Here is a 144,179-nt window from a genome sequence, read left to right on the forward strand (position 1 = left end):
GGGAAACGTGCAGACATACATGCATCACACACTCACACAGAGACGTGCCCTTATACATACAGACACACACAGAGACAAACACACACACAGGATAAATTTATCCTGTCAGGGGGATGCTTGCTCCTGCTCCCTAGGGAGGGAGCTTCTGCACTGCAGTGGGGATACCCAGGGCTTCTTGTCCTGAAAAAGAGACTGGGGTGATCCTGGAATGCGGAAAGTTCCAAGTTCCGTTCATAGGCTAGCCCAACAGTGAGGAGGCAGGGGAGTTTTCCTGCCTCCAGGCGGAGTTTTCCTCAGCAGGAGCTCAGGTGAAAGGGTGAGAGGTGAGAGGTTTTGGGGATTAGCAGATCTGTCTCTCCTGACTGACATCCATCCAAAGAATTCTGTGGCCTGCCCCCTCTGGTGGTGTCATCTTGACACCCCCCCCCCCACACACACACACACACACACACACACGCGCGCACACACACACGCACACACGCACACACACACCTCTTCCTCTTCAGAGGCTTCAGAATTAGCAGAGCCGGAACGTAACCCCTGGCCCAGGCTTTGAATCACAGTGCCAAGCTCTGTCTCGGGCACCTGCAGAACCAGGTTCAGGCATCTGAGTTCACAACTGACCCTTTTGGGGAGCAGGGGCAAAACTAAGTAAAAAGTGTCAGGACCCCAGGTTTAGAAGTAGGAGTTCCACGCAGGGCTCTCTTTCCACTGGGGGCTGGAGGCTCTGAGAGGAAACCATGGCCCAGGCCCAACTGGCATGATGAGGTGACAAGACAAGTACCCGATGCCAGTCACTGGCTCTGCATATAGCCGGGGCTCTGTGACCTTGGGCAAGTGATTCAGACTCTCTGAACCTGTAGGATAACTGGAATAATACATAGGGCTGTTGTGAGGATTAAGTGACCTAATGAGGAAAAATGAGGAAGGTGCCCTAGCGGGGTGGGGGGCGGGGCGGTAGGTGATCATTTAACCTTCAGACCCACTCATCAGTGACCCTCCCCTCCCATGAGGGCTGGGTGCACAGCCCAGAAGCTACCTGAGGAGCAGTGATCCAGTCCTCCTGGACCTCCTTGAAGCCAGCATGACTCACCTTTCCCTCCAGGAGGGCGCAAAAGGGTCCAGATGCAGCTGAGTGGGAGCTACTAATGGAGTTTCCTGCCCCAGGCTGCCGTCTGTGCAGTGCTGGATGGACCTGCCAGTCTTGGAGGGCAGTTAATTTATAACCCACCCTACTCCGGGTATACACTGTAAAGGCAGGAATGGACACAGGGCAGGTTTTCTGATCTAGCAGACCAGGTTAAGGAGGAGTCCTGGAGCCCTCAGTAGTTTTTGCAGGCTTTTATTGGGATTTACCAGGTACACGGCAGGCAAGGGTGCTGGGGGGCCAGGAGGCTGGCAGGCCTCCCAGCCCCCAGCAAATCTTCACTCTCTCTGGGCTCTCTCTGGTGTTCTCTCTGCTCTTCTCAGCTTCTCTTTCGGCTTCTCCTGGCATCCCCATGACGCCGCCCTTAAAAGCCCAGTCTTAGCCCAGGTGAATCCCATCTACCTATGCCCACACCCTATTCCAGGTGCCCGCCATCAGGCATGCATTCAGGACCGCAAGGATCCATCATCTATCCTGATGGCGGGAGGGCAGAAAAGCCTGACATTTTCTTTACCCTACACACTGGAACAAAGGGGACTCCATCCCCAAATCCTCAGCCTCTCAGCTGGAGAGGGAGAGGAGAGCAAAATCAGGAACAGGGTCCAACTTGAATTCCTTCCTTCCTTCCTGCCGGAGGGTTGGGGAGGTGAGCCTGCTTCCTTCAACTCCATCCATCAAAGCCCCATCTTGCACCTACACCTCGTTAATTCTGCACAATTTCAGCAGGAGCAGGGGCTCCGCAGCCAGACTGCCTTGGTCCAATCCCCCATGCCTCACAGCTCTGTGACCTTGGACAAATTGCTTACCCTCTCTGTGTCTCTTTTTCCTCATCTAGAAAATGATACCTCCCTGTGCTAACATGAGGTTAAATAATAATACAAAGATTTCAAGCAATCCTAGGAACACAGTAAATGCTAAATTATTATTATTATCAGCTGCTAGTTCATCTGGAAGCATCGCCACCACCCGGTGAGGGAGGGGTCTCGAGGCAGGCGTGCCTCCATCCTCTGTGGGGCGGGGAAGGGAGTGGGTAACAGTTCAGGAAAATGGGAGAAGGGTGCCAGAAGGAGCATCAGAGAAGTCAGGTTGCTGTCCTGGGGGAGGGTATGGGGAGTCTGGGCTGAGGCTGCTGGCCCGGCTCCCCCACCCCACCGTCATTCTCTACACTCTTCCATTTTTTTTTCACCCCAGAGGGTCTGCAGCCGCTGGACAGGCTTGCCCAGGACTTGGTAGGCATAGTGTGGGCACCGTAGTGCAAAGGTGTCCTGAGCAGGAAACAGCAGCCCTGCTTTGGTGGCAGCCCAGCTCGGCCCACAAAGGAGGCCTCTTGTTCTACCTATACGCGAAGGTGTGGCACCTCCCGCTCTGACTTCCCGCTCTCTGAGGTAAGGGTCCTTGTTCTGGTCCCTCATTCTGGGATTTCTTACATGTCCAGAGTCATGTCTATATCATTGAGCTAAAAGCTCCCTGAACAGTGCCATCCCCCTCAGACTGGGGCTCCCTGAGGCAGGGCTGTGTCTCCCCTCTGACTGGGGCTCCCTGAGGCAGGACTGTGTCTCCCCTCAGACTGGGGTTCCCTGAGACAGGGCTGTGTCTCCCCTCAGACTGGGGCTCCCTGAAAGCAGAGCTAGGTCTTTTCCTGGGTGTCAAGTCACTTGTCTTCTAGAAGAAGACTTTGAGTGCTCTAGGAAGGGAATGAGGGATGTCCCATTTACTCAGAATTTCCTTCCATCCCACCTGGGTAGGGTAGGTGGGCAGCAAGACAGGGCACTGCAAGTCCTGGCAGGAAGTGGAAAGACCTAGTACGGGCTGTGGCATCTGTGATTTGGTGGTAGAGGCTAATGGAGATCATGACCAGGTCATACTCTCTTCCCTGGTTCTGCCCCAGCCCAGCCAGCAGCTTTCACAGGATAGTCCCTGACTTCAGGGACAGGGAGAGGTGTGAATGGGCCCCTGACACCCTGCCCTCTCCAGAGTCCAGAAGGATGTTCAGTGCTGTGGAAGCCAGCAGGAACATCTCTGTATATCAACCACATTGAGTGCTTGAGTTTCAGTTGCTGACTAACTAGTGTTTGTTGAATGAATAATAGCAAACATGCAGGCCAGTGATTCCCCCAGCCTGGCTTACCTCTGCCAGCCTCCATCTTTGCAAATTCTCCAAGGCCAGCCCACATTCCCCAACCAGCCCAAATACAGGTTTCTCTCAACCTTCTCTGACCACCTGTCACATTGGGCTCTAGTCCTCAGCTTTCTAACTCATCAGACTCCACAGGAAAGTTTCCAAAAAAATTAATGCAGGGCTCCATCACCAGGATTCAGATTTAATGGGCCAGGCGTGGGGTGGCAAGGTGATGCTGTCATGCTGCCATGGTTGAGAAGCAAGGGACCAAGAGACCAGGCTGTGGTCTCCTCCAGAGGGAGAGGAAGTTACTGCTTATCTCTAAATCCTAGCACCAGGCCTGCTCATAAGAGGTGCTCAATAGATGTTTGTTGGCACATGATGGCGTAACTGGTAGGTCTCCCTCTTCCTGGAGATTCCTGAAGATAAACAGGACTGCAGTCAGCAAGGGTTAAGAATTTATCCTGTTGACTGACAGACTGGGTTCTAATTGTGCCACTCCCTCAGCTTTGGGCAAGTTGAATATCCAGTTACCTTCTCTGTAAATAGAGCTAACAACAGCCCTTCACACAGAGTTGTTTTGAGGCGAGTGGAGGGCGTTGTTTTGAGGGGGCTGGAGGGCTAAGCTAAAGCTTAGCTCAGGATGTTTGTGTTCATCTGGGTCCTGGCAGGAGACAGATGGTTCCTTCAAACCACTGAGGAGAGTCTACGAAGAGGTTATTTGCAAAGATGTGGGCCAGTTGAGGAAAGCAAGGAGGGGTGCTTCAGAACTCCTTCCAGGCTGCAACCCTGCAGCGTTAGCAGCAGAGGCCTGGAACGGTAAGGGAAGGAAGCTGTTGCCCAAGCCAGAGGTGGACCCCAGCTCTAGACAGGCATCTGAGCACTGGTCAGGGTCCACTCTCAGCCCAACACCTACCCCAGCCTCTCCCCTTTATTTCCTAGGGTAACTGCCTCCAGAGTGGCCACAGGAGTCCAAGGGGTGTGATCCACAGCACCCATGAAGTCCGTCTCCCCAGGGCACAAGGCAGGGCAGAGTGGATAGTGGATTCAGAGGAAATAAACAGAAAATCTCCAGTACCCTGACATATGGTACAGGCTGATTAAATATTGCTTCTATTACTACTGTCGTGGGACTCGGTGGACCATCATGTGACATCTGACCTTGACATTTCACAGAACACAGCATCATATGGACATATTGGTGTCCCCCACCAGGGAGACGGCCCAGGGTCACTATCCACTCCTCAGTAGCCCTGTCTACACCTGGCAGCTTCGCCGCGCACACTGGAGGGAGGCAGGGCAGCAGGAAGGAACGCCGCATATTTCCATGTTCAGCCATGGGCTTCAGCATGTTTGACAAGCTATCAAAATGGCTTTGCAATAGCAAGCTTCATTAAAATGGAAGCACGGTGCTCTAGTATGCAGATGGGGCCACTTTATTACTTTTTAATTTGTTTACAGAAAGCCCATGTTTGGTGTACAGTATCTTCGCAAATAGTAACAAATGGGCATGTTTGCTGCCTCCAAAGCTGTGGTGTCCCTGGACAAATAGGCTGAAACCATGTTTGAACACTGCGCTTGGTTACTCTTAATAGAATCTGACACGCTCCTCAAAATGTGATGGAGTCTGGGGAGGCCAGGGGGCCAGTGTGTGGTGAGTGTGTGGCTTTGGACTCACTTTCCTGATTTGCGCATAAGTGACCTGGGCCAGATGGTCTCCACCGCCTTTGCAGCTTTCCTAGCCCACGACTTGGTGATTCTCTACCACCCTAGAAGCTACAAAGCTCCCTGAACCACCAGCTTCCTTAGTTCCCAAGGGAATCCCTCTTCATTAAAATGAAATAAAACCTACAAATTACCAAATGCATTTTGAAAATGGGTCAAATTGAATGAAGAATACTTAATGGAGCATAACTACCCAGTGACAGTTCAAATACTTGTACCATAGCCCCCAAAGCAACAATATTCATAAATCTGTAGGACCCTCAGATCCAAGCTTCACCGATTATAAGCTGTGCGATGTTGGGGAAGTCACTTAACGGCTCTCTGCCTCAGTTTCCTCATCTGTAAAGTCAGGGGTAATAACACCCTTCTCATGGAGCTGTTGGGGGATTAGATGAGTGGATTCTTACGACCCATTGTGGCACCAGCAAGTGCCCAGTTATTGCCAATACTGTCACTATTATTCATAGGAATCGCATTTCTATTAGAGAAAGGCTCTAGGAGAATCCCTGTTACATCAAGTTGTCCATTCAACAGATGCTGTCCTATTGTGACCATGCTCACAGGTGTGCCCTTGCCTCCCAAGTCATTCTGGATCACATTCCCCCCACATGGTTTTCTTCACAGCAATCTAAACTCATTGCAATCTAAAGTTCCCTTTTGGGGGGCCTCTCTGGTGGTGCAAGGGGTTAAGCACAGCTCTATGAAGCAATCCGCAGCCACTGCAGCATGAGTTAGATCCCGGGCCAGCCAGGGAGCAACCCACATGGCGCAGTAGACCTCTCTTGTCTTGCCTGGTGCTCCCCTCAGCAGTGTATTTCAGTCAGTCTGCCTGTTCTGTTCCCCACTCTGTCTCCGGTGAACCCTCTAACCCCCCAACCCCCGCACCTCTGGCCTGTACCCCAGTTCTTTTATGCATAAATAAATAAATCTTAAAAAAAAGTGGTAAAACAAATGACACAGAAACATTAATTCCAAAGGGCACCTGCACCCCTATGTTTATAGCAGCACTGTTTACAATAGCTAAGCTATGGAAACAACCCAAATGCCCAAAAATAGATGACCAGATCAAGAAGATGTGGTACATATACACCATGGAATATTACTCAGCAATCAAAAAAGATAAACACATGCAGTTTGCAGCAACATGGATGGAGCTAGAAGGGATCATGCTCAGCGAAATAAGTCAGAAAGAAAAAGAAAAATACCGGATGGTCTCATTCGTAGCAGGAATCTAGAAAACCTAAATAAGGGACCAGGAAAAAGATTAATTAATACAAAGTAAAAATCAAAATCAACAAGCAACTATGGACCAGAGACACACTGCAGGGGGTTGAGGGGAGAGGAAGGATTAGGGTCAAAATAAGGGGGGTGCAATTGCATGGGGAATATAACCAAAATGAAAATGTATACATTGTGCAAAAATGAAAAATGATGTAAGAATTAAATAAAATAAAATACTAAAAAAAAGATAAAAAAAAGTGGTAAGGAAAAGTTCCCTTTTTTATTCATCTCTCTGTTTAGTGCCACCTTCTGTCCACCTCCTTGTGGGCTCTATGAGGGCATGGACATTGTTGCCTTATTCGTGACCTTCTCTCTACACCTATAGCAGTATCTGGCTGGTTCTCCACAGTCTTGTGCAGTGAAGGAACAGCTGCAGAGCACACAGTGTTGATGGGACGTGGAAACCATTGGTCAGGGCCCCATGTGGACCCAACATACATGTATTTCATGATTCACACACACTTCCATCCTCTGAAACCTCAGTCCATTAACTGGGTTTTTATTTTGGCTTTAGGATAAAATAAAATCACAAATGAAGGGCCTCCCTGGTGGCACAAAGGTTTAAGTCTCAGCACGATCTCAGCACTATGAAGCTATTGGCAGCCACTGCGGCACGAGTTCGATCCCTGGCCAGGGAGCTACACACATGGTGCAGCAGACCTCTCCTGTGTCGCCCGCTGCTCCCCTCAGCAGTGTATTTCAGTAGATCTGCCTGCTCTGCTCCCCACTCTGTCTCTGGTGAACCCACTTACCCCACACCTCTGGCCTACACCCCAGTTCTATGCAATATTAAATAAATAAAATCTTTTTTTAAAAAAATCACAAAAGAACATGAAAAGAGAAACAAAATAACATCCTATTCCCTGGGGTGAAGTCCTAGGCTCAGCACCTTTAAGCTGTCACCTGGGCCTCCCTGCAGGACCTGGGATGTGGTGCCTTCTTGTGCTGGAAATGGGCTGTCAGGAAGGAGAGGCTCCATGATGGGGATGATGCATTCTTTTGGGTGCACCAGCCTTTACAGTTTGCAAAGTTCTCTCGGAGTCCTCGCCTCACCTAATGTTGTGAAACAGGAAAACCCAAGCACCTTCTCGGTATCATGACCCCCATTTTGTAGATGCAGAAGCCAAAGGTGGAGACAGGACAGACTTGCAGCCCTCCCACAGCCTGGCCAATATTCCTTCCAATAGCACCTTGAGGCCACACCTAAAGGGATGTTAGCTACCCTGAGCAAAACAAGGAAGGGGGGTTGTGCATTTCAAACACATTTTCAAGGAATAAAATGAAAAGAAATGGGGCACTCAGTTAACCAGAATGTATCAACCAGGAACACACCCCCCCCACACCCTAACATTCTACCTCACAGAGCTTCCTGTCAGGTGCTTCTCAAGATTTCAGAAGTTACACATTTCGAATTGATTGCTCTAGCAAAGATCCAGGCCAAACACACCAAAGAAACAAAGAGCCCACTTTTCCCAGGGTATTATGTTATTACAGTAATAATACTTCAGGGCCTCCCTGGTGGCGCAAGGAGTTAAGCACAGCACTGTGAAGCTATCCGCAGCCTCTGCAGCTCAAGTTTGAATTTGATCCCCGGATTCCTGGCCAGCCAGTGAGCTGACTCACACATGGAGCAGCAGACCTCTTCTGTCTCTCCTGCTGCTCCCCTCAGCAGTGTATTTCAGCCAATCTGCCTGTTCTGTTCCCCACTCTGTCTCTGGTGAATCCTCTCACCCCCTGCACCTCTGGCCTGTACCCCAGTTCTTATATGCAAAAATAAATCTTTAAAAAATGGAAATAATAATCATTTCCCCTACGTCATAGATGAGGAAACTGAGGCACAGAGAGGTTCAAGAGCATGTTCAGGGTCACACAGCTGGTAAGCGGCTGAGCCAGGCTTCCGCTTCGAGCCGTCAGGCTCCTCCTCTAGGCTCTTCCCCATGACATCCTGCAGTCTCCCCCAGGGGAAACAATCTGGTAAATCCTACAGAAATAAAAAGATACAAGAATATTGGTAAGAATTCATTTTCTTGCTAAAGTTTTACATCACAAAGATGATAATGAAAAATCAGGATTATCCCTTTGGGTGTAAAACTTCCAATCTAATAGCATTCTCAGTGAGCGAGGCCACAGAAGACTGTCACCTCTCGGGTCAGCAGTGATGGAAGCGGGTGCGGGATGAGAAAAAAAATACTCAAAGTCCAAGTGAGAGAGGCCCAGAGGTCCATACCTTAATAAGTGCAGCCCCGATCCCTGGGCAGTCTCTGATTTATTTAGAACCAGGTTCAGAGAAGATGGACAAGTACATGGGGGAATGTACATGCGTGGGGGTACATTATCTGGATGTGTCATTGTCTGGTACAAGCTTAGGTAAAATGACCGGGGGCTATTGTTTGTGGGAGGTGGGACGGGGGTGTCCACAGTTCCCATTAATCAAAGCCTACTATCTCTAGTCCCTATTCTTACCTAACTTAATGCTAATCTTTACAAGTAAGATATTCTAGCTGATCTTGCCAATTTGGCCATGATGTCTGCCTGCTGTTTTCAGCAGGTGCTGTTTTCCCAGTATGTTCCTCTTACCGGGACTTTTGCCCTGAGAAGAGGTCCCCTTCCTGACTCTACATTTTTTTTAAGAGGTCCCCTTCCTGACTCTACATTTTTTTTTAAGATTTATTTATTTATTTATACATTTATTTTTAAGATTTATTTATTCTGACTGGGTACAGTCAGAAGTGCTGGAGGGTGAAAGGATTCACCAGTGCCAGAGCGGGGAGCAGAGCAGGCAGACTGACAAGATACACTGCTGAGGGGAGCAGCGGGCAGCAGGAGAGGTCTGCGCACCATGTGGGACCCTCCCCGGTGGCCGGGATCGAACTGGCGCTGCAGTGGCTGCAGACAGCTTCGCAGCCCAGCGCTCAACCTCTGCGCCACCAGGGGAGGCCCTCCTGACTACATTTTAGCTTGATCATCAGGAACTCTGGGCACCAAGACAACAGCCCCAAGAACAAGGAGGGCTGGGGGTTCCACAGAAGACAACACATAAACTTTGGCTAGTGGACATGACTGGAAGTATATTGGGGTCCTAGTTCAAAAAATCCTACATCCCAGGAATGGCTCATTCATCTCAGCTCTGTTCTCCTTTTATGTGTGTGTGCGTGCGTGTGTGTATATGTAAAACCCTGAAGCCCAGAGAGGTTATGTGACTTGCCAGAAGTCACAAAGCAAGTTAGTAGGAGAACCCACCCTACTCAAGTCAACGAATGTTTATATAACGCCTGCCACGTGACTGAATTATATTCTTTGTGCCAGAAACCAGAGACCGGACTGCGACGGGAGAACTTGCTAGCCAGTCAAGGGTTAGCCCCAGCTCCTCCCATGGCTCCAGCCACAGGGCCGGTCTACCTTCTGCCCAAGTGTAGCAGCCTCTGTGGGATAGTCACTTAGGAGTTTTAGCCCTTCCTTCTCCTCAGGAAAGGAAAAAGGAAAGGCCAGTCGCCTACTCTGCCTTTTATTTGGGGGCCAATGAACCCCTTTCACCTTTCAGAAACTTCCAAATAACCCTCTCCTTTCCAAGTAATTCTAGGAAAATGAAAATTGACTCCCACCTGCTTCTCCTACCACCATTCAAACTAATGGCTCAGGGAGAGGCCAGGGACAGCTTCTTTGAGTGCCTGTGGCTTCCTCCTCCTCCTCCTCCTCCTCACAGCCCCAGGGATCTTGATAATTCCCATCAGTGATGTCACAGGATTGGGTGTGGAGGAGGCCACTACCCGTGACGGCAGGTGACTGGAAAGGCGGGAGAGCAGAAGAAAAGAGCCAGGAGTCCCTCCGAGGGTCTGCGTTGGAGGCTTTTGGGTGAGGCAACAGCGGCTTATTACAGCTAATTTCCTTCTTGCTAGAACTGCAAATCCACAGGGTTTTCACAGCATATTTGTGTATCTGGCGCTCTCAGCTCGCCTCCCCTCGGGGACCATAAGAGTTGCTGAGGAAAGAAACAACATGGTCTCCCATAATTTCAAAGCCAGTTCCACAGTTGTTAATAAATTAAGAGCTGGGGTGGGTAGAGGACGACTGGATGCGAGGGCTAGTGGCCCACTCTTGAGCCCCTCTAGAAACATCTTCTAGAAGTCAGGAGAAAAAATCAACATGCTGGGGTGGCTTCCCCAAGCTCACGTCCACTAGACCCAGGCCTTTGTGGTACCAAGTCAGTGGGTGCCCTCCCCACCCCCCCAGGATTACTTGGTGAGGTAGGGGAGAACTGAAGCACATGCTCTCCCAGTTCTCTTTCTCCTGCTCAGTGGAGGGTGGGGGAGGGGGGTGGCAACGGAACAAGCCTGGAGATTCCGCACTCTCAGAGAAAGGGCAGGACTGCTGTTTGGAAAGAACTGGAAAATTTCCTTTCCTGGAAGACTTGACTAAACCCACTCACCTCTGAAAGGGTTTCCAGTCCAGCAGTCACACCAGTTGGAAATCCAACAATCCGGATGCCTATATGATTTTGTTACTCAATTTTCGGTCCTTGGAAGGAAGAATATCTCCAGACTGGGAGCTCCCTGAAGATCAGGGTCTCTGCCATCAGACTGGAAGCTCAATCAATTCTTGTCAGAGGCAGGAGCATGACGAGGGACTTGGAAATAGCAGTGTGAGGACCCTGGGCAGGTTGAGCCCAAGAAGTCGGGGTGGGGGTGGGGGTGGGGTGGGGGTGGTAAGATAGCTACCTTGAAATAGCAGAAGTACCAGAAGGGCAGGCCTGTGCATCCTGTAGAATTTGCTCCCTCTAAGTGTTGCTCCCAAGAAGAAGAGCTAGAATGAAAGGGAGAGGACAGAGAGGATGGGACTTTGGTTCCAGAAAGGATGAATTTTCTGTAAGAGTGGATCAGGAGAGGTAATGAGCCTCCTAAACTGCGAGGTGGAGCTTCTGAGGAGGGGCCCAAAGCACCAGGTGGCAGCTGGACCCCGTGGTCTTAAGATCCTTTCCACACCCAAGAGTCAGCGAGGGATGAGGTATGTTCTGAAATCGCCCACCCCTACACCTTGAACGGCGCCTCCTGATACTGTCAGGGGGAGGCCAGAGGAAAATGGGTTGGAGGTCACAGTGACCCAGCTTCAGACAGGGAGGCCACTAAATAAATTAGTCGTCGGGCAAACAGCTACAGCAGAAAAGGATGAACACCAGGGTGGCTGCTGCAAGCCAGTCCTGCTGTCTGCAGCTGAATGGACAAATAAATAGGAAAATAAATCTTCCCTGCTGACCAGCACAGTGTTCGTCCTCACCTCACTGCAGAGGAGGAGGCCTTGGCTCACCCAGCCCTCTGCAGGGGACCCGCCCATTCTTCACAGGGGAACCTGGAGGGACTTGCTCAGAGTCACATAGCAAGTAAGGAGCAGGGGCGGGGCTAGGCCCCAGGCCTCCTCACTCCAGCCAGTGCTCTTGCTGAGGCCCTTGGCTGCCCCCACAGCACCATCTGCTCCTGCAGCAGCTGGGATTCCTTCTTAAAAATGTTCATCTCGGGCAAGTCCCAAAGTACACGGAGATGATATATCTGTTTGCTGCTGACCCCTAAAGAGCAGGCAGAATGAGCCCCTGACATTCTGGGGTACTAAGGGATGAATTACACTCCTTCCCCCTGCTTCTTCTCAAGGCCAAGTTCTCTCCTAAGCTACTGGCAAGCAGGGCCTTTGTCATCCTTCACCTTCCTGTGCTCCTTACTTCCTCCTGAGCCCTCCACACCTCATTCCTCCTGCTGCTCCTGGCGGCTGATAAACTCCTCCAGTAGAAGGGGGTGACGCTTCCAAGCATTGCCCTCCCAGAAGAATTTACATTTATGTCAGGTTCTGGGAGAGGGAAAGGCTGAATCTAGAATCCAGAACTGCAACAATAGACTTTCAGAATGACAGGGAGAGCTGGGGTGGAGGGGGGAGCAAAGATGCCTCCCAGGGACCCCCAACTACTCCCTGATGGGAAAGGAAAGCCAGGCTGAAGGCAGGGATACTCTCTAGGAGAAAGGCCTGCCGTAAGGAGGAACCTGGACACTCTGCCCAGGGAAGGGGCAGCCCCCTCCACAGGCACCAGTGGCAGAACTGTCCCAGCCCCCCATGGCCTGCAAGGACCAGTAATCTCTCCCTGTTTGTTGGGCAGCAGGAACTAAGCTGTCCAGACTGATCCACATCCAGACAGGCCAGCCAGGAGGATCCACCACAGAACATCCTCCTTCACCCCCCCAAAACAGATACCTCCAGTCACTGATTTGAAACCCCTCCTTGGGCTCATTAACCACACATTAACTGAATACAGTCATCCCAGGGAGGGAGGTCCCCCCGGAGGGTTCTGTCTGGCCCATCGGTCCCTAGGAACTGGAAGAGCAAAGCAGATTCCCTGTTGGGGACTCCTATGGATACCAGCCAAGCTGTTCACTGGCTCCAGAGCAGGGCCTGAGGCTCTTGTCCACTCCCCGGGCCCTCCTCCTGGACTCAGGGCAATTTCCCCAGAAGTGTGCTCACGCTGTGCCCCTGCGCGCATCTGAGCCAATTGACTGGATTTCAATCAGAAATCCATCTCACATAAGGACCGCTTTGGATAAAAGCAGAAGTAACCTGCAATCTAGATGCTGATGCCAAGCCATAATGGGGAGCCGGAGAGAGGCCCCAGCCCAACTGGGCCAGCCCCCAGCCAGGGCGAAAGCAGGCCTCAGCTGCTGCAAACTCAGCTACCAGGGACCTAAGGAAGGCAGGTAGCCTGAGGACCCTCCATCTCTGCCACTGGCCAGGACAGCCAAATCACCGACTCCGGCTGAGGAGTCACTAGGCTGCTAGCAGTCGATCAGGGTGGGGGAGCCAGCTCTGACAGTCCTTCTGGGCAGCTCCTGAGGTACCTGAGGTTCACCAGGCACTTGAACGAGGCTCCGACAGGCCAGTTAAAGGGGGCCGGGGTCCCCTTAAAAGCAGGAAGAGCGGCGGGCACAGCACCTCTCCCCACCTCCCCTACCTCATAGCCAGCATCCACTTCGGCTACCCGATCCTCTCCCGGCCCTTATTGCAGTCAGGAAAGAGTAGCTCCGAGGGAGGGAAGCTGTTGCAGTTCCCGAACCCCGCCCCCCTCAAGACCTTGCACCGGCAGGTGGACTTGAAGCTGCAAGGACAGGAGGGATTCCAGGGAGAACTGGGGGCTCTGATGCGCAGCCCCGGCAGCCTCCCTGGTAAATAATGCACGCCTCCCCGTCCCGGCTGCAGCAGGTAGTGTATCAAAGTAATATCGCGCCGCGAATTGCAGTGTAATCGCGGTAATTTAGGGCCCCGTGGGTGAGCCGGATTCAGAAAGGCGGCGCGCCCGGACGGGCAAGGTGACTGGAGCGTCTGCGCCGGCTTTGACCTCTGGATTTCCTCCAAGCTAAGTGAGCCCATAAAAAATTCAGAAACCCAGGCTGTCTCCTAGCAAATGGGGTGTGGGGTGTAGAGATTGTATTATCTATCTAGACGCAGCGAGACGGATGCACCGGCCGGGAGTGAAGCGTGGGGTGTCCGCGGGCAGCGCTCACACGCGCCCAGGCGGCCTGGAGAGGCCGGGGTGGGGCGTCCGGGTGCCCTGCCTGGAGCAAGGAGATGTTTTCATTAGGACTTGGGCGGCCCCTGCCGCGAGCCCGCGGATGCGTCCCTCCCACCAGCTGCCAGGCAACCATCTTCCAGAGGCTCCCTGGAAGAACTGGGCCTCGGTGGCTCCCTTCCACCCGCCCTCCAGCCCGCCTCCCAGCCCTGCACCGGGAGCTCGGCGGGGGCATTGATATTCTTGCCCAGTTCCTCCAGAGGGGCCCGCTGCCCGCTCCCCTCCCCCAGCCCCGCTAGGGAAAGTCGTTGCAGGGTGGAGATGATAACAGGAAATGCATTTGCAGGCTCCTTCTAACTTCTTGATGGGAGCCAGCTGGAAGGCAAGGAGCTGTGCTGTCCCTCTGCGCTCGCTCCTGGTGACCTAGAAGGTGATAATCATGAGCTTCTCTCAGGAAAGACAAAGAAATGGAAAAACTTATCGGCGCTGTCACATTGCATTAGCACAAAATCTTGTGTCTGTGGCCCCGCCTCGGCGCCCCCGGAGGGGTTGTCGATGCCAGAGGGGTTGTTTTGCATATTTTCAAGCCCCCATCCCATGCCCTAATTATCCATCCCGCTTCCTCCTCACCCCTCTACCCAAACATTTTTCATCTCTCAGAGAAGAGATGTGACATGCACTAAGATTTCCCGGACCAACAAGCTGTTGATTTTCCCCACTCCCATCCCACCCCTAGTTGTTTCTCCTCAGCCTGGGCAGCGAGTGAGCTTGGGTGCTGGTAGGGAGCTTCCAAACTGGCAGTTTAAACAAGCAATGGTGTATACTCACAGCAAAACATTCTACAACCACAGAATAGAGGCGATTTGTGTGTGTGTGGCGAGATGGCCAGGATATATTGTTAAACAGAAAATGGGAGTTGCAGAATAGTGAGTAGAGAATGATCTCCTTTGTGTTACGTTGTAAATAGGGGCTAAGTACACACATGCTTGCATAGGCATAGAAAATGCCTGGGAGGATAAAAAAGAAATTCCTGACAGTGGTTGCTCAATGGGAGAAAAGGAGCAGAAAGGGGCTTTAATCTCTCATTCTTAAATTTTTGCCCTGTTGATTCTTTTCCAACAAACAATTGCATACTTTCATAATTTAAACATAAATCTTCCCCCGCCCCCAAAGCAATCTTTCTGTCTAACCCATTCATTTGAAACTGGGCCCACTGAGGGAAAGGAGTTCCCCAGGTTGCAGTGTTCACAGCCTGGTCTCAGCCCCTGTGCTCCACTTTCTACACCAGGCTCCTTCCCAGCCAGCCATGCCCACAGGCCTTCAGAGAGGGAATCATGGACCTCCCCCTTCCCAGAGCAGGCAGGACTCTGCCCAAGAGTGTGACTGATTTGTGGGAGCAGCAGGTAAAGGCAGGGAAATCACAGGCCAGAGTTGGAGACCTGACTGGGGGCCAGCACTTGCCAGTGCCCTGACTTCATCCAGCCCCCACAGGACCAGGCCTGTGACACAACTGATTTGTCTTGGTCTAGACTTAGCAGGAATGGGGACTAAAGGGTCATTCCTAGGGTGACCAGCCCTCTTTGCTCAGAACTGAAAGGGGTTCCATGATGTGGAATTTTCATTGCTTAAATAGGGACAAGGTCACCCTTGTGCCAGCCATGTCTGCAACAACCCACTGAGAATTCGGCAATGCAAGGGTGAAGATTCTAGAAGGTTATCTCCAGCCCCTGCTTTGACTTTCCTGAGAAGTATGAGGCTCCAAGAGTTAATTTACATCTTGTCAGTTGTGATTTCCCTTCAGTCCAAGCACACGCCACGCACACCCTTCCTCACCTCCCTTAGCCTATCTAGAGGCACGTCCGTCAGTCAGGCCCAGCTTTACCACACAGAGCCCCCTGTGTCTCTTTGAGCAACATAATCCGCAAGAAATTCTAGAGCCTTTAATTACACACGGGGTACATCGCAATTTCTCATCTCTCCCTCCCCACCTCAGGAGACAAAAAGGAAATTTCACACCCTAGTGAGCCCAGCTCGTCTTTTCCTCTTTGATGCCAGCCTGGGGTTAAAAAGCAGGGACAGCCGACACACACGCCTCCTCTGGGTCCTGATTCCTTTGCTGATTTTGAGATTCAGAGCATGCATCTTAAAGATCATAATCTGATTTTGCCATGCCCGTCTTCCCAGCCGACTAATGGCCCCCTGGCTTCCGCACTGCAGCACCCAGCGCTCTGCAGAATGCCATCTGCCACGGCCCCCACCTACCACTGACCTCACCACCACCCCCCCACCCCCCAGGCTAGTAACTCAGAGGAGAAGAACCTGAAGTCAAGTTGGGAGGTGGGAGGGTCTGGGAAGGAACAGGAGATCTGAGTTCAAGTCCTGGTTCTGTCGCTAGCTAGCTGTGTGACTTCAGGCAAATTGCTTCCCTGCTCTGGTTTTCAGTGTCCTGGTCCATTAAATAAAGGAGTTGACATAGGTGGTCTCTAAGCCCCTCTGGGCCTAATAAGACAGTTTTCCCCAGCTTAAATCCTGGCTGCCCCTTCTAGCTTGGTGAATTTAGGCAAATTACTTAACCTTTTTCTGCTTCAGTGTCTTCATCTACTTCATTGGGTTGTAGTAAGGATTAAATATGTGAATATTTGTTAAGTACTTAAAACAGTGGCAAGACATGCTGAAGTACAGAGATATTGTTGGCCCAGCTCTTGGACTTTGTCCAACTTGAAGCACCTGTGTTTCTCTGCCTGACAACAGAGAAACCCAGCCAGCCACCCCGGCCTGCTCACCCTGAGCTCCAGACAGCCGGGAGTCCAAGGAGTTTAAGTGCCCCAGGACAGGCCTGGTAGGTAGGGAGTTGGTACATAAACCCCCCAGCAGCTTTGTCCCTCACTGAGATAACTCTGAGGCCTGTTCTACACAGTTGTGCAGAGGCGCATAGGAATGAGCTCAGGAACCAGGGTGGAAACTGTTCTTTTGTGCAAGTTTTATTGGCTTACCTCCTTTCCCTGTCTCCCTCCACCAGTACTCCCCCATATCACCCTCCAAATAAACTATTTGCACTCAAGCCCTTGCCTCAGTTAGGACTCTATGCTAATGCACTTTGCAAATATTCCTCTTACTTGTGGCAACAGTTCTGTGAAGTGTGATCATTCTGGACACTGAGGCCCATGAAGCTTGGTAAGTGGCCCAACTGGGATTTGAACCCAAGTGTGTCTGACTCCGAAGGTTCTACACCACATCTTTTTCCCTCTGAGAGGCGGAATCTGCTTTGGAGATGGACACCTCATCCCTTCAAAGCTACAGCAGCAGCTCCTTTGCTCCAGGCAGGGAAAAAGGGAGCAGGGCCAGGGCCATCTGCAACATTTCCTCCCTGACAGCCGTTGAGAGGCCACCCAAGGACTCCTTTTCCAATCATAGGGACGCCCATGGAGATTTTGGGCGGTGCTGTCCTGGGCAGAGTAATCAGGCTCTCGGTACCTCAACCCCAGTTTAAGTGCAAACATGTGGAGACCCTTGTGGGAAAGTGACCTCCCAAGGCGCCAGGATGCGCTGAGCTGCTGCCTGTCCCAAGGGGGTGCCATGATTCCTGGTCTGCAGCCAAGCACCCCTCTGGCCTCTGGAAGTGTGCTCTGCAGCAAGAGCAATGGGCCATATGCCTGGGACTGGGGGAGCCAAGCTTCACAGTCATTCCCCAGCCTAGGACCTCACTTCAGGCATGGCTTAAAACAGCTCATCGTTTTTACATGCACATTGCTCCGCACTCACAAAAGCCTTCCTCCCTTCACGACACTCCATCCACCTTCCCTCCTGAAAGACTAAGGTTGCTGCTGCTGATTTAGTGGGATTTCTTGCAGACATGCTACAGATAGACAAGCACACAAGTGTAGGCACTAAACACACAGTCCTTTTTTCTACAGAACAATATGTCTTGAGATCTTTCTATTTGAGTATATAAGCTATGCCCTCACTCCTTTTTACAGCTGTCTAGTATTCCAGTGTAGTTATGTCCATAATTGATGTAGCCAGTCTTCCATGGATTGGCATTTAGAGTTATTTCCATCTTTTGCTAATATAAATATTGTACATGTGTTATCTTGCACACTTGCATACGTAGGAAAAAATAGTTAGACATGGAAACTCTTCTCTCTGGAAAATAGGTATGTGAATTTGTCATTTTGAAAGATGCTGCTTAATTGACCTCCGAAGATGGTAAATCATTCATACTTCCACCAGTTATGTGCCCTGCTGAGGGCCACCTGTGCTAGGCATGATTATGCATTACTGACTTTGGTCTCACAACAGCCCTGAGAGGGTGGCACTTATCATCCTTGTCTGATGAGAAAATTGAAAGAGATTCAATTTTGCCCACGATGACCCAATAAACCTTTTCTTGAGCATTTAATTACAGGCCAAGCTCTTTGCAAATGCTTTACATTTATTATTTTACATAACCCTCCTAATAACACTGGGAGGCAGGTGTTTTTATTATCACTCATTTTATAGAACCAAATGTTGGAGCTCAGAGAGGTTAAGGAACTTTCCCAGCATCACACAGCTGGTAAATGACGGAGCCAGATTGAAGTTTCTCACTGTGGCTCCAGAGTCTGGGCTGCAGCTGCTCCCAGGAGACTACCACTGACTCCAAATAGGCAGTGTCTCCCAAACTACTGCAGGCACTGTGGGGGATACACAAAGCCAAGTCCTCTAAAGGCATTAGACATAATTGAGAAGCCAGAGACTGATAGAAGATCAGAGTTGCTAAGGACCAAGAAAATACTTTCCATAGGCATCTCTACCCTGGGGCATGAAAGGAAGGGTTGGAAATGTGAGGAGGTGCCTGGGGATGTTATTAGGATATTAACTGTCCTGCCCAGACTGAGAGGGTCTCTTAAAGAATTGTTCTCCTCCTATCCTACCCCCTGCCCCAAATGCCCATAGCACCTCTATTGAGAAATTATGGGACTGGCAAGACCTTTCATTCTGCAAATGAGGAACTAAAGAAAGGGTTGGTTTGGGGGAAGGTTGGAAGTACTGCTGGTCAGGTCTTCTCAGAGGCAAGGCCAGAAGGAGAAATCACTCTCTGACCCCCTGGCCAGGGCTGGGCACTCTGAACAATGCTTGGCACTGCCTCCTGCACATCCTTATACAAAGAGAACCAGACCAAGCAGCTTAGTGGAGGGGAGGGGAGGAGGCTCATTTACTGAGCACCTGCTGCACACACAGAATCATTTAAGCGCCACCATAACCCTATCATTTTATTGTCCGCAGCTGAAGGGAGTGCTGGGAGGTGGAGCATATGGGAGTAAGTTAAGTGGAGACAGATTTGGGGAGAAGCCTGACACCCAAACAGAGGGCTTCGCACTGACTATGACATGAATTACAGTGAGCTAATGGGACTGATTATGGGTTCCTGAACCAGGACATGACTTGATCAAATTTATATTTTAGGATATTAATTCTGGAAGCAATATTTTGCACAAGCTCTTCCCCTTACCTGGAATGCCTTTCCCAGGTATGTCTTCCAGGGTAACTATAGCTGAAAGCTTTGTGAAACTTTCCCAGTCCTCTGGGAGCTTGGCCATGTGCTTCCACACCCCTTTATTAGATAGGAAACCCCCAAAGACAGTGGCTGGGTGTAGGGTAAGGAAAAATGTCAGGCTTTTCTGCCCTCCGCCATCAGGATAGATGATGGATCCTTGTCCTAATGCATGCCTGATGGCGGGCACCTGGAGTAGGGTGTGGGCATAGGTAGATGGGATTCACCTGGGCTAAGACTGTGCTTTTTAAGGGCGGCGTCATGGGGATGCCAGTGGAAGCCAAAAGAGAAGCCAAGAGAGAAGCAAGAGAAGCAGTAGCTGAGAGAAGGCCGGAGAGCCCGGAGTGAAGACCTGCTGGGGGCTCGGGAGGCCTGCCAGCCCTGCCTGCCATATGCCTGGTGAACCCCAATAAAAGACCTGCAAAAAGCCACTAAGGACTCTGATTCCTCCTTCACCCGGTCTGCTGGATCAGAAAACCTGCACTGTTGTCAATTCTTGCCACTACACTGGGTGTGGGAGCAAATCAGACAGAGACCAGTCGCAGGGAGGATGTTGTGTGGGAGGCGGGGGGCCAGGAAGCAGGCAGTCACCCAGCCTCCCAGCCCCAGCGATCACTCTCCCTCCCAGGCTTCTCTCTGGCCTCCCTTCTTATTCTCAGTCTCATGATGATCTCTGCCTCCAGCACCAGCACTTACAGGTATGCGGGTCTCATGCGCGCCAGCTTCTTGGCCCAGGTGTCTGTAATTACAGGCACAAGTCCCCATGCTCATGCCTCTCGGCCCCGGGTGTCCGTGCATGCTCCGTGTTTGTGCTCCCAAGAGCTTTTGCACCAACATGCATCACACATGGGCAATGAAGCCTCAGGGGCCAGCAAGGCAGGAGATGGTGGCCGTAGTGGCTAGCAGCAGAAGAGTCTCATCTTTGCATCGACAGTCTCTGGTCCAGTATCAGGTGCATAGTGGGAACTCCACACGTGCTTATGGAATGAATGAATGAATGAATGAATGAAGCCCTGACTGAGATAGTGACAGCAGGAAGAAAAGGAAATGTGAAGTCAAGATGAAGGAAGATGGACAGAGCCTGCTGACTGCTTATATATAATAACAGCTTACACTTATATAGCACTTACCATATCCCATAAGGGCGGTACTATTACTCTCCCCATTGACAGAGGGAGAAACTGAGTTTCAGAGCAATCACACAGCCTGTAAGTGCTTGAGTCACACGCTAGTAAGGAGTAGGGCCAACTTTTGAACCCAGACTTCTGCCTTGGCCCCATGCTCTTAACCTGTCATCTATTTTACACAACTATGTTATGTTATGAAACAGGTGGATAAAGTCAAAACCATCTACTTGCGACACTGGGATAATGATGCTTAGAGACCCCAGATCTTCTGACTTCTAATCAGTTGCATTAATCCTGCCTGTTCACCTCCCTCCTTGAAGGCTCAGCTCAACATTCCCACAGGACCCATGCTTTGGTCCCCACAAAATGTATGGCCCAGACAGAAGAGGCAGAGCACTCTCCAAAAGGAGAGTGCTCCTATATGCAGAAGTGGGGGCTGGGGCGCCTGTGAGAGTGTGCCAGCAGGAATCAGATCCCCACCCCAGCAGCTCTTGGCCTGCCCCAACGGGCTCTGGGCAGACGGCCAGTCCAGCCCATAGTGCCATCTCTCTGCTGCGCCTCCTCCCTCACTCAAGTCACACTCCACACGCTCAGGTTCCTTTGTGGTGGGTGTTTTGATTAATTTTATTCTAATTAATTCAGTAATCTCAAGCTGTTTGCAAAATCTGCACCGAGCGCTGCTCCGTGATGGATCTGCAGAAGGGGCTGCAGACAAACACACGATTCATTTCTCCATTGGCGCTATATATATCTTAGGGCTGGGAGAGGGTGGGGCTGGGGAAAGGAGCAGGAACACTGCCTGCTTACTAACTGTCAATGTCATTTCCCAAATGCCCTCTGTAGCTGGGGCCGGGGCTTGCTGGTTGTGGTGGAAGGACAGGTACCCTGAAGGCTCATTTTTGGCAGGCAGGTGCCCAGACTTGGTGGTTGGAATGCGAGCCCCACATCTGCCTCTTTCTTTTGGTGGAGTTTCAGGTGGTTTGTTTACCCTCGTCAACTTCAGCACCCTCAGCTATAAAACAGAGATGAAATGCCTGCCCTGGATTCCTTGTGGGTACTCAGAAACAGCTAGAGGTCAGGGACAAGCTTGAGTCACTGTAAAGACCTCTAGAAACTTAAAGTACGCCTGATGTCATCAATAGAGAGGCTGTGGAATATGATGGTTAAGACTCACAATAGATTGTCTGCCTCAACCTTTTACTCTCTGGTTACCTTGGACAGGTTATTTCCCCTCCCTGCACCTTAGTTTCCACATCTGTAAATGGGGATAAAAAGAGCACCTGCTTTAGGGTTCTTATAAGAATTAAGTGCTTGGCAGGAAATCAAGCATCCTACAGAAGAACTGTTATGCTTACCTTAGTCACTTTCATCCCTTTAAAATATTTCCAGTGCAAATGCCCAGTGAAGCAGGAAGCCTTTGCTGCTTAACCACAAGGCACCTTGCTCCCAAAGCACTATCTTTCCCTCATTTCTCTCAATGTGTTCAGGTCTTCATCCACAATCTGTTTCCCCTTGGAGTGGCCCATTTTTCTCCTTGCTCAATGGAACACCCCAGATTATAGGACCTGTCTTGATCTAAGTCTAGAATTAAAGGTGTTCAGTCCATGGCTATGCCAGATGTCTTTTTTTTTAAAGATTTATTTATTTATGCTTACAAGAACTGGGGCACAGGGCAGAGATGGGGGGCGGTGAGAGGATTCACCAGAGACAGAGTGGGGAGCAGAACAGGCAGAGTGACTGAAATACACTGCTGAGGGGAGCAGCGGGAGAGTGAAGAGTGGTCTGCTGTGCCATGTGAGTAGCTCCCTGGCTGACTGGGGATCGCACTCATGCTGCAGAGGCTGTGGACAGCTTCACAGTGCTGTGCTTAACCCCTTGCACCACATATTCCAGAAGTCTTACCCAAAGAACTTCTAGGCAGCACAATAATTAGGAGGAAATTGAAACTGGGTCTGGTTAAATATACACAATCTAAATAAATATGGGAATGTATTTTAAAATAAAGGCAATGCCAATTGTCTATAAGAGTGGTGAATTTTCTTTCATATGGAGGGATTGTTAGAAGGGGGCCTCCTCATCTACCATCGGAAATTCTAGTGCCATGAAGATGAAAACCAATGAAGCAACAAGGTAATGGGATGGGGAGGGAGGCCATAGACAGGGAGTCGGAGAAGGTCTCTCTGAGATGGTGTCATGTGCACCACGCCCTGAGAAAGAAGGGGAAGCCCATTGTGTGACCCTCTGAGTAAAAAGCACACCAGATGGGAGCGGGGTAGAGTTGTACAAAAGCTCTGAGGTGCTAATGAACTCTGAACATTCGAAAAACTGAGAGCATTGGCTGTGGGGGCAACAGGATAAATCAGAGTGTCAAGAACATGGGTTCAGACCTAAGGGCCTTGTGGGCCAGGATGAGGAGATGTATTTCATCCTAAATGTGCTGCAGGCCCTTGGAGGTTTTTAAGCAAGGAAGTGACCTATGTTTTTCAAGGTCACTTTAACTGCTTGAATCACCCAACACTGGGTGAACACAGTGTTGAGCTCGATCCCTTCATGGAGCTCAGTGCAAATGAGAAAATGATCATATCACTGCTTTAAAGGCAAGATAGCAAGGCCCATGGTAGAGTTGCATGCAGAGTTTGACTGTGGAGGAAAGGACTGGGGACCGGAAAAGCTATCAGTGAGAGCAGTGGTTCTCCAAACTGAGTAACAGCAGAATCCCATGGTGGGCTTGTTAAAAAGAGATTGCTATTGGGCCTCCCCTGGTGCCGCAATGGTTGAGCGCTGGGCTGAGAGGCTGCCCACAGCCTCTGCAGCCCCAGTTCATTCCCTGGCCACCAGCGAGGGTCCCACAAAAAAAAAAACACAAAAAACCAGATTGCTATTGCACACACACACAGAGACACAGACACACAGACACACAGAGATTATGATTCAATAAATCTGTGATGGGGGCTGGGAATTTGCATTTTAGCAAGTTTCCAGGTTGTTACTGATGCTGCTGGTCCAGAGACTGCACTTTGAGGATCACTAGGTAGGGGACTTTCAGAGTCTGTGGGCAAGAAAGAGCTATTTCCAGGAATCTGTTTCAGCACTTGGGGCCCTGGACAGCTCCCAGACTCTTCCTTTAATAGTCATCCTCTACCCAGGCTGGAAACTGGGGAGTCCACTGAGGATGACCCTTTTCCCACCATCTCCCTCCATCTACCACTTCTTGATTCCATTCAGACCCCTCTCCTTCCCCTCGCCTCCCTGGAAGGCACATCTTTAAACTTTGTCCTGAAACTGAAGGAGCAATTTCACTCTCAATCGCCTTCATTGATTCCTTTCAGGATGCAGAAGACCTCAGTTATCATTGTATCCCAGCACCCACCTGGCCAACCGACAGCCCTCAGCTCCCTCCTTCTCAAAACTGTGCCCTGGGCTGAGGGATTCCATCTGCAGGCTTTATTCATTTCACACCCTAGTGATCAGAGTCTCCCCACCCCCTGTTTTCCTACTCCCTGTCTTTCTCTGAGTCCTGATAATCCCCTTCTCCTCTGCCATATTTCCCTAGCCCCTTCCTTCTTTACCCCTTTGCCCATCCACGTTGTGGTAAGCTCTTCTGTGAAGACTTCAGTTATCAGGGCTCATGGTAACCTTGGGGCTTAGTCCCTCAAAGAGGTAAGGCTGAGGTTTTCAATATCCATCAGAACCTGAATTTCAGAATTTACAGAAATCCCCCAACTTGGGGTTTTCCTAACCATCCCTCAAGACTTCAACTCTTCTTAGATTTTCAGCAGGCAGCTGATGGTGCTCCACTTCCTCCAGATTATAAAGTAACAGGGTGGTCCCCAGGAAAGGGGGAGGTTCCAGGTTCCCTGCCCCACCCAAAGGAAGGTGGAGCTGAGCAGGGAGAAGAAGCTGGAGATGAGACTGAGGAAGGAAGGAAGCAGGATGGAGCCAGAAGGAGACCTGGAGGAGACACATGGAGCAGAGAGACACGTGAAGAAACTGCACCTGCCTTTGGGTCATGGACTGGGTGACACAGATGTGGGTGAGAGACCCGTGGGGAGGTGACAATGGCTGCTTTTATCTTGGTTTTGATTTTGCTCTTTTCCTCCCAGACTTGTCTGACTGTTTCTAACCCCATTCTATGGGTCCCTGCTGGAAGGTGCTTTAGACTTGTGGCAGACTTTTGGGCCTTGCTCTGGGCCAATCCTGTTTGGCTGGACTTTTACCCACGGGGGATGGGTCACTCTGGGTGCTAGATTTGGAAACCACATTCTTTGTCTTATCTGTATTTCACACTAATTGTTTTAAAGTTCCTTTCCATTAAAGGTGTCATGTGTTTTGTCTTCATGGGGTGGATGGCAGGTTTGGGGGTTCTGGGGTGCCCTTCTACCTGCTCTGTAACAGTAACTCCCTGAGAACAAGGTACTCAGCTGTTCAACTTTGAGAAAACACACTCAGCATAGCACCTCGTAACTGCTTAGGAAATGCCCCTTTATTATTACTACTCTCATGATAGCACTATTGTGCTTGTTACCTCTACTCTTTGTGCCTTGCCCAGTGCCAGGCACAGAGGCTCTCCACGAAGTCTTCCAGGTGAACACATACAGAAAGCAGAGTCCTCTTTCCCGCCTCACTGGTCTCCCCTATTGCCTCATTCCCCTGTAACAGCTTCTTCCTCATTTGCCTTTTTTTCCCCCTTAACTGCCGCTGTGTTCCTACCATTTGAATGGTTTTTGTGCAATAACTCCCCACCCCCAATGCCCAGATTTTGGAGGCCTGGGAGATTAGTGTCAGGAGATTTGGTAGGTAATAGGTTCTGGGTAGAAGAAAACAGTGCCCTTTGCAGAGATACAATTACACAGGTTACACTTCCCTGGCTTCAGCCTCAGCCACGGACCTTAGGGAAACTGGCATCAGCACGGGTGGCGCACGGGGCCACATTATATAGAATATTCTCCACTTGCTGTAAAGCTGTTGACAAATATATAAGAAACAAGATGGTTTTCTTTTTCTTTCATTATTTTTCTTGAGCCAAACACTGCAAGCCCTCGTGAGTCACAAAAGTTTTGAGATATTACTCAGGAATATAGGAGGAAAACTCCATATTTCCCCCTGTCAAAGGTTTGGTTTTCTTATTTATTTACTGGCGTGCCACTGGGCAAATTGAACCCTGAACAACATTAAAAGGAAATAAACATATCTCTCAGCCACTCACGGACCTGGTGCTCACCAGGGAGCTGAGTTATCAACAAGCCTCCCTAGCTGGGCATAAAGCTGTGACCCAGAGATGGAGCGGGGGCCCAAGGGCCTGCAATGTGGGGACCTTTTGCCACTCACGCCAGGCTCCCTCCTCACCCACCAGCCTCCAAGACCCATGACAAATACCCACACTCAGTGTCCATAGTCGGTCGGGGTGGGTGGAATGATCTCCTGTTTATTCCCATCTTTCTAGTGCCTGCGTTTCTCACCAAGCCACCACACACCTACACACACACACACACACACACACACACACACACACACACACACCCCAGCAATGACAAACAAACCAGAACCACAGGAGGAATGTCATCTCAGAGTCATATCTGCATGGTTGAAATCAGAGGGTGGGACGCCTGAGAGAATTCTTATGACCTGTTTACAGTCACTGAGAATCAATACTTACTTTGGGGAAAGAAAAAATATATATTTATATATATAAACACACACACATATATATCTGTGGTGGATGGATGGATCCCTCTCACCCTGAAAACCATGACGGATGAGTTTTGTTTGGACCTCTATGCATTTTAAAGGTGCATTTAAACCCACTAAATTAGACTCTGCATTGGCAGTGGCACCCACCCAACCCTGGCCTGGTCTCCTCGCTCTCTCTCAGCAGGGGGGGCAGCCAACCAGGGCTTTATTCAGAATTCAATCTCTCCTGAGTGGTATGACTGCTCCTCTCTTTGTGTTCAGTTTCTGTGATGAGAAAAGCTGGGCCCTCTCCCTGGGAGGGCAGCCCTAGTCTAACCGGGTTTATGGATGCCCTACTGCCCTGTGGTCTTCAGAGGCCCCATTCCCACCACAGTGTGACTCAGGATTGTTAGAATCATAGCAAAGGGCCCACACAGACTCCAGAAATGCACAACTCATTCTGATACTCATCCTTCTGCTCAAGAACCTGCAGTGGCTCCCAATTACCCATGGTAATTCAGTTTCCTCTCAGTCACAAACCCTAGGTAAGGGCTGCCTGGAGCTTTGGATTGAAAAGGACTCTAAACCTCCAAGTGGCTCAGCAGGAAGAGGGTCATGATTGATTAGTGATGTCTGCCATGGATGAAGGAGGGAGATAAGAGGCACCCATGCTGAAGAGCTGACTTCCTTGGATTACAGAATTCCGTCTATGTCTGTTGCTCTGTCAGCAACCTCTGCTGTCTGGCCCCTCTTTTCCTTTCCAGTGTCACTCCTCTGCACCAGGCTCTACATTCTACCAGGCACATGCTACCTCTGTCTAGCCTCAGTGCCTTTACTCAAGCTAGAACACCCACCCTCCTGCCACCTCTCCACCCCGCTGTGCATGAGTTTGATTCCTACTGCTTCTTAAGGTTGAGCTCAAAGCCTCTTCTCCCATTAAGCTTTCCCATCTGCTTGGTCCACACTGTCTCTCAAGGCACTCAAGGGCATTACCCCATATTGAAATATTTGTGTTAGATGTGTTTCTTATTTCCAAATGTTCATTTCCCTAATCCTGTTGGAAGCCCCACCCCTCTCCAGCACTACCCCCCACAGACCTTGACAAAGCTCCTGCCAGGACTCAGTCTGGCCACAAGCACTAGGTGATTGCAAGGTCATCTACAAGCTTAGCCAGGTGTTTTGAGATTTCTGAGGTCTTAGAAACTAAACCTGTGGGGTCAAAGTTGGAGGCAGGTAGGCCTGCCCCAGACCAGGAGTCTCCAAGACCCAAGTTCTATCTATGCCTGACTCATTGTGCAACCTGGGCACAGGTTTAGCTTAACTAAATTTCTGAGCCTTGATGTACCCATCTGCAAAATGGACAGGTGCTCTCTGCCCTATTCCTCCCTGCCCACCAGGCAAAGGGCAGCATTTTCATCTCTACCTTGCCATTGATTAGGCAGGGACACAGGGTCAGGCACTAGGCCTCCTGAGCCCAGGGTCCTCCCCTGTAAAATGGAACATTCTCACTGGGGGCTAGGTGTTCAGGAAGTTTGTTCCCTTCTCTTTGGTGCCACTCTCTGAAGCACAATAAAGGGAATCTGGGGAAGAGGAAGGAAAGAAAGGGTGTGAGAGAGAGGTGAGACTTCCCCCAGAACTCTCTTGGTTTCTCCCCCCTTTCCCTGGGCTAGGATAGGGTTTGGGAAGATGAGCTCTGCACAGTCTGTGGGTGAGGGTAGGGCCTCCACAGCTGAGAGAAGATGATGCTGAGGCCTGAAAATCAGTCAAGGATACACTAAGGGAGGTGGGGGAGGATCTAGGCCCAGCAACCTCCCTGAGGAGCAGGGGCAAGTGGAGAAGGGCTGGAAATAAATGACTCCAGCTGGAAAGTCAAAGAGGGATAGGGGAAGAGCGTAAAACAAACCCAAGCCAGCAGGGCCCTAGGCCTAGTAGTCACAGACCCCTCTGATCAGGTACACACAGACCCCTCCTCTCTGACACAGACTCCATACAGGGACCACAGCCTCCTCTTATCCCCCCATACACAGAGACCACAGCAGCTTTACTCCCCCCTCCCCCTGAGCCGTGTGGGCACCACAATGGTAAGGACAAAAACTATGGGGAAATCTCTGTGGCATAGAAAGTGGAACTCAGCACAGTAGGCATGGCAACTGTTGGCAGAAACTCGTGGGAGGCAATATCCAGAAGAAGCTGGACTCTGGAGCTAGACCTCCTGGGCTTAAATCATTGCTCCATCTCATCTGACATGTGTGACTTGGCAAGTCACTCAATCTTCCTGTGCCTCAATTTCCTCATCTGTAAAATAGAGATGACTAATACATTTACACCGACCAGGCAAGTTAATCTTCAGAAAGCACTTAGCACAGTGTTTCTGATAACTGCAGAAGCCACTGGTATGTAAGCTCAGAAGGGTGGAGACTCATCTCTTTTATGCACTGCTCTGGCCCTGCACCTAGAGGACCACCCAGCACACAGGAGGTAATAACAAATATGCATGAGTGAGTGCAGGGGGGAGGGGAATGCAGAGATCATTCAGACACGTGCTACTCTGCTGGAGGAGGCAAACACGCACACTGAGACCATCTGTCCAAGCCTGTCACACCACAGACTCTGAGCCCTTACCATGGGCCAGGCAATGTGCTATGGGATGGCGAGCCCACAATGCAGGCATGAAGGAGGCCAGGGCCTATAACAGAGACTTGTAGCTTCCATTCTATTCTTCCCTAATCATGGAACTTTTGGCCCGGAACATGGCCAGCAGAATAATGACTGCATTTCCCAGCTGCCATTGCAGCTAGACATAGTCATGTGACAAAATAATGACCAAAAAGGTATGAAGGGAAGTCTCAAATGATAGCTCTCAAACTTTCTTTTAGAGATATCTGTTAGTCACTCATCCCCCAGAGGACTGGAAGGTGGATGTAATGGCTGGAACTGGAGCAACCATGTTGGACCATGAGGGGAATTTTGGTGTGGAAATCACTTTTTACAGAGCAACAAGATAGTAGGAACCTGGGTTCCAGAGGATAACATGAAGAAGAGCCACCTATCAACTCTGGACTACAGACTTTCAAGAAAGAAAACTTGTAAATTGTATAAACCAATATTTTTAGGAGGGTTACTATTATTTGGATCCCAACTCAGTCCTAACTGATACTGACTGTAGGGAAGCTCACAGTCAGTTGGCAGAAGCACACAAGGAAACAAGGAACACTGGTAACTCTGGTGTAATGGATCTGCACAGGGAGGATGCACAGAGAAAGGGGCACCACAACCCAACTGGGAGAGGAGGGAGGTTAGGGAATCTGAGAAGGCTTCCTGGAGGGGGTGACACCTGTGTTGAATCCCCCAAAGAATGTAGAGAAGATTTCAGGATTGTGGGAGGTGGGAGGGAGGGGATGAATGCATTATAACCGAGAACTCTTGCTGAGAGTTTGGGAAGTTCCCAAGAAAGGTTTTACAAAGTGAGTGGAGCCAGGCTCTGTTAAGGACTTTGACAGAATAGACTAGGAGGAAGAACATGTCTGGCTGAGAAACAGCAAATGCAAAGGCAAAGAGACCATGACAGAACTGCAGGGGTAGTCTGGTGTGGTCTGAGCAGTGAGTAGAGGAATGGAGTAGGAAAAATGGAAGATGAGCTATGAGTATTTTCAACCCTGTGAGGAGTAAGACTTGGAAGCCTCACAGGTGCCTTGTGTTTCAAATGTGTAAAGTGTATAAACTTGCTTAACCTCATAACTTCCCTACTAGGTGAGTATTCTTATAATCTCCTTTTGCAGATGCATAAACCAGGCACAGGGAGATTCAACTCCTCATTCCAGGCTGCACAGCAGAGGATAGTGGGGCTGGGATTGAAGCCTGAGTGTGGGTCTCCATCCTCCCTGCTCCCCGAGTCCCTGTGCCCTCTCACATGGTGTGGGCTTCATGGGGGACACTCCAGGCCCTTCCCCTTTACCCTCCCTGACCACCCCCACTTGCCCTCTCTCCACCTGGCATCATCCTCTGTGCCAGGCTGTCTTACATCAACACTAGGAGTATCTGATCTTGGTCCTGAGGGGTAAGGGAAAAGGAGGGGCCCGGGAGCAACCAGAGATGAAGGTAGGCCAAGAAAAGGGGGAAGGGTCCTGCTTGCATTTTAGGGGTGAGATTTTCATCAAGGATTATCACATCTCTAATCTTATGCCTAAACTAGGAAGATAACCATCTATAGATTAGTGTTTCTCCTTAAGTTATCCTGATGTCACTTGTAACCCTCAGCACAATTCTGTGAACTTGACACTCTCATTTTACAGATGGGATCAGACACAGAGTGAGCGACTTGCCTGAGGTGGCCCAGCTCATAAGATGATAGAGAGGGAATTGCCCTGGATCTGAATGACCCCCAAGTCTGAACTCACCTTGGCCTGGCCCTCAAAAGCCCCCTGTCAGGGGTCTTTTTATCCACCTCAGGATTCTGCTCAGCACTGCTGGCTCCTCCCCCCACCCCCTCCCATCCTGTTACCACAATCTGTAGTCAACATATGCCTTGGAAAAGGCGACAAAACCACAGACATCCTCCTTGGGGGGTTTCTTCTTTTCTTTCTTTCTTTTTTTTTAAATGTAGTATTATTATGCAGAGCTGATAGAATTGTTGCTAGAAACACCCCTTGGCTTACTCAGTCCCGGCACAGAAAACCCATTCTAAAACATGAATCTGAGCATCTTTGGGCACCAAAGACTTTTGGGACAGAGGCCTCTTAATATGGACTGAGCCAGAGGAGAGCCTCTCTCTCGAGGTGATGTGACCTCACTGTGGTCTCTGCTCTGTAATAACCTCTCCACAGGAAGAGACCCAAAGCTAGATTATGACTGCCCAACTCCAGGGGGCACTGTTCCCACAGAGCACAGCTTGCCTGTGTCCCCAGAACATCTGTAGAAGGCCTGTTTTCCCACCCACTGCCTCAGCCCTTCAGTGCCCCACTGCCCCGCCCATTGGTTGTCTCAAGGCTGGCTCCAGGCCTGCCAGCTCTAGGCCTTGTGGCATCTTAAGCCCAAACTTGAGTCTGACTGATAGCTGGATGCTGGCTGGGCAGCCCACATGTCTGGAGTTCTTCCCGGGAGAAGCCCCAAGTACAGCCCAGTAAATCAATAAACAAATTAATAAGCAAATACTGCTGTCTGCTGAACCGAACTGGGACTCCCAGGCGAACAGATTTAAAATCAACGACAGACGGCTACAGGGTGTGCCGGGAAACAGGGCACGGTTTCTGGGTGGAATTTTCAAAGCCCCCGTTGCTCCAAAGACTAGAAACAAGCTTGGAGGTGGGGAGGGGAAGGACAGCGGGGAGCAGCCAGGGACAGAGGCCATTGTCAAGGAAAACGCCTTTCCATACTGAGCTTCATCTTTCATCCTCACTCTGCTGTTTCCTGCCGACAGCAGGGCTTGGTGCACAGCTGGCAGGAGCTTTAATCTGGGTACCATGGATGATGATGTGGGTGACAAAGGAGCCGGAATCACAAGGAGGGGCCACCAATTAAGGGAGTTGGTCCTTTAATGCTGACTAGAGGCTGCGAGGTGGCAGCCTACTTGCTTCTCTTCACTTCTCAGCTGGGCACAGCTGTGAAGGACCTGGCAGGTAGAGGAAGACCAGGTAGATGCAGGTGCCTGACCCCTGTGGGTGCCACCTCCATCACCCCACTTGTGAGAGAGCAGGAAATAGGGTTCTGCACCTGGGCGGCCGCACCAAGTACTCCTGTCAGGGAGGCCCTGGCAGATGTCTCCGTGTAAGCCCCCTCCCCCGCAGGCAGGCAGAAGCCCACCCCCGACAGACCCCAGGTGTCAGGGTCAGGATGCAAACAGAAATGCCCTGACGGCTGAAAATAGACTCCACCGGACCCCAGGAGAATCTCCAGCCGAGAAGCCTGCAGCGCCCTTTTCTGAAAGGGCCTCATGAATGCCCACATCTTCTCTTTTGTGCTCACAAATGCCACCCAATCACCGTGAGGCCGCTAAAGCTGAATAATAAGGCAGAGAGAGTGTCTGCCTGGGGCGCTGGCCTCTGGGCTGTCTGCCAGGGCTGTCAGGCCGCCCAGACTTAATACCAACCGAGTTAAGGGACAAGAGAACAGCTCCAGTAAGGGCTTGGAAGCTGAGGCGGGAAATGACCTGCCTTGTGAAGCCACAGAGTTCAGTCAGCTCCTGACTTAAGATGTGAGGCCCTGCCGGAGGGCTCTCCCCCACTGGGTGGGCACTAATGGTGCCTGCAGTCTGAGGAGCCCGGCCTTGTAAGCGCTGCCCTGCTGGTCGCCCACAGCTCCTCCTGCTGCTAATGAGCCTGGACCCACTGCTTCTTTTGTAGCCACTGGGGAGGGGTCTTGTCAGACTGCCACAGTTCTCAGCAAACTCTTCAGAAAGGAGGGAAGAAGCCTGCCTCAAATGCCTCAGGACACTGCGAGAATTCTGATCCTGAAATGCAAAATCTAAAAAAACTCTGAGGTAGGCCCACAGAACAAAGTCCAAACTCTTAGGAACATGCCAACATTCCTTTACTGATTCTAACAGCCACTGGGTGCTGCTCCCTCCCGAGTGCCTTTGAGGAAGGTGTCTGGGAGGTGACTGAACAAGATAGATGCAGCTGACTTGAGCTTGCAGGCAGCAGGGGAGTCTGGCTTTCAGATTCAGAAGGTGGACTCAGGAGAGAAGGACACTCTCCAGAGAGAGAGGGAGGGATTTCAAAGGGGCCTGGAAGGCCAGGGAGCATCTCGACCAGCCAGCAACCCAGAGAAGAAAAGGAGGAAGCCAGCTTGCCAGAGTGTGGAGCAGAGATAAACTCCCTTTTAGAGGCTGGAAGGAAAGACAGAAGGCCCAGCCTCAGCCCCTGACTCTGCCTCCCAGGCCACTTGCCACTGCACTGCCATGTTAAGGGGTCCTGGACTGAGGCCCCCTGCCAATTACCACATGAGTAGAAGGAAGGGGTAGAGAAAATGAGAGAGAAAAGAGATCGGCTTCCAGGGGGCAGGCCTGAGCCTGCTTCCTTCCAGGCCCCAGAGAAGCCAAGAGTACCTCTTGGTACGTGGGTGGTCTTGGGTGAGTTGCTTTTCCGCCATGTGCCTCAGTTTCCTCATTTGTAAAAGGAAGGTAAAAAATAGTACTACTATTCGTGAGGTTGTTATGGAGATTAAATGAGTTAATATACATGAAGTGTTTAAAACAGCTCTCAGCATGTAGTAAGAGCTGTATGTGTGTGATTCATTATAGCTATGAGAGAACAAGATGTCTGGGCCTCCTCCAGGAGGGAGGTGCCCAAGGCCCAACTCCACCACAGTGTGGTGACAAGAAAAGGGTGAGAAGTAGCCCTGGAACAGCAAGGAAACCCACTGGGCCCAGATGAGTGAGAGTGTGTGTGTGTGTGGTTTAAAACAGTCCAAAGCACTAATCTTAAGTGTACATCTTGATCCGTTTTTATATGTGTACACACGTATCATCACCACATGGGTCAAGATAACATTTCTATCACTCTAGAATGTTCCTTTAGGGACATGGGCCTTTAACAGTCTCCATCCAGGCATGCACCCCCAGGGGCCATGAAATAATTTAAGGACGTACTAGAAGAAACTAATAGAACTTCCACTTGATTTTATCTCATCCTTTTCAATTTTCCTTTTTGTGTGTACTTTGTAATGTACATAATATATTAGCACAGATGTGCATGCTTAGAATTTATTAATAAATAAATCTGCATTTGCTGGGGGATACCAACTGAATATCTCTGGCTTGTCCCCAAAGCTCCCTGTTTAGATGTGGCCCAGACTCCCTGCCCTGAGGTATGGGTGGGATGTGGCTAACTGGGGGGCTGGGAGGGGAGCAGGCAGTCAGGGACTTTATTCCACAGGCTCTGTCCCTGCAGAGCGACCTCAGGTGGCTGCATCCTCTGACTGGGGCGGCTCCTCATAGGTGGGCTCTTCTCAGATTTTTATAACCACTCCCTCCCGGGCCATGTGGATGAGGGGTGGTCACAGCTCTGTTACTGCGCCCACACCTTTAAGGAGTCCTTTGTAAATAAACCTCCTCAAAGTACCCTAATTTAAATGTAGCATCTGTTTCCCGCTGGGATCCTGTCTGATATCCTCAACACTATGTTACTCATAGGGGTGTGTGATCAAAATATTTGGCGATCACTCTTTAAGGCGCAGTGTGGTGCCCTGGGGCCGGGCTTCCTCTTTCTGGAAGATGGGGGAGTGTTCAGTGGGGTGACCAGTGTTTAGTGGGGTTCTCCCGGCCAAGTCCACAGGAAGCAGGCATTTCCATGATCTGCTTTTACAGAAGGAGTTGACTGAAGTTGTGTTTCACAGGGGGGGGTCCTCCATTCTGGAGATTGGGGGGGGGGGCGGCACCTCTCTGTTGGTCTCCATTTCCTGTCAGGGATTCGGCTCTTTCTCAAGTAGCTGGTACTCTATTTGTTCAGGATCCTGAGAATGGGAGCTAACAGGAGGAGCACTGAATAAAGGGTTTGTTTATAAAGTGTAGACAGGGTTTAGGATTAGGGTACACTATAGCACCCCAGGCTAGGAAAAGTAGAGTCCCAGGAGAGAGCAGTGTGAGGACAGGGCTGCATGCCAGTGTGACCCATAAGTAGAGACCCACAGACATCCATGGGGACCTGCAGGGAGTTGGAGTGATGAGTGCCAGCCCTCACTTTGCTTCCTTCCACCAAACCCAATGGAAGCCAGAGGGCAAGGATGCATCCAGAGATGTCAACTTTGCAGGCCCTGAGCAGGGTATGGACATATCACATTCCTGGGCACAGGGAGCAGGGTGTGCAAGGCGGGCTGTAAATCTGGAAGGACAAAGGGGAAGTCTCCTGGGCTTCTGGAAATGACCTTTGTTCCGGAAAGGACTTGCCGCTACCTGCAGCGCTCCTTGCTCCAGGGGCCTCAGAGGGACCCACAGCCCAGCTCCACTCAGCCCTCCTTCAGGTAAGGAGTAGGAGAGACTCACAGGGGAGGCTGGAGGAGAGAGCTGGGGGGATCCAGATGCACTTGAAATGTCAGAGGAAATCTGAGCTCTCCCCACAGGCCCACTGGTGCCGGCAGCTAAGGGCACTGCCTCTCACACCAGGCCTGGGCTGACACCCACCGTGGAGGGCAATCCTGGCAAGAGGAAGAAGCAGGGGCATTCTCTGAATCTTACTAACCTTAAAGACTAGAGGCAAGGAAGACTGGAGGCCATAGAGGAAAACATTAGTGCCTCCAGCTAGGCATTTAGAAAGAGCTCCCCAGCCTTTGTTCAAGGCACAATGCACACCTTGGGTGCTTCCCTCCAGAGCAGGGGAGCTGGTGTGTAAGGCTCTGGACTGCAGCAGCTGCTGGGGTGGGGGTGGGAGGGAGTCCTCTCATCCTCATCCCTGGAAAGACTCAGAACTGCTCAGACCCAGCTCTGCCCCTTCTGTCACCCTAGGTGGTTCCAGCATTTCTCTGGGTCACAGTGTCCTCATCTGGAAAGTGCCATCATAGCAGCCACTTCCCCGGGTTCTTGGAGAAGGAACTGTGACAGCACATGTGAAAGCATATGATCTTCACCAGAAGAAACGGAGGATGGTGGGCAAATGCCATTTTATGGAAAACCCCAAAGGAATACTGGCCTGTAAATGTGTCTTATTGAAATAACAGGACCTTTCTCTCGCTCCCTAAGGGTTCACTGAGCAATCTTCAAAGGCCCTCTGTCTTGTGGGCTGCACAGGCTGGAGGCTGCAAATTAAGTTGGACATCAAATGCAGACCCCAAATACAGGGAGAACCCTGGAAAGGAACAGAATGGGCTGCAGAGAAAGGGAAAGCTGGCCGGAGGAGGCAGGGAGCGTGGCTACGCAGCAATGGAGAGGTCAGACTTCTGGTGACAGGAGTCACCCAGGTGGGACAGGAACAGCTCCCAAGGTTGGGGCAGGTTGGTAGAAAGGGGACGATTAGGTCCCAGCCCCCGTGTTCTCAAAGGCCACACCATGTATCTTAATAACCATAGATGCAGAGACCCTACCCCCAGAGGAGCCCCCCACGTCCTTGTCCCTCTTGTTATCTTCTCTGCTACCCGCTCTGGCAAAGCCCCATCAGCCCAGCCCCTCTGCTTTCATTCTCCAAGCTGCCGAGGTCAGCAAGAGAAAATGATGCCTTCCTGTCGGTCCTAGAGTTCTTACAAATAAATCCATTCATTCATTCAACTAATATTTATTGAACATTTTCTTATATTCACTGCTGTGGCCCTGGAGGATATATCAGTGAATGAAATGAAACTTTATTCTAGTGTAGAGAGACAATAAACAAAATAAATAAGCAAAATATATAGTAAGTGCTGCAAAGGAAAAGGAAGGAGAATAAGAGAACCTGGGATAGGATTCAATTTAAAGAGGATCTCCAGGTGTAGAGAGGATCTCTTCTAGAAGGTGACTTTTGAGTAAAAGCGCTGAAAGGAGGTAAGAGAGGGCGCCATGTCAGGATCTGGAGGGAGGGCATTCCAGGCAGTGGTACAAGACCTGGCATGTTTGAGCAACATCAGAAGGTCAGTGTAGCTGGGGTAAGAGCAACTGGAAGGGATGCTAGAGAGACAGGCCGATGGTGAGGGGATCTAGTTGTGCGGGGCCTTGTAAGCTGTTGAAATCTTAAGAACATACTAAAAAAGTAGATATTATAGGGCCTCCCCGGTGGCGCAGCGGTTGAGCGCTGGGTTGTGAAGCTGCCTGCAGCCTCTACTGCGCTGGTTCGAGCTCCCCGGCCACCGGAGGAGGGTCCCACATGGCGCGCAGACCTCTCCTGCCACCCGCTGCTCCCCTCAGCAGTGTACTTCAGTCCTTCTGCCTGTTCTGCATCCTGCTCTGACTCTGGTGAATTCTCTCACCCTCCCGCGCTTCTGACTGTACCCAGTGCTTGTATAAATAAATAATAAATGCTTTTAAATAAATAAATAAAAAGTAGATATTATAATAAAATTAATGCTATTTTATTTGTCTTGCACTACCACCAACAACAACCTTAAGAAAAAAAACATTACTGGGGCCTCCCTGGTGGTGCAGGGGTTAAAGTCTCAGCACTATGAAGCTATCTGCAGCCACTGTAGTGCAAGTTCAATCCCTGGCCAGGGAGCTACCCACATGGCGCAGCAGACCTCTCCTGTCTTGCCCGCTGCACCCCTCAGCAGTGTATTTCAGTCAGTCTGCCTGTTCTGCTCCCTGCTCTGTCTCTGGTGAACCCTCTCACCCCCTGCACCTCTGGCCTACACCCCAGTTCTTATACACATAAATAAATAAAAATAAATCTCGAAAGAAAGAAAGAAAAAAAGGAAGGAAGAAAGGAAATGGAAGGAAGGAAGGAAGGAAGGAAGGAAGGAAGGAAGGAAGGAAGGAAGGAAGGAAGGAAGGAAGGAAGGAAGATTACCAATATAGTAAACAACCCCTGGGCACCTGGCCCCACTCACATCCATCTCCCTAATTATTAGGATAGTCATTCCTCTGCTTTTGATGTTCACCATTCATACAGCATATGTTTGAATAGTTAAGCAAAATATAGCATCATTTTCAATGTTTTGAAATTTTAGAGAAACAGCATCATATGGTTTACATTCCTCTACTATTTTTTTTCACACATTATGTTTGTGGGATTTATCCATGTTGATGTGTGTAGCTCTAGCTTAGAGGTTGGCAAACTTTTTTTTTTTTAAGATTTATTTATTTATGCATACAAGAGCTGGGGTGCAGGCCAGAGATGTAGGTGGTGGGAGGACTCTCCAGAGACAGAGTGGGGAGCAGAACATGTGAATCTACTGAAATACACTGCTGAGGGGAGCAGCGGGCGAGTCAGGAGAGGTCTGCTGCACCATGTGGGTAGCTCCCTGGCCAGGATCGAATTTTGCTGCAGTAGATGTAGATAGCTTCATAGTGCTGTCCCTTATTCCCTTGAGCCACCAGGGAGACCCTCGGCAAACTTTTTTTGAAAGAGACAGATAGTAAATATTTTAAACTTTGTAGGTCCAACAATCTGTTGAAACTACTCAGCTGTGCCATTATAGTGTGAAGCAGCCATGGACAAAACAGAAATGTGTGAGCATAACTGTGTTATGATGAATGCTACTGTAAACCATCACTGCTGTATAGTATTTCATTGTATGGCTATACCACAGCCTATCGATCCATTCTTCTATTGATGAATATAGCTGAACGGATTTTTGTTCCCCACTCTTTATTCCAGTTCTGTATAGAACTCTGCAGACACACCCTTTGGAGAACAGACGGAGAATGCGTCTCTGCTCCATTAACTTTGAGTTTGGTCGAATGGAATTTAACCAACAAAATGCCAGAGAATGAGACACAAAACTGGTTTCAAATGTACTTGTATGATTTCACTTGGTCTCTTGTGGTCCTGCCATTTTCCGCGAAAAGAGCTGCTCCCTCCTAGTTATTGTTTCCTCCAGCCTGAGTCCCACATGAGAGCGACACCGAGCACATGTGATCCCAAGCAGAATCACCCCAGCTAGCCTCAAATCCTGTGAGCAAAAAAGTAAATGCTCATTGTTGTAAGTCATTGAGACTTATTTAAGGATTGTTTGTTACACGGCATTATTGCAGCAATAACTAATTTAAGTTCTTTGCTGTTGCAACTAAGTACATGCTTATATACTTCAACTGATACACCAGGACATTTTCAACTTTCTTAGTTAAAGCTGATTTGTTTTCCAAAGTTTTGTACCAATTTCCATGCCATCTGCAGTGTATCAGAATTTCTCTGGCCCCACACCCTTTTCAATACTTGGCTTTAGCAGATGTCTACTTACCTGATGACTGTGGAACTGCATCACCTGCCTGACTCTGAGCCTTTTTCTGTAACTCAACAGTCTGAGCCAGATCTACATTCTCAAGGCACCTACATTTTCTTTATGCTTGCCTCTCATCGGGCTGTAACATAGCATTGCATTTCTTTTAATCTGTCATCAGAGCCCAGCACATAGTAGGCATTTAGTATATAATTGTTGAATGAAGGTTTGATGAGAAACTTGAAACATTCAGTCAGCCTGAGGGAAGTGCACAAGCTGAAACAAGGAATCCATCACAGGTAGACTATACATCAAGGAGTGTAAAAGGTCAGAGGCTGATTGCTTTTCATGTGGGTATCTGACTTAGACTTTGAATACTTCTTGTTTTTATGCTAAAAATGTGATCATACCAAGGTAGATCTCAGGAGACTAGCAGTAGCTAGAGAAGTGAGTGAAAGCTAAACCTTAAGGGTCTGGGAATGTTTTATGGGCAAATACAATCTTGAAAAATGTAGGTTACTTGCATAGTAAATAGTTAGCGTTTGTTGCACACTGTTCTAAGCACTTTATGCATATGTGGAGCCTTACAACAACCCTCTAGGATAAGTATCAGAGGAGGAAACTGAGAAAAGAAACTTGCCCAAGGTACACAGCTGGTGAGGTAGGGCCTAGATTGATTTGGAGTCAGGCAGTTTGGCTTCGGGGTCTAAACTGTTTATCACTATCCTCAGATGCTGTTCTGGAAATCATCACACATACCCCCAAGGCAATTGCCTTAGAGATCAGGAACCTGGCCCCTCCCAGAAACCCCTTCCTGGAAGCTTGAGAATCGTTTTTGATGGCATGGTTTTGTCTGATAGATCCAAGGTCACATCTGAGGCTCAGAGTTCTGAGAGCTGCTTGGGAAGGGCATCTCTGCCACCAGTCAGTGTGATGGAAAGAACACAGTTCCTAGAGCCAGGAGACTTGGATTATAATCCCAGCACTGCTACAATCTCAGTTTAGGTTATTTTTCCTATAAAAGAAGAAAAAAACTTGAATAACTTCAAAACTCCCAAAACAAAGAGACAAGATATATTATGGTGGGTGGGTGGTGCTGGTGGGACAGCAGCTGGTCCATGCAATCATTCTATCCCTTTCTCTCTGGGCTGAGACTAGCACCTCTTCCTGGGCCACAATCCTGGGAGATGAAATCTGATAGGCCGAGCTACAGTCACGGGTTTCCTCTGGTCCAATCTGCTGTGACAAAGACGGGCGGATTACATAATCCTCAGGAAACAGGGACCACAGTGAGCTGGGAAGACTTGTCTGGAAGATGTCTAACAAAGATGCTAATTCACTGAGCGCTCAGGAAGAGAGAGCTTCCATCCTGGGACTCAGTTTTCTTCCTTGAAAATGCGAAGTTTGCTCTAAGTCTAGTTCCCCATTACATTTATTATGCCTCGACATAGTAGGTATTTAACAAATATTTGGTGAATGAATGAATGGATTCACGCTGTAACAGGGTGGTCCCCAGGAAAAGGAGGGTTCCAGGTTCTCTGCCCCACCCAAGGGAGGGTGGAACTGAGCAGGGAGAGAAGAAGCTGCAGAGAAGACTGAGGAAGGAAGCAAGCAGGATGGAGCCAGAAAGAGACCTGGAGGAGGCACATGGAGCAGAGAGAAACAAGAAGAAACTGTGCTTGCTTCTTGGTCCTGGACTGGTTGAAACAGATGTGGGTGAGAAACCCATGGGGAGGTTAACAATGGCAGATTTTTCTTTTTCTTCTTTTTTTTTATTTTTTAAAAATTTTATATATTTTTTACATCATTTTTCATTTTTCACAATGTGTGCATTTTCATCTTGCTTATATTCCCCATACAATTCCCACCCCCGTTCTTTTGATCCTACTCCCTCCTCCCCTGCCATCCCCCCCACCCCCCAGTGTGATTCTGGTTTATACTTGCTTGTCGATTTTGATTTTTACTTTATTATAATTAGTATTTTTCCTGGTCCCTTATTTAAGTTTTCTAAATTCCTGCTGTGAGTGAGACCATCTGATATTTTTTCTTTTTCTTTCTGGCTTGTTTTGCTGAGCATGATCCCTTCCAGCTCCATCCATGTTACTGAAAATTGCATGAGTTTATCTTTTTTGATTGCTGAGTAATATTCCATTGTGTATATGTACCACATCTTCTTGATCCAGTCATCTATTTTTGGGCATTTGGGTTGTTTCCATAGCTTAGCTATTGTAAATTGCACTGCTATAAAGGGGTGCAGGTGCCCTTTTATCTTGATTTTGATTTTGCTCTTTTCATCCCAGACTTATCTGGCTGTTTCTGATCCTTTTCTGTGGGTCCCCACCAGAAGGCGCTTTGGACTCGTGGCAGACTTTCGGGCCTTAGTCTGGGCCAATCCCATTTGGGTAACCCACAAGGGGATGGGTAACTTTGGGTGCTTGATTTAGAAACTATATTTTTTGTCTTTTCTGTATTGTTCACTAATTATATTAAATTTCCTTTCTATTAAGATTTCATGTTTTGTATTGATGCAGCAGATGGCAGAGTCTATTTAGAGGAGGCAGGTTTGGGGGTTCTGGGGTGCTCCCTCCCTGCCCCTGTAACAGAGTAATCTCTATTCCCTTCTGATTGTGATAGTGTGTCTTCTAGAATTCTTATATGTGAAAAATGTGGGTGTTGGGAGCTGGCAGTGAAGAAGAGGGAGAGAAGGGTAGACAGAACTACCCCCCCTACAGGGGGGTCAACTTAAAGTCTTTTCTCTGGGTATATTTCCAGTGCCAATCCTCTGTCCTCACCAAATAGCCTCTGGATGGTATTTGGCTTCTCTAATGTCCCTGAAGGGACAGTATCCCTTATAAGCTATTAAATTAGCTTTCCAACAACAGCCATCATAGTGTCGTTTGGGAAGTGGTCCAAAAGAGAGGACCCTGAACTGAACTCCAGCTTCCAGAATGCAGACTCTTACACTTGATTATGTGACCAGGGTGAGTCCCCTAACCTCCCAGAACATCAGAGTCTTCATCAACCAAACAGATATAAGAGTATTTGTTCTGCTTCATTCATGAGCTTGAGGGACATTGCATATAAAATTACCCAAAATAATTGAACTATATTTTAGATGTGCTAACTAACTAGGTGCCAGACATAGTATTATGTGCCGAAATGGATTATTTTGTATAATCCTCACAAAAATTTTGTGAAGTGACTGCCATGATTATCCCCATAAGGAAACTGAGGCTCAAGATCAAGGAATATGCCCAAGGTCACGCCATTGATGAACAGCAAAGCTACATGCAATGCTCTGAACCGCTAAGCTCTATTGCCTTTTTTTTTTTTTTTAGAGCAATACACTCTCTTTTTTTTTTTTTTAAGATTTATTTATTTATTTATACAAGCGCTGGGTACAGTCAGAAGCGCGGGAGGGTGAGAGAATTCACCAGAGCCAGAGCGGGGAGCAGAGCAGGCAGAAGGACCGAAGTACACTGCTGAGGGGAGCAGCGGGCAGCAGGAGAGGTCTGCGCGCCATGTGGGACCCTCCTCTGGTGGCCGGGGAGCAGCCGGTGATCGAACCGGCGCTGCAGAGGCCGCGGGCGGCTTTGCAAACCCAGTGCTCAACTGCTACGCCACCGGGGAGGCCCAACTATTGCCTTTTTTTTAATGGCCCAGCTATAGACAGACACGTGACAATTGGTGATAATCATTATTACTACTTCCAGGGCCTATGCCCCCTGGATAAGCTAACCTCTGAGGTTCTAGACCCGTGCACTCAGGAGATCAACTCCATACTCCCTAGAAACAGAACTTCAGCATTAAATCCTGCAGAGTGGGAGCAGGCCTCAATCTGAAAACATATTCTGGGCTATAAGTGAGAGAAAACTAGCTCAAAGTAGCTTCCTTAAAAGGGGGGTTTATCAGCTCCATTCCTGGAGGGGCAAGGGTGAGGCACCTGAATCCTGAGTTCTAAACATTTGAGGGCACTCTCTCTCACTCTCTCTCCTAGCTTCTGCCTATTCATGCTACCTGCCTTCTCTCACACACCACACAAGTTTCTTCTCATGGAAGGCAGCATAGCTACCAGACAAAGCTATAATGGGAATTCATGTCCCAGGCAGAGATGAAAAATCCCAGTCATGATTTCTTTTTTTTTTTTAAGATTTATTTATTTATACATACCAGAGCTGGGGTACAGGCCAGAGGTGTGGGGTGGAGGGTGTGGGTGAGAGGATTCACCAGAGACAGCATGGAACAGAACAGGCAGACTGACTGAAATATACCGCTGAGGGGAGCAAAGGGCGAGACAGGAGAGGTCTGCTGCACCATGTGGGTTGCTCCCTGGCCAGGGTTCGAACTCTTGCTACAGTGGCTGGGATAACTTCACAGTGCTGCGTCTTAACCCCTTGTGCCGCCAGGGAGGCCCCACAGTGATGATTTCTTATTGGTCTAGCTCAGGTCATGTGCGCTCCCCTGAGTCAATCCCCATGGCCAAGAACATGTGGTTCCATGACTGGTTGCCCAGTTTGGATCAAATGACCGTGTGACTGATGGGAGTGGGTCTATCATCAGAAAGGGGTGGGAGAGGTGGCATCACAGATACGGACTTGAGGGGAATCTCTGAAGCCAGTGGTCACTCCAATTTGTTTTCTCCAACTGGTAACCCCAACCTTGGTCTTCTCCTTCCTCAATCCATAACTAATAAAAAACTCACCTAAATGGGTTGTTAAGTTTTGTTACCAGGCAGAGAGAGGGGCACCCCAGCACCACCCCCAAACCTGCCTGCTTTAAATAGGTTCTGCATCCACTGCATCAAGACAAAGCATACTCTAGTGTGTATGACCTTTAATGGAAAGGAACTTTAATACAATTAGTGCACAATACAGAAAAGGGGAAGAAAAAATTTTCCAAATCAAGCACCCTAAGTGATCCACCCCTTTGTGGGTAAATGCCCAGCCGAACAGGTTTGGCTCAAAGCAGGGCTACTGAGGCCTGAAAGCCTGCCACAGTCTAAATCACCTCCTTGTGGGGACCCATTGGAAAGGGGCAGAAAGGGCCCAGGGAGTCTGGGACAGAAAGAGCAAAATCAAAATCAAGATAAAAGCTGCCATCAGGGCCTCCCTGGTGGTACAAGGGGTTAAGAAGCAACCTATGGAGCTAACTGCAGCCACTGCAGCACGAGTTCGATCCCCGGCCAGGGAGCAACCCACATGGCACAGCAGACCTCTCCTGTCTCGCCCGCTCCTCCCCTCAGCAGTGTATTTCAGTCAGTCTGCCTGTTCTGTTCCCCACTCTGTCTCTGGTGAATCCTCTAACACCCCACAACTCTGGCCAGCTCTTATATGCATAAATAAATGAATCTTTAAAAAAAAAAAAAAAAGCTGCCATCATTAACCTCCCCATGGGTCTCTCACCCACATCTGTTTTGACCAGTCCAAGACCAGGAAGCAAGCGCAGCTTCTTCACGTGTCTCTCTGCTCTGTGTGCCTCCTCCAGGTCTCCTTCTGCTCTCCATCCTGCTTCCTTCTTTTTCACAGTCTCCTCTCCAGCTTCTCTTCCTTGCTCAGCACCACCCTTCCTTGGCCCCCTGGGGACCACCCTGTTACAGCTTCATATTCCCTTCTCCTTCAGAGGGGCTCAGGTGACCTTGTATATAGGTAGCAGGGTGGGTTTGCCATCTTCTGCAAGCCACTTCATACATGGATGTACCTTAACTTCCTTGTCTGTAAAATGGGAGGGACTGACCTGTCTGAATTTCCCCACAGAGTTGCATGAGGACCCACAGAGCTAATGGATGTGAAAATTGCTTTAGAAAGAACAAAATGCCATATTTATAAACACAGGATGTATTTATTGATTTATTTATGCTCCTTCGTGTTCCAGAAAAGGATTTGAAGTAGTTTACCAAAGCACTCACAATACAGTGAGATAAAAATAGATAAACTGAAAGAGCAAAGGGAAAATAGGGGTAGAAAAATAAAACACAGCCAGGAAATCACTATTACAAGGAAACCTATGCTCAAAACCCCTGAACAGATCTGAGCTTCCTCAGGAACAAAAAAGTGGGAAGCATGATCATTTACAAGAGGTGCAGTAACCACAAGGTAAAAACATCAGCATGCCAGAAAAGGTCGCATAACTTATTTTGGCCCCAAAACCTGACAGAAATTTCTTCTCATCAAGAAGATATGGGATGGAGGGGCCTACCTGGTGGCGCAAGGGGTTAAGCACAGCACTATGAAGCTACCCATAGCCACTGCAGCACGAGTTCGATCCCTGGCCAGGCCTCTACCCACATGGCGCAGCAGACCTCTCCTGTCTCTCCCGCTGCTCCCCTCAGCAGTGTGTTTCAGTCAGTCTGCCTGTTCTGCTCCCCACTCTGTCTCTGGTGAATCCTCTCACACCCCCATACCTCTGGCCTGTGCCCCAGTTCTTGTATGCATAAATAAATAAATCTTTAAAAAAAAAAAAGATATGGGATAGAAGGGTCAGCATATTCAACAATATTTAGACCCTGTCCTGTTGTTTTCATACTGTCACTTAAAATCTACTTCAGAGTCTCACTGGATTCATCCTTTAGTTATGACTTGATTTAATTTATGTGAAATGACCGCATACCAACTAAACAGCAAGCACAAACATTCTTTTCATCTATCTTGCTTTTCTTATTTTCTGGTAAAATGAGGTTGGGTCCAAGGAGTAGTACAGGAGTCCCCACTGAAGCATGGGACAAAAAAATGTGAACATTTTGGCTTAGCTGAAACATATAAAAATCACGAAGATATAAAACTGATCTGAGCAGGCCATAAAGACACCACTGCCTTTGCCTCAGAACTTGGGTTATAATCTGCTGTCCTGGAACAAAATTCAAACATAAATCAGCCTCCACTGTGTTTTTAACAACCTAAAGAATTCTTCATTTTCTGCCTGAAATGCCTCTGACATAGGAGTCCATTCTCCCTGATTCTGGCTCTGAGAAGAGGCCCCCGGGGAGCGGTGGGAGGGCCTGATCTGTGCCCCAGGGATCAGGCAAGCCCAGCATGGGGCAGGGTAGAAGAATGAACCCAAAATTCTCCATGGTCTCCATGGCCAATAAGTTAGGGCTGTAGCTAGCCTCCACGGTGCTCGTGTGCAAAGTTGAAAAGGACTCCCCTCTGGGCCCAGGAGGCATCTTGGGTTCCCAACAGGGTGCTGTCTCCACCATGTCCCCCTAACCCATTGCCATTGACCCTCCAGGACCCACAGCCCCCACAAAGCTGCCCAGTGCCCTCAACATTCTCTTTTTTTCCTGAGCTTCTAATGCATCAAGAGCTAAGTACCAGGCAGCTAGCATTTAATTATATGATGTCTGCTACTCACTATTTCATGCTTTTGGTTTGTGTTTCTAACTACATTGATGATTTCTTGAGGGTATGATTGGTTCTTATTTTATATTTCGGCCTTAGAGCCCTGAGGGTCTCTTATGTCTGTGTACTTTATAAATAACAAGGTCATTAAAAACAGAATCCTGGGGTGTCTGGTCCTTCCCAATGTGCACGTTTCACAGATAAGGAAACTGAGAGCCAAAGAGGCTTGACCTGCCCTAGGTCATACAGTGGAGAACCTGACCTAGCCAGCAATGAACCCATTACCCCCGTCTGCCAATGCAGTGCCCTACTTCCCTTAAAGATTTAGCTCTAAAACTCCCAAATAGATGCTCACCGGCTAAAACAGACAGACAGACAGACAGCCTACAATAATCCATCTGCACGTGGGCAGAGTTTTCAGTAAGAAACCAGAACAAGTTCCACTAAGCTTGGCAAACAGCCCCTGGGGAATCCAAGGCGGCCTTGTGTGTGTTGGGGGGTGGGGGAGGGTAGCAGGGGAAGCCAGAGAGGGAAGAAATGAAAGGATCTTGGCGGGTTACCTCAGTCTCCTCAACACCCACAGAGGTCATCACTGTCTGAGGTGTCTGGCCCCCAAATCACGCCTCTCCCAAGTGCAGAGCTGGGGTTGGAATCCAGGGTGGTCTCACTGAAAGTCCCGTTTGCTACAATCTACACAGGCTCTCAATCCAGCCCCATTTCAAGTATTTGTCCCATTATCAGCACTGTGGAACAATGTTTGGATTGGGAAATCCAAAACTCTTCAGGAAGAGAGATGACAGCTCACCCATCATTTCATGGGGAAATGAGGGAGAGAGACAAGGGAGCGACATGAGGCGCACCAAGGATCTCGGTTGCTTTTTCTTGGTGCCAAACAAACAAATGTAGAATGAACTACTTATAAAAGAACACAGTGTTTTTCCTCCTCTTCTCACCTCCCCTGGGTTGGTGCCTGTGATAATTGGGAAGCACAGAATCTGGTTTTTCTGGGATTGGAACCAATGCTATGAAGTGTTCTGACAATAAATGCTGTTGATTGACAGTTGATGGACAATGTTCTTGAGTAAATTTTTCCTGTGCTGGATGTTAAGCTGCGAATTTCACTAAAAAACTGCTCAACAGCCTGCTTCCTGTTCAGATAGAATTTAATGCTCCTTCCCTCTGTGGGCCCCGTCAGGTGGCCGGGAGAGATGCTATCTCAGGTTCCCTCCAGCTCCATCATTCAGTGACTCTATCAAGAAGAGAACACAGATCTGAAAACATTTTTTTTCCCCTTAACACTGAGGTGGAGATATTATTCACACAGAAACACAGACTCCAACAGAGAGATAACTGGTCATCAGGAGCTTTGATTTTGGTCTTGTATTCTTTGACTCAGTAATTCCTCTTGTGTGACTTTCTCTTAAAGACAAAATTCGGAAGGACAGAGCTACGTGCATGAAGATATTTGATTTAGTGTTACTTGGAGGTAATGTATTCACTTGATGACATGTCAGCCATCACAAATGATAAATTTCAGAAACATGGGAAAACATCTAAAACAGTTTTGTTTTTTTTTTAATTTGCAGTTCAACATCTTATAATTGGGTCATGAAATAATATAATAGACCTCTACTACCAACTATTTATTTAATGTACTGGACCAGAACAGAAAAGAATGCATCCCCAGGTGGTAAAATATTTTAGGAAATTTTGTTTACCTGGGCCATAACACAGACATTGTTTTTGTTTTTGGTAAGATCACCACAAAAAAACAGGACCCTGTTGGGAGGACAGAGTCTGCAGCAAACTTTACAATGGAATTACCATAGTATTAAATACTGTATGTGAGGCCAAGACTGTAAGGGAATGCACAGAAATAAAGATCAGAACTGTATTAGGATTGTAGGATAAAGGATGCTCCTTTCCACTGATAGAAAACCTATCCGCCTGCTCTAGATAGGTTCTGTCATCGCTGCATGAAGACAAACCATGCTCTAGTGCATAAGACCTTTAACAGAAAGGAACTTTAATTAGTGTGCAAAAAAGAGAAAGGCAAGAAAGATAAACTAGTTTTCACATGAAACACCCAGTTCCATAGCCCCTTGTGGGTAAATGCCCAAACAGGGTTGGCCTAAAACAGGGCCACTGAGGCCCAAAGCCTGCCACAAGTCTAAGGCACCCTCTGGTGGGGACCCATAGGAAAGGGGCCGAAAACGGCCAGGCAAGTCTGAAAACAAAAGAGCAAAATCAAAATCAAGATAAACATTGCCACTGCCAACCTCCCCATGGGTCTCACCCACGTCTGTTTCAGTGTCTCCCTCCAAGTCCCCAGTACAAGACGAAGGCCAAGAAGTAATGGCAGCTTCATCACCTCTCTCTGTTCCATGTGCCTGCTCCAGGTCTCCTTGCTCCTTCTTCCTCTTCCCCTCTCTGCTCAGCTCCATCCTCCCTTGGGTGAAGGCAGGAACCTGGAACCGCTCCTTTACCTGGGGACCACCCTGTTACCTGACGTTTGTAAATTTTTTCTTTTTTTTTTTATTTTTAATTTTATGTATTTTTTACATCATTTTTCATTTTTGTACAATGTATGCATTTTCATCTTGGTTATAGTCCCTGTAAAATTCCCATCACCCTTGTTTTGATCCTACTCCCTTCTCTCCCCGCCTCCCACCCCCCCCCCGCCCCCAGTGTGTCTCTGGTTTATAGTTGCCTGTTGATTTTGATTTTTACTTTATTATTTCTTAAAATGAAAAACAAGAACACAAAACAAAAAGGAGAATAACAACAGAAAGTCGTTAGCAGGGGCCTCCCTGGTGGTGCAAGGAGTTAAGAGGCAACCTATGAAGGTAACCACAGCCACTGCAGCATGAGTTGGATCCCCGGCTGGCCAGGGAGCTACCCACATGGCGCAGCAGACCTCTCCTGTCTCACCTACCTGCTCCCCTCAGCAGTGTATTTCGGTCAGTCTGCCTGTTCTGTTTCCCATACTGTCTCTGGTGAATCTTCTCACCAACACTCACACACTCTTCTGGCCTGTTTGCATAAATAAATAATTTTTTAAAAAGTCATTAGCAGATCCTAAAGGGCCAAGGGGCTCAAGACGGGGCTTCCTGGAGGCCTTGCCGATTGGAAAGAACGCGACTGAGGGAAGAGGCTGGCCTAAAACTGAGTGGACTGTCACTGAAAGGGAGACGGGCACAGAAGATGGAGTTGGGGGGAGAAGGCTCTCAGGGATACGGAGTAATAATGATCTCGGTAGGAAAGGGGCCCCTCCACTCCTAGGCGGGTCGTGCTGGGGCCCAACTTCACTTCGTCATCCCCTCCCCAAGCCTAGCCTGAGGCCTCCCAAGATAAATTGCCCCTCATAAACATGGCGGCGCCAACCTGGCCGAGCCCCTCAACAACATGGCGGCCGCCAGTAGCCCCACCTCCCGCCAAAGAGGCGACCAATGAGGGAGAAGCACGAGTGTTGCGCATGCGTGGTGCCATCTGGTGGGCACGTCCAGTAATGACTGGGGGATCCCAGCAAGTAATATGACTAAAAAGAAGCGGGAGAATCGGGGCGTCGCCCGAGAGGTGAGGGGAGAGGTGGGCGGGTGGGCCACATCGGCCGCGGGGTAGTGAGTCCGCCCGGCTGCAGGTTGGAGGAGGGGCGGAGGGGCGGAAGTCAGGGCGATGCGGCTTGGGAGAGGGACGCGAGGGTCGGGAGAGGGCCGGATGGGGTACCCCGAAGGTGAGAGGCAGGACAGGAGAATGGAATGTTGCAGCGCCTGAGGGGACCAGTAGAGGTAATAGCTAGAGATGAGGAGGCTTCCAGATGGGAAGCGAGATGGAGGTGAAAGGGCGCCCCAAAGAGGGTGTGACACAGAAGTGAGGGGCTTAAAGTCTGGGACAGTAACTAAGGAGGTCCTGAGGGAAGACATGTAAATGAAGAGTGCCCTAAAGGGGAAGGTGAGGGGAACCCCCAAAGGGTAGGGACCTGTAGATGAGGGCACCCCCCCAAAAGGTGAGGGAGCCCGTACCATTTAGTATATTCCTAGTGGCTTAAATATCCCCTGAGATGGGAAATTTTTCCTCTGGAGTACAAGCTTGTGGATTGGGAAAATTACTTTGAGAACCTGTAGGAATGGCTAAAGAAAATTCTAGTATGGTGATGTTCCCAATGAGCTTAAAAATTTTTTTTTAAAGATTTATTTATTTATACAAGAACTGGGGTACAGGCTAGATGTGCAGGAGGGTGAGGGGATTCACCAGAGACAGAGTGGGGAACAGAACAGGCAGATGGACCGAAATACACTGCTGCAGGGAGCAGCAGGCGTAGGCGGAGAGGTCTGCCGCGCCATATGGGTATCTCCCTGGCCAGTGGGGAATCGAACCAGCGCTCTAGAGGCTGTGGACAGCTTCACAGCACTGTGCTCAACCCGCTGCATCACCAGGGAGGCCCTGAGCTTAAAAAATTTTTTTCAAGTAGTGTTCTTTTTAAAAAAGATTTATTTTTTATTTATACAATAGCTGCAAGGTACAGGCCAGAGGTGCGGGAGGGTGAGAGGATTCACCAGAGACAGAGTGGGGAGCGGAACAGGCAGACAGACCGAAAGCACTGCTGAGGGGAGCAGTGGGCACAACAGGAGAGGTCTGCCATGCTATGTGGGAATCTCCTTAGCCAGCCAGGAATCGAACCAGTGCTGCAGAGGCTGCTGCATGGAAGGGAAAGAAAAGTGCTGCATATTGGGCATCCATGCTATTTTACTTTCATTCATAGTTAACCCTCGCTACAGGCCTGTGAGAATTTTACAGGTGAGGAAACAGCTTTCAAAGTAGAGCCCAGGTTGAAGGAGCTCAGAATCAAGCACAGGTGATTTGCTTCTTCTAGTACCTCTGTTTCCTCTGTGTTAAAATTCCCTTAGAACTGTTGCAAGAGAAATACTTTGATAGTCTTCTTGGAGCTTACTACCTAGGTCAGTGGTTCTCAAACTTAAGAAAACATTAAGAAACATTTGTAGCACTAGTTTAAAAAGGAGAGTTGAGGGCCTCCCCAGTGGCGGAGGCGCAGGCAGTTGAACTCTGCACTGTGAAGCTGTTTGCAGCCTCTGCAGCGCGGGTTTGGTCCCAGCTGCTCCCCTCAGCAGTGTATTTCGTCAGTCTGCCTGTTCTTTTCCCCACTCTGTCTCCGGTGAATCCTTTCACCCTCCCGCACCTCTGGCCTGTACCTCGGTTCTTGTATAAAAATAAATAAATCTTTAAAAAAAAAAAGAGAGAGTTGAATTCTCCCCCACCCAGAGTAACTTATTAGGATTTGGGTGAGCATTGGAACAAAGAATTTGCATTTTTAAAAAGATTTATTTGTGCATACAATAACTGGGGTGTAGGCCAGAGGTGCTGGGGCGGGAGGCTAGTAAGAAGATTCACCAGAGACAGAGTGGGGAGCAGAACAGGGGGATCTACTGAAATATACTGCTGAGGGGAGCAGTGGGCGAGACAGGAGAGGTCTGCTGTGCCATGTGGGTGAGCTCCCTGGCCAGAGATCAAACTCAGGCTGCAGTGACTGGCAATAGCTTGATAATGCTGAGAATTTAACCCCTATGCCACCAAGGAGGTCCCAGATTTGCATTTTTAACAAGCTACATATACCCATGCTGATGTAGGCTTTAGTACCATCCCTTAAGAAATATGGGTCTGCTTAGTAGGAAAAATAGGCTGATGAAAATGTTCTTAGAATAAAAATGGGGGGTCTCCCTGGTGGTGCAGGGGTTAAAGACGGCGCTATAAAGCTATCACCTGCCACTGCAGCACAAGTTCGAGCCCCAGCCTTGGAGCAACCCTCATGGCGCAGCAGATCTCTCCTGCCTCCCCAGCTGCTCCCCTCAGCAGTGTGTTTCAGTGGACCTGCCTGTTCTGCTCTCCACTCTCTCTGCTGGATCCTCTCACCCCCCTGCACCTCTGACTTACACCCCAGTTCTTATATGCATAAATAAATAAATCTTTTGAAAAATAAAATAAAAATGGGTGAGAACACGGGAAAATAAGAAAGTCATTAGCTGATCCCAAAAGGCCCAGGGGCTAAAGATGGGGCTTTTAAAAGATAATAGTTCATAAGTGGTAAAATTATATGACATTATATAATAAGATTATAGACTTTGTATCCTGTATTAGGACATGAGAAGCTACTGTAACAGAGAAACTCCAGATTCAGTAGCTTCAAGAACAAGAAAGTTTTTTTCTAAAGGGCTAGAGGAAGCATCAGCAGATGTTGTCTGTAAAGGGTCAGATAGTAACTATTTTACGGTTTGTCGGTCATATAATCTCTGTTGCAATCCCTATTATTCAAATTCTGTGTTTATGAATTTGCCAACTTGCCAAAATGTATTTGTAACCCCCAAGTCGGTACTCACCATGTTTTTGCAGTCATTCACAGACAGACCCAGAGCAGTGACAAATTTGAGTCACCACAGGCGCCATGTATCCAACTGAGGTCCTACGAGGCAGTGCTCTGCCTTTTTGTTTCAGCTGTCATAAATGTCCTTTTGGTGGTCTGTTTAGTGCCATATTTTTGCATTTTGATGCTTTTTGTTGGTGATTTTGCGTTTAAAATGGCCCCCAGGTGTAGTACTGAAATGCTGTCTAGTGTTCTTAAGTGCAAGAAGACAGTGTGCATTATCAAGAAAATGTGTGTTAGATAAGCTGCGCTCAGGCATGAATTATACTGTGGCTGGCATTGAATTCGGTATTAATGAATCAACAATAGATATTAAATAAGGTCTCTTTAAACAGAAACACTCACAAACAAGGGTTTGTATTGAACAGTTGATGAAAATGTGACCAGAGGCTTGCAGGAACCTTTCCTGCTTCAGTATTCAGTAATTCATTGTTGGCTGCAACTTTATAAAGCATAACTACCACGAATAACAAGAATCAGCTGTACGCAGGCTGTGCTAGCACAAAAGCAGCCTTTAACAGTAAGCAAATTAACGGACGTGGCTGTGTTCAATAAAATTTTATTTACAAAACAGGTGGTCGGCTGTATTTGCAAACCCTGGTTCAGAGTACAGGACAGTGGTGGTTCTGCCCTATTCCTACCATCTTATGGATTTGCCATCCCCACTCCTGTGCTCACCTCATGAATGAAACCAGGCCCACCCCCTTGATGAGTCCACTGGGAAGGAGAGTGGAGGAAGCACACCTGTTAGATCTTAAGGGTCCTGGGCATTTGCCCACTTTTCATGAACTTGAGGCGCTGAGAACTGCATTGACCAGCGAGAAGACTGCATGCCCCGCCCCAGCTCCGAGGAAGGGGCTTGTGTGTTTTAGTCTGCAGTCTCCACCTCGGAGCACAACTTACCTCGCAGCGTGGTTTTGAGGATTAACTGAGATGATACGTGTAGCCTGCCTACCCTAGAGTGAGTAATGGTGCTCGTATTAGTAGCCTTTGTCATTCTTTTTATCCTTCCATTTTGGCGAAGTCCGTCCTCTTGTTTGGACTTTGGTTTCCTGTCTGTAACTTGAAGGGGTTCAAGACTCACTGACAGTGGTTCAAATACAGATGGTAGATGTCTTGCTTGGCTGACAAGAGTTTTACAAGGGTTTAGAATTTGGAAGCACATATGCTAATGTCTGCTACTGGTCACAGGTACCCATTTTTCTCACCAGTCGATACTGATATAAATATTTACCTCTGCTGTCCTTACGGCTACTTTTTCGCTTGGACATCTAAGATGTGAGATCTATAACTGTGTGCCTTAGAAAAAGCTTGGCATCTGGCTGCCCTCCCCTCCCCCGCTTTGGTCCTCCATTGCCCCCAGCGGATCTGAGTATTGAATGTGCACTGATGCTCGGTAGCAGGAGATATTGTCCTCTTATTAAAAGTCGTGTGCGCAGAGCCAATGAAGTGGTGATTTAATCAAAAATGTTTGTTAATCTGACGAGTGCAATAAAGCCCCCACAAGTGAGTGATCTCAGCACCTGCAAACAGTCTCCACTTGTAATGAAGCAATTACAAGCAGGCGGCACTCATCCTGAGGGCTGGCTCAAGCCAGCTGGAGCGGACAGGCACCTCCCAGGACAGCCCAGGCACCTCCGAGCCTCCCCGACTCGGGGTTCCTCTCGTGACCTTTTCATCCGGCTCCTTTGCACTCTGTGAGCTCTCAGAGTTGGGGGACGGGGAGGGATGGCTGTGAGTTTTAGTTTCTGAGAGTTAATTCGAGTGACTAAAGAAAATTATAATTGAGATATCAACAGCTCTGATGCTGCTTTTAACCTTGTGTGGGAGGAGGGAAAGGTGGTATTTCCGTCTAAACCGATAGGAGGGTTTTGGCTGAGGAAAAAACTTTCATTTCATTGTAAATGGATGGGAGTTTGGCTGATGTATAAAAGCCCAACAGAAATGAGCTGTTACTTGGTGTTTTTATTTTCCTTTGACAGCGAGGCCTTTCAACTAGGTGTCTTTAGATGTTGGTTTCAACAGCCAGTTGGTCTTCACAGATGTGTAGTGTCTTCGTTGACATCCTGAAGGGGGCAGCTTGGTTAGATCTGGTCCCTAATACAAAACTCCTATCAGTTTGAAAAGATTTTGGCTACAGGTCACAGAAAGCCGACTCTCCATGAGGTAAATAAATAAGAGTATACATTTTTCCCCTAACAAAAATAATTGGAGGTATACGCTTACTGGCATTTGTGCAAAAGCTCAGCTCTGTCAGGACCAGTATTTCTCTGTTTTTGTAGCTGTTTTGGTCACAGGATGGCTGCCACTGCTCCAATCATCAGATCCAGCTCAAATTCAGGAAGGAGAAAGGAACTACAACACTCTCGGTCCCTTTATCAGCAAAGCATCAGCTCTCCCAGTTGACCTCTGGCAGTGATAGCGCTGAGGCTCCACCCTTGGGCCACCAGGGAGACCCAGCAACATTTCATTAGCCAGAATTGGGTTACGACCAGCCGTGCTGCAGCGAGACTGCGAAAGCATCTGTTGAGCTTTTGTGACTTCTGTAGTGGAGGAGGAAAGAACAGGAGGGATTGGGAATCGGTGTTGTATTGACCCACCAACAGTACTTTAAGAAATAAAAGCTAATGGGAGTTGTTTAAAATCCACTGGCTTCCATCAGAAAAAGAGGCCAGGGTCTGTGAAAAGGAAGAGGAGGTAGGAGGTTGAGGGGAGAAAACAACCAAGGCAGGATGAGCACCAGGAGGAAACAATCCTTGATGCTTGTAATTATTTGTTCATTGTCAGCAGCGCTGAAAGCGCCACGAGGGCAGGGAGGGACAGAAGCACTAAACGTGGATGAAGAGAGCCTCTGTTCTAGAACACGCTGTGCACCAGGCTGAGGGGAACCTGCCAATTTTCTGAGACAGGGAGAGCAGCGACTTAGTGGAACATCAATAAAATATTGACTGAGTTGGCTTAAGTGGCTGGAGGAGGTACTTGAACCCTCACCCTTGACGTGTGGGCCCAGTTGAGTGGTTTGCTGGTCAGAGGTGAGAAGGCCACACTGGAGCACGTGGTTGTGTGTGCCTGGCTGGGGCGCCAGAGGCCGGGGCTGCGAGGGAGGCTCCCCGCGCAGACTGTTCAAGGGCCACTGACCATTAAATGAGCCTCACCTGCTGCCAGGCACCAGCGACAGGTCGCCACTGGGCAGGTGATTTCTCTCTGCAGTCTGTGTCTGGCTCTGCTCCACTTGATGGGGGTCAGGAGACTAAAACCTCATTACCTAACGCGGCTGGATGTCAGCATGTGTGGAGTGGCTGTTTGCCAGCATCTTAATTAATGAATTCATAAGGCGCGGGGTGGATGCCAGTTCTTGAAAAGTGCTCTGAGCCTTTCAGTGATGAAGAAGCTTTTGCTAATTTATCAAAAAATACATATTGGGGGAAGAAGAGAAAAACCCACCCCAAACAACGTTCTGGCCCACAGACAGCTGAAGGCTTCAGGCAAGGACTGACGTGCTCTGCTTGCAGGGCCGCTTGGCCACCATCTCAGCATGCTGGAGGTCTTGGGGCTTGTGTGGGCTTCAGTGGGGCCCCTTGTGTGCCTGCTCTGCTCCGCCAGGGAGAGAGACTTCTCAGGGGGCCATGATCTGGGGAGCAGTGGATGGAGTTGTTCTCTGCAACCACAGAGCCTAGGAGCCTCCTCCACAGGAAAACATCCTTAAGAGATGTCAGGGTAATCAGCCCTTTGGGGTTTGAGACTGGTCACCTGGAAACGCGAGGCCTTGACCCCCAAGTGACTTGGCAGTATGGCCCAGAGGCCCCAGATGGAAAGACCCAGCGCTTCTGCCAGAGACCATCTGGGCAGGCGGTCTGCCTTCTTCCCTCTTCATAATAAATGTCCTGGGGCCTCTCTGACGTGTGAAAGTAAGTGGATTTGCAGAAATCCAGTTCCCAGGCTGCTGGGGCCCCGAGATGAAACAGCTGACACCCCTTCCAGGCTGTGAATTAGCAAATGAAAAGAAAGACTTTGATACCCTTTGGGGAGAAATGGCAAGTCAGGCCCAACTAGCCCAGGCTTCTTCGCAAAACTGGGTCTGTTTTGTGTGAATCTTGCAGATGCTTTGGCAGTTTAGGCGATTGGGGATGTTTGTGGAGCCAGGAGACGGAGGGTAGTTGCCTCAATGTGAGGACAGAACGTCGCTCGGCTCCTGTCTTGCTGTCTCCAAGCAAATAGATTTCAATCAGGTTTTCCCCCCGCACCGGGAGTATCTGTTAGGTGGACAGAGACCAAGCAAAGCCATCGTACAAGATTATTCAGAGCAGAGACTCTGTGGCAGCCAGATCCACCAGCTTAGAAGGGCTTCGACCGGGATGTGGAATGACTTTGTTCCACAAAACCCTTCCTTGTCATGATGTTTTCGTGAAGGATTTTGGCGAAAGACCTTGAAGTGGTGGAAAGGCATTAGCTCTGAAGCAGAAAAACCCAAATCCAGACCCCAGTTTGGCCACTTCTAATTGTACAACTGTGGGTAGGTTGCTTAAAATCTCTGCACCAGAGCTGGCTCCTCTGTAAAGCAGGGCCAGTCCCTTCCCTGCAGAGATGATGCAGATGCTGGGTCACGCGACCCAGCATGCAACGTGCCGGGAGCTAAGATGGCTCAGAGCTCGTGGTTCTCTGCCTTCTCCACAGGCCCTGGTGGCTAACGACTCGGCTCCCACTGCCAGCGCCCCCATACTGGCAGTGTGACCCTGGACAAAGTACTTCATCCCCACGGCCCAAGTTCGCTCATCCACAAAATGTGGATACTGATGCTCACATCACAGTGTTGTGAACGTGCCGTGCATGAGTCTGTGTGAAGTGCTCAGAGGGGTCCTGGCACATCGTGCGTGCCCAGGGATGCTTGGCTGCTGCTGGTTATGGTGCTACACAGGTTTACTTTTGGCTTCTGGAGGCTACTTTGACTCATACTCTGATATCCAGACATTGAAACTTGGTGGCTTGAACTGGGCTCAGCTACCCTGATACTTTGCTATTTATTAGATCTTGTTGCCTGGCCAGGCACATATGCGATGTGCCCTGCGAGCCCTGCCCGACTCCTGAACATTCCCTGTACTCAGCCGCTCTGTCACTCGCCGGCCACAGGTCCCAAGAGCAAGGCCAGCAAGACTGGGAACTGCTTCCTAAATCAGAAAGCCGAGGCTCTGTGGCCCAGAGCCAGGCCCCGAGAGTGCTTTCTGCTCTTCTCTAGACAAAAATCTGACTCCTTAGAGGCTCCTTAGGGCAGAGGCGGGGAGCCACCTCCCAGGGGCTCTTGGGTGCACCTTTAGCCTCCTTCAGTGGGAGCACAGCAGCCTGTGGCTGTGCTCGTGGGCAGACTCCCAGCAGAGCCAGACTGGGGCTGGCACCCCCAAAGGGCCTGACCTAACCTGCGTATCCATGCGTGAGCTGGCACTCAGGTTCCTGCCCCCGAAGAAGCCTCATCTGGAGCTTCGATTCAGGAGGCCCCACACTCCTAGAAAGATGCCTCAGAGATTTCAGATGAATTTTATAGTTTCTCTTAACATGGTAGTTTTATGGCATATAGGACCCCAGGGAGACTTCCCTAAAGCTCCCAGAATAAGGTGTTATTCCCCAAGTCAGGTGGCAGAGGGACTTTGCTTAGCTGGCTCAGGGCTACTGAACTGCCAGCGGCAGTGAGCCGGGTGCCTAGAGCCGCAGGCAGGGGAGGGCCCTCGAGAAGGCCTTGAGAAGAGTCCACCCCTGATGACTGAAATGAAGGTACCTTGTCTTCCTGTGGCGCCCACCAGCAGGAGCAGTGGTCCCACTTGGCTGGGTTTGGGGCCTCTGTTGACCGTGACTGCAGGGCTGAACTTAGATCTTTGCATTCCTCAGAAAACATGCCCACCTCTGTGGAGAATCCATGGTCTTAACACTTTTCTTTACTGGGCCTGGCCTTCTGCCCCGCTCTCAAAGCCACCTGCCAGGCTCCCCTGGCCCGTCTGCTTGGATAAGAAAGGCAGCAGCTGTCATCCCGATGTGGGTGGAGTTGCTGTGGGCCTTTCCTGGTACAGCACAGACTTTTAGATCCTGTCTTTGGGCACCCCCCGCGGCCTCTCCCTCTTACTTGGGAGATACTCCACCTCACAGACCTCTTTTCCCCTCCTGCTTCTGCCCTCATGCTCCGTGGCTTCCCTGTCTAGGCACAGACTCCTCAGCAGTCCCCATGGACAGGTTTTAGTCATGCTGGTCTCGCTTGGGGTGAGGAACAGACTTTCCCACCAGGACACCCGCTTGCTCACCACCTGCTTCTGTCTCTGGACCTGTTTGTACACAGTTTTACAAAACACCTGTGAGGCCCTCGCCTCAGCGTGAGGTGCCAGAGGCAGTGTACCAACGTGTAGGGAGCTCGCCCCACAGCCTTTCTTACTTCCCGGGGCCCCTTGGCAGCTGTGCTTCACCTGAGGACTGGCATCTCGGTGGCTTAGACGCAGCGCTCTTTCTCCCTGTGTAAAAAGGGGCACTTGGTCTGAGTATAAATATAATGTACAGGCACTTCTTAATGTTACTGTACATCGGGCGTGCTCTGCGCCGTGCTGGCCTGTCTTAGCGCGCTGTCTCGGTGTCGCGTTGGCGGCTTCCACGTTGCCTGGATGGTCAGCCAGCAACGCTACCTCCTTGGCTCCAGGAGAGTCCCGGCATCTGAGCCAGCTCGAGCCAGCCATGCTTTTCCTGCCAATTAACCCATAGTCCAGCCTGTCTCTCAAGAGCCCATGGAACCTCCATGGCCACCAGAGTGTAACCTCTCCCATCTTTCCGCTTTAGTCAAATTCTTGCTCCCAGCTTAGCTGGATGCCCGCCTCCAGGAGCCGTGGGATCTGGCTGCCGGGCTCCACCTGCCATTCCACATCTCCTCAGATGCCCATACCTGAGACTCTTCTGTCTTTTGACAGTGTTCTTACCCCCAGGTTCAGTCTTTACAACTTGACACCGGCTCCAGAGGCCCGCCCAGCTTTGTCCCAGGGCAGGATGACAAGGTTTCTGCCCTGCTGTTTCCTGAGACAGCTGGACAGGCTGGTTTGCAGGGCGAGGCTGCTCTGGTGGTCTGTCCTGCAGGCCCCCGCTGCTGAACCCCATAGACTCAGAGGGTCAAATCCAAGTCAGAGGGGTTCCCTGATTCACTGCTGCCAGCCAGCGGCCAGTGGAAATTTCTGTCCATTTCATACCTACTTCCATCACCTTCTCTTAATCTTGCCACAAATGAATACTGGTCCAGTGAAAACCATTCTCTGATTATTATGATAGGAAGCATTTGTTGAACTCTCACTCTGTATGTTAGAAACTGTCCCAATGAGCACCTTACATGTCCTGTCTATGTCTTCACGATTCTTTGAGATATGAAAGGTATTCTTTGTTGTACAAATGAATAAACTGAGGCACAGAATAAAGGAACTTACCAGTTGGTGCGGCGGGTGAGCCACAAGCCGAGGCCCCTGCTTACAGCCCTGAAAATCCAACTAGGGACTTCCTGTAAGCCCACTTTCTGGGCCCACCTTACTGGGCCAGCTCCCTCTGCAGTCACCAGTTCCGACCCCACCATAACTAAGAGATGCATCCTAACCCTCCCTCCCCACCTTCTCTGCAGCCAGGAGGGCATCCAGAATACTTGCACCCACTGTTGTGGCTGCTTCAGCCCGGCTGCTGCTCTGGCAAATGCTGCAAGGTGTTTGACCGCGAGCAGGGTCACCTTCTGGGGGCAGCTTTGTGGCCTACCAAAGAGCCTCCTGACGGTCTCAGCCTCCCCTCACTCTGCCCACATCAAGCAGCTGGCTATAGAGAAGGGGAACTTGCTATTTAGAAGAGAATCAGAGAGAGCTGTCAGCAGGACATAAATATTCATAGAGGGAGGTTAGAACTCCAGTCCCTAAAACCTTGATTTGTGTTCGTCCGTTTAAGCCTCATTAAAAAGTGGTAAATGAAAGTGGGGATATTCAGTGGAACTGCAGATAAATTGGCCTTGTTCAGATAAAGGCCTCCCACTGCCAGCTCCACAAGTCCTGCCCAGAGCACGACACAGACTGGCTCGGCCACTTGTGGTTTGCCAACCTCAATTTAAAGATTTTGCTTAGCATGAGTTCCTGGCCTTGCTCTGGGCCAATTACCACTTGTTTGGGCCCTGGTAGCCTTCCAGACATGTTTAGGGATGAAAATGCCCAGCCTGCTCCCTCCCCAGAATGACGTGCAAACCAGAACTGGCCCAAGGGGTAGCAGGGAGAAATCTTAGCTAGAACTCAGACTTGCACTGGGCCATCCACAATGCTCATGATCTCTGTGTTCTGCTTCTCCTAGCTTCCTGCAGCTTCTGTGAGCAGAAGGGGAGGGTTTCAGACTCCTGTTACTACATGAGACTGTAAGGGTCTCTAGCTCTGCCTGCCCATGCCCATCCCTGTTCAGGGCATGGCTATGAATACTGCCGAGGGCCAGGCTTTGTGGTGATCACAGAGAGGAGACAGATGGCCACCGTGCCGACTAGGCCAGGAGCTACAAAATAGGCAGGCCTAGGGCCTGGGCAGTCACTTACACACATGGATGGACCCACTTGTTGGCTAGACCGGGTGCCTGGGCTACAGGTTTACATTGTCTGCCCTGTGGGCTCCCAGAGTTTGGGAAGATGAGGTCTGGACACATGTCGCTGGGGTGGCATAGTATGTGCTTGGCCCACAAGGAGGGCTGATTAATTTGCCAGGGGAAGGAGGCAGTGCCCCTCCAGCCAAAGGCGGCAGAGAACCTCATGTAAGAGCCTCAAGAAAAAGCTGCTTTGGGCCTCCCCTGGTGGCGCAGGCAGTTGAGCATCACGCTGTGAAGCTGTCCGCAGCCTCTGCAGCACCGGTTCGATCCTGGCTGGCCAGTGAGGATCCCACATGGCGCGGCAGACCTCTCCTGCCTCGCCCGCTGCTCCCCTCAGCAGTGTATTTCGTCAGTCTGCCTGTTCTGTTCCCCGCTCTGGCTCTGGTGAATCCTCTCACCCTCCCTCGCATTTGGCCTGTACCCTGGTTCTTGTATAAATAAATCAATCTTTAAAAAAAAAAAAAGAAAGAAAAGGCTGCTTTGGAACCTAGTGTGGAATCTGCTGCCGATTGCAGTTTCTATACCATGGAAAGCAAATAGCAAGTCTTGGGGTACTGAGGGCTAGTGTATTGGGGGTGCTGTTGTGAAGGCAGGCTGCACAGTGGCCTGAAGCACCTGTTGCAGCTCCACTGCCCTTTACATCAGGCTGTTGCTGTTGGGAAGCCTGGTTCTCCAGTGCCCGGTGCCTGCCTGTTGCCTACAGTGCAGGCACGGGCCCAGCTCCTGCCTGTGGCTGTTTCCCAGGACGGCCCTTCCTTCGGTGCCCATTAGCAGAGAAATGACACAATTAACCAGGCAATTAACTCGAGGCTCTGTATTTGCTCCCTCCCACAGGGCCCTGCTTCCTTCCGGAGCTAGAGTTAGTAGTGGACTGGGCCTCAGGGGAGAGGGTGGCTGGTGTGCCACTGGACTGGGTGTTGGGACTAGGGAAAGCTGCTGGCCCAGAGCTGCTGGGATAGGTGCAGGCAAAGAAGGCCCAGAGATTTCAAGTGCAGCTCTCCCGGCACCAGCCCCAGGGCATTGTCTGGCTCCAGGATTCTGCCTGGAGTTGCCGATTTCCATCTCTGCAGGGGGCACTTCACAAGGGATTGGAGCAGAGAACTGGCTGAGACCCTTAAGGAGAGGCTTGCTCCTCTGGCTCCTCAGAAGTCATCCCATGGGGGAGGGGTGTGTGTGGTAGGGGTTGGGGGAGGGATGTTCTCCCATTTGTGAAGTAGAGGTCGATTTGCTGTCCCTCCCAGTGATGTGAGAATGAGTGGAGTCAAGGATGGAAAATCAACATTACAGAGCTCCAAGGCACTTTCCAGTCGGCCGCTGTGAGGGCCAGGGGGCTCTCTGAACCTCCTCCCACCCCCATGAAGTGTGGGCCCCCATGGCAGGGCAGAGGTGCCAAGAGCAGGCAGGACCAGAAAGGTGGTCAGTTAGGGACCCGGAGACTGAGTCTGTCAGAGACAGGGGCACAGGTGAACTTTCAAAGCCAAATGCATGTTACCAAGACCCAGGCTTGGACAGTCCAATTCCATATTTGACTTTTCCCCACAATACAAATTACTTTCCTAAGAACGTATCTTTAATTTTCCCATAATCAAAACAAATGGGAGAATTGATATCTCTGGTGGTTAACCTTTTGGGAGCTTAGCTACTTTGCCACAAGTAGGCTACCTCAATGATGGGCACTTTTTGCATAAGAATTAAGGCAGAAAGAAACAGAAGTATTTTGGGGCTACATTTTTTTAACACTAATTTTTACTGACTTTTTAAAAAGTTTTTTTATTTATTTATGCATACAATAACCGGAGTATATAGGCCAGAGGTGTGTGTGGGGGGGTGGGAGGCGGTGAGAAGATTCACCAGAGACAGAGCGGGGAGCAGAACAGGCAGACTGACTGAAATACACTGCTGAGGGGAGCAGCAGGTGAGACAGGAGAGGTCTGCTGCACCATGTGGGTAGCTGCCTGGCCAGGAATCGAACTCGTGCTGCAATGACTGCAGATATCGTGATAACACTGGGACTTTAACCCTTGCACCACCAGGGAGGCCCGCCTTTTATTCTAGGATCAGCTGCCTGCGTTGTGACCAGAGCTCGGGTGCTCCATCATGGGTCCAAATGGGTCTTGTGCTGTGGAGACAGGAGCTGAGGGGCAGCTGTAACACCCACAGCCATTTCAGTGGGGCACAAAGAGCTTGGGGTGGGAGCTGTCCAAGACTCCTAGCAGCTCTCTCCTCCATCCTGTCCCAGGGTCCCATCTGCTGCCCATCTCTGTCTACCTGCGAGCAGCCTATCAGAGCGAACTCATCGTATGTTATGTTTCAGATCGATGGGTTGGAGAAGAAGCTGTCACAGTGTCGCAGAGACCTGGAGATTGTGAACTGCAGGCTCTATGAAGAGCTGCTGAGCCCAGAAGTCAGGTAATGCCTCCCACCCCCAGTATCTATTCTAGAAGGCTGAGCTTCTGCCCCTCTTGCCCCCGTCCTGGTGTGCGCCAGCTGCCTCTCAGGTGGAAATGGAAAGGACTTGAGCCATAAAACTTTCTCCCTTCGCAGGAGGTCTCTGGAGAGGGAGAAAAACAGCCTGATGAGCAAAGTCTCCAACTATGGTAAGAAAGCCCCCTTCTGTTACCAGCTCCACACACTAGTCCCCAAGGTCAGGAGGGGGCAGACAGCCCAAGGAGCCCCAGGAAATAGGGAGCAAGAGGGTTCTTCGGGAGAAGCCAGATCGCAGGAGGCTGCAGAACCCACTATAGGCCCACTATCTAGAAAGAGCAGGTTTGTTCTTTGTTCCAAGGGAAGAAAGGCCCATGGGTCTGTTTTCCCTCATGAGACAAAGGGATATGGCTGTCACCAGGTCCAGGAAAGACTCACATTCACTCGGACTTGGGAGGGCTCTTCGCCCCCACCCCCAGGAAAACCCTGCCATGGGAGTAAAGGCTATCAGGGCTGGGGCGAAGGAGGAGCCGCTTGGGCTTGGAAGGCTACCACGGGTGGAGCAATGCTGCCACCTTCTGGGCTCTGGGGGCAGAGCCAGGTGGCGCATAGGCAGGGCTGAGAGCTAAAGCACAGATGACTGACCACCCCCACCCCACCCCAGTCCCTGTCCTCACAGGCCTGGGAGGAAAAAAGATGCGCGCAGGCTCCTCAGAACGTGCGGTTCTCCCCGAGGGCTGGACTTGACCACTAGTCAGCCCAGATGGCAGAAAACCTCCCAGAGGGAGATTTCAAATCAATACAATCCTCCCCCCTACCTGGACTCAGTCTGGCCTGTCCAGAGGTGTGCAGGCTTCTCTCCCTCTCACAAAGTCCAGCATCAGCACTCACTTTAGCCCTCAGAGTACATGTCATGCGGGACGGATACCGTGCAGCTGTAGAATAGCAGGAATGGCTTCAAGACACACTGCCTCCTCTTAGCATCCCTAGTTCCTGCTCACACTGGGCTCCCAGCAGAAGGCTGGGCTGGAAGCACACGCGTTGCCCCACCCATACCTGGTCTAGTGCCAAACCCACCGAGGAGGACCCAGCACTGGCCACCACACAGGGAGGTACACCACAGAGCTCGTGCCGGAACAGGCCAGAGGGCTCACCTGGTGAAGCCATGCCCCCACCTAGCTGGGTTTTCAGATGTGGCTTTTTTGGTGACCCCTCCCCTCCCCCATCTGATCCATCTTCAATTTGGAGAGATGGTTGAACAGCATTGTGTGTTGAGATTTTGGGGGGCTGGGACCTTTAGCCAAAAGGTTGTGAGGATCTGGGCAGACCAAGGACAGTCATTCTTAGGGATAAGGAATTGGGCACTACCCTGCACTCGGTAGTGCCCATTGTGGGAGAGGCAGATGAGAGAAGCAGATGGGCCCAAACTACTTGTTCCACCCCCGCTACTGTTTCGTTTCAGAGAAGGAGCTAAAGTTACTTCGGCAGGAGAACAGGAAGAACACGCTGCTCTCTGTGGCCATCTTCATCCTCCTGACCCTCATCTATGCCTACTGGGTGGTGTGAGCCGAGATCACTCCACAGCCACGCGGGCGTTCCCCCTCCCTAGTCAGGGTCCAGCAGGCCCTTCAAGCCTCAGGACCAAGGTGCGGGAGCATTTCTCCTCGATGCGGACTCCTGAGCACAGCTTCCTGTCAACACAGCCCCACTTGCCTCCCTGTCCTGCTATGGGGCCTGGTCACCAGGACTTTGTGCTGGCTCCTCCCTCAGCCTAAAGGAAAGGCAATAAAGAACACCCGGGCTGCTCCTGTCTGCTGTGTAAATGTCACGGTCTGACTGTAGCTGGGGGGCAGCGGGGGCTGCGCTCAGGAATCAAGAAAAAAGAGATGTTCAAGGGAAAACTCGTGGCTTAGAACTCAGAGGGGAGTGAAGGAGGGGCTATGAAGGTGAGTCCCCAGCTTAGGTGTGGACTAAGGAGACCATGGGAAGCACTTTCCAAGCCAACAGGCTCTGCTGAAAGCTACAGCATGGCTTGGACATCACGGCCGAGAGGCAGACATTATACCATCTGTCCACCGCCCTCTTACCTTCTAGTCAGTGCCACTGCCTGTAATTATGGCAGGAAAAATGCAGCCTGTGCTGCCAAGGGTGACTTGGGACTTGAAGTGGTCCTGTGGAGGTGCACAGGAGCGCAGAGTTAATCCATCTTTGAGAGGCAGGCAGGGCTAGTGAGGCCTCTCGGAGTGAGTGGGCAGCAAGAGCCATGGTAATGACCACACAGCCTTACGGTGACAGTGACCAGTAAATCAGGTGGGGTTTTGCAGTGAGTGGTAGGGGTGGGGCTGATTGGGGGGAGCAGAAGCAGCAACACAGACATCACCCGCTGCCCTTCAGCACACTCTTAACTCTCCAATCCCAGCAGGGGCTGGGGAGGCCAGTGAGGGCAACCAAAACAATGAAGCTGCTTCGGCTTGGGCGCTGGGATGACACCAATTACAAAAGTAAAAGCAAGGAGAAGAGTTGCCCTGGGAGCTGCGCTATGTGCCATCAAGGAAGGTTCCTTGGGGCCAGGGTTAAGGAGCCAAGCAAAGTGGGGGGATGGGGAGCATGCACCAGAGTGATGGAAGCGGGGGGGGGGGGGGGGGGGGGAGGATCTGGTCTGGAGCAGAGAGGGAGGCCATCAGCACCTGCACATCCCCCACCCCAAGCACAGTCCCCCGAGGAGGGGAGGCGCAGAGCAGGGGAGGCCGGCCAGGGTCAGCAAAACCATCTCTCCCTCCCTCTCATACCCTGTCTAGTGACACTAATTGGTCTGACGCCTCTGTTATTTTAGTCACAGACTGATCCTGGATTGTCACAGTGCCACGGTGGAGTGAGCTGTGTGATTTATGTAAGGGGGAAGGTGCCTCCTGGCCCCGCTGGGCTGTAGGTTCATTCATTCTCCAGTCTCTGCTTCCAACAGGAGCCACATATTTCCTGACTCTTCTGGGGCTCAGTCTCCAGCAGCAAGCAACAGTCTGAGCCTGCCGGGGCCCAGGAACTTAGGCTGTGATCAAACCTTTTCTCCCCTCTTCTTTGAGTAGAACTTCCTCTCCTTCACCTCTCCAGCCCCAGCTGTTTCATCCAGGCAAGTCCCAGACCACAGAGCACGGAGGACAAACAGCAGCAGCCCTAGCACATAGCCACACAGGCATTAAAAATATGTTTATCTTTAATGATCCAAGATTCTGCAAGACACACGGATATACCCAGAATTGGGTGGAAATACAGCATCTCAGTGGTGCTGCTGCCAACCTGGTCAGGGTTGGGGGATGGGGTGGGGGGGGGGTCGGATGCTGGCTGGAGACCTCACAGTGAAGTCAATTCCAACCTCACTGGGAGCCTCAGTGCCCTATCTCCATGGAAACCAGCCTAGCACTGGGATGGGGCCCTAGGGAGCCCATATGAACATCTCTGAGAGGTATTTCCTATTAAAAACAACCACAGGTGCCCTCCCCCACCCAAAGCTACTGCCCAGTTTCCCCTCTTCCCCCTCCGCCTCTGCCAAGATAGAGGAAATGGAGTGACCACACACGGACAAACAAAAGTGACTGTACCCCCTACTGGGGAAGGTTTGGGATAAGGGTAGCAAGGTGGTGTGGCAAATGGGGGTGCCATGATTGCCAGGGGGGGCTAGGTGAGACCCAACCCCAGAGGTACCCCCTGTTCTAGTCAGGCCCCAGCTGCTGGGACCTAGAAAAAGGCAGCTCTTCAAGGCTGCGTCTTCCCCTTCCAGAGCTGCCCAAGGTTCAGATCAAAAGGGGCTAGGATCCACGAAGGGCCTACAACCCCAGGCGGCAGTCACACTCGCAACCTAAGACAGCGTGACCTGCATCCCACTGTTACCAGGGATGTGTGGCCCACACACCTCCCCTCCCGGCCAGCAGGACTGTCAGAGGTCCAGGCTGGGAAGAACTGCAGGGAAGACCACGACAGGGCGAGGAGGAGACAGAATCTTCAACTTGGCATCAAAACAGCAAGTTCAAAGAAAGAAAACCTTGATTTGTACAGCAGCTGCTCCTGGGCAGCTCAGAACAGTGGGCCTCTACCCACTCAGGGTTGGCCCAATAAAAAGCTGGGCAAAGTGGGGGCATGGCTGCCCTCAGGACAGTGCACAGAACTCAGAAAAGTGAGTCTACAGGATACAGGCAAGAACAGTGGACCCTGAAGCCCTGCTGCTCTTTGACACCTCCTCTACTGGCCCCACAGACCTAGACCCTGAACTCAAACCTGCTCAGGAGCAGCGTCCTTCAGGCCAAGTCTTGGCAGAGTAGACAGTTCCCAGGCAGGTCTCCGCGGAGAAAGTCCAAAAGGTGTCCCAGAAGGAACGTGTGAGTATCGCTGAAGGCCCCTAACAGATCTTCAGGGGAGATGGAGAGGAGACCGCCCATCCATCATGGGCAGGCTGCAGTGACCATGCTCCCGAGTCCCTTTCCAGAAGGAACCAGTACCAGAAGCCCAGGCACAATGCCCTGACTCAAAGACAGGGCATTCGGCAGGGGTGGGTGTCCCCTCAGGCGCTGTGTGTCTGGATGAAAGAGAGGACAACCTCCTTGGACAGCTTGTCTGGATCCTGGGGTTTCTGGGAGTCGTGCACACGGATGCCATCCCCCCACTCCCAGAAGAGCCGGCCATAGTAGCAGATGCTGGAAAGGGGGCAGGGAAAGGTAGTCAGAGCATTGCATCTAGGGGGAGCAGGCCCAAGAAACCACCATCCACCCCTGGCTGCAGTGACTTAGGGGGTGGGTGTGTTCTTATCAATGGCTCATTATGGGACTTCCCTCTGGCAACCAAAGGGTACCCAACAGGCCCCAGCTCCTCTCCCTGCCTCCCCAAACAGCTGCTGCTGCTAATTGCATCCAACTGGATTTCTACAATTACTGATATTCCTGGTTTTTCTGTGTGAGCTACTCTAATGGAACAGTATTGGTGTGGTGACAGAAACCAGTGTCAATGGCTAATTATAGGCACGTGAGGGCTGCTGGCTGCTGTCAAAACCCATGACTACCATCTGGCAAATGGACACTGGGTACTGATGAGGGATAGTTGGGACTCTGAATCCAGCGGACCAGGGCTGTCGGCATGTTCCCACCACCAGGCCAGCATCAGAACTTCATGTAAGCAGCGGCCGCTCCAGATACCCAGCTTAGGTGGGGCCTTTTCACCCAGCAGCCCCAATCAGCACAGTCCAGGCATCACTCTCCTCTCACCCGCTTACCTCTGAGGCCCATAGAGGGTTTATCCCACCCCATAGGAAGGAGGGTGATCCCAATAGGAATGGAGCCCAGCCCATGCTTAGGGGATCCCCTGTGTCACACGACCAGGGCATGCCCCAAGACGGCTGGCTGGCGGCATGGAGTAGCTGGGACTGCTGGGAAGCAGGCCTGGAGGGTGATAGCTACTTACTGAAATGGGGCAATGGAGTCTGCAGGGAGGTCAAAGGTAGAGGTCTTGGTTTTCTTATTGTAGAAGAACTTCCTCTTGGAGCGTCTGCTGAATCCCATAGTCCATGGCTCTGAGAGGAGAGGGGAAGAAGTCCAGAAAGGACACAAAATACCCAGGTCAGGTCAGTGTAGAGGCTTGCCCTTCTCCACTGGCATTCTTTCATTCTCTCCCACAAAGCACAGGCACAGAACAGCCTGGAGTGTGCAGCCTTCATCCTCAGCCCAAAAGGGCTCCAGGAGGACAAATGAGATGATCATTTCTCAGCCACCACACTCCAGTTCAGAACACCTCTGGGCCCCTGGCAAAGGGTGCAGGACTGTCAGCTATCGCACACTAAAAGAAAAGGGGTGCTACAGGGGATGCAGATGGACAGAAGCCAAGTCTGACTTTCTAAATCTGCTGCTGTCCCCCGAAATGGCCTTTTTCCAGCCATAGGGACAGTCATGTGAATATATAGCATATACCTCAGAGAATGATGCCAGCCTGGCTGCTGCCCACCTTAGTAGGGAGGCCCTAGCTCTGACTCTGGGTCAGCTGCCCTGGCTATGGGCAGGGGGAGAAGGAACACTCATTCATCACCCACCATTCACGGTCCTGACGATGTAGAGGCCAGTGGGCACAAAGTGCCGGTCGTCCCGCCCCGTGTAGCTGAGCTTCGGTGTGCCGCTGGAGCCCTTGATGATCTTCATTTCTAACCTGAGTTCCCCAGTAGATGTACAAACAGAACACATGAGTGTATATGATGAGAAAGTTACTCTGGCTTAAATCAAAATCACATCAACCACAGTATCTTATCTTGACTCAACATAAGAAAACCAAGGCAGAGACTTAGGTGAGTGTTCCAGGAGCTTAGTGCAGTACTAGGTTTAGAACTGTCTCTGAACTCCCAGCCAAACAATGGAAGCAGGGAGTAAGAGCTGCCCCTTCAATGCTGTTGGTGTTTGGCAGGGCAGGAAGCAGGGCGGGGGGGAGGGGGGGAGTGAGGAGTGGCTTCAGGGTAATGAGTAAGGGTAAAATCTGTTACCTCGGTGCCACCGGGCTTCAGTCTACCACCCATGGCATCACTGTGGCCACTGAAGAGTTAACAAGAGCACTGAGACCCAGGCCATCTCCCTTGGCCACAGCGGGTGCACATGCAGGATGAGACCTGCACACCGCTAAGAATACAATGAAGTGGCGATGCCCCCTCCACCCCTCCAGGCTCAATCTCTGTCAGCACTGGGAGCTGGGATTTATGGTGTTTCAAGCAGCTTGCTACTCTGCCCCTCGCAGGGACAATCGTAACTATTACAGCATCAATGAGCCCGTATTTCTGCTTGACACACTCCCGCCCTGCTCCCCTCCTGACAGGGTGCTGAATCAGCTCTCAGCCGGGGGGCTCTTGGCGGCAGCAGAGGCAAGGTGGGATAAAGGCAGCCAGCCTGAGCTGATTCACCACCCCTGCATCTCAAAAAAATAAACAACAACAAAAAAAAACCAGAACAAACCTGGACACTGCACACCCACCACCCCAACTCTCTTAAATCCAACCAGCTACCCTGGTTGAGTCGCTCACCTGACAAAAATCTTCTCCATCTCCTCCAGCCTGTATACCTCCTTCACCCTGTGGAGCAGATGGATAGACAGAGGGCCAGGGCTTCCTGGTGGAGCATTCCTGTCAGGGCAGCAGCTGGGAGGCAGGAGGCTGTGCCCGTCCTCACCCCCTCTACCTCAGGCCTCTGTACCACTCAGCCCACCAAGAATGACCCTCAATCTGTCCCACACAGAGAAATGCTGGGTTTCACAGCTGCCAAGGGCCCCCTGGGCCTGTCCCGGGGTGACTGCAGAGTGCAACTGTGGTAGATGGGAAGGAGAGACCAGGAAGGCATGGCAGACAGGATGTCTCTTCTCATCAGAGGCCAAAATACCAACGGCCCAACTCTTGCCCATGTTTATCTACATGGATTTTAGGCCTTTCTGTAACAGAGTTACTTCCAAATAGTCCTGATACCTATTACCAGGGGGCAGAGGAACTGCTGTCCAGGATGCAGGGCTTATGTCTGATGCCCAGTCTTCCACCTAAGGAGACCTTTGAACATGCCTTTGGAATTGCTACTGGGTAAGGTCCCTGGAGACCCAGCAACCTGATCACAGGCAGGGCCCCTGAAAGTTGCCCCTTAAAACCTGACAGGACATTTTAAGTCCAGGAAGAAATTGCTTTTCAGCTCTCAAAAAACATCAATAATGTACATTCTCACTACTGGATTCGAGTAGATTTACATTAATAAAAATGATTTTGATAAAAGTATAGACACCCCAGTCTCTAGTCAAATGAAACCCAAAATGCAGTAACATCAGACCACAGAGCACCACATAAGTTTGTTTTCCATCTCTCTGTCCCAACTCTGCTCTCACCCAGTTCTCTTCCCTCAAGGACCTAGAATGTTCACAGTACCTAACATGGCAACAAACCCTGGCCTTCTTCCAAAGTACCAGGATGCCACTCCCTCAAAAACCACCTTTTCTTTTTCATGTTCAAAAACCCTATTCCCTGGGGAAGGGAAGCAGATGGAGTATGGGCACAGGTAGTTTGAAGATTAAAAAAAAAAAGCAAAAAACTCCCATTTCCACAGCACTTTTTTCTTACTTGAAAAAAAAAAAATAAAAAGGCCAGGTGATATGCTAATGATACTCGAGTGTGAATTCATGATTCACAAGGTCTGTTAGCACTCTCAGAAGCATGTGCATCTTAAATGAGGACGCCTTAACCCCTAAGATGAATCTTTCCTGTGGGGGTTCACCCCAGTGTTGGTGGGATGGAGAGATACTCTGGGGTGAAGGAGCAACCTACCTAGCACCCCCAAACAAGTCATTCATCAAGGGTGTTCCTCCATCCCTCCCATCCCCACGGGACAGGAAAGCAGGCACTAGCCAGAGACATAATGGAGAAGGGGGATTCAGAAGAGTGAGAGAGACCATGAGCTTACCTGATGGGATTCATGTCAGGCCGACTGGGCTTCGAGAGAGCTTTCACAAATTTCTCAGCCAGCTGAATCCTGAAATGCAGAGAGGCAATCAGAGACTAGCAAGGGTGACTCCACCAGCACCCCTGTCCCCAGGTCATTTGTATTGTAAGAGAGCACTTGTGAACCGGCAACAAGACTGCCCTGAGAACAGCACTCACATTCCCCAGGAAGCCCACATGCCCCTCTCCACAGATGTCTTTATGAAGCCTCTCCCCCTCACTCTGGATGCTGATCTCCAATTTCACTACATCTTGGTTATTTTCCTGTAGTGTGCCATCAGCTATGTTCAGTCACCTCTACCTGAACTTCAACTATCACCTTATCGTATGTGGCTGCCACATTACCACAGTTGCCACAGCACACCTCTTCAGAGGAGATCACTTAGGAGTGCTGGCAGAACCATAGCAGTGTGAGATGTGCCTCCCCCACCTCCCTTAGCAAATGATTAGGCCCCCATTCACAAACAAAAGTATCTTTGTGGAAGCTGTGAGTTCCAGAGAGTTGACTAAAATGGGGCTGCACAAGACATATTCTTCAGAGGAGAAGATACCTTCATCTCCCCATAAACCTTAAGCAAACATCACCTCTGAGCTGAACAACTGTGGCAAAATGGAGCATGCAGTTATCTGTGACAACCAAGGCCCAAGCCCTAGCAAACTCGGAAATGGCAACACCAATTTCTAACCTTGCCCTTGGAACCAGCCAGTGGATAGGAAAAGGAAACTCTTAAGGCTGTCCTTAAGCAGAAAAGTGCTAAATAAGGGGTGAAGCCTTGGAGGATGATGCCATAGAGCTACCCTGCTTGCATCCCCCAACCCCGAAAAGGGCCCAGGTCAGACCGCTGGTTAAAGTGCTGCTCCCGCACGTCGCTGCCATTCAGCACAAGGACATCCAGGATGTGGATTGCACTAATCTTCCGCTGGGCCTTCCCCTAGAAGGACAAGGACACTGCTCACCATGCCAGGCATCTGCCTCAGGCCCACTCTGCCCACTGTGGGCATGCCGGCCTTCAGTCTACCTATAGCCAGGGGAAGGGAAGCAGCTCTAAACACAGGGCATTTCTCTTGCCTCCCTCCCAGCTGATTCCCAGCACCAGACAGGTTGGGCTCAACTTCTCTGCAGCTAGAGATCTGAGCTTCTGGGTAATAACCCCTCTTGAACCCCAAACCCAAGGTGGTACTACCTTGGTGCTCCAGCCAGGGCCGGGCTTCACACTCCTTGCCAATTGTTCCACTGGCTGTCTAAATGTCATCTGTGTGGCTGTGATACCCGAGCTCATGGGCAGTAACAAGGTGATTCTTTCCCAAGGGATCCCTAGTCAAAAACTAGGCCACCAGGGTGCTCAATGCACAGAGATGATCAAGGTCTCTCCTTATACTCCTAGAGTCTGTGGTCCTCCCACCTGAATGACTCAGAACAACTGCTCAGGAAAAAGGAGTAATTACAATGCCTTTCCTGACCCTGCACTCTGCCAAGTACACATACATTGTAACCCAGTAAACTTGGGGGAAAGGCCAGGTCCAGCAGTACCCCAGTCCCCAAGCTGGGAGGGCCAGAATGTGTGAGCAGAACCACCTCTGACCTCCCCTTTCAGCTCATGCACAATCTCCACAGAGAGCAGAGTGTCCCGGGGTAGCTCTGTCTTCAGGTCCAGCTTGACCCAGCGGTCTGACTGGCGGCCATCCCATGTGTAGATCTGGGACTTCTATGGGCAGAGAAAAAGGGTCAGGTCAGGCAAGCGTGGAGACAGGGGGAGGAGAGAGACTCAGTTCTCAAAAAGGCTTTCAGTTGGTGGCTAAAAGCTCATGGGGCTGAGAAATATCAGAAGAAAATGTGTAGGAGAGATCAGTCTGCTATACTTTCAATGCTAAAGACACAGTTGTCGTCCACTGCCTATCCGAAGAGAAGTAGAGAGTGGCTCAGTGCTGTTGGCAGCAAACACACCCAGCAAACAGACCTAAGTCTGTGATTAGTGACCCTCAAGAAAGACCCTGCTTGATGTATGGCTAAGGTGGGTTGGTGAGGGGTCTAGAAAGCAAGGAAGGAGAAAGTGAAAAGAGAAGAAAAAAAAGTGTGAGAGAACACAAAAAAAGTGAGAAAAGAGGAATACAATCATATGAAAAACAAGTGAGGGTAAAAAAAAGTGCAATGACTTTACTCAATTAAGTGCAAACTGCCAAACTTCCTTCATCTCAAATTTAAGACTCCGGGTTGAGGACAGGTGGTTTCTTTGCAAGACAGAGGATGACAAGGGGTGGTGGGGTTTTGCAAAGAGACTTGAGTATGGGTAGCCAGATTAGCTTGCTGACCATGCTGCTAGCCTAGAAAGCTCGATATCGTAAGAGGCAGGATTCCTTTTAGCAATGTACAGAGATGAATAAGCAAATATATGAATAAAAGTGAAAAGATAGTGGGGGTGGGAAGAACAGAGAGAGAGACTTAGCTAACTCAGAGAAAAAAGGAAATGAAGTTTCAAGAACTACCTTCCCTGAGGTCAAAGTCCTAGGTCCTTGGTGCCAGAGAACATACACCAAGTGTGGCAGGCAGCTGTCCTGATTCCCACAGACAACAAGGTTCCACCATCCCCAGCTGGGGAGGAAGTGAGTTGCAGACTTACCCCCAGGCCGATAAGGAATTTCTGCTCGCTGCCAGACACCATGCAACGATAGTCGAGCACTGGGCGGATCTTCTCCAGGGTTTTGGAAGTGAGCAGTGTGGGCTTATAGCTGAAGATGTCGATCTCAGTGCCCTGCAGCCCCAGGTACGAGAAAACAAGGCTGGGTTGGGGGAAGGGACAGGCGCTCAGTATGGGTGCCTGTATGGGGGTTGGGGCAACTGGGAGAGGCAAGGGACAGCAAGCATTTGCTCTCTAAAACACCCTCCCCCTCAACTCCCTCCACCTCCTACCTAAGCATGCACTAAATGAGATCTATTTCCATTTGCTTGCAGTGTTCCTTTAGGACCTATAAGGAGAGGCTGGCAAAGGCAAGTACACCAAGTATCTGAGTATAGATTGATTTACCAGAGTTATAAGGAAATGCCACCAGAATACAAAAGCTACTCCCTTCAATAAAACTGAAGGCAAGGACTTGCTAGTAGTTGGTTTGAGAACATTAACTGATCTTCCTCCTATTCAGAAAAATGTACATATGCTGCTCTTTTGAGGTCGTTGTGAAACCCTGCTGCCACAAAACCATGACCTGTACCAGTTAAAACAAAGCCTAGGGAAAAGTCAGATGGCAAAAAATAAAAGGGAAAAAGAATTCAGCGGACTATCTCTCAGAAACAGAACAGGGAGTAGAGGTCAGGCCAGTCCACCAGAGGGCTCTCTTGGCAGCCCCTCAGCCCTCTGCCCAGCTCCCTGCCTAAGATCATCCCACACTTCATGTCTCCCCCACGGGCATAACTCTCAGACTCTGATCTGGCCAGGGGGTGATTGCCAGCACCGCCCTTTGCATCGTAGGAACGATGAACACAACACATCTCAAGACAAAACCTCCACGTAGCCTGATGGTCTCTCGGGGAATACCACCCTATGCCAAAGGTTTTGCCTGAGGCAGCCTCAGAGCCTGGGTGGGACCTGAACAAGCCCTCCGCAGGCCAGGCTTCTGGTGGTCTCAGTGATACCTTCCACACCTAGAATTAGACCTTCCTAACATTTTATGTCCACCAATCCCAAACTTACCTGAATTAGCTCAAAGAACTTAGATTTCGGGTCTGAGGAAGAAGGAGCAACTCGAGCCTGGTCTGGTATCTGAAATGACAACAAAGAATTTTAAATGCCCATTTGAATTTTAAAATGCCCTTCCACAAAGCTTTTTTTTTTTCCCAAAAAAAGATTTATTTATTTATGCATACAAGATCTGGAGTACAGGCCAGAGGTGTGGGGGGTAAGAGGATTCACAAGAGACAGAGTGGGGAACAGAACAAGCGGATCTACTGAAATACACTGCTCAGGGGAGCAGCGGGCGAGACAGGAGAGGTCTTCTGCACCATGTGGTCAGCTCCCTGGCCAGGGATCGAACTCATGTCACAGTGGCTGGCGATAGCCTGACAGTGCTGAGATTTAACCCCTGTGCCACCAGGGAGGCCCAAGGCTTTGTGTGAATAGATACAGGTAAGGAGACAGGCTAAGACTGGAAAGGAAGAAATGGTACATAACAAAGGGAGTTAGGAAGATGAGGGATGGAGATTGATAATTCAGCAATGCCCTGAATGATGAGCACCACACATCTCAAGAGTGTGCTGTGGTAGCACACTCCAAAGGCTACTCTGTTTTTTTTTTGGGGGGGTCTCTATGGTCAGTGTTGATATACAGGGACACCACCTGCAAAATGAGGTCTGTTTACTTATCCCTGTCCTTTCTGACCCAGCTGCAGGGTCAAACTGGCAATGAAAGGGCCAAGGAAACAACTGAGATGAGGCTCAGTTGGGCTGAGCCTCAACAAGGTGGAGATGTCCAGCTCTGGAATGCTGTGAGAGTGAGCAGGCATTATCAGATCAGGGGAGACCTTAAGATGACAGGGTTGGGAGTCCATCCCATTCTTCACTATAACTTCCCCATCCTGGAACAACAATTAGCTGGGGAGATGCTCACCCCCCAAAGTCGGAGGCATTCTTTCCGGATCTCTGCCTGCCGAGGCTCACTCAGGGTCCTGGGAAAATAAAAACATCAAGTAATTAAAACCTCCAAGAGGCACAAGGAGTATATTTTCAATGTGTCCCTCAGAACCCCATAGAGAGGAAGCCTGAATGGTGAATGCATGTGACTACAAAGTCATGCTACATAGCCCAATGTGCTCATAACATCACATGGCTCTGCCTCTTGAAGGTAGGAGCTCAGATGTACAAAAAAATGGATGACCTCCCCTTCATGTAACAACAGGAAGGGGAGAGATTACCCTCCTGACCACCCTCTTCCAATTACCCACTGACACATTCTGACTTTTCCTCTGCTGACATAGGTCATACTAAGTCCATCCTGGTGGATGTCAATATGCCCCAGAAAACTGAATTAGCTTATACTCACCTACCCTCCCCACCAGAGATTTTCCTTGACCAGTCCCACTTTCCTTCTCTTGACCATTCTTTACCCTCTGTCCCTTGATCATTATGTACTCTACTCAAGCTATGCTACTCTACATCCCCAATGCACTGTTAATAATTTTTTCTGTATCCTTGTCCTAGTTACTCTTACCTACCTAAAGACAGCATAAAGTCTTTGAGAATCAGGTTTGGGGCATATGTTTAAGCAGAGTATGAGATAGAAGAATAGGTACTTTTAAATGTTTGTGGAAATGAAATGAACAAAGAGCTCAGGGGGGAGGAGCAAAACGAAAAGGTCTTTCCTTGAAATAGTGAATTTTGTAAAGTGAACAACACTCACGTGTCTTGAACAAAGGCATGAATTTTGGCCAGAGCTTTGATCTGCAGACTACAGTGGCTAGAAGGGGGGGAAAAGATTTGATCTCAGACATATTATCAAAACAACAGTTGAAAGACATCAGAACAAAGTTTAGCTACAGAAGTAGCCATCTATGTTTGGGGAAAGAGCAGGAGTTGAGGAAAACACTCCAACCACACTGAGGTACAATTTACATGAAGTGTGCTGAAGGCTGAGGGTAAACAGAACTGAGTCTAACTCTCTAGTCATATCCCAAGTCCTACAAAGGAAGGGTCCAATCCCATCCTTAAAATTTTGAAAGCAGTAGTGAACTTATTCTAACAACAAGCTCAGACTGTTCATCTAGACCAAACTGATTCAATCCACCTTCATCAACAGTCACAATTCCTACTTTAGTTCTTTTATATACACGTAATGCCTGTCATTTAATTAGAAAAGTATGACCACATGATAAAACAAGAATACTGGCAAGAAGGAAAATAATCCAATAGAGGAACAGTTCACTTTGTACCAAAGATGTTAATAATGCTGGAATTATCAGACAGGGCCCTTAAAATAATTAAAAGTTCTAATGCAAAAGATATGTAACATGCATAATGAAATGGAGAATATCATCAGAGATAAACTATACTTCAAAAGGCAAATAAAGTTCTAGAAATGAATTATTTTGATGGAATCATCAGCAGATTGAACACAGTAGAGGAAAGAATCAGAGAACTCTAGGACAGACATATCACCAGAAACCCATATAAACGGAAAAACAAATGATAGGGCATGTGAATTCTGTGACATAATAACAAACAGCTTAAAACATAAATATAATTGGAGTCCCAGAAGCAAAGGAAACAATAAGACAAAAATATTGACAAAATAATACCCAAGAATTTTCCCAAACTGTTGAATAAAATCATTTCACACATCTAAGGTCAGAGAAACCTAAGCAGAATCAACACAAAGAAAACCAAATATAAACACATCATGGTCAATATCCTAAAAACAAAAGATAAAGAGAAAATCTTGAAAGCAGAGAAAGAAAGATACATGACAACAAGGAAACAATGCTAGAAATAACTGCTGATTTATCAGAAACAAGTGAGGCAGAGAACAATAGAACAATAACTTTAAAGCACTAAAGAGGGCCTTCCTGGTGGCGCAAGGGGTTAAGCACAGGACTGTGAAACTATCCGCAACCTCTGCAGCAGGAGTTCAATGCCCGGCTGGCCGGGGAGCTACCCACATGGCACAGCAGATCTCTCCTATCTCACCCGCTGCTCCCTTCAGTCAGTCTGCCTGTTCTGTTCCCCACTCTGTCTCTGGTGAATCCTCTCACCCCCAGAACCTCTGGCCTATACCCCCGTCCTTCTATGCGTAAATAAATAAATCTTTTAAAAAAAAAGTGCTGAAAGAAAATCAACGTGGACCTCATATTCTATACCTAATGTAAATGTAATTCAAAAATGAAATGAAAATAAATGCATTTTCAAATAAACACATAGTTCTCTACTTTGGTTGTTTGATCAAGGATAAAGGATAGTCTTTTCAACAAAGGATGTTGGAAAAACTATATATCCACATAGAAAAGAATGACTTTATGCCACTTATCAAAATTAACCCCAAATGGATCTAAGAGCTAAGACCACAAAACTCTTAAAACTATAAAATTCTTGAAACTATAAAATTCTTGAAACTATAAAACTCTTAAAACTATAAAACTCTTAAAACTATAAAACTCTTGGGCCTCCCTCATGGCACAGGTGGTTGAGCAACACTGTGAAGCTGTCCACAGCCTCTGCAACGTGAGTTCGATCCCAGCGGGCCAGGGAGAAACCCACATGGCACAGCAGACCTCTTCTGTCATGCCCGCTGCTCCCCTCAGCAGTGTATTTTGTCAGTCTGCCTGTTCTGTTCCCCACTCTGTCTCTGGTGAATCCTCTCACCCTCCCACACATCTGGCCTATACCCCGGTTTTTGTATAAATAAATAAATAAATCCTTAAAAAAAAACTATAAAACTCTTAGAAGAAAGCATAGGGAAAAGCTTCATGACATTCAATTTAGCAATGATTTCTTGTATATGATAGCAAAAAGCATAAGCAATAAAACAGATAAACCAGACCATCAAAATTAAAAACTTTTGTGCATCAAATGATATAATCAATCAAGCTAGAAAACAACTACAGAATGGAAGAAAATATTTTCAATTCATATATCTAGTAAGGGATTATTTATTCAGGATTTAAAAAACTCCTAAAACTCAACAACACACAAACAACACAATTCAAAAATAGGCAAAGGCCTCCCTGGTGGTGCAAGAGGGTTAAGACACAGCAATATGAAGCTATCTACAGCCACTGCTGCACGAGTCTGATCCCCAGCCAGGGATCTACCCACATGTCGCAGCAGACCTCTCCAGTCTCACCCGCTGCTCCCCTCAGCAGTGCATTTCAGTCAGTCTGCCTGTTCTGTTCCCCACTGTTTCTGGTGAATCCTGCTCACCCCCTGCACCTCTGGCCTGCACCCCAGTTCCTGCATGCATAAATAAATAAATCTTTAAAAAAAAAATAGGCAAGACTTGGCATTGACAATTCTCCAAATATACAAATGATCAATTAAGCACATAAAAATATGCTCAACATCACTAATCAGTAAAGTCATGCAAATAGGTACTACTTCTCACTCAAGAAAACAGCTATTATAAAAGGGGGAAAAAAGGACAGTAACAAGTGTAGGTGAAGATGTGGGAAAAGTGAAATCCTGGTACACTGCTGAAAGGAATGTAAAATGGTGCCACTACTATGCAAAATAGTATAGCAATTCCTCAAAAAGTTAAGCAGAATTACTATAAGGCCCATCAATTCTACTTCTGGATATATACCCAAAAGAACTGAAATCAGAAACTAAAACAGAGACTTGCACACCAATGTTCATAGCTAAAATGTGGTACCCAAAGGGCAACCAACAGATAAATGGGTAACAAAATGTAGTAGGTACACAGAACATGTAGCCTTAAAAAACAATGAAATTCTAACACATGAAATCTGTCCCTTCCACAACTTGAAAACATTATGCTAAGTGAAATAAATCAGACACAAAAAAATAACTTTTTATGATTCCACTTACATGTGGTAGCTAGAATAGGCAAATTTTACTCTGCTCATAGAAAAACAAAGTATAATAGTCTACCACGGGTTAGAGATGAGGGGATAGGGAATTATTATTTAATGGTGTTTAACAGTGTTTCTGCTTTAGGGCCTCCCTGGTGGCACAAGGGGTTAAGCACCGCACTATGAAGCTATCCGCAGCCTCTACAGCACGAGTTCAATCCCCAGCCAGCCAGGGAGCAAACCACATGGCACAGCAGACCTCTCCTGTCTCGTCGCTGCTCCCCTCAACAGTGTATTTCACTCAATCTGCCTGTTCTGTTCCCCGCTCTGTCTCTGGTGAATCCTCTCACCCCTTGTATCTCTGGCCTCTACCCCAGTTCCTGTATGCATAAAATAAATAAATCTTAAAAAAAAAAACAGGGTTTCCCCAGTGGCGCAGGGGTTGAGCGCTGAGTTGCAAAGCTGCCCGCAGCCTCTGCAGCGCCGGTTCAATCGCTAGCAGCCAGTGAGGGTCCCACATGGCGCACAGACCTCTCCTGTCATGCCCACTGCTCCCCTCATCAGTGTCCTCCATCTGTCTGCTTGTTCTGCTCCCCGCTCTGGCTCTGGTGAATTCTCTCACCCTCCCGTGCTTCTGTCTGTACCCAGGGCTTGTATAAATAAATAAATAAATCTTTAAAAAGAAAAAAAAAAAAGTGTTTCTGTTTTAGATGATTAAAAAATTCTGGAAATGTACAGTTGCAGGGGTGGCACAATATTCATGTACTTACTACCACTGAATTATATATTTAAAAGGGGTCAAAATGGTGAATTTTACATTATGTGTATTTACCACAATAAAAAAAAAAAAGACTCAAACTTTTTTAACTTATGCTTATCAAAAATGCACTAGTAAGAAAATGAATAGGCAAGTCACAGACTAGATAAAATATTCACATAACAAATACTTGATATAGGACTTGCATTCAGCATTTATAAACTCCTACAACTTAAAAGACAAATCAAATTTTTTAAATGATTGAGAGACTTGAAGAGAGACTTCATAAAAGCCTACAATAGCCAATAAACAAATGAAAAGGCATCCAGCATCATTAATCACCACAGAAATGCACACTGAATGCACAATAATACAACACTACACCTGACTAGACTGGATAAAATGAAAAACAACAACAACAAAAACTGACAAAGCCAAATGCTGACAAAGATGCACAGCAATCAGAACACTCACACTTTGCTAGAGGGAGTAAAAATTGGCACAACCACTTTAGAAAACTATGTGACATTCTAGAAAAGTTAAACACACATCGGGACCTCCCCTGGTGGCGCAGCGGTTGAGCGCTGGGCTGCAAAGCTGCCCGCAGCCTCTGCAGAGCCGGTTCGATCCCCAGCCACCAGGCGAGGGTCCCACATGGCGCGCAGACCTCTCCTGCCGCCCGCTGCTCCCCTCAGCAGTGTGCTTCGGTCCTTCTGTCTGTTCTGCTCCCTGCTCTGGTTCTGGTGAATTCTCTCGCCCTCCCGCGCTTCTGACTGTACCCAGTGCTTGTATAAATAAATAAATAAAATCTTTAAAAAAAAAAAAGTTAAACACATATCTACCTCTGACCTAGAATTTTCACCACAGGGTATTTGCCCAAACTAATGAACAATACACTGGTCCACCAAAAGCCCTGAACAAGAATGTTTGCAGCAGTTTTCTTCATAATAGCCCCAAACTGAAAATACCACAAGTGTATATCAACAGGAGAATAAATTATGGTATAGCCACACAATGGGTATTTTAATTCAACAATAAAGAAGGAAGCAACACAACAAAAATGAATCTCAAAATCATTATGGTGAGAGGGAAAAAAAGCTCGATATAAAAGTGTATTCATGATTCCAAATAAGCAAAACTAACCTGTAATGATAAGCATCAGAAAAATGGTCACTTCAGCATTTATAAACTCCTACAACTCCCAATCCAGGGTTGACTGGGTTGGGACACAAAGAAATTTCTGAGGTGACAGAAATTTCTTTTTTAACCTTAATAGGGATGTAGGCTACATGGATATATGTATTTGTCAAAACTAACTGAAGTGTACACATACAAGCTGCATTTCACCAATGGAATTATACCTTAATTTTTAAGAACAAGAAAGAAAAAGCAATTGATTATAGTGTTACTTAAACACTTTGTTAGATGGCAGTAAGGCTTAATGAAAAGAAATCCTCTGTTACAAAGCTCTGGCTTTGCTGATTCTGGGCGGATCCCCAGGCCTGTTTCTTCATTAAAATGTGCTGAAGCTTAGTATCAACTCCATCTTAGTGCCTAGCATTTCTATCAAGATGACAGAACTTATGTGGCAGTACTAAGGGGAATTAAAATACCTTGAGATGATGGGAAAGAAGAGGATAAAGACTTTCTTTCCATGACTGTCCAGAGCCACCTTCTCTGGAAGACAGGATGGCACACTTAGAAATGACCTTTCCAGACTGTTGGGCCCCCTCAGGAAGCACTTTCATTGATTCACTGCCACTATATAACTCTCAATCTACCTCAAAAAACCTTTCTCTAAGGCCTGCCCACCTAGGAAAATGAATCAACAGTCACAACTCAACATTAGTACCAATAATGGGGAGAGGAAAAAACAAAGAAGTTGGAGGAAAAAAACAAACCAACATTTAAATCATCCATCTGGGATACTAATGAACTAGCAAAAGTTTTACTACCAGAAACTTCTAAAGCATGTTGTATACTTGCTTTCCAACCATCTCCTGCCTCCAAAGGCAACAACTATAATGGCTTTTCATAAACAAAAGCAATTAAAGGGAAATTACTCCTGCTTTTACAGACATAGGATGAGGCTGCCCTCTGTCAGGTTTCACTAACATACTCAGGTTCATGTGGGCAGGGCTATGTCAGTCAGGTATATCTACCCCATCCTCCCATCCACCCCTGGGATGGGAACAGGACAAGAGTCTTCAAGGTACCCCAAATCGCAGAGAACCCTGGAAATAGCAAACCAATCCCAATTGTCAATTTGTCAGGACTGACAAAGTGATAATAAGAGCCAATCATTCAGTCCTTCATTCATCACTCTTCCTTGATACCCAGCAGTATCAGCAAAAATTTGTTTACCTCTCATTGGATCGTATCATGTAGTCAGTAAACTCATGGTCTCTCTTGATCACCTCCAAGGGGACCACAAGGTTGACATCAGAATCAGTGTTCCGTAGCTGGTTGAGTTTAATGTTCACTGAGAAGAGGTAATCCCGCACATCATCTATGCCCACCTTCAGGCCCTTGCACACCACATACCTGGCGGGAGATACTCTGTCATTCCACGAGGCAAAAGCTTCCTCCCCACACATACCTTTCCCCCAAACTCTTGTTGAGTCTTGAAACTAAACAGCTTCTCCATTCAGCCTTAAGTCTTTGTACAAAGAACAGCAAAGACTCTGTGTAGCAAAGTCCACCTCAAATCCTTCCTTTTTTATGTTGGTCTATATTTCTATTCTCTATGGTAGTGTTTCCCAATTGCCTTGTCCCAGGCTGGCTGTCTCATCATCACCTGAGGTGTTAAATTACAGATCTAATGAATCACTCTTCAGGACAGGGTCCAGAACTTTTTGTTTTTAATGAGCCACCTAGCAATTCTAATTGGCTGCATCTCCTTGCATCATACATGGCCATGTATCCCACCTGGGCTGCCGAGTGCCTCTGGCTGGTTTTCCCTTGCACTTTCACAGTCCATGTGCCTCCAAGTAGCCTTTCTATTGGTCACCTTCCCCCTCCTGGACCTAGTCAAGGATACCCCACATAAGCGTGAATAAGGCTTATGAAAGAGGTGGAGGCTGACAGGCACACTAGAGAACCAGTAAGATTCAAATCGTGACTCCTACTGACTCCAATCACTTATCTAAAGTCAAGTTTTTTTAAAGTAGCTTGAGAGGCAATGCCAGAGAGATGCACTAAGATCTGCGGTTCTGACATTCAGCCAACTAGTCTAATAAAAACAGAAGAAGGCCTCACCTCTCGGAGTTGGCAGGACGGCTGGTAATTGGCTTAAAAAGGCATACACGTTCAAAACAGCAGTACAGCAGGTAGATGAGCCCCACACTGAATGGTGTGAAAAGGTCAAAGGTTTTACAGATGAAGTGGCCTCCTGCAGAGAGAAAACACCAACAGTAGTCAGTGGTTTCTATTCCAAGAGGAGGTTCCATTAGTCTTAGGGAGTGAACATGACACAATTCAAAGACCCTAAAATGTGGGTCCATGAAGTCAGAGGTAGTATAATTGGGAGACTCAGCTTTTGAGGGGACTCTGGGAATTCTATAGCATTTTTGCCCTAAATTCTTCATTTAGCCACCTGATACCTAATGTAAACAGATTTTTTTTTTTTTTTTACTTCCAAATGAAGCCTGTACATACGCTTGTCCGGTAAGACCTCTAGTGGGTCCTGGAGTGGGGAAACAACTGAGGAAGTATCACCTGTCCGGACAACAGACAGCGCCATGAGGAATTGACAAAGGAGCAGCTGCTTGCTGAGAATTTCTTGCAAGTTCTCCTGTCCCTCCACTGAGAAACCCTAAAATGAGAACAGAAAGACTGGGGTGAGAATGCAAAATGAGGACTGAAAAGAGCGTCCCTAGTTCATCTTCCTTGGGATTTCTTGAAATGTTTTTATTGATTTCTACCGTGTGAATTATAAAGATGCAGACGTGTATGTTTTAAATTATTTTATATTACTTTGGCACGGTCCTACAGCTCATTCTGGATGAAACTAGCACTAGAAAGTAGGCCTAACTACTAGATCAATGTCATTTTCTTGTTCTATCACTGCCATGATATAAAACCAAGTCTGTTTTTCCAAGGAGATGATCCAGAAAATTTTGAAACTCATATGGGAATCCAAGAGAAGAGGAAGGCAGAAAAGAAGCAAAATACTGACTAGTCATAAGCCAACTACAAAATATGAAATGGAAAAATGTGGTGAGTCCCACAAGACCCAGGGAGTACATATGCATGAATACTTTGCCTGGATTCACTTGGCCACTGTAATGACCACTGAACAGGGTCCCATCTAGTGACAGGAGAAAAGTTAGTACAACTCTGACAGTCACAATAATCTCTTTTTCTCTGCTGACAAAGGATTTACTCACAAAACCCACCTTTCTGTCCTAAACTCATGGATCTTCTTCCTCCAGCTGGTGGACAATTTGGCCAGGGTTTCTGTTCAAAGAATGCCCATTGCTATTGCTGGAGTAATCCCTCCCCGAGATCCCAGCAAAATGCAAAGAGCCAAGCTCATATAAAAGAAAAAGGTTAGGGATTGGACAAAGGACAAAAGGGAATTGTTTAATGGGTACAGATTTCAATTTTGCAAAATGAAAAAGGACTGGAGATCTTTTGTGAATATATTTAACACTATTGAACTGTACACTTAAAAATAATTGAGATGGTGAATTTTATGTGTTTTTTAATCACAACAATTGAAATAAAAAGTAAAGGAGATTGGCCTTCATTAATCTGCTCCAGTAAGAATAGGTTACCCAAACACAGTCCTATTAAGGCAAAAGGTAAATGATTAAAAACCAAAAATGTTTAACAATGTCTTCAAGATTTATAGATGCTTCTCAAATTCTCAAAATGTATGCCAGTTTATAGGGTCAATTGAAAAAAAGAGAAAAAGAAAAAAAAAAAAAAAAAGATCAAACCATGCCACCAGCCTCTAATGCCTAGGCAGAAAGACAATCCTTGAGTGTGCAACTCTAGCCACCGTAATGCAATGGTTGCCCCCCATATCTGCTACTCTCTCCTCTCCAAGTTTATCTATCCATTTTGCACAATACTTGGTGAGACAGGGCATCTTCATATCCCTGCTGACACCCTACATACTGCTTCATCTTTCCACATGACTACTGCTTGAGTGGCCACCCATGGAACCCCCAGAGGCTTTTCTCAACTCTAGTCATATGACCCTGCAGCAACTGCCACAATCTCTGTCCCTCCTAAATGGCTCACTCCAAAAAAGATTACCTGGCATTAGATTACTGGGAGAGAAAGTTGAATGGGACTCTATACTGCCCAAGGACAGGGCTGCTTAAATATTCACTTCAGCCTAGCCACTGACAGGCTCCTGTTGATTCCCTGAGCCACTGCCTTTGATGATGTGGTCATCTGCAGCCTATTCAGGGGTTTAGGAGTAGTGACATATAGACAGCTTCTGCCAGGAGCAGTACCCAGGGGACAAATGATGGAAATGCTTTTGCTGGTCAGCAGTATCTAGTTTATTTTAGTCATGGTACTCCCATCAGTGTCTCACAGCCAACAAAGGCATCTTTGAAAAAGTGTGAGGGAAAGTTCACTTGCTCCAAGCGAAGTTATTCCCAACACAGCCTATACCAAGTAATCACTGAAATGTGTATATGAAGAATAAAAACATACATCCGTTACTATCTGAACAGTAGGGGCAGCTAAAGAACCAAATCAAACAAAAGCAATTTAAAAGCCTCTGACATAATAAATCCTTTATGCATTACCCTGTGGAGACAGCAAATCACCTACCCCATCGGCCATGAGAAAGTGAACACCCTTGCGGTCTGTGTTATCCAGCACAAAATTCCGAAAAGCAGTGATGTTCTCCGGGCGGGTGATATCTCCATCTCCATCAATCCCACCCTCACCTGGCAAGACACATGATTTACAGTAAGCTCATGTGCTATGCGCATCGCAAGAGCTGGAATCCCACATCAGCTCTCTGGAACAGTACACACAGGTAGTATTCATTTGTGGGCCTTGAATCTCAGGAGAAAGTCCCTGTGAGGAGCAACTCATGACAGGACTTGTTTGGCAAGGTTGCCGTGCAGTGATGAACCAAGAGGCAAAAAAATAGGGTCCTGCAATAATAAACCAGAATCCAAAGGAGTTGATCAGCCAAGAGTCATCACTGAAACAGAGGGCCTTAAGACCGAAGTTGTGCTGAAGCACCTACATTTAGGAACCAAAGTGAATTTTTTATAAGAACTATTAAGAAAGGACTTTGGATTTGCTGCCAATCATAACAGTTGAGACAGTGAACTGCTAGGTTCAGGGTTTGTATTTGTTAATAACCCTGCTAGTCCTCAGCTGGAGACTAGGCAGTTTCATTAACTCCTGTCACCAGAAGAGAAGGAAGCCCTAATATGGCTTTGATGAGAGTCTGCCTATCCTGCAGGCCTGGAGTAAAAGGACAATCTAGAGGGAAGCAAGACCTTCAGGACATGGGCTGAGAATTCCAGACTGAGAGACCTAGGAAAGAAAAGACGCAAATGGATAACTGCTTCTGATCTAAAATCCCCACAGAGGACTATCCCTGAGACTCCCTAGTACCCTCCTTTCCTCAGTATCCCTACCATAGTAGGGCTCGAAGAGCTCACTGGAGGCCGAGTAGAAGTCCTCCAATTTGAAGTCATTAGGGCCCTTCAGAGTCATTCCAAAGCCCTTGGCATGCCACTTCTTCCTCCACAGCACATACTCCGAGAAGCCACCTGGGCCTGCGCAGACATCAGCAAAGTACAGAAGTTCAGCTTCCCGGTCCTTCACCAGTGGTTTCTGCAAAGGCAAATGGAGAACAGGGGAGGAAGGGGAAAAAGGATGGCTCAGTAGTGAATACAAAGGAGAATGCAGGGGGGAGTAAAATAAACCTTTCAGCAAGCACTATACAGAGCTCCCACCAGGGCCGAAACATCCAGGAAATAAATGCATCCTCTGTGATCAGCAATTTCGGAAGCTGCCCATCCCCACCTCAAAATTCTTGATGCTTTTCACAGCACAAACCTAGCTCAGACTCCTAATAAAAACATCTTAAATGAGCATCAATGTGCGTTTCTCAGCCTTTTCCTCACTATAGCCTACCTTACAAGAGACCTCCTGAATAGAACAGATCTGGTATCTCTGACATTGCAGGTAGGGAAAAAGACACTAAGACACAAAGTGACCTGTTCACAGCCAACCTGTCACAAAGCTAAATCAAATTCCAATCAGTCTGTCCTCTAGACTCAGATCTTCCTGTCCAACCAAATCTGGGAACTCTAATATCACTCTCTCCTGGTGAGGTCCTACCTTTCCAGACTATAGCTTCTGCTTCCCTTCTCTTCCTCCTTGGCATTTTTTTTCTAATTAACTTTTAATATTGGAATAATTTTAGATTTACAGAAAAATTGCCAAGACAGAGTTCTAGCATACCCTTGACCAATCTTCCAGTTTTGTTACCATCTTACAAACACCTTGCCATGGTGCATCTGTCAAGACTAAGAAACCAACATTACTGTACCACTATTAACTAAACCCCAGGTTGATGTAGATTTCCCTAAAGTCCTTGTTCTGTTTTGTTCCATGATCCAGAGACATTGCATTTAGTCTCTTCCCTTTTTGCACTCCACTCTTCCTCTCCCTGCCTTTGCTAGCAGGTGCCTGGGGTAGCACACAGCTGTGAGCTGGCAATGCAGAGAAGGAAGGAGACACTCGTGTGCAGCTTCCAGGCAGCCTTCAGAGGACCCACGCACCTCAGTAATAACTAAATTACAGTCATCATTTGGATTTTCATTGGACTATATTTTGACCACTCGAGTGGCTTTAACTCTTAATCTAAAATTCATGCTGAAATTAGCCCTAGCCAATATTCTGTGTTTACATCTCACTTTTACACAGTTGAACCTAGACAGTGAATTCTCCTTGTCTTGACCCTCAGTGACAGGGAGGATGTACCACAGGCACTGGTTGACAACAGGAGGTTGAGTGGATGACTGCAGAAGACCCTAGCAAACATCCAGTAGGAAATGGATTAGACAACTCAACCTTCCCTCTCTACAGGTTTGGCATGGCTGACTGCTAGTCCAGAGTTCCATAACTTTTAGAAAAGATCAGAAAACTTTAGGAGAAACAAAAGAAAATGGAAATATCAGTGTTCATTTTTCAGGTGACAAGGACCTTGTCTCTCATGATAGCTCTATCAAAACAGTCTCTAGACGAAGTGATTCCACTAAAAATAAACTCCATCATCCTATTACAAGCCCACCCAGGCATGCTGGGATATATATCATCCTTTCTCCCCTTCCCCAACACTCCACCCTAGCACTCTTTGTTCCTCAGCCATCAATTATTCATATTTTTGGATTATATTCATTTGCGCGCACACACACACACACACACACACAAAAGTCCTAATAGCATTTGCCAAGAACATTATATAGCACTTTTGAGGCAGCACAGCAGTAATGAGGCAGGGGTCACAAGTTTAAGACCTGCACGCACTGGAAAAAGAAGAAACAATGCTCTTCAATGCCAGCAAGGCCCTAGGCCCAGGCTACCTCTCTGGGTGAACCACTGACTGAAAGGAAAACTGGAGGAATGAAGGGGGGTGAAATTAATGAAAGCATCTCACCTCCCAAAAAAGGGCGCAAAAATGATCCCATACTGTGACTTCAAGACATGGCCAGGAGGTCTTTACAGACAGCACAACTGGGGTTCTCACCTCTGCCATTTACTGGCCATGCAGTCAAGGGCAAACACACAATTTACATCTTTAAGTTTGAGCTTCCTCGACTGTAAATTGGGGCTAATGTAGGTTATCTCTTAAGGCTGTTGTAGGATTAAATAAAGTACCACATGTCAAAGAACTTTAAAAACTCTAAAATACTAAACAAATTAAGATGATATTATATTCAACTAGATCATTTTCCTTGGGGTCAAACTCTTGTTCTTTTCTATTTCCAATGCCTTAGTATAATAGTCTACATTCGGTGGGCTGTTTAATTTTCTCTGAGACAGGATTGAAACTTAAGACCTACATTCAGTTTTTGTCTCCTGTTAACTTCATAGATGTTTTCTTACCTCAACAATATCCCCAGGTACACAAATCCTTTGTGTGATGTAATGTCCTTCTATATACCCAGAGAATCTAAATTCCCTTCCTTGCTTTGTTTCTTCCAATTCTTGTTTGCAATTCTTTATCTCCCTGCCCTAGACCCTTTTCTCCTTTTTCCATGATCTGCAGAATAGGAAATTTGTTTAATATAAACAACCTCAGTCTCCCCACCCCTGTCACTTCCCAACCTCACCACAATGCCCAAGTTCAAGTTCTCCATGCTCTTATTCTAGAATCTGCCTGACGCAAGAGCCACTGCGACCCTAGCAAAGTATGTTTTCAGGCCTTCAACCACTCCCACTGCTGCTGAGGACTGCTCAAGAGTATATCTGCTTGCCTGAAAAACACACCAAGCCTGCTAGGCTTGGCTGTCACTCTGGTCCTTGGGGGAAAACAGAGATGAAAAGAGAGAGGAAAACACTAGGGGCTGAAGAGAAATCACTTTTTATAGTGGAGTACAGAGAAACATCTCTGAAAGGGCAATTCTCCATGGCCACTAACAATCAATTCAGGTCAAGAAGCTGCCTGGAGCACTGCAGACACAACTGCCTTTTCCTATGTAACTAACATCTCTACCCTCAACCTGAATGGTACAACCCTGGTGCTTACTTCATTTTCATGACAGCAAAAGACAATAACCAGATACCAGCTGCTAGAAGCATTTACATTCAAAAGCCCAAAATGACGCAGTGACTTCCAATCAGCTTAACAGAGCTCCTCTGCCAGGCAGGGGTTTAAAGGAAATCATTTGCAGCTCAGAAAATTAAATCAACATTATATCAACCTAATTTTCTCAAGATGCTAATTCCAAGAATCCTTTTGTGCTGCCTGCTGGTATTGGAAAATGGGGAGGGAGATCTAGGAGAGAGAAATGACTAAAGGCTGGAGGGATCTACGTGGCAGTTTTGCCAGCATGGAGGAGTAGGTAGGTAGAGCTGAAACATTAAAGTACTTGGAAAATAAGTTTCTTTAGCCAGCAGATAATCAGGGGGCCTAGTGGAAGGAGGGTGAGTGAAACAGAAACAGCTGGATCCTGGCCTCTTCACTGTCAAAAAAGAACTAACTTTCTAAGACTGGGTAAAAATGCTTTGAAACTCTGAAGGGAATTCTAGAATGAAATTCCTTTTTTCTTTCTCTATCATTATTGAGGGTCGGTGTTCAGAGAAATAAGATATGGTAGAGTAGAAAATCATTTTGCTCTACCACTTCCTGAGAAGGTCCAAAGTCTGATAATTATTATCCCACACAAAGCTTTTTCAGAGAGGCAGAAGGCCACATCTGAAATCATAGATCTTAGAGCTAGAATGGGTCTTAAAGTCTTTTGGCCTTACCTCTTGCCCTCTGGCAAGTCAGTAGGGTTAATTTCAGAGATGTGATAGCTGAGGCCCAAAGCTATGAACTTCAGTGACACCACCTGTGAGATGTAAGCGCTGCATTCCCTGCTCCCCACCCCACCAGCCCCTGAGGAACAACACAGCCTATATTTTCAGACACGATACTGATTTTTTTTTAAATAATTTTTTTTTAAGATTTATTTATTTTTATACAAGAGGTAGGATACAGGCCAGAGGCACAGGAGAGTGAGAGGATTCACCGGAGACAGAGCAGGGAGCAGAACAGGCAGATAACCGAAACACACTGCTGAGGGGAGCAGAGGGCAAGACAGGAGAGGTCTGCTGGGCCATGTATGTTATCTCCCTGGCCGGCCGGGAGAATTGAACCCATGCTGCAGAGGCTGTGGACAGCTTCACAGCGCTGCACTCAATCTGCTGCGCCACCAGGGAAACCCCACAATACTGATTTTAAATAGACTGGGGAACACACCCAGATGACCACATTTCATTCAACACTCAAACCATGTTTCTCAGCGCACCCCCTCTCAAGTCAGAAACAGCACCCAACACATCAGATGATGTCACAAGTTTCAATTAGAAAAATAAGCTCATTGTAAGGATACACACTCTCCTTATACTCTACCTCATCCATGCTAAGAAAAGAAGCAGGCTAAAGTTCTCTGATAGCAACTATCCTCTGCTCACCAATAAGCACAAAAAGGTTTTTCAAATATCCCAACACTGCACCTTTAAAAGCTTTTAAGTCCACCAGGATGTGGAGAATCTAAGTGCTATGGAGGCAAGGATCACAACTAATTCAAAATTATAGGCCTGATACAAAGTAGGGGCTAAATATATGTTCAATGACCGCAGGAACAGAGTCCATGCTCTAGCTCATGGCCTCACCTCCCTATTCATGCCATGACTGTGGATTTTCTCCAACAATGTCCTTTTGATACTGCTGCAACCCCGGCCCATCTCCACATGGAGTGAGTAGCAGGAATTGCAGAATTAGGGGCTGGGACTCTGGGCCTGGAGCTCGAGAGACAAATGTTTATAGGGGCACTGTGGAACCCCATGTGAGGTACTCAAAGCAAAATATCTCTATCACATGGCAGGAATACTCTATTAGCATTGCAAAAATGGTGATTCAGAAGCAGAATCTTGTCCTCACCCCGGAAGAGTCCTTCGGATTTGTAAACATTCGATCAAACACAAAATCCATGTTAGCCATCTTCATTGCCGCCCTGCAAAAATCAAAACAAAAAATCATGACTCAGTTCCAGACATGTGGAAAGCTCAGACTCAAATGAAAAGGAACTCTGCATGTTGGGGAAGAGAGAAAATTGTCAGCAAACCTGTTTAAGAAGAAGACTCCTCGGATCATCTCATAGGGATTGGCCCGGGTCCGAGCCCGCCGCATCTCCTCCCCATCCAGGACATCAAATACACTCTGCACAGAGAGAATGAGAATCTCGAGGTGATTATCACTCCAGGCCCTCCTGGACAGACAGGAGTTTTAAAGGTTGCAGGACCTGATTCACAGTCTTCAAAATGGCTAGGATCCTGCCATCTCCTAGTCCTAAAATAATTAGTTGCGTGACCCTAGACAAGTTGCTCAAACACTGTCCCTCAACTACCTCACACGTAAAACAGAAGAAAATAAGACTTGAGCATGCCCCTGTCACACAGCAAAGGGTGAATGCTGTTATACACAGAGCCACTTGTTGCCACTGCTCGTGCTCACAGTGGATGTTTCTCCATTCCACACCAGCAACACCCTTTCAAGGGACTAGAGGTCTGGCATTAAGACTCACTCGACTGGGGTTTACTCAGAGAGAGGGAAACAACCCAAGACCAGGATTTTCTGATGGCAAGTATACATTGCAGAGATTCCTTCTCCCTTTTTTAGTTTCATCTCTGAAAAAAGAAAGCCTCATTTCACCCGAGTTGATCTTAAAGATATTTCCAACCCTCTGTGAGCCAGAAAATAAACTCTGAGAAGCTGGTCTGAGCTTTTACTACTTCGTCAACCCATCTCCTCCTCAGCATCTCCCTGGCTCATTCTGCCCCAAGCAATATACTTCCTGACACAAACTATAACAAAAGAAATTAAGGAGAGCCTAACATGCACCCAGTGTGTTAAGCACTCCACATCCACTATTTCATTTAATTCTTACAACAATGTTAGGAAATATTTTCTCTCCGCTTTATAGATGAGAAAACTCAAACACATGAAGTTAAAATGGCTGAACCAAGGTCACAGAGCAAAAAAGTTGCATGCGTAGGATTTGATTTCAGGACTATCTGATGCTAAAGAAGGATTCCAAATCTTTCACTACACCAGGCCCCCTAGGATTACAATGAACTAACCACTGAGGGTAAGTGGGTCCTTTCCTGGCTCTCACAGGGACAGCACATTACAAGGCAGGGCAGTCACCAGGAAAAAGGACCGCCTAGAGAGATGTACCAAGTTACACATCTGAGCTCCAGGAAAAATCTTAGTGAAGCTCTGCCATCCACAGCTAACTCAAAAGAACTAAAGAAGCCCAGCACAGTTCCTACAGATTTTCAACTCCAGCTTTAGCTGCAAGAAGGACTTACCTTACACTGCAACATACTGTGAAGAAGCTCTTCCCCACAAAACTCCGTTTCATCTTCAATAATCATCTTTCTCTGTAAGAAGAAGAAAACAATCAATAATGACCGTGCGTGACTGCATTTGGAAGGATGAACGGGAAAACTAGGGTTCCAAGTGAGCGGAGCAAGAAGGGACTTGAGTCCATGCCAAGGAACATCAATACCTGAGGGGCAAGAAAGAAAATCTTAAATCCCTCTGGCTATCCTCCAGATGGCTGTGAGATGAAGCAGCCCCCTGGGTGCTCTGACTAGCATGCCATATGGATACAAGACTCATGAATGCTGAGGCTGAGAAAAGCAAACAGGAAGGAGACATTCAAGCTGTCTGGCTCTACAGTGCGGAGGCAGGATGGCGACTGCCCTTCAACCAGGAAGTGTCTCACTGTGTGATAAGTATGAATGCACAACACCAGGCACTGACCTGGTAGTGTGGTAGAAAACAAGGGCTTGAGGGAGCCTCATGGGAATGTCAAGTCCACCCTATATCTTAGGGAAGAGACCTCTAAGTCAGCAATTCTCAATTTGATATTCTCAGGCTGTATGCTGTTCAAAATCACTGAGGACCCCAACAGGCTTTTGTTTATGTAGAGTGTGTGTGTTTCCTACTAAAAAGTAAAACTGAGAAAAGTTTAAAATATTAACAAAAATCAGTTAATATAACACATCTTTTTTTTAAATAAATTTTATTTTTATATTCCCCATACAATTGCACTCCCCTTATTCTGACCCCAATCCCTCCCCTCCCCACCCCCAACCCCGTAGAGTGTCTCTGGTTCATAGTTTTTTGTTCATTTTGATTTTCACTTTCTTATAGTTATTCTTCTTCCTGGTCCCTTATTTAAGTTTTCTAGATTCCTGCTATGAGTGAGACCATCCGGTATTTTTCTTTTTCTTTCTGGCTTATTTCGCTGAGCATGATCCCTTCCAGCACCATCCATGTTGCTGCAAATTGCATGTGTTTATCTTTTTTGAATGCTGAGTAATATTCCATGGTGTATAATATAACACATCTTTATGAAATATAACTACACTTCAAAAATATTTAGTGAAAAGAGAGGTATTGTTTTCCATTCTTGCAAATCTCTTAATGTCTGATTTAATAGAAAACAGCTAGATTCTCTTCTCTCCACATATACAAGCAATAGGTTGTATTATCACATGTCATAGCCTCTGGAAAACACTGGACACTTATGAAAGAGTAACAGTGAAAATGGCAAATAACTTTTCAGTATCATTATGAAAATAGCTTTGACCTAGTAGAGTCCCTTAAAGGGTTTTAGAGATTCCCAGGGGCCTCTATACTTTGAGAACTGTTTTCTAGACCATATTGATTTGGCAGTCATCTACTTTATTCTTAACAATTTTCCAGAAGGATATTAAACAAATTCCCTCTGTAACGACTTCCTCATTACTTTCTGAAGTCAGGGGACAGAGTTTTTTCATCTACCTGGAACAGTGCCCAGCAATGACCAGAATATACACAGATGCCTAATAAGCTACTCTAAAAGCATCTAAAAAGTATGGGAAGACAAGCGCATCCATAAAAAGGTAGAAGTTATGCTTTTTATGCTGCCTCGCAAGTTAAATGGCTAGGAGGGGGAAAAAACCGTTTGACACACCTCCCAAGAGGATAACTGTAAAGCCATTAGTATACCCTCTTGGCACAGATTTATTCCTGCCAGAGTAGTCAGATTCACATTTTTCTTAAATTGTGAGTATACATAATACATACCAGACTTGAGGAGGAGAAAAGTTAAAAGATAAATGCCAAGAATTCAGGTTATATTATCTGAAACCCTACCTTTCCCACAACCATCCAATTGCTCATTTCCTGAATATCGAGTATTTCCGTAGTACATTCTGGAAACCATGACACCTGCTCACAAGCACTGGGCTACAACCAAAAGAGAGGCAAATAAATCAGAGAAGTCAGACCCACAGAGTTATGTCCCAACTCACCAAAACTTCCCCCTAAAGCAAGAAGGATTCAGAGAGAATAAGAAGGACCCGGAAAGTTGAAGCCAAATGCAGCCATCAAACATGAGAACAGAAAGCCAAAATTCTAAAGTTTAAGTTCTGAAAGCTGCTCAATTTTGGTTTGAATCCTTAGAAACTTTCAAAACCATAAGGTTTCTTTCACTGGTTCCAATATCTGATGAAGCCTACTATAGATTAAGTGCTCAGAGAGCAGACTGATAAAGAAATGACCCTTGATCCAAAGGGCCTGTAACAAGAGCACACATACAGACATAGGATACAGATATATGATAAGGTAATTACATCAGACTTTTTTTTTTTAAAGATTTATTTATTTATCCATACAAGAACCAGGGTGAAGGCCAGAAGAGTGGAGGGGGTGAGAGGATTCACTAGAGACAGAGTGGGGAGCAGAACAGGTGAATCTACTGAAATAAATGTATTTTATTAATGCTGAGGGGAGCAGCATTGAGACAGGAGAGGTCTGCTGTACCATATGGATTAGTGCCCTGGCCAGGGATCAAACTCATGTTGCAGTGGCTGGTGATAGCTTGATAGCGCTGTGTCTTTAACCGCTGCGCCACCAGGGAAGCCCTCCTCTTAATTCTTCAATCATTTTCCTCAGCAAACTAAAACAGTGATTTTCATCTAAGCTATTTATTATGATCTCTAGCCCTTTTAAAAAGCATTGATGCCTGACCTGCCATCAGTGACTAGGAAGGACTGTGTTGGTCTCAGATGGGGACTGGCGATAAGTATGTTTTTAGTCCCTGGATGTTTCTACTGTGCAGCCAGGGCTGGGTTCACTGGGCTAGAGAGAGAAAGATGATAAAACTTAAAGGTGGCTGATCTGCATGGCCACTTTCCACACTGCAAGCATGGAGATCCACCATTGCAAATTGAAGTAATGTGATTAAAGGTAATATTACATGCTCTGAAAGGCATACTATGGTATCACAATGCAAGGTCTTGAGGGCAAGCCAAATACCATCAACACAGAAAAAGTTTAAAAGAAAAATTACTGAAGTCTTTTATCAAGGAATCTGGCAGTGAATCATGCTTTCTCCTCTGGTCTAATCCATCACCTTTAAGCATAAATGGTTATAAAGGAGTATACACTTTGGATACTCCTTGAGAGAGAAAAAGAAGGCTCAATCTCCCACAGAAATCCAAACATTAAGGCTCCCTACAAAGTGGACTTTGCAAAAGGGTAAAGCCACCAAATTCATCTACCCTAAGGAGTGGCTACCAACTCTTAACCAAAAGATAGGGCCTTTTTGGTATGAGAAAAAGTGAATTATGGTAAATAAAAATTGAGGATAGTTTTACCCCCAAAATGACTAATCTGTCTCATTTAAAAAACAGATTTTAGGGCCTCCCCAGTGGCGCAGCGGTTGAGTGCTGGGTTGCGAAGCTGCCCGCGGCCTCTGCAGCGCCGGTTCGATCCCCAGCTGCTCCCCAGCCACTGGAGGAGGGTCCCGCATGGCGTGCAGACCTCTCCTGCCGCCCGCTGCTCCCCTTAGCAGTGTACTTTGGTCAATGTGCCTGCTCTGCTCTCCGCTCTGGTGAATTCTCTCACCCTACCGCGCTTCTGACTGTACCCAGTGCTTGTATAAATAAATAAACAAATATTTAAAAAAAAAAAAAAAGAATTAAAAAAAATAAAAAATAAAAAACAGATTTTATAGGCAAATTTCTGATTTCTAGTTTAGCAAAAGTAGTTCTAATTGGGCCACCCTAGTGGCGCAAGGGGTTAAGTCGCAGCACTATGAAGCTATCTGCAGCCACTGCAGCATGAATTCAATCCCCGGCCAGGGCACTAACCCACATGACGCAGCAGACCTCTCCTGTCTCAATGCTGCTCCCCTCAGCAGTGTATTTCAGTCGATCTGCCTGTTCTGTTCCCCAATCTGTCTTTGGTGAATCCTCTCTCTCCACCCACCCCCCACCTCGCACCTCTGGCCTGTACCCAGTTCTTATATGCATAAACAAATAATTTTTTTTTTAAAAAGTAGTTCTAATTCTGTCCCACTGTGCAGATCAGGAGATCAGGATTCCTGTTTTCACAACAATGAGGGCATGGAAAAGCACCAAGTATTTCTGAGCTGAAAATCTACACCAAGCATCCCCAGAACCCATTAGCTTCTGCCATGTCAGCATCTTACTCTGAAGGCTCCCTACAAAGTGGACTTTGCAAAAGGGGTAAATCCTGCATTTCCTGGACTATAGTAGCCATTAGCCTTTTATCATGTGCAGGTTAACAGTTCTTTCCTGAACTGGAATGTCAGGAGGATAAATAAAATATCAATTTTCCAGAGTTAAGAGCGACATCTAAAGTTCAACTATAGCAACTATATAGAAGAAGGCCAGACATTTGTGTTCTATTTTTTCTAGTTTCAACCCTGTAATGGTAATATTTCACCATTATTTTTAAGTGCTTTTAATAAACCCACTTCAAATTATTTGTGAAATAAGGTAGGACATAAATATAAATAAATAAATAAATAAATAATCTCAACATATGCCATGAAATGGGATGGGTCTCTCAGGGGTAAAACAAACTGGTACCTAAGCAGGTAAGTGCTAAATCCACAAAAGAAAACCTCTATGGCATAAACACATATTTAGAGGCATATCATAAACCTGTGGAAGTGCAAAGACCTTAAAAGGTACCTAATCCAATCACTCACACCAAGGGAGAGTGAGTCCTCCGTTGGCCCATATGACTCCTTTCAGCAGATGGAATTCACTACTACCTCATGAGGTATCTTAGTTACTAGTAGAAACTAGTAGAAAGCTGTATCTATTAAAGTTCTTCCTAAAACCAAACTCTGCCTTCCAGCAGCGCCGGTTCGATCCCCAGCTGCTCCCCAGCCACTGGAGGAGGGTCCCGCATGGCGTGCAGACCTCTCCTGCCGCCCGCTGCTCCCCTTAGCAGTGTACTTCGGTCTTAGACATATATGAAGCAACAAGAAACAAATCCACATCCTATCATCCTATCATCTCTCCCCCAGTCTTCTGTTTTCCATTCTGGACATCATCCCCAGTACATTCCATGTAAGGCACTAGTCTTAATCCCTACTAACTACCTTGATCATACAGCCTCTAGAAGGGCATTTGTTAATATTGCTACTTAAAGTCATGCATCCAAAACACAGCGGCTTTCCCATCTCCTCCTTCCCACACAAGTTACCTCAGGTTCATCTCGCCAGTCCACATTCAGTTCTTGGTCAAAACCTTGCAGTGTCAGACCCAGGCCTCTGCGACCTTTCTGACTAGAGGCCTCAACGATGTCCTTCCGACCCTGGCTGTATTTACCCAACCCTTCACCTTCCCTGAAGCCCATCTTGGCCTGAAAAAGAGAGATAAAGAAGTGTTACATAAATAAATGCATCTATTTAGTACTATCATGTACCAGGTGTGCTAAACCCTCAGAAATATAGATAAGGCTGAAAGCTTTCCTTCTATCTTAATGAAGAAAAGCAACATAAATAACTATAATTTAACTGTGGGCCCAGTGGCAATCTGTTCTGAAGATGAAAGACTATGGCAACCAGAAGTTGGATAAATGAGAAGGGACCTCAAAACTCTAATTAAAACCACCAAGAATAGCTAATGGATCTGAGTGGACATCTGTATAACTATGCTTCCAGATAATTTGTCTGATTAAGTGAGAAGTAGATCTGGGAACAGAATTGAGAGAGAGAATTTAATTTAAAATGGAACCACTTCAGATGGCAACTTGTACCTTGCCCACAGTTAGTCAAATAGTCTTACCAAATAAGAACAATAAGTGCTTGCAGGAGCCCACTTAATCAAGATATTAACTGAAAAATCACTTCATGTAAAACTGAAGTATGGGAAATACTATAAGATCCTAGACAGAAACAGTTTTTAAGATGCCACAACTATCTATAAGTTCACATTGGGTTGCTTACCCCCAAAATCAAAGACTTGAATCCCAAAATACCACAGACCCTTGTCTAGTAAAAGAGCTCCAATCCTAAAATGTAATTCCACCTCTGGGTTTATACTCACTTTACAAGGGGGAGTACCACTTCAAAAGCTGGATGAAATTCCTATAGTAGCCACAAATCCTTCCCCCAGGTCTAAGAAGTTGAATGAGTGACAAACTTCATCTTCTACTTTCCTAAACTTTGTGCCCCCCAAACCAGAATTCTGACTGTGATTTCAAAAGTGGTAGATTGTTCTTCACTGAGCCCAACAGAAAATGGAGAAGATTCCTGAAGCTAGACAGAAGGCAAACTTGGGTTTCCTTAATCTTTGCACATACACTAAGTTTGATGAGGAAAATGAACAGATCTTTCTATTCACCTCCCTTCTTGTGGTGTATGAACAGAATATGGAGGTTAAGAAGGAGAACTGGGTCTTCTTGTGGAAGTAATACAAAAGGCTGTACTACTCCCATTTATTTTAGGCACCTGGGAATGAGCAGAACTTTAGTCAATTCTTTTGAGATCACTTACTAGAGCAGAAATTCACAGCATGAAATGTTTACTCACTGACACACATCCATGTTTAGGGAAATATGTTCACATGTGCTCATAATAAGAATGTATTACTAAGGTGAATAAAGGGTGATTCAGCTCTAGACAGAACAGAGAGAGACCTGAACAACCACTTCAACTGGATGATTCAAACGTGACAGATACTTCTGTTGAGAAAGTGGCCATACTCTACTAAAGTTCAGTAGCTGGAAAGCAGAGGAAAAACTCATGTCCTTGATTTTCTTCTTTTCATAACAAAGCAATTTCCCTTCTCTTGTTCTGCTGGTGGAACTTTAGACACCCAACCCAAGTGGTGGCATACCATAAGCTTCTGGGAGACACTATTATACATGGAATAGCGAGACGATGTTCCCTCCACAAGGGAGTCTGCTTTGAAGGCATCATCGAAAGAGTTAGAGCTGCGTTGCTTCCCTTCGGTCTCACTGTCAGACCCACTCAGGCTTGTGGTAGATGCTGGAGGAGGAGAAAGGAAAAGTTTAGGAGAATTAATGGCACAAAATAGCTTCTAGAAGTCCAAGTTTCATTTTTCAACTAACTTTAGCACATCATAGCATAAAGTCCATGAAATGACCCAGTGTCAAAAATATTTCCTACTTCTTACTAACTAAATCGTGGGTAAATCACTGAAAGTTCCTAATGGTACCAAACACACAACGGGAGCTCAAAATATCAGTTTTCCTTTCCCATCCATTCAATTGCTTCTCCTATAAAACTGGAATGGTAATACCTACCTCACTGGGCTGTCTGACGATTAAATGAAATAATATATTTGAAAGTACACCATCAAATATAAAATGCACTTATGAAGAAATCATTGTTATTGCTGCTATTGCTGCTTAGTGACTATCAATTTCCAAACACTGATGCCTGGATCCATTTTCAATAATTCTACATCACAGTGACAGCTTCTGATTGTTTAATTTCCCAGTTTCCTCTGTTTTTCAGTCTTCTGATCTTGTAAGCAGAGGGCAAGTCTATAATCTGCTTCTCACAGGAAGAGAAGTAGGTAAGGAGAAAGGAAGGGGGGGGAGAAGGAAAGAAAAACAGGGAAGACAAGGAAAGAGAGGAAGGACAGGGAAGAGGGAAGGCACTCAGGCAGCAGCACCAACTGAGGTGGAGAGTAAATGAACTAATCTGACGCTCCAGGAGGGAGTTGATGGCCAGACTGAGCTATTTCTTATAACTACAAAAAAGACTTTCTGGAAGGAAAGATACACAAGATCAATAAAAGTGATTATCCACACATGCAGGTGTTGAAACTTAGAGACAGCATACCGAAATGACTTCCTGGAACAAATGAAAGTTGATTTAGATTTCTGTATCACTAGAGTTGATACTGGTGATCTCTTTATATTTTTTGATTTATCAATCATGTAAATATGTTATCTATTAAATTTAAAATAAACAAGAGGGCCTCCCCTAGTGGCGCAGCGGTTGAGCGCTGGGCTGCAAGGCTGCCCGCAGCCTCTGCAGCGCCGGTTCATTCCCCGGCCGCCGGCGAGGGTCCCACAAAAAATAAATAAAATAAAATAAACAAGAAAAAAATAACTGACTTAGTAATGTGGTCCAATCCTTTTAAGGAAAAAAGAAGTGGCAGCTCTGGTCCCACCATGTCTATGCAGGTATCTCCTTTAACAAACTTTTCCCTTTCAAAAGCAGCAGCAGAGGCTCTCTGACCACCTGTGTGTATGAAGATCCCTCTTTGTCCCAATAAATTAGTCCCTTTAAAATGCAAAAAAGGAAAAAGGAAAAAAGAAGTCCCTGAGAAGAGGTGTTGAGTCAAAGCTTGGCTACTTGTGGGAGGTGCTGAAGAAAGGCACAGAGGGCAATCAAGCAAAATAATTCTTTCTATGCCTAAGATGGCCCCTATTCAGGTATTCGTAACTTGACAATTACATCTGACTCTAAAGGATTACATGTCATAATACGATTACATGTCATAATTCTTAAATCTGTACTGTTCCTAGAAGGATCCAAACTAAGTGTCGACATTGCAGAAAAGCAGTCTTCCCTAGCACCCCAAGCCTAATTTGCCCCTCCACTGTGCACCAGCACTCACACCACAGGCATAGCACTCATCACGGTGCCTGAGAGCCAGGTATCATCACACACAACTCCACCAGGCAGGCTCTCCTGAAGAACTGTGTCAAGTCAACTGTCTATCTCCAACACCTGGACTGGGCTTTCCAGAAATTAATTGAACAGAAATTATTTTAGAGCTTAATGAACTGCTATTCAGTTTCATCTCTGCTAAGCACCTACAGAGTGCACAGCTTCTTAAGATACTTCCTCTGACAACACCTCATACAAGAAGTGCAAGATGGGGCCTCCCCGGTTGAGTGCTGGGCTGTGAAGCTGCCCGCAGTCTCTGCAGTGCCAGTTTGATCCCCGGCCGCCAGCGAGGGTCCCACATGGCGCGCAGACCTCTCCTGCTGCACCCGCTGCTCCCCTCAGCAGTATACTTCGTCAGTCTGCCTGTTCTGCTCCCCACTCTGTCTCTGGTGAATTCTCTCACCCTCCCGCGCTTCTGACTGTACCCAGCGCTTGTATAAATAAATAAATAAATATTAAAAAAAAAAAAAGAAGTGCAAGCTGTTCAGCCCTCAAAAGTATAAGGATACACACATCTTTATACATTTATCCAAACCCAGAGGGTACAGCACTAATAGTGAGCCATAACTTAGGCTAAGGACTCTGGGTGATAATGATGGGTCAATATTCATCAGTTGTAATAAACCCCACTCTGGTGAAGGATATCGATAAAGGGGAGATCATGTATATGTGGGAACACAGTGTACATGAGATACTTTTGTACTTTCAATTTTGCTGTGAACATTAAACTGCTTTAAAAAAAAATGGGTGCTTTAAATAAATACTTTTAAAAGGTTCAACAACAAAAAATTTAAGCATGAGGACAGAAATCTTATATCCTAACAAGAGAACTGGGTCCTCCTTGGATTATTATTCAGCACATCCTAGCCAAGTAAGCTGAACTAAGACATTTTTCGGAGTTCAAAACACTGATATGATTTAATAGATCTGACAATAATTTTGATTCAGACCTGTTCTACGCAAGGTCAATGCTATAAACCATCAGATAAGATCCTATCTTCAGAAAGCTTAAAAATCAAATAGCTAAGATAATTGTGTATTGTTTAAGTTAAAGGTAGATGAACACGTGTGAAAAAATTAAACTTAAAACCAAAATTCTTACTCCCAAGCAGTTAGCAAGGAGGAATTTGGGCTGAGAATGTTCCCCATATGAGAGGCACCAAATCTGCCCCTTTTCCTTAAGATGGCTAGCCAATTCCCATTCCTAAGGAGCTAACTTGCCTACACAGATCAATGTAGTACACGCCACAGAGTGCCACTCAGAAGGAAAGACCCAGAACACGAAAAATGAGTAACCATGGAAACTGAGAGGTGAGGTGATATTTATTTTGCTTTGCACTTTTCTGTATTTTCTGTGTGAGACACAAGAATGTATTAGTATGAAATTAGGGTAAAAAAATATAGCCATAAAGAAAGAAAGTACCATTCCAAGCCTCGGGGAGCATTTGGTTCCTTTCCAGAGCAATCTTCTGAGAACAGCTAATCTGAATGGCTTGAGACAAAGCCCGAGTCTCTCATCTATTACCTCCCACAAATTGGACAGATATGTGCTCTACAAGAGACCAACATGCTAAGGAACTGTGCTTCCATAGATGCAGATTCTGTCTACTGCTTCCATGCCTTCAACTTGTATTGCTTAATACAGAAAGAGGCGTTACCAGGAATACCAGCAGCTCCCTGAGCACCACTCTAAAAGTTTCCTTCTGGGTAGCCCAAAGATCCAGTGTCCTGACTAACCAGAAGCTACAATGTTAAATCAGTTGTTATTCCTTTCACCAGCTATGTGGGAGATTCATAATTTTCCCATGAAAAGGTCAGGAAAACCTAATATTTTTCTCAAAGGAGAATGTGCCCCAGGCCCAGCTCTAGGGAGTTGCCAGGTTGTTGGGCTGACCCAATGGGCACTAGAAAGGTATGCATTATCATTCCTGGGCATGCAGGGTTCCTGCCAACCTCAGATCTCAGAGAGATTGTTTGTTTTCTTCATCGTCCTAACATTTTTGGACCAAAATGACAGGGACAATCAAATTTGGGTTGGAAGGTTCATTAGTAAAATCAGTGGTAAGTCTGTTGCAAAATTCCATTCCTCTCTTCCCTAAGTGTCACTGAGAGCACAGTTAAGCAGTCCATTCTCTGAGAGTGAGGATGGTGGGAGTTAAAATATTATTCTACTAGGCACTTCTTTTTGAGATGAAAAAGTATGCCTTATTTCCTTCCTCTGTTTCACTGGTATTTAAAGCCAATTCTTAGCCTTACGAGACTTAAGACAAAGTCTCCCACATTAGTCCTGATGTCCACAGACTGCCACAGCCACTACTCAGTCCAATTGTTGGGCCTTTACAGCTACTCTTTTAAGATAAAAGGGAGACAACTGCCATGGTTGTGGCAGGAACTAAAAAGAAGGTTTAGCCTCCCAAGACTGATAAGAATTTAGCAAACATTGAGCAGACAATCTTGTAATGAGGATATAAATTAACAGGAATAATAAGGTCAGTCTATTAAAATCATTAGTTTCATTAAGAAAGTGCCAAAGCTGGGTGGCGTTCACATTTACCTCCTTAGGAGCTCCCTTTCTAGAGCCTACCAGAGAGCCCAAAACATTATTTAGAGTTTTCATTTAAGATTTCTTCTCTACCTGATGGAAATCATTACTCTTAAGTCACTTTAAAGCAGAAAGTTTCACTTTATAGGTGAGTCACAGGTTTTGCAACTACTGGCCAAAAACTGTCACGTGGCAATAGAGCAGCAGGGCAAACATGATGGGATGAGAAGAGACTGTGACAACCTAAGGAAGGCGGGGGAAGCCCCAAGCAAATGGCCAAGGTGAGCAGCACACAGACACAGAGAATAAATTATGGGTTTTAATAAACATCACATCCTGCCTAACAATTGCTGTAGAATATACTCATTCCTGTTTAAAGACTCAATTTCTCCTTCATGCCAGACAAATGGTAACTCGTTAGAGCAATTTAAACAGATACCGATAAAGGAAGTTTTTGATTAAGGTCATGAATCTGAGCTGACAGTTAAGCAATGGTGTTTCAGGGAAAATAGCCTATTTAGGGAAGAATTAAACCTGGTAGAGGGGAAGGTGTTTTCAGTGTGGTACTGGGAAAGAGGTTGGCAACTTCCAAGCAGAACGCTGTGAGAGGGCAGGAGTCCATGCTGGGTGCAGAACGAAGGAGAAAAGGAAGTTTTCTTGGGGCCTACATCAGTTTCCCGGCTTAATGTGAAACTGCCAAAAAGAAAAAACGGCCTTCACTGCCTTTCCTAATAGTAAATTTCCAAGAGTTTATTTAGTTTTGAAAATGCAGTCAAACTCCTCTTAACATAGAAGAACTCATGATGCCATAGGGGCCATGACAACACCCTCTGTCTTCTTTACTCTAGTCAGGCTCTGACCTGGCAATGCAGCTGCCTCGTCAGTAATGTTAAATAAACAAACTGGTTAAACTAAATCTATTAATGAGTCATCATATTGATCTAGCAGAGAAGCACAAACAAGACAGAAATAGTTAACTTTTTGTTGTTTTTCTAATTGTACTCAATGAAAGCATTTTTCAATCATCTGTTCAAACAGTATATCCAGGTAGAAGTGGTTGGAGCAAAAGGAAACACACCTGGTTTAATGCAGTGACTTAAACAGAAAAGCTACATACAGATCTCAGGAGATATGTGTTTTCTGGTGAGACAGTAAATTACCAGGGCACACTGTTCATGGGACACTTAGGAGGGGCCAACACAGAATACAGATGGTATAAAAGTCAAATTAATGAAATGATCTTCCACAGACTGCAGAAAGGAAAAACAAAATGAAAATAGTAAAGCAGTTTAAGTTTCTGGAAAACTATCAAATCTCTTAAAGAATTAGAAAAGAACAACAACAACAACAAAAAAAAACCCACCAAAACCAGAAGAAAGGAAATAATACAAATACAAGCAGAAATAAAATTTAAAAAAAAAGGCAATCTAAGAGATCAATGAAATGTCTATCAATTCTGTTCACTAAATATTTACTTAGCAGGGGTGGGGCAGGGTACAGGGAAAGGGGCACAGAGAACAATCTTATTGTTGAAGACATCAAATTCAAGTCCTCAGTTTTTCCAGCAATATGGAGCTGTCCTTTCCTAAAAAAAGCTGACCCTGGAAAATTTAGCGATTTTTTTTTTTTTGCCTCTGCCTCCTGCCTCATTTTCTGCAAATGAAAAGGTCCAAATGGCCTCTTGCCAGATATACACAAGGTACTGGCCACCTCTAGATTTCCATTCTATACACACAACAGCAATAGTCAATTCTGACGGAGTCATAATGGTGCTACTTCCATAAAAGGTGAAAGCTATTTGGTACAACTGAAAGGAATCTGTGGACAGGGAAAGGAGATAATCTCAACTCAGTCACCTTTTTAAAAGCTTCAAATTTAAATCAGACTGGTTTCTTGAAAAATTCTTAACCATATACGCTTATCCTCCTATACCTGGGAGCTGTCCTCTCCTTACTTCAGAGTTATTACTTGAGAGCAAATGACCCCCAAAATGCTTAGCTGTCTAGAACTTCTACTACCTGAGTATCATTTATTCCCCCCAGACATGCTTTCCTACTACCCCTTACAAGTTATCTCTCCCAAAACCCCAGTCCTACCCAAAGAAACTCTCTACCTCATCTCACCACTCAAATCCCAGGTGGAATGCAAAACTCCCTTTCTTCTATAATCCCTAGAACAAATGAACCTAATATGTTTATGTCTTCCTGCTTAGTAATCTCAAATGCATACAGCCTTCTCATCTACCCTGAAATACATCATGACAATTTTAAAGGCATGTATATTTCCACATACTGCCTGTATACTGGATTAAATAGTATTCCCCAAAGATCATGTCCACCCACTGCCTGTAATGTGACATTTGGAAACAGAGTTTTGCAGATGCAATCAAATTAAAATGAGGTCATACTAGATTACAGTGGGTCCTAATCCAGTGACTGACATCCTTATAAGAAGGAAGAAATCACAGAGACACACACACAGAAGGAAGACAGAGGCAGATACTGGAGTTACAATGCCACAAATCAAAGAATATCAAGGATTGCCAGCAATCACCAGAAGCTAGAAGAGGCAAGGATTCTTTCCAAGAGCCATAGAAGGGAGCATGGCCATGCTGAGACCTTGATTTCAGACTTCTAGCCTCCAGAACGGAGAAAGAATAAATTTCTGATGTTTCAGTTTATAGTAATTTGTTACAGCAGTCCTAAGAAACTAACACAAGTCAAGGTAAACTGCAAATGGAGTTACTTCTAACTGCTTGATATTTGTGGCAAGTCCTAGCTCCTAGACACTTTAGTTCCTAGACACTTTAGTTTCTCACAAAAAGCAACTGTGGAATGTCTATAACCCTAAAATGCAGGGCCTCCCCGGTGGCGCAGTGGTTGAGCGCTGGGTTGCGAAGCTGCCCGCGGCCTCGGAGGCGCCAGTTCGATCCCCAGCTGCTCCCCGGCCACCGGAGGAGGGTCCCACATGGCGTGCAGACCTCTCCTGCCGCCCGCTGCTCCCCTCAGCAGTGTACTTTGGTCCTTCTGCCTGCTCTGCTCCCGGCTCTGGCTCTGGTGAATTCTCTCACCCTCCCGCACTTCTGACTGTACCCAGTGCATGTATAAACAAAAAACAAACAAACAAACAAATAAATAAATAAAACATGCCTCTATAAAAAAAAAATTAAAAAAAATAAAGTATAACCCTAAAATGCAGGCAAAGTGCTTATTTCAACTAAATAAGTGAAATCCTCTGAGCTTAATGTGAACAGTGAACACAGGGAAGCTCCAATTCATTTGGGTGTTTCTGATCACAACTGCTGAGGGAACTGAGAAACAGAATGCTAAAACCTAAAGGGAATTAGGCCAGATCACTGCAGCAAAACGGATCATTAACAGCTATTAAGAGCACAGGGCACTCAGTGCTCACCACTAGATTCAACTGGTTTAAGATAGCAAAAGAGTGCCATCTACTGAAGGGCCAATAGCAAACTAAGGCATTTCTGTAAAAATTCCAATGTTTTCATTTAAAACAAGTTTCCCAGTCCTACTGGAATGGCAGAAGAGAAGAGTCCACAGAAAACATTTCTCCTAGAATTTGCCTAATTATCCTCAAGGGGCAGGGGACTGTATTCTGCCCAATTCAGGCACCAGATTCAAAAAAACCAGATGGCCAGTGACCTCAGGCCAAACTGGGCAAGCATACCTTTTGCTGCATGATTGACAGAGGTGGGAGGTTCATCATCAGACGTAGAACTGAGGTTCAGGCCAAGCTCTGCAACCCTTTTCTTCTGTTTCTTGATGGGGGCAGTACACTCTGGATCGTTTCTCCTCTTCATTGTTACTGCAACCAAAAATCCTGACAGTCAGCTGCCCTTCTCAGAATCGGAATCAGAGCAGGGATTCCAAAGTGTAAACCTTCAATGGAATGGGATTTGGCAACTCAGAACAGCTTCCAGTGCCAGCATTTGAATGGCCTCTTGCTCAGAAAGGATGCTGGCCAAGCTCTGGTTTTCAATAATAACTGGAAAATATGGTGCTCACAACTGCCATGCTCACAATAGCCTTTGGGTCATCAGTGTCAGGTACCAAAAAGTCATGGCTAAACGCCACAAGCCACAGGGGTAAAGGCTGTGGGTACTTGTTATTCTATACTTTCAATACAACACTGGTCATTTGTGACAAACATGGACACTGGAAATTAATTAAGAAACTGAATGAATATCAACCAATATTTCCAAAATGAAGAGACTATCCCAAAGCAATTGTTCCATCACCATTACTTTTGTTACCAGGATGAAGAGGCTATATAATATAAATCAAATTATGGTTTTTGGTTTACTTCAGGGTGCTTGAAAACATGAAAGACTTGGGCAAGTTTTTTAGCAGAAAAGAATGGAAACAGTGGTTGACTGGTTTCTTTAACCAAAGGGTGAGAGAGTTAGTGGGATCAAAGGTGGCCCTATCATGGGATGCAGGAACAAAAACACTTGATTTTAAGAACAGAAACCCACCTCCACAAAAAATAAAGGAAACAGGCAGGGACCATGTCACCATCATCCATGCCCATGGGTAGGCTCATGAGAGTTAAGAAGGAGAAAAAATAAGTGAGATGGAATGAAGTGATTATAAGACCTTGAAGTCTTAAGGACAGGCCAAGTTAAAGAGTAAGCAAAAAAAGTAGTGAATATAGGGCCTCCCTGGTGGAGCAAGAGGTTAAGACGCAATCTATGAAGCTATCCACAGCCACTGCAGCACAAGTTCGATCCCCAGCCAAGGAGACACCCACATGGCGCAGCAGACCTCTCCTGACTCGCCCGCTGTACCCCTCAGCAATGTTTTCAGTCAATCTGCCTGCTCTGTTCCCCACTCTGTCTCTGGTGAATCCTCTCACCCCCCACAACTCTGGCCTGTGCCCCAGTCCTTGTATGCATAAATAAATAAATCTTTAAAAAAAAAAAGCAGTGAATACAGTGTAGTTTATACACAACTGACTGGCTGTCAGAGGACTCAGAAAAGAGAACCAAACACTCAACCAAACAGGTGGGCCACCTGCTGGGCTCTGACCTTTGGGAAAGGGGAGGTGCAGGGGCTCAGGACAGGCTTATGCTATGGGTCACTGCAGCCACAGTCAAGAGAACAATGAAATTCAGAGGTACCACTGATCCCCTCAATCTCACAAAACCCTGAATCACACATTTCACTTCTCTCCAGCTCAAGGATGAGCCAGTCAACCCATCTCATCCTTTCTAAGGCTGCAGCCTCTTGGGGCTAGGCACAGGCAGGAGCTATCTTGGTTAAGTAGGAACAACAAGAGATACAGAATAGAAACAAAGACCAGGCTAAGCCACATGTCACTTTAAACCAGTCTTATATCTCCCCACGTCCTCCCCACTCTGATTCTTAGAGACTCTGGAAGAGACTGGAAGCTCATTGCAGACTGGTTTGGGGTGGCTGCAAGAAAAGGAGAGGAAGTAGTTGTCTGAAAGGCAGGAGACGCTGATACTCCTCCCCAAATCTTATTACCTTAGATGTGGGTCTTCCAAATTATCTAATCCAACCCTCTCCTTTTTCACTGGAGGGGAAAAAAAGGGCCAAGATATGCAGGCCGCACAGCTAAGCAGTGCCCAGCTCAAGTGACCCTCAGAGCCCAGCTGAATCTGCTCTCACAGGGAACTTCTAAGTGGAAGGCAGAATGCCTGGCTCTACTTGCTACTTCCTCACGGAAGGGGTTCAAATCCCTTCTCCAGTCTTCTTTTCCTGAGCCTCGGTTTCGCACTGCCACCCCTAGTCAGAGGGAAGAGATGAGCTCCCATCTCCTAGGGCCAGTCTCCCCATTTGAAGACAACGTGAGGGTGCGAGTGTGTGCGCAGAGACGTTTGTCAGCCGCAGCTCGGGCTCCGAGGAGCTGGAGGAGTTGAAGGAGCCCGGGGAGGAGGGGGAGGGTAAGGCAGGAAAGAGCGAAGGGGCGAGGAGGCGGCGAGGGTCACGACCGCGGGTAGGGAGCCGAGTAGCGGCGGAGGGAAGGATGCTGAGCCCGCTCTCCCGCCCGCTCAGTCCCCCGGGGCCGCGCGTCGGCACTCACGCTAAGGGGAGGGCGAGCTGCCAGGGAGCGCAGAGGGGGGTTCAGGCCGCCGCTGCCGCCGCCGCCACCGGGCCTGACCCTACCACTGCCAGAGCCGCCGCCTCCTCCCTCAGTTTCGTTTCCCCACAGGCCAGCCCAAGTCCGCCGGCCGCGCTGTCGCGCTCGGGTCCAGCCCTGCGGGCCGCGCGGCTTGATGACGTCACGGGCAGCCCGCTCCCTCCACCCCGCCCGGGTCCTGGCCCCGGGGAAGACCGCTTGGTTGCGGCCCGCCCCGCCCCCTTCACCCCGGCGGGCCTGACGCCTGCGCGCAAGCGCCTCCTGGCAAAGGAGGCGAAAGCAAAAGTAACCCAAGTATCTTCTCCCACGGCTCTGGGTGCCCAGGGGGAACACAAAAATTTAGAGAGTTAGGTGCCATCATATCACCTCATAGCCCTTAATCTCATCGTTTTGCCGAGCCTCGGTTTCTTCATTTTACAGACTAAGAACAAGGTTAGAGAGGTAGACGGTAAACTGAGGGCAGAAACCCAGATCCAGCATATGTCAGTAGTACATACTCAATAGGTGTTGGATGAAGCTTGGGAGGAAAGAAGCCATGTCGCCTATAACATTTTGTAATAGTGATGAGAAAATATATTATTGAGCAAATGAATATAATAAAGTTCCCAGCAGAACTTCCAACCCAGGAGCAATGAACATGCCAGTGCAGGCATAATCAACAAGTTTGCTTAGTTACAGCTCCTTCCCTTTCAAGATTCATGGCCAGGCCCTCAGCACTCTTATATACAATGTCGGGCAGCTGGACAAGCTGGTCTCTCTCTCTCTCCAAGGCCATCCCTGAATGCCTGCATCTTTCCCCCGTACCTTGCCCCCTTGTCTGGGGACTTTGCCACAAATGGTTGTGCCTGCTGAAAAACGATGTTATCAATGTAACAAATATGGACACAGGGCCTCTCTGGTGGCGCAAGGGGTTAAGCACCGCACTATGAAGCAATCCGCAGCCTCTGCAGCACAAGTTCGATCCCCGGCCCCCCAGAGAGAAACCCACATGTGCAGCAGACCTCTCCTGACTCACCCGTTGCTCCCCTCAGCAGTGTATTTCATCAGTCTGCCTGTTCTGCTCCCCACTCTGTCTCTGGTGAATCCTCTCGCCCCCCACCCCTTCTCTGGCCTGTACCCCAGCTCTTGTAGGCATAAATAAATAAATTTAAAAAAAAAAAAACAAATATGGACACAGATGTGTATAAAAGGAACCCTTGGTTTTTAAACAGGTGCTCAGACTTAACGAGATTACCCAGGTCTGGGACCTCATGCCTGAGTAATAAAGCTTCTCCTGACCTCACAATTCCTAAAGTACGGGTTGTTATTCCTCTACCAGGTAAAAGGCTAGAATTTATTTCTACAACAACAGGCACACAGATGGCTTCCATCCCAAACTACTCTTCCAATTTTCACTTTTGGCCGATATGTCCAAGAGTTGAACATCCTCATTCAGTCACCTCACACCCCTAAATTCAAAGTTGACCTTATCTTCTCACATAAACCTGCTCTTTTTCCAGTGGATGGCACCACCAATCAATTAGAAATCTGAAGAGGCTCTCTCTCCCTCATTCCCCGGAGCCTCTAATATACACTTAATTGAGTCTACCTCCTAATTTTCTCTCATTCTCCTCCATCCCATTTCCACTACCCACGCACGCACTCTCTCTACAAGGATTTGTCCAGTAATTTCCAAATCATTGCATCTGTCCGCAGTTGTCATTATTTTGATGCATTCGCCACAAAACCAAATTGCTTTAAAAAAAAAAAAAAAAACTTAGATCTGATCATGTTACAACCCATCAGTGATTAAAATCCATCAATGACTTCCTACTTCTCTGAGGATGAAGCTAATGTCCTTTAAATGGCTAAAAGCCTCTCCAATCTGACCCCTTCTGCTGTGGTGCCCTTACCCCTTCCTATTCAGGTTTTCTCTCCATTCCTGAAATAAGCCATGTCTCTTAGGGGTTCGTCCCTCTGCTTACGTCCCTTTTCTCCCCCTCTTTGCTTGGCTAATGTCCACTTATCACTGAGCTTCAATTTAGTGGCCTAACCTCTGGAAATCTATCCTGTTTTGTATGTGTTGCTCTTCAGGTTGCTCCATAGCTTTCTCTCCTTCCCTTAAGCACTATGTCCTTCCCTGCAACAGTGTTGTGAAATTGACCTGTTGTTGACTCATCTGCCTCTCCCACTTAGTTGTAAACTGTGAGCAGCAAAGGTTGTATCTGTCTTTCTGTATTAAATCTTTAATTTAAGTGGCTGGGTAGTAGGTGCTCAATAAACATTTATTGAATCTGTGGAAATATGGAAGATGAATAAAAGTTAAGCAGGGTGCCAAAGGTCACACAGCCAGGAAACAGCAAATGAGCATTTAAACCCAAGTCTCTTTGGTTCTAAAGTTGAGTGTCTTTCCACTTCACCAGGGTTCTTAATATGTGCTATGCTTTGGACACCTTTGATAATCTTGTAAAGATTATGGATCCACTCTCAAAGTAATAATTTAAAGGGCATATTACTTATATATATATCTATAAATAACCTATAAAAAAAGAAAAACAGAAGGTTTCAATTCTTGTCAAAGTAGAAAAAACACACTCCACTCCGTTTCTCCTGCTGAGTGCAATTTAACTCCTGGGTAGAATCCATGAAACACCTGAGTATTCTGAAAACTGAATGGTAGCAAGTTCATTGGGGAAGGAAACCAGAAGTAAAAGGACCACCAAATCAGGGGTGAGTTTCCCAATTTCCCCCCTCTAGTAGCTGCTGACCAGCACCAAAAGGCAACCTGAGATCTAGAACTTAAAATATTAAAATAACTCCAAGAAAAGTCATCCATTTCTCTTTTTAAGCAAAAAAAGAGGTCTGTAGGGATTAGAGAGAGTGGAGGAAATCCAAAGGATTTTGCTTTGTTTTGTTTCTTTGATTCACTTTCACCCAGTCTTCTGTCAACCCAAGGTGACAGAGACAGCAAAGCCCACAGCCCATTAGAACCACAGAGCACAGAATGTAGGTAGGAAATTGTGGCTTAGATCTAACCAGGTCAGTTGCCTATTAAAACAAACCAAAAAATGCAAAACAATGTAAAATAAATCTTTTAAACCTTTTCCATAGTATTTAAATACAATCCAGGGCCTCCCTGGTGGCATAGGAGGTTAAGACAGCACTATGAAGCTATCTGCATCCACTGCAGCATGAATTTAGAGTTCAATCCCCAGCCAGGGAGCTAATCCACATGGTGCAGCAGACCTCTCCTGTCTCCCCCGCTGCTCCCCTCAGCAGTGTATTTCAGTAGATCTGCCTGTTCTGTTCCCCATTCTGTCTCTGGTGAATCCTCTCACCCCCCACACCTCTGGCCTGTACCCTAGTTCTTGTATGCATAAATAAATAAATTTTTAAAATAAATAAATAAATACGACTCAAAGTCACAATATGTAATCTTCAAAATGTCCGAGATAGGGAGTCTAGCAAGATGGCAGAGGAATGAAGATAAATGGCTCACCTCCTCCACATATTTATAACCAAATTCTATGGGTTCCAGGAGGACAACCAGATAACCATTGTACACATAAAGAGGGATGGCATGGCAAAGAAGGAAGAAAAAAACCTAAAATTTAATTGTGTTTGTAGGGTAAGGTAAAAGGTATCAGGCTTTTCTGCCCTTCCGCCATCAGGATAGATGATGGATCCTTGTCCTGGATGCATGCCTGATGGCGGGCACCTGAAGTGGGTACACCTGCGCTAAAAGACTGATAATATAAGGGTGGTGCAGCAGAGTGCGGTGTGGTGGTAGTGCGGTGTTAAGGGTGGAGGAGCGGAGTGTACGGAGGAGTGTTGGAGCGACTACAAACCATGGCGAAGAGCATGTGGCTGCTAGAACCGTTCATAAACCTGCTCAGAATGGGTTGGTTGCTTTACAACTGGCGTAGACGGCAGGACGGTTCGAGGCAGGACAGCTCTACGCAGACGAAACCCTTTGAAATCTGGAGAGGGATCCCTGGATGGCCGGCCACGAGCAGATGGTACCCGGTGGCCGACCTCCTCGCCCAGTGGGCACCTCCCCAGGAATGGCCAGAGGTAGATGGATCCCCGGGGCAGTTGGAACAGGCCCTGTATGAAATAGAAGAAACCCTGAGTGGGTGCAGTGCCTGCGAGGCGGCAGGAGCCGTGGGATGGGTGTTTCTCACGGCTCTGCGAGAGTCCAGGCGGAAAGAGCAATCTAGGATCCAGCAAGTACTGGATGAGATGCGAGAAGAGATGCGGATACAGCAACAACATTTGAGGATTCTGGAGGAAGAAGTTCGGAGAAACCGACCCACCCCTCCGGAGATGCCAGACTCCGTCTCAGGAAGGAAGGAGAGGGAGGCTGGCCCTTTGCGCGAATCACAGCCGGTGGTGGCAAACCAGCCTGCGACTCCAGAGATGCCAGACCCCTGCTCAGGAGAGGAGGAGAGGGAGGCTGGCCCTTTGCCCGACTCCCAACCGGCAGTGGTAAACCAACCCGCCACCCCGGAGATGCCGGACTCCTCTGGAGAGGAGGAGGAGGCTGGGCCCATGCTCCAGGCCCGCCCGGTGGTGACTCAGAAAATGAAGCGGCAGCGACCCATGGCCCCAGGGGTTCTGGCTGCGGGACCACCACAGATGACGGAATTTACTACCTACCGACCTTACACCCAGGCGGAACTGGTGGACTTGGGCAAACAGTTCCGCCAGAAACCAGGGGAACCCTTGGCAGCCTGGCTGCTACGTTTATGGGACCTGGGGGTGGATGGGATTATTTGCACGGCTCAAGAGATGGAGAGACTGGCCTCCGTGACTTCACACCCATCCTTGCGACAGAGGCTGCAGAACAGCCGGTGGTATGGCCAGGGCGACCACACCCTCCTGGAGTGGATAATGGCTGCCATACGGACAGTATGGGCCGATGCTGGAGACGTGCCAGAGACAGTAAGCGGATGGCAGACGTACGCCGAGCTGGTGCAGGTACTTCGGGAACTGGGGATGTGCAGGCCATGTTTAATGTGAATACGTGTGGTCCTGACGATGAGCGTTTCACAGCAGGAATGAGAGACTTGGTATTAAAGGATGCCCCCTCATCTACATTTGGATCCCTCATGGCAGTACTAGCACCCTATGTGGGACGTCAGATACATGACGTCACCACCATGATAGCCAGCTTGGGAGAAGTTGAGAGCCGGCGCTCTCAGAAAGGAATACGGGTAGTTTCAGAAAGGTCAAAAGGAATGCCAAGGAGGGCAAGGAGGCCTCTTGGCATCACAGAACCTATAAAAGTCACCCGTAAACAAATGTGGATGGATTTAATAAGAGCAGGCATAGATAGCACTAAAATAGACGCACAGCCCAATGCATATTTGTTGGAATTATGGCAGCAGCTGCGAGAAGACCAGAAGTTCACACCCATGAGAAGGACTGCTGCTCAAGGGGAGCCTGGAAGCCCCAGGCCTCAGGCGCGCGCCCTGCGGCTGAAGACCACTTGCTGCCAGCCCCGTCCTCGGGTGATGGCCTGATATCCTTTGAATAGGGTGAGGGCCAAGGAACCCATCCACAGGGGACGGGCGGGGACCGGAGGCCACATGTGGAGCTTGCCATCCACTGGTCCCCGACTAATACCAAAGGGTTTTAGCGCTAGTAGACACAGGAGCAGAATGTACTCTGCTCTATGGAAATCCGGAAAGATTTCATGGGTCTATTTGTTATATTGATGGCTATGGAGGCCAGAGTGTCAAGGTAACAGCAGTAAAACTATCTCTGGGGATTGGGCGATTACCCCCTAAAGAGTATAAAGTGTATGTATCGCCCATCCCGGAGTACATCCTGGGGGTGGATGTACTACGTGGCTTATGGCTAGAAACCACAGTCGGAGAGTTTCACCTTAGAGTGCGAGTGGTAAAGGCAGTGGTGAGAGGACACGCTAAGCATCCGCCCCTACAACTGCCAGTCCCTAGGCGAGTGACTAATACCAAGCAATATCGGTTGCCCGGAGGCTACAAAGAAATTACAGGCACAATATCAGAGCTGGAGAAAGTGGGCATTGTGCGTACTGCCCATAGCCCCTACAATTCGCCAGTGTGGCCGGTGAAGAAGCCCGATGGCTCTTGGCGCATGACAGTAGATTATCGTGAATTGAATAAGGTAGATCCCCCCTTGCATGCTGCAGTGCCTTCAGTGGCAGATTTGATGGATCGTCTGAGCCACGAGCTGGGAATGTACCATTTTGTAGCCGATCTGGCAAATGCTTTTTTTTCCATAGATATAGCCCCAGGAAGTCAAGACCAATTCGCCTTCACCTGGGAAGGCCGGCAGTGGACATTCACTGTGCTGCCACAGGGATACCTGCACAGCCCAACTCTGTGTCACGGGCTGGTGGCAGCAGATTTGGCCCGGTGGGAAAGGCCATCTTCAGTGCGTTTATACCATTATATTGATGATATTTTATTGACAAGTGACTCTCTTACAGATCTGGAAAAGGCAGTACCTCTCTTATTAACACACCTGAAAACATGCGGCTGGGCAATCAACGAAAGCAAACTGCAGGGGCCTGGACTGTCAGTTAAGTTCCTGGGAGTTGTTTGGTCGGGTAAGACAAAGGTTATCCCTGAAGCTGTGATAGATAAAGTTCAAGCTTACCCCACTCCAACTACAGTGAAGCAGCTGCAAGCCTTACTGGGTCTGCTGGGTTACTGGAGGGCATTTATACCTCACATGGCCCAGCTCTTACGACCCTTGTATATGTTAATACGTAAGGGAGCCAGGTGGGATTGGTCAGCTGAGGCAGACACAGCATTTGCACGGCCAAACGAACTATAAAGACTGCTCAGGCCTTGCAGGTTTTTGACCCAGCCCGACCCTGTGAGCTCGATGTACATGTTACTCAGGAAGGGTTCGGGTGGGGACTCTGGCAGAAATCAGAGAGGCTACGACAGCCTATTGGGTTCTGGTCCCAACTCTGGAAGGGGGCTGAGGTTAGGTATTCTTTAATTGAGAAACAGTTAGCTGCGGTATATGCAGCCTTACTAGCCACAGAAAGTATAACTGCCACAGCCCCTGTCTCAGTGAGAACCACTTACCCAATAGCTGGATGGGTACGGGACTGGACAACAAAGCCCCATAGTGGCACTGCTCAAACGCCCACTTTGGCGAAGTGGGGGGCATACTTAGAACAGCGCTGCACCCTGTCAACTAGCCCCTTAAGGGTGGAATTGCAGGAGGTTCTTGGTCCTGTGACATATACTAGTATGGAACCAAATTCAGAAGCCTGTATAGAAGCCGAACCTGAAGCTAGTCCCTATAAGGAGGGTCGAGCACCGATTCCAGCAGAGGCCTGGTATACAGATGGCTCCAGCCGGGGCCAGCCAGCCTCTTGGACAGCGGTGGCTGTACACCCAGAAACAGACACTATCTGGTTCGAAACCGGGATGGGACAGAGCAGCCAATGGGCTGAACTGTGAGCAGTATGGATGGTGGTGGCCCATGAGCCTTCCCCTCTAGTAATCTGTACTGTCAGTTGGGCTGTGTACAGGGGTCTGACACTGTGGATTTCCACATGGAATTTAAATGACTGGACAGTTATGCATCGGCCATTGTGGGGCCAGGCCCTATGGAAAGATCTATGGGATCTGGGGCATCAGAAGCAGGTGATTGTTTATCATGTCACAGGACATGCCCCATTAGCCTCACCAGGCAACGATGAGGCAGATACCCTAGCCCAGGTTCGATGGCTTGAAACTGCTCCAGGGCGGGATGTTGCACAGTGGCTACACAGACGCTTGCTCCACGCAGGGCAGAAGACAATGTGGGCCACTGTACGTGCCTGGGGTCTACCTGTAACTTTAAAAGAAATCCAGACTGCATGTGAAACATGTGTAGTATGTTCTAGGACTTACCCCCGGAGACCTTTTGCATCTACGGCCAGGTGTTGCGGGGGCAGGTACCCCTGACACACTGGCAGATTGACATCATTGGACCACTACCTCGCTCCGATGGACAACAATATGCTGTCACCTGTGTGGACACTGCTACCGGGTTATTGGCAGCTTACCCTGTTCCACATGCGGACCAAAAGGCAGTTTTGGCAGCACTGGCACGCCTATGTGCTGCATATGGACGTCCGCTGGTAGTGGAGAGCGATCAAGGGACTCATTTTACAGGAGCCCGGGTGCAGCAGTGGGCCAAGAACATGGGTGTTGAATGGAAGTTTCACACTCCCTATAATCCCAAAGCTGCAGGGATTATAGAGAGGTATACTGGCCTACTGAAGCAAGGACTAAGAGCCACTGCCCCCACTCAGACGCTGGCCGGGTGGAGCCAGCCGGGTGTTGCAGACATTGAATGAGAGGAGCAGGAGAGGCGGCCTGGCTCCAGTGGAGGCATTGCTACATCGTGCCGCTGCTCCCATCCAATTACAAATAAAGACGTCAGACATCTTATTAAAACCGGGACTTGGACAGCAGGGCAACATCCTATTGCCAGCCCCAACTGGAGTGGACCCAGGGCAGACTGTGGACTGGGAATGGCCCTGGACAGTGAAGGCTCCCACATGCGGTGGGTGGCTCTGATAGCCCCTTGGGGTCGTGGCCTGGAGGCCAATTTACAGATAAAACCATGGGTGAGTGAGCAGTGGCCGCCACGGGTGCGTGTTACCCACCCTGGAGTGACAGATCAGCGGGCAATCCTCAAGGGGACATTTGTAATAACTCTGTGGCCCATTATGAGCTCTCCACTCCTGCTGCATGTAGAACCCACTGATGCCTCTTCACTGGCAAAGCGAGTGTGGTATTCACGCCCTGGAAGACCACTGATGCCAGCAACAATATTGTCTTCGGATGCCAAATTGGCATGTATATTGCCCGATGGGAGGGATCTCCCATTGCTGGTACCGGTAACTTCTCTGTCCTTCCGCCCCTAGGAAAATTAAGTTTAGTCATTTTGTGATGTATTTGCTTTTGTGGTCCAGGGCTGCACTGTTTATGTTTGTTTAAAAAAATTGTACATACGTAGACTATATGGCAGAAAACCCTGAGGGGGTGGACTGTAGGGTAAGGTAAAAGGTATCAGGCTTTTCTGCCCTTCCGCCATCAGGATAGATGAGAGAGCCCTGTGATCCTGGATGCATGCCTGATGGCGGGCACCTGAAGTGGGTACACCTGCGCTAAAAGACTGATAATATAAGGGTGGTGCAGCAGAGTGCGGTGTGGTGGTAGTGCGGTGTTAAGGGTGGAGGAGTGGAGTGTACGGAGGAGTGTTGGAGCGACTACAAACCACGGCGAAGAGCATGTGGCTGCTAGAACCGTTCATAAACCTGCTCAGAATGGGTTGGTTGCTTTACAGTGTTTAAAGTGTTACCGTGGCTGCATAACCCAAGAAAAAGGTCAGCTCCAACACTGAGCCTCACTGTTGTTTATAGAAGGATTTATGCAGACTTTGGGGCCTTTAAAACCCAGGAACTGCACTGGAGAGGGGGCATAACTAATCAGTATGCAAGAACCCCGGACATGTTGCCTGCCATCATGCAGCACAGAATCCACGGGAGACAGATATTCAAAGATCATATCAGTAAATGTGAAGCCATGCATCTGACAAAGGCATTGAATGAAAGGAGTGTAATACTACAAAAATAAAAAATGGATGGAGGGTTCTACCTCCAGAGAATATAGTGGTAGGAAAGTAGAGACCCATGATAGAATGATGGACTAGTAGATCTCTGCTTGCAAATGGAGCTACTACCCTGCTGCCACCCAGAGCGAGACTGAAATATCTACATCTCAATATAGGAGAGCTTGAGGACAGGGGAGAGTCTTGGTGACTGTCAGTATAAGACCTGTGTAAAGGTAGTGCTTGTTAGCTCGTATTTCTGGCTTCCAGACATGACTCACTAGAGCCTGACCTGGTAGGGAAGGCTTGATTAGCTTCATCTGTGCCTTCATACAGAAGAGGTTCTTCTTTACAGCTGTCGGTGGTATTATGCAAAACACATGCCTCATAAGAGATTACTATGAACAATACTCCAATAAATTTGATAATCTTGGAGAAATGGCCAAAGTTCTAGATCAATATAGTGTACTAAAGCTAAACAGGAAGAAACAGAATAAACTGATCACAAGCATGGAATTAAAACAGCAATTAAAGGGGGCCTCCCCGGTGGCGCAGCGGTTGAGCGCTGGGTTGCAAAGCTGCCCGCAGCCTCTGCAGCGCCGGTTTGCTCCCCGGCCACCGGAGGAGAGTCCCACATGGCGCGCAGAACTCTCCCGCTGCTGCCCACTGCTGCCCTCAGCAGTGTACTTCAGTCCTTCTGCCTGCTCTGCTCCCTGCTCTGGCTCTGGTGAATTCTCTCACCCTCCCGCGCTTCTGACTGTACCCAGTGCTTGTATAAATAAATAAATTAATTTAAAAAAAAAACAGCAATTAAAAAATCTTCCGCCAAACAGCCATATAAATGAATTTTATTGAACCTTCAAAGAAATACTAATGCCCATCTTGCTCAAATTATTTTTAAAAATACAAGAAGAGGGAACACTCCCCAATATATTTTGTGATGCCAATATTACCTCAATACCGAAAACAGATAAAGATGGCGCAAGAAACTTATAGACCAATATCTCTCAAGAAGATTGATGTAAAAATCTTCAACAAAACACAAGCAAATCAAATTCTATAATATATCACAGGGATTATATATCATAATCAAGTGGTATTTATCCCAGGGATGTAAGAATGATTCAATGTGAAAATCAATCAATGTAGTATATCATATCAACGAAAAATAAATATCATACGATTACATCAATAGATGCAGAGAAATCATATGATAAGATCCAGCACCAAATTATGATTAAGACTCTAAACAAGATGGGAATAGAAGAAACCTTCCTCAATATTATAATAAAAGTCTTATAAACCAACAGCAAATATAATTCTTAGTGGTGAAAAAACTGAAAGCTTTTCCCTTAAGAGCAGGAATAAGACAAGGATGCCCACTGTCACCACTTCTATTTAACTTAGTATTAGAGGTTTGGGCCAGAGTTAACAGACAAAAACAGAAAACAAAGAGAAAGCAAGTCAGAAAAGAAATGAAACTATCACTGTTCACAGATGACATGATAGTATATATAGAAAACCCTAAAGATTCTACCAAAAAGCTATTCAAAACAATAGATTAATACAGCAAATTAGTAGGCTGCAAAATCAACATACAAAAATCTGCGGCATTTTTATATACAAACAATAAATGAGAAGGCAAGGAAATAAACAGAATAATTCCATTTACAGTTGTTCCCAAAAGAGTCAAATACCTGAAAATTAATCTAAAGAAGTGAAGAACCTATACAATGAGAACTACAAACCATTATTAAATGACTTAAACAGTGACATAGGGAGATGAAAGGACATTCCATGTTCATGGATGAGGAGAATCAACATAATCAAAAGGACTACCTTCCATAAAGTGAAATAGAATTTAACACAATACCCATCAAAGTACCAACAATATTTTTCAACAAAATTGAACAAAAAATATTGAAATTTATATGGACCCATATAAGGCCTTGAATAGCAAAAGCAATCCTGAGGAAAAAAGAAGAGAAATAGGGGCATCGTGTTACTTGACTTCAAACTTTACTACAAAGCAACAGTATTTAAAACATGGTATCAGCACAAAAATAGACACATGAATCAATGAAACAGAATTAAAAAACCCAGAAATAAATCCACATACATATCAGCACCTAGTCTACAATAAAGCAGCCATGAGCATATACCAGGTGTCTCTTTAAGAAATGGTGCTGGAAATTCCACTCCTAGGTATTTACCCAAAGTGTTATAGAGCAGCCCCGATATTAAACGGGTTCCTGGCTGTGGGTCCTCACCCGCGCGCTTTAAAGGGACTTATGAATACTCTACTACAGACACACGCAAAAAGGTTAATAAAAGGTTTATTTACAAGAGAAAAAGAAATAAGGAAAATGTACAACTCAGGGAGAAAATAGGGAAATAAAGTCTTTAATGCGTCCTACCCGATCCGACAACCTGGAAACCCAAAGTCACTCTCAGAGCTGGCCGGACGCTCCGAGCTGGTTGAGAGCCCAAAAATGGAGAGCCCCCAAAGCCCACGTGTCTGCCTTTTGTATCCACCTGGCTGCTTAACCACACCCTCAGGTCCCAGCCACCTTCCCTTTGGTGGTAATGGGATTTGGAGTTCCCAGTGTCTTTGGCTTTGACCTGGGGTGGGGGTGGAGTCCACAAATCCTATATGGAATTTGCTTTGGGATATCCTTTTTCCCCTAACAAAAGGACACAGAAACATTAATTCCAAAGAGCACCTGCACCCCTATGTTTATAGCAGCACTATTTACAATAGCTAAGCTTTGGAAACAACCCAAATGCCCAAAAATAGATGACTGGATCAAGAAGATGTGGTACATATACACAATGAAATATTACTCAGCATTCAAAAAAGATAAACACATGCAGTTTGCAGCAACATGGATGGAGCTGGAAGGGATCATGCTCAGCGAAATAAGCCAGAAAGAAAAAGAAAGATACCGGATGCTCTCACTCATTACAGGGGTTGAACACAACACAAGCGCCAGCCACTGCAGCAGTTTGATCCGGGGGTGGTGGGGATGGTAGACACACTTGGCACAGCAGACCTCTCCTGTCTCACCCACTGCTCCCCTCAGCAGTATATTTCAGTCAATCGCATGTTCTGCTCCACACTCTCTCTGGTGAGTCCTCTCACTGCCCGCCCCCCACACCTCTGACCTGTACCCCAGTTCTTGTAAGCATAAATAATAAATCTTTAAAATATATATATAGTAAGAGTAGCAAAATTTTTACTAGATGAGCTCAATAGGAGAATGGTGATGACAGAAGGACAGGCTGCCTATCTCTGAGATAGTCACTTTCACCATCTATGCGGCTGTGTAGAGCCACTGTCTACTCTTACAAATTGAGTGAGTCCCTGTTGACTACAGCAGAGAAGTTGGTAATCTCAATTTTTACCCTAAATAAGTAGAGGAGGAAAGTGATGGAGCAGTTTCAGGGCACAACACCAAAGATTACCACTATTATTACCTGAAATTCAGCAGTTTTTCAAGTACAAATGTTTCTCATATTGTTGTAAGACTTTGGTTGGCTTCTGGAGCACAGAAATGGTTGTTTATGTCAATTCTCTGTGTCAACTATTGCTTTTATCAGTAATTTCTTTTGGGGGAAAGGATATTTTGATCTCTTCAGTTAGCCATACCTGGAAATTTTGCTTCAATTTTATTTTAAATTCTTAGTATTTTTCAAAGAAAAATATACAAATATATGTTGTGTATTCACCTGTGCAAACATAATGTGCATTCATGCCTTTACTTCAAAACACAAACTATATACAAAAGTGAGATTAAAGGGTAAAACAAAAGAAAAAAACCTCTGCTACTCACAGAACTTGTAACTGTATACATGACCCGTGCTCTATGTTAGCAATTGTGGACTTCTAGTGAGTACGAACCTGGGACACAACGGGGAGGGAAATCAGACATGGGGGACTGTCATGTCCAGCATGCAGTAAATCTTTATTGTCTTAATGCTCATTATATACTATTATAATTGCAGCAGGTATAACATCAAAGCATACCATATAATGATAACATGTATGAATGATTAGTCTATTTTCTTACTATTATCTATTTACTTCAGACAGTAGGGTACCAGGTGGTTAGTTCTCACACACATAATCTTATTGCCCCCCAGCCAGAGCCTGGGAAGTTCGCTCATTATTTTTGTTATTCTCAAGCTGTGGAGATGTACGCAGGTCACTTCCAGGCTCTCAACACCAAGTCCTGTCACCCAGAGGTTTTCCTCTGAGATGCATGTGTTTTCACATGCCTTAAAGACTTGGGTCAAGGCCCTTCTGCTCACTGCGCAGGGTCTCTCCATTTTGTTATTCTCAGACTGTGGAGATGTAGAAGCCTGACTCCACGCAGGTCACTTTCCAGGCTCTCAACACCAAGTCCTGTCACTCAGAGGTTTTCCTCCGAGACACGTGTTTTCACATGCCTTAGAGACTCGGGTCAAGGCCCTTCTGCTCACTACGCGGGGTGGCCGCCTCCAACAAGAAATAATAACTTTTTTTTAAGATTTATTTATTTGTATCGCTTCTTGGCCTTTTGGCTAAGATCAAGTGAAGATTTATATATTTATGCATACAAGAAATAGGGTACAGGCCAGAGATGTTGGGGGTGAGAGGATTCACCAGAGACAGAGTGGGGAACAGAACAGGCAGACTGACTGAAATACATTGCTGAGGGGAGTAGTGGGCGAGACCGCTTAGACAAAAGGCCATGTGGGTTGCTCCCTGACCGGCCAGGGATCGAACTCATGCTGCAGAGGCTGTGGACTGCTTCATAGTGCAGTGCTTAACCCCTTGAGCCACCAGGGAGGCCCAAAAATAACTTATTTAAATAATATCCCGTAATAGATACTGCAACCATTAGACACATCTGAAACACTTCTAGACTGCACACTTGTTCACATTACAAAGTTGAGGATTCTCATTTAAACCATCTGGTTTGTGGGGCCTCCCTGGTGGCCTAGGGGTTAAGTTTCAGCGCCATCATCACTGCAGCCTGAGTTCAATCCCAGCCAGGGAGCTAACACACATGGGGCAGCAGACATTTCCTGTCTCACCCACTGCTCCCCTCAGCAGTATATTTCAGTCAGTCTGCCTGTTCTGCTCCCCACTCTGTCTCTGGTGAATCCTCTTGCCCCCTGCACCTCTGGCCTGTACCCTAGTTCTTCTACAAAAAAGAAAAGGAAGGAAGGAAGGAAGGAAGGAAGGAAGGAAGGAGGGAGGGAGGGAGGGAGGGAGGGAGGGAGGGGCTGCACCTCCCCCTGCAGTGACCTTTAGGGCTAACCGTCCCTAGGTCAGGCTGGGCAACCAGCACGCGAGGGTGGGGGGGTGGGGGGGTGAGAACAGCCTGAAGCAGAGGAAGTTCAGCGGAAGTTCCCTGAAAAGGCAGAAGCTTATCAAAAGATAAGAACCACTACAAGAATGCTACAAGAACCACCAAGAACCACTACAAGAATGCTAAAAATCTTATCCCGTCTTTCTAGAACTACAAACTTTAATCCCTTATCTGTCTTTCTAAACTTCCTTCTTTCTTCTATAATGGTCATTGTTTGTTATGTAGATCACCTCCCTGATGGTGATAGACTGAGCCCAAGAGCAAGCTAATTTCTTTGATATTCATTCCAGTGCTTTTGGAAAACATATATATACTGGTCACAAACTCAAAGAAAATTACACTCAGATTTTCACTCTTGAAGTGTGTCTGTTTGTCATTTCTTTCGCCAAAGCCCTGACCACCCTGCACGCTTCTCTCAACCCTGAGGTGGCCTCATCGTCTACTGCTGTGCTGGTCCGTGGCAGGGAGGGAGGAAGGGAGGGAGGGAGGGAGGGAGGGAGGGAGGGAGGGAGGAAGGGAGGAAGGAAGGAAAGGAAGGAAGGAAGGAAGGAAGGAAGGAAGGAAGGAAGGAAGGAAGGAAGGAAGGAAGGAAGGAAGGAAGGAAGGAAGGAAGGAAGGAAGGAAGGGAAAGAAAGAAAGGAAAGAAAGAAAGGAAAGAAAGAAAGAAAGACAAGTACAAAAACACTCCCTTCTCAGGGACAACCATCATTAGGCACATGTCTTGAAAGGAGCACCTGAACATATACCTGACAATACATACAAACATATAATAAACATGAAATTATAAAAAAATAAATAGGGCTTCCCTGGTGATGCAGGGGTTGAGCACAGAACTGTGAAGCTATCCGTAGCCTCTGCATCACGAGTTCAATCTCTGGCTGGCCAAGGAGATACCCACAGGGCACAGTAGACCTCTCCTAACTTGCCCTCCGCATCCCTCAGCAGTGTATTTCAGTAAATGGCCTGTTCTGTTTCCCACTCTGTCTCTGGTGAATCCTCTCATCCCCCTGTAACTCTGGCCTGTACCTCAGTTCTTGCATGCATAAATAAATAAATCTTTAAAAATAAATAAATAGATAGATAGATAAATAAATAAATAAATAAGATGTCTGGTTTGCAAAAACTCAAACCAACAAGGCAATCGTGTTACCCAGGAGTAGTGGTAATAACATGGTAACCATGAACTAATAGATAGAAATAAAACTTTGAGCTATCTACAGCAACTTTGATGTGCTATGAAAATAGTTGTGCCCTTTATTTGGTGACAAAATCACAGATACTAAATATTCCTGGGATTTGTTGCCTACTGTATTATCTTCTATTGCATAACAGATTTATCATCTTTAAACAACATTTATTAGCTCACACAGAAACTTAACATAGAGGTGCTAGGGCAGAATCTCTCATGAGGTTGAAGTCAAGCTGTTGGCCTCCTTTGCAGCTATGTGACAAATACCCTTGACCTTGGACCATGCTGCCATTACCACTGCCACAAATGCCTCTGGAAGCTGGATTCATCGGGATGTATTCTCACAGAACCATGATTTGGGTCTCTCAGTTTCTTTAAAACGGGGAGAGAGAGAGAGAGCAAAAGAGAGAGAGAGAGCAGATTTATTAAAGAATCAACTCATGAGATTATGGAAGCTGACAGTCCCAAGACCGACCTGCAGTTGGTAAGCTGGAGATCCAGGAGAGATGTGATGTCACTCAGTTCAAAGACATAAACTAGAGACAAGGAAGAGCTAATGTTTCAGACTGTGTCCAAAGGCAGGAATCAAACAAACAAAGATAGTCCAAGCCCAAGGTAGTTAGGCAGGAAGAGATTCCCTTTTACCAGAAGGTCAGCCTCTTCATTCTGTCCAGGTCTCCAAGGATTGGACGAAGCTGGCCCACACTGGGGAGGGCAATCTGTGAAACCCAGTTCACTGACCCAAATGTTAACCATCCAGAAACACACAGCCACCCAGAATCATATTTGACTAAATATATGGGCAATTCATAGTCAAGTTGAAATAAAATTAACTGGCCTCCCTGGTGGCGCAATGGGTTAACAGCACTATGAAATTATCCGCAACTACCACAGCATGAGTTCGATACCCAGCCTGCCAAAAAGCTGACCCACATGGCGCAGCAGACCTCTCCTGCCTCCGCTTCTCCCCTCAGCAGTGTATTTCAGTCAATCTGCTTGCTCTGCTCTCCACTCTGTCTCTGATGAATCCTCTCACCACCTGCACCTCTGGCCTGTACCCCAGCTCTTGTATACATAAATAAATAATTCTTTAAAAAAACCATAAAATTAACCATCACATTTGTCCTTTTATTATATTTTCCTTGTCTATATCACCTTTTGTTTTCTCTACCTTTTCCTTGTCTCTGCAGGCTATCCCCCTAACCCAGTGATCCCCAGGGTTCTGTCTTGGTAATCTTTCTTCAGCACATTCTCTTTGGGGGGATTTTACTCTCCTTTATGACCTCAAGGACCATCCTCTCATCCACAATATCCACATGTATATTGCCACCCCAGTTCTCACCTCCACACACTTGGATCTATGTTGAGAAGCCATAGAATCCCTGAATGACACCATATTCTCCATCCCAGACCAGTAGCTTCTCATGTCCTAATGTGGACAGCAATTTTATAAGATCACGCAATGAGAGCATTTCTTTTTGTCACATGTCAAAACACAATGCTATATGTGTATACCTTACACAGGGATTTTTCAAAAACTGCATGTGAGAGGTTTTGAAGTAACAGCTAGCTTTCCCAGCTAGCAAATATTTATCTCAACAGCTGATTCAGTGAGTGTTGGGATGGACTGTGGATTCTGTTACCATGTGGCACACTTAAAAATGTGTGACAATTCACCTTTTGGTATTGTGAAGAGTAAAATGCTCATGTCTATGTAATGAAAAACAAACTCCTAAAAGCAGGTTTCTGGGGCCACTTTAATGACTAATCATTGCTATAGAAGATGATGTCCAGAAGACTGTGAGAGAAAATAAAAATTTCTGTGGACAAAGGAGGGGAGCATACTAGCATGTCTATTGTTGGAATCAAATGTGTATATGCGATGCTCTAGCGCTCTTTAGTCAAACTACAACATCGGTTGTTTTAATAGTTCAACTCTGGAAAGAGACTCTGGGAGTCATAGGTGGCTTGCCTCATCCTGCATTTCAAATAAAGTTACAGAGTCATGAGAACATAATGATAATAATTTGAAGTTTGCTACCTCTAGTTATATTTTTTCCATTCCTTAAGAGTGAAGGGATTCTAGGGGAAAAGAAGGAAGAAAAGGATAGCTTAATATTATACCTGAAAAAAAATAACCAAGAGCATCCTAAGTTACCATAGTACCTGTGATTCTCAGGCTTAATGCTCTTATGCATGGAGAATAAATGTCACATTGTCAAATATATGTTCCTCTGCAGACATTTATGAGTTTTCTTTCTGCTCAATTCAGAACAATCATTACCAGACACGGTTCCCTCTGGGTGCCAGGGCAGTCTGCTTACTTGGAATTCTTCAATTAAGCATCTTAATTGGACATACATACACACATCCGAGTTCTTGCTAAAAGTATGTGCAAAAGATTGTCTACTGTAAGCTAAACACTTGCCAGGACTATCCCAGGGCCAAGACTTTAGTAAAGTTAGATCCAGACCCCTGCTGCAGAATCTTTGCTTTCAGTTAAATCAGAGTTCCATGATCCAGTCACACAGAATACCTTTCACTTCTGCAAGGAGAGCATGCGCTCTCTCTCCTTCATGTGTTCCCACATTTTTCTAGGATACTCCTTCCTGTTCCTTCTTCAAAGCCCACTCTCTCTTCACCCTAATCCTGGTGACTCCTAGTCATCTTTCATGTTTTACCTTAAATGTCTAATGCGCCAAGAAGCCTTCCTTGTCCCTTAGTCTGGGCTAGGCGCCCCCCTCTCTGTACTCTCTCGGCCCCCAGTATTATCTCTACTTAAATACTTATTATTCGGTGTGTTCTTCACAGGACATGTTTCATAAGGTTAGGGATTGTGCCTGTCTTTTTCATCATTGTAATCCTAATACCTAGCACAGTGCCTGGCATGTAGTATTCAATAAATATTTGTGGACAAAGTATATGTATGTTGAGAATGTTCCCAGGGCTAAGTTCTCCTTAGAAGGGGTGGGCTAACTATAGAAGCAAAAGGGGAGGTAGTAGAACTATTTTCCATTACCTGAATTTTAGGACCTGTGCAGAAAAGCATGCCTGGGAGAGATTTTCCTCCAAATCAGAAGGATGCTATCCAGGACAACTATGCCTATGTTGGAAGAAACTAGAGCTGGCTTATGTGGAGGGAACTTCCTGTGTGGAAAGGGGTATTCCTGGAGAGGGAGGGTTAATATCCAGACTAAGTGGCTCAGGGTGAAGTACAGTTCACACCATCCAACAATAAGTTTTCAGCCCTGGATAAAAATGCCCAGTGCCAGAGCCAAATGCCCATTCCCGTCCTCCACTAGAGGATTCTTGCAGGAAGACAGCTGAGGAAGTATGGGGGTGCACACCACCTGATGGGGTGGTGCTGATCACATCCCTTTCCTCCACCGCCTCCATGATATCTACCTTCTCCATGATATCTACATCCCTGACCCCCAGGATTAGGCCTGGGCCTCAGTGGCTATGTGGTCAATAGCTATTTAATGCAAAAACAGGGATTGTGGAGGTGATGGGGACACCAAACGGGCCCAAGAATAGCCTGGAATTGTGGGGAGGGTTTTTCTATCTCTGCAAAGACCCACCACTATCCCAGACAATTCCTGAGCACCAAGAAGAGCACACCGTTGTCCTGAGCTGGGAAGATCTAGGATGAGGAGCCTCAGGAATCAACCAGGCACAGAGATGTGAATGATGTACTGGAAAATGTTTAACTGGCTTTTGGGGTAGGGAGGGGAGCTCTGATTTGTAACAGTTGCACATTTCTGTGGTGTAAATACTCCTGCCATGATTGACTTCAAACTACCAACATTATGTCTCTAAATATGGAGTTGGGAATCGAGATGAATACAATCTAGAGAGCCAGTGCATGTCTGGCAGAGAGCCACGGAAGGAGCTGAGGAACCAAGAAGAGCACTGAAATAGGGCCCTGAGATCAAGATAATCCTCTCACAGCTAGATACAATCTCACAGAGGCACATGTCCTGGCACATGACCAGTCCCATCCACCCCCAGGTTGTCTGGCATCAGTGTCAGAATGTTTACTTGTGCCTACCTGGGTTGATGTAGTGTCACCTGAGGCTCCCTCAGTGGTCCTCTGGGTGTCTTCCTGCCTAGTGCTGAGGACCCAAACTTGCCTTGAAGACCCTTGAAGACCCTTGGCTAGATCTGGGGTAAAGCTGCAGGAGAGCTTATCTCCAAAGTTTTGGTCCCTACACCCTGATGAGGTCAAAGGAGAAGCAGACTGAGAAGGCTCTCACAACCCAGCTGCTGGGGACGTGACATGCCAGCTTTCCAACTTGGTGTGGGCCCAGTAACGCCTACAGGCTCTCTTTCTGGAGTCTGAGGAATGTGAAGACACACCCAATATACTCGTTCAGTAGGCAGCACTGCTAATCCCCTCCCACAAAACCTGATAAAGCCTTTGAGGGAAGTTTTGACTTTGTGACGCTATAGTAGAATATAGGTACAGAATGGCTCTTTATGTTTTGCTCAGTGCCATATGCCAAATACCTAGTGTAATGCCTAGTGGAAAATGGGCATCCAATAATTATTGCTGAATTGAAACTGGAAATAATGGCAAGTCACACCAGATTATTCACAGAACCTAAAGTGAAGTGGACAGCAGGGATAGAGGTTCTGGAAATTTAATCTCAGTTTGTTACATGGCACAAAGGGAACATGGACACCGGGGCTAACAAGAAGCAGGTTTAATGCACTGGTGCTGACTCGCATCCCAAGGCTGAGCCCACTTTATAGGAAGTCAGGGGCTTATATACACTTTCAGTTTCTACAAGGTTCCGGATGGGTTTGCATTGGCAGCTTATATAGTCAGATATGACATGGCTACATACCAAGAGGTGAGTCATATAGTTACATACCGAGTAGTGCGCAAAGGATCAGTAATCATGGGACCCCTCAGGTCCATTCTGCCTCATGGTGGTACATAGTCTAACATGAAGCAAGATTCATATCAGGGACTAAGTTGCATACCAGCAACTGAGCAAAAGGTTGTTACTAAGGTCCCTAGGCTGCTTATCTCAGGTCACCATGCTTCAAGTTGGGGATCTGGGTTAGACTTGGGTAAAGCAGCAGCAAACAGGAAATATTGCTTGGAGATGGGATGAATGAGCTCAGGTACCTATGCTGGGCCTACTGTCTAGGGAAGCTATAGATGAAGGAATAGAGCACTTAACTGCGCATGCACCACAGGCCCAACCTTCTGCTCGGATTTATATGTTCTTCTAAACTGAAGAATCAGCTGATGACAGTTTACTATTGTTCACCAACACAAGGCCACATCTTCTCCCCAGGAGCCCCAACTCCTAGTCTCAACTTTCATTTATGGAAAAAGCTAAAAATGTTGATCAGGTGGAAAGTTTTCTTTCTCAGAATGAAGCTAACCAGTGTCAGAAAAACAAGCCCTTGCTTTGGTCTACTTTAACCAATGAGAGCATTCTGCCCAAATCAGGCCTTGCATCTGTTAACAATAGAGCAGGGGACAGTGATTCCAGGATCTTCCTAGCCTTTTTAGGAAGCAAGCCAGCTGTTCCTTAATTTGGATATCAAATGGAGTTGTTAATTCATTAGAGCCTGGGGAGATGAGTTGTTGAAATAAACATACATAGGGCACCTGTGTGCTATGCAGTGTCAGGCTATAAAAAGCAAACAGGTAGTCAAGGAGAGCTGCCCATCCCAGGCACTCCTGCCCTCATGTTTGTTCAGAAGAAAAAGCAGTGAGAAGGCTGGGGTAACGAGGGGATTTAGGTCTTTCTATCAAAGCAGTAGCTTCCGGTCAGAGAAAGAGATGATGGGAATCCAGCTATCCAAATCACAAAGTGCAAAGTTCCCCACTCTGGCACAGTCTGACTGCTGGGGTGGAGTGTGCCTGGAGGCGGAGCGAAGCCTTTCTAGGCTAACAGAATCAGACAGATACGGGACACCTGCCACTCACTGCAATGCACCTCACGGAGCGAGTTGGCGGCACTCATCCCCTTAATAAAGCCAGACTGTGAAATAAGCCCTCTTTACCCAGTTTCTCAAAGCCCTGTTGTCAGGAACATGCCTTTAATTAGAGCCAGACAGCACAGTGGTGGCGCTCAGCTATACTGTGGTTTGGTGCTGCAAGGCAGAAAAGTCGCCATGTATTTTTCTAGGCAGGCAAACTACGGATGATGTTTGATATCAGATATCACTCCAGGGAAAGAATATACTGTAGCTCAGAGAAATAATGCAAAAATTTGGCTTAATTTTTGGCTTGTGCCTCTTAAAAATAGAACATTCAGATTTTTGTTTGTGAGCAGAGAAATAGTAACTGAGATAATTATTTAGGTCTCGCAATAACACAACAGGGTGTTTAGAAATGAAGAACCTGAGGTTCAAAGAGGCTGAGTGATTTGCCCAAGGCCACACATCACAAATGGCAGGGCTGGGATTCAAACGCTGCTAGTCTGATTTAAAAATTTTAACTTTAACTTTCTTTTTAAAAGTCTGTATTAAGAGCTTACTTTAATCTGCGTGGTGGATTTGAGAGGCTGCAAGTCACTGATCAGCAGCCAAGCAAAAGAATGGTCATTCTGTGCGCTCAGCCTCTGAAGATGGCTCTCAGTGTCACAGGGCTGCTTCTTGGAAGATATTTCCTCTAATAGTATATGTACAAGAGTGTACCCTGCAGCGCTGTTTTATTTTTATTTTTTAAAAAGATTTATGTATTTATACATACAAGAACTGGGGTGTAGGCCAGAGGTGCGGGGGGTGAAAGGATTCACCAGAGAGAGTGGGGTGCTGAACAGGCAGATGTACTGAAATACATGCTGCAGGGAGCAGCAAGCGAGACAGGAGAGGTCTGCTGCACCATGTGTGTTGCTCCCTGGCTGGGGATCAAACTTGTGCTGCAGTGGATGGTGATAGCTTGATAGCGCTGTGTCTTTAACCCCAGGGCCACATGGGAGGCCTGTTCTGAAATGGGATGCACTGTTTCTCAACATGGTGGGGGGGCCTAGCCATCTGGGCCAGTGGTCACCTGATTCCCAGGTGTCCCCTGGCTCAGGTCAGTCACCATTGAAACTTTGGAGCTGCTGATGTCACAAGCGTGAGGACTCAAAGTGGGACAGTGTTACTTGTAAATATCTAAAAATAAATGAAACTACGCAAGAACCAGTTAACCACACAAAGTATACAGCTCATGCTCTATTTTTCTTTTTCTTTTTCTTTTTTTTTTTTATTTTTTTTTTTATAGAGGCATGTTTATTTATTTATTTATTTGTTTGTTTTGTTTATACATGCACTGGGTACAGTCAGAAGCACGGGAGGGTGAGAGAATTCACCAGAGCCAGAGCGGAGAACAGAGCAGGCAGAAGGACCGAAGTACACTGCTGAGGGGAGCAGCGGGTGGCAGGAGAGGTCTGCGCACCATGTGGGACCCTCCTCCGGTGGCCAGGGAGCAGCCGGGGATTGAACTGGTGCCGCTGAGGCTGCGGGCAGCTTCGCAACCCAGCACTCAACCGCTGCGCCACCAGGGAGGCCCTCATGCTCTATTTTTCTTAGCACCCAGCATAACTTGCAAGGATTTCAGTAGCAATGAAATCTATTTTACTGGAACTACTGATTTTCTCACGCCCGTACTGTATCTTATAAATGGCTGTTCATACAAAGTGGGGGTTGTGCCTTTTCTCACATGGTTGGAAGCAGGTAAATATCACCTTGGATTCTCTGCATCGTATTTATAGAAGTTTTGCTCTATAGGGAGTTTAATATATTTCATTCTTTTTTTAAAATTTTATTTTATATATTTTTTACAACATTTTTCACTTTTGTACAATGTATGCATTTTCATCTTGGTTATATTCCCCATACAATTCCCACCCCCCTTATTTTGACCCTAATCCCTCCTCCCGCCCCTCCCCCCCGCCCCTGTTAGTGTGTCTCTGGTTTATAGCTGCTTGTTGATTTTGATTTTTTCTTTCTCATAATTAGTCTTTTTCCTGGTCCCTTATTTAGGTTTTCTAAATTCCTGCTATGAGTGAGACCATCCAATATTTTTCTTTTTCTTTCTGGCTTACTTTGCTGAGCATGATCCCTTCCAGCTCCATCCATGTTGCTGCAAATTGCATGAGTTTATCTTTTTTGATTGCTGAGTAATATTCCATGGTGTATATGTACCACATCTTCTTGATCCAGTCATCTATTTTTGGACACTTGGGTTGTTTCCACAGTTTAGCTATTGTAAATAGTGCAGCTGTAAACATAGGGGTGCAGGTGCAGGTGGCCTTTTGAATTAATGATTCTGTGTCCTCTGGGTAAATAAAAACAGATTTGAAGCACTCTGATTTAAATAAAGAACTCCCAATATTTGGATTTCCAGATTTTCCTTCTTCACACATCACTTTATGGGTTCTATACATTTTGTTGTTGTTGTAATTTGTTGTTTTAGCTAAAAGTACATATTCTTTGCATATTTAATAGGACTTTGAAAGCTGTATGGATAAAAGAAAAAGGTGGGCCTTCTTGGTGGCCTAGGGGTTAAGTCTCAGCACTATCACTGCCACCACAGCAGCTTGAGTTCGATCCCCAGTAAGGGAGCTAAACCACATGGTGCATCAGACCTCTCCTGCCTCGCCCACTGCCCCCCTCAGCAGTGTATTTCAGTAGATCTGCCTGTTCTGTTCCCCACTCATCTCTGGTGAATCTTTACCCCCTACATTTCTGGGCATTTCTGGCCCACACCCCAGGTCCTCTATGCAAAAATAAATAAAATAAAAATCTTACAATAAAGGAATAATCCTTTGAAAAAAAGAAAAGGAAAAAGGTGTGAAGCAACCTAGATTAAAAAAAATAAAAAGACTGGGAAAAGGCCTCTCTGGTGGTGCAGGCGGTTGAACGCAACACTGTGAAGCTATCTGCAGTCTCGGCAGTGCAGGTTTGATCTCGGCTGGCCAGGGAGATACCCACATGGTGCAGCAGACCTCTCCTGTCTTTCCCGCTGCTCCCCTCAGCAGTGTGTTTCCGTCAGTCTGCCTGTTTTGTTTCCTGCTCTGTCTCTGGTAAATCCTCTCACCCTCCTGCGCATCTGGCCTGTACCCCTGTATCAATAAATAAATAAATCTTTAAAAAAAAAAAAGACTGGGAAAACAAATAACAGTGCAAATACACAATAGAATAATAGGTATATAACAAAAAGGAAGTTCCTTGTATTCTGACATGGAACTATCACAAAAATAAATCTGGAAAAAAAGCAAAGTTGAGTTTATGATTTATGCAAAAGAGAATACTACACATGTATTTGCTGGTATAGATGGGAGACCTCAGAAAGGATAGACAAGACACTGCTACACTCGTGGGCCCTGTGCAGGAAGTGGTCACCAGAGTCCAGGTGATGGGCTTTTCAATGTGAGCCCACTTGTACTTTTGATTTGAAACCATGTAAATACTACCTATTCAAAAAAATTGTAGCTATACTCTTCCAAAAAGAATGCACGGTACGTGAACTTAAAAATGAAGATTTATACTGATAAATGTCCAAGGGTCTGTTAAATGCCCATGCAATCATATAAACAAGAATTCATGGAAGAAATAGATTATTACATCAAGATGGTATTCTTGCAAAAATAAACTTCAAGGTTTGCCAAGGAATGTCAGACCCTTCTTTTCACTGCCCAAGTAAAGTCACTTGGCCTAAGCTTGTCCCATCACTCCAGGTGTTTTTGAATTGTGGGCAGAGTATCAAATGGCCTAGAAGCAGCTGATGGAGTTGGCTGACTACAATGGTTGTGCCTAGGTCTGATTATCAAACTCTCCTGCTGTAGAGGCCTCCTGGACCTGACTATTTGTCCCAGGCATGGATCATCATTTTTCCCTTCAAACTTTTAAACTCTTACATAAATTTTCGGTAAATATGTTTGTTGAAGTTAAAATATATATATATATATATATATATTCTTTTCCCTGTTTTTCTGAAATTTTTATGACGTGGCTATAACAGGTATTTTTAAAAGTATTTTTTTCCTATGGTTAACTAACTTCCTTCTCAACTACACCAGCTCAATCAGTAATCACGGTGAAAAAGACGGAAATGATTCCAGAACCCCAATATTTACAGAATATTCAATAAAAAAAATTCAAAAAAAAATATTTACAGAATATTCAATATTCCAAAAGTTGGGGAAATGTTTCAGTCTTTTATGAAAACACACATGGTATATATAAATGAAGTACAAAGAATGGTTCTCCAGGTAGGCAATAAAAAGGGAGAGGAAAATACCTTTGTGTCTGGAAGCAAATCACTGAGTGACAGGATGCAGTTTCACGGTCCTCCTTGAGAGCCCCAGTCTCCAATGCACAATCTTCAACTTCCTCCTTCTCATTACTGGTAACCAAGAATACCAAAGGTTTTTCTAAACTTCTACCTCTCAAGCATCAAACTAGTTTTCTTTCTATTCCAAAAGAGATGGTGGGCAAAAGAAAGATCCCGTGCAATTTGCAGCAACATGGATGGAGCTGGAAAGGATCATGCTCAGCAAAATAAGCCAGAAAGAAAAAGGAAAAAATACCGGATGGTCTCACTCATAGCAGGAATCTAGAAAACTTAAATAAGGGACCAGGAAAAAGAATAACTATAAGAAAGAAAATATCAAAATCAACAAACAACTATGAACCAGAGACACTCTATGGGGGTTGGGGGGGTGGGGAAAGGAGGGATTGGGGTCAAAATAAGGGGGTTGTAATTATTTGGGGAATATAAAAATAAAATTTAAATTAAAAAAATTATTTTAAAACAGACCAACTACTCATAAAATCAATGCCCATGTTTTCTGACATTGGGTAAAATCCATTTGGAGACAACTTCTGAACCCTAGCTGAAAGAAGGGAAATCACTCCATCTCCACATCAGGCAAGCAGCCAACAATCCATTTCTGGAACAAAAGGGAAACACAACAGTTGGGGGGCTTAACAGAGCCAGTATCCTATGGCCGTGACCATGGTTGGGCTTGGCTTCTGAGGCCTTCATTCGCTTGAGTCATCTGATACAGTCACTTTCTTGGTTGCGATTTATGAGCTGCTAGTGTTTACATGTGAGACTGTCTGGGAGCTGAAAGGAAAGGAAGACAAATACACCAAAGCCCAGCTGAGTAACTGATAGCTTTTACATTTTATTTCCAGGAAATGACATCTTGTTTTCACAAAAAGAGGCATGTCATCCTCTCAACTAGAGGCTGCCTTAGCTTTCAGGGGCAGAAAGAAGGGTACATCTAGCCTGTCTAAAACAAATGTCAACAGAGGTGCTCCTGCGGTACCAAAACAATAACAACAAAGAAAAAAAACAGACTAGAACTATATAACCCATTCAATATGTAATGAGGCAGAGTCTATTGAGCACCCCAAAGCAGTCAGTGTGGGGTGTGCCGGTTTTGCTTCAGACAAAGGTGGCAGCAGGACTGGCCAACATGGAAGCTCAAGATGGAGGATTTCCAACTCAGCCTCTGTCCCACGTGGCTCTATGCCATGCTCTGTCCCAGAGCAGCCCAAGATCCATCCAGAGGGATTCCTCCGGGCCACCCTAAGCTCCCACTGCTTGAAAGTCTTTCAAATGCCACTGGAGCGTGGTCTTCAGGACAGTCTCTTTGCTTGGAAGAGAAAACAAAAAGAGAAATAAAGGAGGGCTGCAACCCTCAGTTTCTTCCCCACGCAGCAGCCACAGTAAACTGAAAAAACAGGAGTCAGGAGTCACGTCACTTTCTGCTCACAGCCCGCCCCTACTTCTCCCAAAGTAAGAGTTAAAATCAAACCCTTGGCAAAGGCCTCTAAGGCCCTACAAAATCTCTCTCCATCCCCACTGCTATTTCTCTAGCCCAGCCACCAATATTCCTGGCACGGATTGCTGCCTCTATTCTTGCTCCCATCACCAATTATTCTCTTCACTGCAGCCACATTAACCTTTGAGAAAAACATAAACATGAACATCTCCACTCAAACTCTTCTGATAGTCTTCCCATTGCCCTAGGGTAAATCTTTAACACCCTTCCTGACCTAGTCCTGCCTACTTTTCCAGTCTCACTGCTCAATACCCTCTAGCAAGTTAGAATCCAGACAAAACGTGCTTCTTTTAGCCTTCAAAATCCTCTTGCTTCCTTGCATGTGGCCCCTTTACTATTCTATATACCACGTCCCCTTCACTCCCGTTTCCCCATGACCTTTACCTAACACCCTTAATTTCTTACTGTAGCACTTTATATAAGTAGCCTAGGCCCTGCTTTTAGACTGAATGAGGGCAGGGGACACACATGTGCCTTGCTCACTTTTGTCCCCAGCACCTGCACGTAGCAGGTGCTGAAAAGGAAATGTCCAGAAGAAAGCAAGGAAGAGATGTTTCCTTCCGGGATTGGTCTGGTTCAGGTTTGAAGGGATAAGGATAAAAGAGGTCCAGACAACCGGGGTAAGAAAACAGAAAGCAATTCAAGCAGAAGCCCTAGCCAGGAAAAGGTGCATGTCTGGTTATCAGCTTTCCAAAGAAGCAGAGCAGCAGTCAGTTGGACAGGACATACATCAGATGATGGAGAGCAGCCTCAATGGTGACAGGCCTCATTCTATGGTACTGGTGGGGAGTGAGGAAAAGGCATAATCAGCAATCAGTCACTTTCCATGATTAGTTCAAGGAAATCTAGAATACCAATTTATTGGAGCTTGCTCTAAAAGTATTCTGTTTTCATTCAGAGTTAAGTGCAGGAACCAAGAAACTCTTGAGGAAAAGCTCTTCGGTTAGTCACTACTCTAAGGTGGTCTTCTATAACACAAAGTTATAGGAAGTCTGTCTGAAAAGCAAATAATAGTTACATGTTAGAGACTCAAAATAACTGTTTTATAATTTATCAGTTAAAAGGGGTTGGGGGTGGGCCTCCCTGATGGTGCAAGGGGTTAAGATGCAACCTACGAAGCTGGCCACAGCCACTGTAGCACGAGTTCGATCCCCAGCCAGGGAGCTACCCACATGGCACAGCAGACCTCTCCTGACTTGCCTGCTGCTCCCCTTAGCAGTGTATTTCTGTACATCTGCCTGTTCTGCTCACCCACTCTGTCTCTGGTGAATCCTCTCACCCCCCCCCATACCTCTGGCCTGTGCCCCAGTTCTTGTATGCATAAATAAATCTTTTTTCTAAAAAGGGGGGGACTGGGGGTCAGAAGAAAGTTTTGCTATAGAAACAGCAGCAAATGATCTCGAGTACTTCCTGCTGGACGCTCTGAGGCTGCCAGAGTCACTCAGATTTACTTCTTTTGAAGCTCTAGCATGTACTCAGGCTCAGCCTCTAGGCCCGTCCCCCAGGCTGGTGGGAAAGTCTTCGCAGCAAGTGCTGATCTTCAACATGGGAGGCTCACCAGAGTTCAAGGTCAGTCATGGATCTCATCACTTTGATGTGCCATGATTCTTTCAAATCTAGCCACCTATGTGTTTTGGGGTACACTGAAGGATCATTAATAGCAGTCTGGGGAAGTCACTCTCCTAAGCAGTGAGGTGGTAGCAATGAGGTGGTGCCTTCGGGAGAAGGGGAGAAGATATTCCATCAGAGAACACTGAAGTCAGGAATAGGCTTTTAATCTCCAAATTTAAAAATAATTCAGAAATCCTGGACTATGGAGTCGACAAGAAATTCAAGGTTCTAGAACATCCCAGGTTGCTGCTCCGTGAATTCTAACTAATGCCCCAGTCAGCTTCTACTAAGACCACAGCCCCTTCCCCACCGAGTTCCTATGCTGTTTGTAATATTTCCAACTGTATGTTATAAAATGTACCATGATGAGGAAGACACCCATCAAGGGCCAGGAAAGGAAGGTCAGCAGGAGACAAACTAAGGAAAGGAAGGAAAAATAGGGGAGGGGAGGAGAGGGGAGGGGAGGGGAGGGGAGGGGAGGGGAGGGGAGGGGAGGGGAAAGAAAACAAGAGAAAAGAAAAGAAAAGAAAAGAAAAGAAAAGAAAAGAAAAGAAAAGAAAAGAAAAGAAAAGAAAAGAAAAGAAAAGAAAAGAAAAGAAAAGAAAAGAAAAGAAAAGAAAAGGGTGGTGGTGGTGATACAGAAATTAGAAAAAACTTCTAGTAACAGTCTGCTAATTTCCTCTGTCATGACAAATTTGCAAAGGATAAATATTTATTTCAAACATTTTAAAGAGTCCAGTGTTAATATGTTAATACAATTTGAGTGTGCACGTGTGCACACCATGAGCGAGGGGTAACTTGCTGAGAGCCATTTCCCCTTAGACACATGCTGCTCTACACCAGGCAGGCAGGCTGGCTTGGTGCACACAAACTCCAGATTCTCTAGGGGCAGGCTTGGGCAGAAGGAGGATACCTGCTAACAAGTACTCGCTCCAATGAGGTCTCCTTGCCAGATACTGTTACTGCTGCCATGGCCCACTTACTTCTTCCAAGGCTCCACCTCTCAAGGGTGGGTGGTAGATCAGGAAAAGCCTTCCAGGTGGGCAGATGCTCTCAGAGACTGCTAGTTTCTCTTGTTCTGTGTTGGAATTGCCCTCAGCCTAGCCTAAAGGAAGCTGTTAATGTAACAGGTGGTCCCCAGGAAAGGGGAGGTTCCCTGCCCCACCCAAGGGAGGGTGGAGCTGAGCAGGAAGAGGAGAAGCTGCAGAAGAGACTGAGGAAGGAAGCAGGATGGAGCCAGGAGACCTGGAGGAGGCACATGGAGCCTAGAGACATGTGAAGAAACTGTGCTTGTATTTTGGTCATGGACTGGGTGACACAGATGTGGGTGAGACCCGTGGGGAGGTGACAATGGCAGCTTTTATCTTGATGTTGATTTTGCTCTTTTCCTTCTGGGCTTGTCTGGTTGTTTCTGACCCTTTTCTGTGGGTCCCCACTGGAAGATGCCTTAGACGTGTGGCAGGCTTTGGGGCCTTGCTCTGGGCCAGTCCCATTTGGATGGACTTTTACCCACGAGGGGACGGGTAACTCTAGATGCTTCATTTAGAAACTAGACTCTTTGCCTTACCTGTATTGTTTCCTAGTTTTATTAAAGTTCCTTCCCATTAAAGTCTCCTATGTTTTGTGTTGATGCGGCAGATGGCAGAACCCACTTAGAATAGGCAGGTTTGCGGGGTTTGGGCTGCCCCTCTCCCTGTCCTATAACATTAAGAGCCACAGGCCCTGAGGTCTGACCTGGGCCAATCTTCCTAGAGAATCCCCGAGCAGCCCTGGGGGCAACCACAGGCTCAGATCCAGGAAAGTGCGATTCATAACTTTCTTCCCACCTCAGTACACCCGATGGCTGTCCCACTCCCACCAGCGCCTCAGTTCAACAAGCTAGTTTGTATCGACTAGTCGCCTCAGTTTAATATCTAGTTAGAATCGAGGGAGCTGCTAGGGATCGAACACAGTTTGAAAAAGTCCTGACTGAAAAATCACTGTTCTAAAAAAGGACCAATGAGGTCTTATTTCTAGATAATTTGTGCTTCTTTTCTGAGCACAACCCAAAAAAACTGCTAGGGAAAGCAAAAAGTGAGAATGTTAATGTTCTTGTCAAGCAACCAGCATCGAATGAGAACAGAATTAACAGGGGAGAGGAGTAAACTGACAGAAGACTCTGCTCCAGCACCTAAACAGCTCCAGAGAGATCCTCTCTGCCGGGGATGTCAAAAAATGTCTTCCTGCAGAAATTCTCACATCAATATTGCAGAGAGCCACAACTACTCATACAACAAGCCCCGAACACTCGTTACCTGCCCGGGTTTCGGGGTATCTTCACGATAGGAATCTCGCATCCTAACATTATCCTCTCTTCTTTGTATAATCTGGCCTCCAAGTTTACAAGGGATCGGTGGCTAATCAGTCATGAAGCATTACTCCTCCCAGGGGATTAGGAACTACAGACAGCCACCAGCCAGGATGGCCAGCACAGGGTCGGCTCTTAGTGAAATCAGAGCCCCATGCTGCCACCGACAGACAGGTCTCCCTGCCTGAACTCGTGATAAGAGCAACCCCTGCCCAAGGAGAAGATGGCCCTGCCACAGTGTCAGGACTCTGACAATTATATGCTTGCCAATCCTAGTTCCCAGATTCTAAATTTGGTCCTTTTTAAAATTCCCATGCACTGGGGATTAAACCAGCTTTCAGTTGGCAAGGAAAGTCGGTATCTGAACTGAGAATTTTCTCTAAACCCAACACTGCAGCCCAGTGAAGCTGCTGATGACTC

General features: G+C 47.1%; 2 protein-coding genes across 2 annotated transcripts; one reads left to right on the plus strand and one right to left on the minus strand.

Annotated features, from left to right (window-relative positions):
* Positions 1-49,775: 49,775 nt before the first annotated feature.
* CCDC167 (coiled-coil domain containing 167) lies at positions 49,776-65,428 on the plus strand. The gene is made up of 4 exons (XM_084228427.1): positions 49,776-49,823; positions 63,608-63,702; positions 63,838-63,890; positions 65,180-65,428. Exons 1-4 carry the CDS (start codon positions 49,782-49,784, stop codon positions 65,281-65,283), a joined length of 294 nt encoding a protein of 97 aa, XP_084084553.1. The 5' UTR covers positions 49,776-49,781; the 3' UTR covers positions 65,284-65,428.
* A 2,640-nt stretch (positions 65,429-68,068) lies between these two features.
* Positions 68,069-109,563, minus strand: CMTR1 (cap methyltransferase 1). Its single transcript, XM_084229109.1, has 23 exons — positions 109,425-109,563; positions 101,385-101,536; positions 99,748-99,906; positions 96,379-96,471; positions 94,542-94,613; positions 93,296-93,390; positions 93,112-93,184; positions 88,091-88,289; positions 87,264-87,382; positions 85,188-85,284; positions 84,729-84,861; positions 83,835-84,014; positions 77,593-77,649; positions 76,804-76,861; positions 75,892-75,960; positions 74,824-74,955; positions 73,789-73,911; positions 73,046-73,137; positions 72,168-72,236; positions 70,757-70,804; positions 69,785-69,897; positions 69,163-69,271; positions 68,069-68,402 (listed from the first exon to the last, which is right to left on the minus strand). Exons 1-23 carry the CDS (start codon positions 109,555-109,557, stop codon positions 68,270-68,272), a joined length of 2,508 nt encoding a protein of 835 aa, XP_084085235.1. The 5' UTR covers positions 109,558-109,563; the 3' UTR covers positions 68,069-68,269.
* Positions 109,564-144,179: the final 34,616 nt, after the last annotated feature.

This window comes from Talpa europaea, assembly GCF_964194135.1.
Source record: "Talpa europaea genome assembly, chromosome: 2".
In the NCBI taxonomy this organism is placed as follows: domain Eukaryota; kingdom Metazoa; phylum Chordata; class Mammalia; order Eulipotyphla; family Talpidae; genus Talpa; species Talpa europaea.

Bases quoted from the DNA above. Each gene is read 5' to 3' on its own strand.
- CMTR1 (XM_084229109.1), bottom strand. From the start codon at position 109,557: ATGAAGAGGAGAAACGATCCAGAGTGTACTGCCCCCATCAAGAAACAG. The intron at 87,383-88,090 runs GTAGGGATACTG...GTGTCTTGCCAG, and splicing joins GCTCTTCGAGCCCTACTATG to GTGAGGGTGGGATTGATGGA. The intron at 76,862-77,592 runs GTGAGTGTTGTT...TTATTTTCCCAG, and splicing joins CATGCCTTTGTTCAAGACAC to GACCCTGAGTGAGCCTCGGC.
- CCDC167 (XM_084228427.1), top strand. From the start codon at position 49,782: ATGACTAAAAAGAAGCGGGAGAATCGGGGCGTCGCCCGAGAG. The intron at 49,824-63,607 runs GTGAGGGGAGAG...GTTATGTTTCAG, and splicing joins ATCGGGGCGTCGCCCGAGAG to ATCGATGGGTTGGAGAAGAA. The intron at 63,891-65,179 runs GTAAGAAAGCCC...GTTTCGTTTCAG, and splicing joins GAGCAAAGTCTCCAACTATG to AGAAGGAGCTAAAGTTACTT.